Genomic DNA, 139883 nt, shown 5'->3' on the forward strand with positions numbered 1-139883 from the left:
AGCCCTGAGCTTACAATGGCCGTCCTGGGTCAGACCAAAGGTCCATCTAGCCCAGTAGCCTGTCTGCCGACAGCGGCCAACCCTAGGGACCCTGGAGGAGATGGACCAAAGACAGTGACCAAGCCATTTGTCTCGTGCCATCCCTCTCCAGCCTTCCACAAACCTTGGGCAGGGACACCACTCCTACCCCCTGGCTAATAGCACTCCATGGACCCAACCTCCATGACTTGATCACACGTCCCTTTAAACTCTGTTGTAGTTCTAGCCTTCACAGCCTCCTGCAGCAAGGAGTTCCACAGGTTGACTCTTTGCTTTGTGAAGAACAACTTTCTGTTACTAGTTTGAAGCCTGCTACCCATTCCTTTCCTTTGGTGTCCTCTAGTCCTTCTTTATGGGAACTAATGAAGAACTTTTCTGTATGCACCCTCTCCACCCAATTCCTGCTTTTAGAGACCTCTATCCTGTCCCCGCTCTGTCTCCTCTTTTCTAAGCTGAAAAGTCCCAGTCTCTTTAGCCTCTCTTCATATGGGACCTGTTCCCAACCCCTGATCATTGTAGTTGCCCTCCCCTCGCCCACCCTCTCTCTTCCCCTCTCCCACCGCCTTTTCCCAGTCTCCCCCAGTTTTGTTCAATAAAGACAGATTCCATTTTTGAACACAATTGTCCTTTATTTTGTACATCAAGAAAAGGGGCTAGGGAAGGGTAAGTGGAAGGAGCTGAGGGAGGAATGGGGTATGAGCTCCCAATGGGGAGGACTGGGCTGGCTCTGCGGACTTCTGGGGGTGGAAGCTCTCCTGCAGCCCCCCAATTGACCCCTCTCCCCAGATGGCAGCCTGTGGCAAGTGCAGCCGGGCTGATGGCCGAGTGGTGTGATGTGCCCAGTGTGGCTACTCCGGGCACTCCAAGCCAGGACTGCTTTGCAAGCGGGACACCCCGAGAACTGTCTGTCCGGGGTGGGGGTCGGGTCCCTTTAAGCGCAGCCCTCGGCTAGCCTGAGGCAGCATCTCCACGCTCTAAGTCTTCCTCTGATGCCCTGCCGGCACTGCTTCCGGCCATCCTTAAGCCCTGTTCAGGGTCCAGTTAATGTGGACATGCTAGTTCGAATTAGCAAAACGCTAATTCGAACTAGTTTTTAGTTCTAGACGCGTTAGTTCGAATTAGCTTAGTTCGAATTAACTAATTCGAACTAAGTTAGTTCGATTTAGCGCTGTAGTGTAGACGTACCCTCTCTGGGCATCTGGCATTGACTACTTTCAGAAGACAAGATACTGGGCTAGATGGACCTTTGGTCTGACCCAGTAGGGCCGTTCTTATGGTTTTATGAGAACCTGATGGGAGGAGGCAAGGAAGGTCCCCAGGGAGAGGGAACCTCAAGGAAGGAGGAACCTGAGGGGCAGGGAGCTCTCTGGAGAGGGGAACCTGAGGGAAGATGGGATGGGAGGTCTCTGGGGGTGGGAGGAACCTGATGGAAGGAGGAACGAGGGTTCCCAGGGAAGGAAACCCAAGGGGAGGGGGTCCCTGGGAAGGGCAGCCTATGGGAATAGGAAAAGTATACCCAGGAAAGGGATCCTGAGGGAACCTAAGGGGTCCACTAAGGGAAAGAGGCTGGAAACTCCTGCCCCAGATGGAGGCACTGATGAGCAGCCTCAGACAAATTGGTCTGTCATTCTGGAACGATCCAGGGGGTCCAGAGGCCTCATACCCATTCTCATGCGCAATGACCAGGCAATTAACTTTCACCCAGTTCTTCCTGGTGAAAGTTCAGCCATGGGCAGTGGGTATAATGGGCCAGGGGAAACTAAGGGCCCCTGTCAAGGCTGATTCCCCACTCTGGCACGATGAATGCAGAAGTGGGGGCCTGCAAAAGTACCCCAAAACCTTCTCTTTCCAGGCTTTGGTATAAAACTTCCCCCCCAAAATCTTAAAGACCTAGATTTTGGGGATAAAAATCCACTACCACCACCCAAGTAATGGTAAGAAAACCAGGGAAGAGATCACTTGGGAAATCTCAGCCCTAAAGTAAAACCAGGACACAAAAATTAACCAACACACAGGATTCCCAGCCAATGGGAGTGAAGTGGATGGAGCCTGGAAGCAAGTGCAGGGACAGAGCTTCCCTGTGCTGCCATCACAAGCCACTTCCTCTCCCCTGCCAGGCAGAGCCCGCCGGACAGCTGAGGCTTGCCTTCATCCAGCCCACGAGGCTCTGGGCTTCCCCTCCCTACAGCAGGGAGCCGGTGTTGGTGCTCCAGCCACATGGGGAAGCCAAGGCTCAGAAACACATTGACTGGCTGGAGCACCAGCACTGGCTTGTCCCACTACAGGCGGGGGAGGAGAGAGCCTAGCGGGCCAGATCAAGGCAAGCCCCTCCAGCCACAATCTGTAGGTTCCCCGTCCCTGCTAAGGCTTGCAAAAGGTGCTCTATAAATTGGGCAAACCGAGCTGGCCCTGCAGGTTGGGCTACCGAGTGTGAGGAGCAGAAGACACCAGAGTGCTGTGCTGAAACATCCTCAGGTGGACACCGCAGGTGTGAGCTACAGTTGCCAACTCTCCAGGATTAGCCTGGAGTCTCTAGGACTGTGTATAAAAGTGTGTTATTAGAGGGATGCTGAATAACTGCCTAGGCTTGCTCCCCTGTTCTTATTCAGAAAAGTCCACTTAGATCACAGAATCATAGAAGCGTAGGGCAGGAAAGAGACTTGGAATGTCGTCAGGTCCATATCCTTGTTCTCAGGCTGGACCAAATCAACCAAAACTGTCCCTGTCTGGTGTTTGTCTAACCAGTCTGTAAATCTTGTCATGAGGGGGATTCCAGAACCTCCCTTGGAAGCCTCTGCCAGAATTAACTGCCCTTGTATTTAGAAAGCTTTTCCTAATAGTGGACATATATCTCCCTGGCTGCAGACTGAGCCTATTTCTTCTTGTCCTACCTCCAGTGGACATGAAGAACAATTAACCACATTCTTCTTTCTAACAGCCCCTCAGCCTTTTTTTTCCTCCTGAGTAAACGTGCCCAGTTTTTTGTAACCATTCCTGATAAGTCAGTTTTAAAATCTTTTATCACTTTTGTTGCTTCCTTTGAAGTCTCCAATTTGTCTACATCTTTCTTAAAGTGTGGGTCCCAGAACTGAAAACAATATTCCATCTGAAGCCGCACCAGCACCGAAGAAAGTGAGACAGTTGCCTCCCATGTCTTACATACATTCCTGTTAATACACCCCAGAATATTAGCCTTCTGCACAATTACAGTGCGTTATTGAATCATATTCCACTTATGATCCTCTCTATCCCCTAGATCCTTTTCAGCAGTACTACCATCTAGCCAGCTGTGCCCTATTTTGCAATTTCCTTTCGTACGTGAAGTATTTTGCACTTGTCTTTATTGACTTTTGTTTTGTTGCTTTCATACCAATTCTCCAATTTGTGGAGATCGTGCTGACTTCTAATCCTGTCCTCAACATGCTCCAGATAGAATTCTGCAGCAGAAATTAAAAATTGTGTCCCCCCCCCCCAATTGTGCACACAATAAAAAGTTTACAAATTTTATTTATTGATCAATAGATGTGGAGGCTCCATCATGGCAGTGGGGAGCACTGGCTGCATGGTGGTAGGAGGAGACTTGCAGCCCTCTCCCCACCACAGGACATGGATGTGTCGGTGAAGCTGAGCCCAACCCTGACACAGTGCCAAGGCTGGGCCTATCCCCAGAAACATCCTGGGACCCCTCCACACCAGCAGCACCACGTGGGAGTGGGCAGGCTCAGCCCAGCAGGGTGTAAGTGTGGAGGGGCGTGGTGTAGGCGGAGAGAACTCTGAGCAGAGCCGTCTGGGTGCAGAGAGGTATGGGTGCTTGAGGGACCTCACTGCACAGGGTCTCTGGGGGCTTCTGAGTGCAGGGCCAGTGGAGCTCTGCAGCGGGGCCCAGGTGATGGGGGTTGGACCTCACCAGGAGGCTCTTGGTGTGTGTGTGGGGGGGGGGGAGTGGGGCTTTAGTGGGATGGAGCTAGCTTCTTGCCTGTTCATGGGGTCAATGGCTGTGAGATAACCCCTTCCAATCACAAGGGTAGATCTCTCTTTTGCATGGGCAGTGGTTGAATGGCTGCCTCAGGGAGGCAAACTCCAGCCCTACCCCTTCTGCCTGAGACCCACTACAGCCCAGCCCCCGTTGTAGCTGCTAGGCCCCTGCCCTAAGCTCCTAGCTGCCCCAATATGGCCACTGGCCCTTGCCAAAGTGTAGCATCTCTCCCCTGCCCCAATTCTTGGACTGTTGAGCAGCCTCAGCTCCATCTCCCTGACCCCTGGAGTGCCAGGCAACCCTAGCTCCCTAGTGGCTCCTGGGGCTTTAGGATGATTTTGTGGTTAATCCACAGCATCATGTGCTGGGGTTCTAGTTTCTATTCCTGGTTCTGCCATTGACTCACAATTTGACTTTGGGCAAGTAAGCACCATTCTGTGCCTCAGTTTCCCTATAGAATACGTATAATTTTGACCTACTTTCCTGGGGAGTGAAGTAAAGAAGCTTAATTCATTAATATTTATAAAGGGCTTTGGAACTGTCAGGTGACAAATACTATAAAAATGCAAAATATTAATGTATTATTTGTAGTTATTCTGGGCAAGGCTCTATAACCTAGGAAACACAGGGTTCTGTGAAAGTCAGACTGTGTTATACACAGTAATACGCTTTATGAACTCACTTCTCCCACTTGATAATTTTAAGCATTTAGTTCTGCTTTATAATCGCTAATATCCATCCTCTAGTTACCCACTGTTTTGTTTCAGTGTTAAGAGATTAAAATTCATGATTATTTTATGGTTATGTGAGTTTGTTGTGTGTAATTGTTGGTTTTTATTTGTTTTTATGCTAACGTGGTACACATAGTTAAATGTCTCAGAATGGATCACGTAGGCAGGGTGTGAAATGTGCTCTTGCTTTTTAAAGCAGAGGGGATAAGATCTTAAATTGTTTTTCAGATCAAGATTTCAGGGGGAAGTCTCAGGAGGTATCATTGTTCTGAACTGGGAGTCTTTAAATGTTCTAATTTGTATGTTAAAGGATGCTTGGAGGCAGTTTTATCTGGTGGGTAAAACAATAGACTCCAGAGATGGAAAAGAATTTTAGATTATCCAGTTTACCTCCTTGTAAGTGGAGGTGCTGGGTGAGAGTCAGGACTCTTGGGTTCTATTCCTGATTTATTGTGTATCCTCTTCTGCTCAGCTTTTCCTCAATAGTTTCTTCTCAGTCAAAGACACACAATTTACTTGCATACAAAAACCAACCTACGAACTAGTCAAGCTATTGCTTTGACAAGCTGGGAAAGGAAGAGAGATTTCAACTGTTATTTTTAACTAACTAGGAGAAGCTCAGATGCTAATTTGATGTGGGCATTATAATAAGTACCTAAGTAGACAGATACACCTTTAGCAAACTATTTCACCTATAGCCTTTATATTCCCCATCTGTAAAATGGGGCCATTCTAAGATAAATTGTCTATCTAATCTGAATTAATGTATCTAATTGATCTAATTTGCTTTATTCAGCACTTGCTCCTGTGTTATCCACATGCTGATGAAGAAGGCTATCATTTTCAAAAGTGGCCACTGATTTTGAGTGCCTCAACTAGAATCAGACCCAACTCCTACTGAAGGAAATGGAAGTACTCCCATTGAATTCACAGGGATTTGTCGGGCCTTTTTTTGGTGCTCAGCTGAGGCCTACCCACTTTGCATCCAGACCCACCCACACAGGCCCCTGTGGGCTCTCCTTGTGCCCCAACTCTTGCCCTGCTCTGCTAGGGCTTACCCCACTCTGACCAGGAATTGGGGCTGGGGTGCCAGGATTTAACCCCAGCCCCCCATGATTGCCCACCCACCCGAAGTCAGGAGCCACCAAATGGGCCCTTCTGGCTACGTCACTGGTGCTCAGTTGTTGCTTTAGGCCATATTTTCAAAGGTCCTGATACTTGTGTTACTATTGCCTTCAGCTAGGGTAATGGGTTACTATGTCTTCTGAAAACCAAGCCCAAAATGACTCAAATGGGGCATCTCAAAAAGGAAGGCGCTCATAATTGGTGGCTACTTTTGAAAATGTTGCTCTAAATATCTGTGAAGCTCTTGGAGGTTACCAGACGAAAAGGACAGTATTATCATCCTCAGAGCCAATGAAACATCTTTTTTATTCCCAACTCAGAAGGTGCCTGAATTTTTGACCTCGCAAGCAGGTAAAATATCACACTGTTCCTATTGAACTTAATGAACATTTGTTCTACCACAGTGCATTTCTTCTCTTTGCCATCCTGCAGCACCATTTTTCATTGCTTCAGGCTCATAATAAAGTGAGATATTAAAACAGTTTTACTAGGAAGAATGGGCTTTTTTGTACACTAGTAAAATAGCAACACTCAGAATTATTGCTTAGGGCATTAGAGAGACAAGATGGGTGAGGTAATATCTTTTATGGGATCAACATCTATTTGTGGAAGAGACAAGCTTCCACAGAGGTTTCTAAGTTTGGACAAGTCTTGGAGCATTTTTACAGAACTTGGCAGTGCAGAATACTGGGGTGTGCACCAAAGTGCTGCTCTGTAACTCCCCTGGGGATGGTTTGGGCATGAACTGAACAGTTCCTAGTTTTCATTAACATATAGACTCCTGCACACAGGACTGCATTAGTACAAATTAGGAACCTCTTAGTTTACACTAGGGTTGCCAACTCTGGCTGAAGCTATTCCAGGAGACTCCCCGCCCCCCTCCCCCAACATGATGTAATGTCAATTTTCTATTAAAGTCTCCAGAATTGCTGTCAACAGTCACCATGAGAGTCATGCTGACTCCAAGGGTGCATCTGCACAGCAAAGTTTTTTTGGAATAACAGCTGTTATTCCAAAATAACTATGTGAGCATCTATACAGCAATTCTGTTATTACGAAATAATTTCGAAATAACGGATGGCTTATTCCGACTTCTGTAAGCATCATTCTACAGAGACTAACGCCTATTCAGAAATAGCTATTTTGAAATAAGGCATGTGTAGACACTCCACTGCTGCTATTTCGAAATAGCCCCTCACCAGGGCCATTCTAAGTTATTCCTCTTGGGGCTCTAAATCAAGATAGCATGTCTACATTAGGGAAGCCTGCCTGGGGCTAATTTTGAAGCTTCACTGCATTGTAGATGTGCTATTTTGAAATAAGCTATTTAAGAATAACTGTTCCAGAATAGCTTATTCCAAAATAACTGTCCAGTGTAGACATACCCCAAGAGACTCCAGGCTAATCCTGGAGAGTTGGCAACTCTAGTTCACACCTGCGGTGTCCACCTGAGGGTGTTTCAGCACAGCACTCTGGTGCCCTCTGCTCTTCATACTGGGTAGCCCAACCTGCAGGGCCAGCTAGGTTTGTCCAATTTATAGAGCACCTTTTGCGAGCATTAGCAGGGACGGGGAACCTACAGCCCGCAGGCTGGAGGGGCTAGCCTAAATCCAGCCTGTGAACTCTTCCCTTCCCTCCCCCGCCTGCTGTGGGCAAGCCGGTGCTGGTGCTCCAGCCAGTTAATGAATTTCTGAGCCTTGGCTTCCCCATGTGGCTGGAGCACCGACACCAGCTCCCTGCTGCAGGGAGGGGAAGCCCAGAGTCTCGTGGGCTGGATCAAGGCAAGCCTCAGCTGTCCGGCGGGCTCTGCCTGGCAGGGGAGAGGAAGTGGCTTGTGATGGCAGCACAGGGAAGCTCTGTCCCTGCACTTGCTTCCAGGCTCCATCCACGTCACTCCCATTGGCTGGGAATCCTGTGTGTGTGTGTGTGGGGGGAATCATAGAACCCTAGAACTGGAAGGCACAAGTCCAGTCCCCTGCCCTCACGGCAGGGTCAAGCACTGTCTAGATCATCCCTGACAGGTGTCTATCCAACCTGCTTGTCAATATCTCCACTGATGGAGATTCCATAACCTCCCTAGGCAACTTATTCACCACCCAGACAGGAAGTTTTTCATAATGTCCAACTTAAACCTCCCTTGCTGCAGTTTAAGCCCATTGCTTCTTGTCCTATCCTCAGAGGCCAAGGAAAACAATTTTTTTCCCTCCTCCTTGTAACATCCTTTTAAATACTAGAAAACTGCTCTCATGTCCCCTCGCAGTCTTCTCTTTTCTAAACTAAACAGGCCCAGTTCTTTCAGAAGAATTCTTGGCTAATTCAGAGATGAAAGTATCAATCCGTTATTGCAAAAGAATTAGCCAAGTTGGTTTTCACAGGGGAGGGTTTTTACTAGTAGCCACGTCCCCAAAATCCAACTTCCCCAGATTCATAGGTATCTGCTGGCAGCCACGTGGAGTAAGTGGGAAGCCCCTGGAGTCCCACTGCACTGCCAGTGATGGTGGCTGGGGGCCCAGGCCCTTTTAAATTGCCCAGGGTTGGTGGGAAGCACTGAGGGACACATGGGAGGGGGGATAGGTGATGCCTTGGGAGAGACTTTGCTGGAGCAGGGCCCCAGCTCCAGGAATATTCCTGGAGCCCAGGCACCATGAACCCATAGAACTTGCTGCCCCTGCTGCTGCATGGTGGTGTGGAGGGGTGAGTGTCTGGGTGTGGGTTTTGGAAGATGGGCTCTGGGGTTAGGGGTGTGGGTGTCTGACCCCTCTGCTGGGCTCTGCCAGAGAAAGGGTAGAGAAACAAGAGATTCACTCTGTACTCCTGGGGAGGTGGGGAGAGAGAGTTTTGTGTCTGTATTGTTACAGGTATTTTGACATAAATTACCCAAAGAATTGAAACCGGTGTGATTATAGAATGTTAGCTGGCAAATACAATAGGTGCCAAATTGCAAAATATCCTGTGCAGAATTTTTTATATTGGGGGTGGGCAGAATGTTTCATGTTTTGGCGTGAAATTGCCCCAGAAGTAAGTGTGCGCTCAGCATAGCTCGGCAGCGCAGCTTTCATGCTGCTAGTCAAAGAATAAGAAAACACCGTGGGCCGGGAAATGCTTTGCCAGCCAGGCAAGTGCAAACCCATTGTCAACCTGTTGCCCGGAAGGCCACCATGCAAGGATCCTCTATGTCTACACTAAAGTACTAACCCTAAATAATCATGTAGGCCCTTAAGTACTCCTGAGGGGCTCCCCCTTTCAGATCACTCCTTAGAAGGCAACAAGGGGACGTTGGTAGGTGGGTTGGGATTGTTGAATATCATGTCGCAGCAGAACAAGATGCTTTGCTGTCCCAGGCCCAGCTGGTACTGCCATATGTAGATCTTCTCATTCGGCTGCAGGGTCAGGTTGACAGACTTCTCCACTTCCGTGGCCTCGCTTCAGTTCTCCTGCTCCGTGTTGATGCTACTTCCTCCATAATCAGTGGTGAGGGAGAACTGTTACTTAGCAATGGCTTTGGTGAGGGCTCCAGCCTGGGAGGATGCCGAGATGCTCACATTCCAGTTGTGCTCCATGCTTCTCATCTTCTCCTTGGCATAGCCCACCTGCCTGGTGATCTTGTTCCAGGTGATGGGCGTGTTGGTATTGCTGGAGATGGTCCTGATGGCCTCCCAGGTGCCAAACACTGGACCCTTGGTCAGAGCCAACCCTCCTGGAAGGAAGTTGACCACATCAGGGTGGAAGGAATAAGTGATGGCATCTATGTTTTTGTGGAAATTGGTGGTTCAGAAGTACTGGATGCCCCATTCATTGTGGGGCTTCACAAAGTAATAATAGTCCTTGATACCCCAGTAATAGAGGCCGTCTCTGCAGGATGAGTGGAGGGTGTATTTGATGGCATCGGAATTGGTGTTCACGTCGGTGACCTTGCGGTAGACTCCCTTGCTACAAATGATGTAGAAGTGCCAAAGGCCAAGAGAGAACAGTGTCCTTGCTGGCAGTTGGGGTGGAGATTGTAGACCATGGCACGTGTATCCGGTTCTCATGTTCGACACATGGGCTGTGTCTAGACTGTCCAGTTTTTCTGGAAAATCAGCCGCTTTTCTGGAAAAACTTGCCAGCTGTCTACACTGGCGCCTTAAATTTCCGCAAAAGCACTGATGATCTCATGTAAGGTTGTCAGTGTTTTTGCAGAAATACTATGCTGCTCCCGTTCGGGCAAAAGGGCCAGTGTAGACAGCCCAGATTTGTTTTCCGCAAAAAAGCCCTGATCGCGAAAATGGCGATCGGGGCTTTTTTGCGGAACAGTGCGTCTAGATTGGCACAGACGCTTTTCCGCAAAAAGTGCTTTTGCAGAAAAGCGTCCTGCCAATCTAGATGCTCTGTTCCGAAAATGCTTTTAACGGAAAACTTTTCTGTTAAAAGCATTTCCGGAAAATCATGCCAGTCTAGACGTAGCCATGGTGAAAAGCCCCACCTTTGATGTAGAAGAGGTTGTTCTTGTGGGCCAGATGGTACTCCCCGCCCTGGCAGGAGGGGTGCAGGCCACACACAGTCAGATCTTTGCCTTCCTTGAAATTGGTTGACCTCATGTAGCAGCCTAGGTCAGAGCGGACGATGTAGTAATATTCATTCACCCCACAAAAATCGACCTCCGGGGCCTGTCTCTTGGGCACAATTGCAGGCATGGCGTTTGACACTAGAAGATAAAATTGTTTCTTCCTATTAATTATGTGTATTGAAGAAGAAGCTGGAGGGCCCTGTTCTGATGCATTCCACACATGCATCATTAGTGAAGGTCCCAGCCCTGAAGTATGCGGGGGAGGGGGATGTGTGGAAACCCACCATGGGCAGGAAGGGGTAAAGGAGCTGCTCTGGGCTTGGAGCGAGGGTATAAAAGGGAAGAGCCAGCTCATCTGGATAGGAGACCACGTTTCCAGATCTCACTATGGGAGAGCGGTCTGGCTGGCCCTAAGTTGGCCAAGTTATTCGGCGCACTTTACAGATGGAGAACTGAGGCGCAGGGAGCAAGGTGTAAATCCCGGGCTTCATTTGCAATTTCGAATGCCTACATTAGCCTCCCTAATTTGAACTAGGGGGCTAGAGTAGACATACCCTAAGCATCTTGGCACCCAGGCACTATTTGAAAACCGTGGGGGGGAGGGGCGGCACTTCTCAAAGCCCTTCCCCCAGCCTTGCAGGAGGGACGACTAGACCCAGGGTCCAACTAATTCCGGGGGACAAATAATGACAAAACAGGGTCAGGTGGTGTGGGTCACACGTTTAAAACAAGGGAACCGGACAGGGACTGCTCCTACTGCTCCTCAAAACTGTCAATGGAGCCAGGTAACCCATTCCAGTGCTTCACTACCCTCCTAGTGAAATAGTTTTTCCTAATATCCAGCCCGGACCTCTCCCACCGCAACTTGAGACCATTGCTCCTTGTTCTGCCATCCATCACTACTGAGAACAGCCTCTCTCCATCCTCTTTGGAACCTCCCTTAAGGAAAATTGAAGCCTGCTATTAAACCCCCCTCACTCTTCGCTTCTGCAGAATAAACAGACCCAAATTTCTCAGCCTCGCCTCATAAGTCATATGCTCCAACCCCCAATCATTTTCGTTGCCCTCCGCTGGACCCTCTCCAATGAGTCCGCATCCTTTTTGTAGTGGGAGGCCCAGAACAGGACACAATATTCCAGATGTGGCCTCACCAAAGCCGAATAAAGGGGAATAATGACATCTCTGGATCTGCTGGCAATGCTCCTCCTAATGCAACCTAATATGCCATTTGCCTTCTTGGCTACAAGGGCACACTGTTGACTTACACTGCCACATGGGACCTACACGCCCCAGCACCCCTCCGGGTTGGGAAGCCTGGCCCTGAACAAAGATGGCGTCCCGCTCAGCTTCAGCGTGCCCGTTGCGGAAGCGGGGCCAATGGCAGAGAAGGCCCCTCCCCAGCTCGCTGTTCATTGGCCAGATTCAAATCCGAAGGCGAGGCGGTCCGCGCGACACAGTTGCGGTTGAGCGCGCGCCGGTGGGTTGGCGAGGCGAGGCAGGGTCGCCCGTGCGCGGCCTGAGGCGATCGGGGTAAGTAGCGGGCGCTGGCCGGGGCCGAGGGGGAGTCTCTCCCGGGCTGGGGCCGCGCGGACTCCTGGCCGGCGGGGCCTGGGGGCGCGGCCGCAGCGTGTCCTGGCTCTGACCCCTGCTCCCCCTCCAAGCCGGGGTGGGGCCCCCGTGGGGAAGGGCCCCGAGGGGGGCGCGCCTGGCCGAGGCGTCTGATGCAGGGGAGTTACCCGCCGAGGCTGCTGCCCAAATCAGCCCCCGGGGCTGCGGACACGGACTCGGGCAGCTCCCGCCCTGAGGCTCGCTCCGGGGTCACCTTCGCCACTGACCGTCAGGATCCTCCCATGAGGCTAAAGTGGGACTTCCCCAGCCCCCCCCCCCCGTGTGTGTGTGGACAGGGGGGGCGACGTGCAGGCTGCAGCCCTGGTCACTGCGGGGCAGCTGCCCAGCGCGGGCCTGCGACATGAGCCTGCTTGGTTTCCATCTGGCGATGCGCTCCTGTTTCATTGGATTACATGGGAGACAGGCTGGGGCGGGGGGTGCTCTGCAGCCTGGCCAGAGCAGCCCCTGCCTGCAATGGGCCAGCCCTGTTCCTGCTTCCCCTGTTAGCCGGTTAGAACACAAGAACGGCCGCACTGGGTCAGACCAAAGGTCCATCCAGCCCCAACAGTGACCAGCACCAGGTTCCCCAGAGAGGGGGGACCGAAGACAATGATCAAGCGATTTGTCTCCTGCCATCCCGCTCCAGCCTCTGACAGACAGAGGCCAGGGACACCATTTTATCTCCTAGGGTTGCTGGGTGTCCAGTTTTCAATCAGACTGTCCAGTATTTGAGCTTTCTGTTTGGGAAACAAAATGAGAAAATAGAAATGTCTGGTATTTTCTAACTAAGATGTAATGTAGATTGTAATGTAATGTCAAGTGTGTCTGGTACTTTTGTTGAAACCATCTGGCCACCCTAGTTACTCCTTCATGTTCCTACTGAGAACAGGAATGTTCAAATACTGTGTCTGTCCAGTGGGACATTTGTTGTTCCTTTTCTACTGAGAATGATCCTCCATCTGCACTTAGAGGAATATGAGATACATTTGCCAACTAAGGAGATGGCTCCACTAAGTTCCAAGAGGTGCTCGGGATGCTCTTAGCTAAATAAGCTTCAGATGGTTTGGCAATGCTGGCACTGATTGCCTAGCGATGAGGTAATGATTTTCTACTGGAAGAGTATGTCTGAGAGTAAACATATAGTGCCACCTACATCCTATTATATGAACTTTAAAACATAGGGACCTGAATTAGAGTTCTGTTAGGCTTACTAGCAGGTCTACCAGGTGAGGTATAAATAAATAGCATCATGGTGAAGTGAGGCGCTTGTACAAGACAAACAAGAATAGGATATTAAATAATATAATACAAAGACAACCACAGTCAGTTTGATTTACAATCTGACCACTAGGTAGATGGTGGGATGTTGTATGCAAGGAACATAACTAGCCTGGTCATAGCAGAGGAAAAAAACAGACAGAAATGACTGGTGGTTGTGTACTGCTTCCTGTGTCCATAAAGTTGCTTTGGATGAGGAAAGAGTAAACTGTATATCAATTAAAGTAAGAAGCAAAGGAGAAAAAACCCTTAAACCTTCACTGACCTGGCCCCTGAAGCAATTCCCCAAATGCCCATTGCACACGAGAGCCTAGGCGGGAGTTGGCTAGTCAATCTTGTGTGCTTCAGACCCTGTGCCTTAGTTTCCCCACTCCTGAATTAAAGGCATACTGCAGACAGAAAGGGACAGCTCTGAAGTTCCTCTTCCTGTGAAGAGCAGGCCTTGGCTACTGCTTGCTTCCATCAAAGGTCTTTGAATTCCTGATAGAGGAGCTGATATTACTGCCTGCAGTCTGAGAATTTTTTACCAACTTCTGTTGAGGTGATGTCGTGCCTGATTGTTTCTGATTTTTTTTTTTTTTGTATGTAACCAAAAGTGGTGCTTTTTTTTTTCTTCTTACACTTATTTTCATAACCACAGGAGACAGGTTTTTAATGAGTCAATAAAAAGAACTGCTGCTGAAGTGATTCCAGGGACATTTAACCCAGTAGCGGTCTTTATTGGAGTATATGATTTTGGACATGGTACCAAAGAATTCAGGTGTTAAGGAATCATATATGTTGTTCTAATTAGGCCTATATGGTAAAGATCTTAATATGCAGCATTTTAATTTTACTGAGGGTTGTGCCCCCTGCTCGCTACGCTCACCAACTCCCCTCTCGCAGGGGGTACGCAACCCCAGCTCCTCCTCCTTCCCCCCCCCCCCCCGGGTCCACCAGGGAGGGCCAGGTTGTGGCTCTACCAGCCTGGGCTCCTTCTCCCCTGCCCTTCCAATGCCCACGCTCCTTCTACCCCACCAGCTCAGGTCCCTTCCCTGCCCCCACCCCCATTCTGGCTGCGCCAGACTGGGTCCCTTCTCACCCCGCACCTGGTCACAGCAGCCGCCATCTCCCTGACCCCAGCGTAACCGCCTCCTCTCTGGGGTGAGTCCCTGCCCCCAGGCAAGGCTGGACTGCAGCGAGACCAGGCCCAGCCCTGCCCCCAGCATCTGGGCAAGGCCACAACAGAGAAGGCCAGGCTGCTGTATGCCAGGCCTGGCTCTGCTCCCAGTGTCCGGGGAAGGCAGAGGCCGTGGTGCCCCAGCCCAGATCTCTACATGGCTGCCGGAGAGGGCCGGGCTGGCAGTGGGTGAGGCTTGGCTCCAGAGACAGAGCCTGGGGTGGACGAGGCCTCCCCTCCCCCCCCCCCCCAGCCTGTGGATGCTGTGATGTGATGTAACTTCATTGTCCCACAGGAAAAAAAAGTATATATATTTTAATTTTATGTCCATGCTGCCATATAGTCTGTCATACTTGCACTGCATCTAGAATAAAATATCTACATTAATATGGCAGTTAAGGCCTTTGGCTGTTTGCCTGATGATATTGAGTAGTCCAAGGTATTTCCATAAATTCATGTGTCATGCCTTGTAGCGATGTGCTAATGGCATTTTATCTCAAAACTTTGCTATCTTTTAGCAGTATGAATCACTAAATTGGCACAAACAAATTAGCCTTTTATGTTAATTAAAACAATCTAATTCTCAAATTGAATTCTAAAATGTGTTCCTACTGCTATTTATTTTGGGAACATTGGTTTTTTGCATCTGGTCAATGGATGAGAATAGTAAAAACTCCTCAAAAACATTCTGGTTTGGCTTGAGGTACTGAACACTCAATTTTACTTTGAAGTTAATGGGAATTCTGGATATTCGGTACCTTTGAAAAATCAGAGGGTTAGAAGAGATTGCAAGGGTTAGCTAATCTAACCCCCTGACAACATGCAGAATTTTGTTGTCTAAATCAGGGGTGGACAATTTTTGCTAGGGGCCATTCCAAGAATTTGGTAAGCAGTCAAGGACCGTACTCATCCATTATATTAACAGAGAAGGTGTGGGAGTCGGGGTGGAGGTTGGAGGCCAAAGGTAACTTGGGGTGTAGGATCTGCGAGGGAGTTTGGGTGAAGGAGGTTATTGTGACCTGGGGCAGAAGACTGCATTCCAGGATGGGGTGCAGGGCCTGGGAGGGGAGAGTGACCTTGGGTAGAGGTGCAGGTTTTTGGGTTGTGACCTGGCATAGGGAATTGGGGTGCAGAGTCAGGGAGCGATATGGTTGCAGGAGAGGATTCCAGCCTGGCGGAAGGTATAGGAGGAGGGAGTGCAGGGTTGGGGGGGGGGGCGTAACCTGGAGCAAGAGTGTAGGAGGGGATTCAGGGATATGAGTTGTGACCATGGGACAGTGGATTGGGATGCAAAGTTTGGGAGGGGTTTGTGATTTGAGTAGGAGTATAGGAGAGGAAGCAGTGTCTGGGAAGGTGTATGAGGGCTGGAGCAAGGGTGCAGAAGGTTTGGATTACATGGGATGTAGGAGTGGGACAGAGGCTTGTGGAAGGGAGGAGCTGGGGTGCCGGAGGCAGGCTCTCTCTGAGAGACATGCACCTGGGTGGCTTCCAGCCAGCAACTCAGCAGGTTCCTTAGCCAGAGTCCCTGCCTTCCATGTCCCTGTATGTGCTCAAAGCACCTTCAGGGGCCATATTTGCTGCTGTGGGCCTGGGGGAATGAGGGTAGAGGGGCATGTCACATGCTGTCTGTTCTGCAATCAGGCAGCTGCAATTGGCTCTGTTATGCAGCTTAAAATTGCATTTTTTTAATGCAACAGCATCATATTTCTGACTCGTGTTGAGTTTGTGATCTTCCACGACTCCCAAATCATTATCAGCAATGCTGCTGCTATGTCACATGCTATTCCAGGGGTGGCCATCCTGTGGCTCTTGAGCCACGTGTGGCTTTTTGCTCACAGAAATGCGGCTCTCAGGGTTATGGCTTGTTTGGAGCCGCATGCCCACTTTGTGCACGTGCCCCAGTTCCTGGAGGGAGAAGTGCATGGCTGTGGCAGCTCCAGTGAGACCCAGGCATTGGGTTAGAATGGGAGGGACCTGAAGGTGCGTGGCTTGGGGGAGGAGGAAGGTCATTGGGTTAGGCAGGGGGTTGGGGGTGTCTGGCTCTGGGGAGGGATGTGTGGCTCTTTGCACTACTATCCACAGCTCTTTTGGCTCTTCATGTCTAACTGGTTGGCTACACCTGCCCTGTTCATTTGTTGTTTATATCCTGGTTCTTCAATTTATCAAGATCCCTCTGAGTCCTCCAAAATATTTTTAACCTCTCCAGCTTTGTGCCATCTACAAATTTAATCAGTTCTGTATTCTGGCAATTAATAAAGGTATCAAACAACACCATACTCAGAATACATCGCTGTCGAACCTCACTTGAAATCTCTCTCCAATCTGACACATTTCTGTTTATAGTTACTATTTTTCTTTGCGATTGTTTAACCAGTTAGATATCCAGTTAATGATAGTTGCACTGAGCCTGAATTTTTCTAGCTTATATATCAAAATGCCATCTGCGACTGTGTCGAAAACCTAGCAGAGAGTCAACTATGAGAATCCGCCCATTGGAAAGCATTTAGAAACAATTCTGCTATCATATCACACTCTTTCCTTACCCTTTCTAAGAACATTTTCATGAAAATTAAGTCTTTGAGGATTCATCTGCTTCTGATGCTGGTTTGGTATCTGAACTTGGAATTCAGTCCTTGCAAAGCCTTACTCTTGTAATTAAAGATTACTAAGTAATGAGACTTTTCTGGACTGTACCATTGGTTTGACATCAGTCATGATGAAACTAACAGAATTAAATAGGAAAATATATGAATGCTTAAAAATTGATGTCCCCCCTTCTTTTTAGGAGTCCTTATTATGAAGAGTGTGCGTGAAAGAACAGACGTATAGAATAACCTTGTTGCAGTATAATTTTTCTTCTATGAGGAGCTCTCATTTTGAATTTTCCATGTTAAATGGGATTATAGCATACCTGTTCAGAGTGATTTATATGTATATTGCTTTAAAATATTCTTTTTTTCCCTTTAATTGTGGAGGTGGTTTATTGTGTAGCTTGAATGCCAGGGCATACTACAATGTAATCATCTGCCTGTACTTGGTATTAACATGTTAGCCAGAGTTCTCATAAGCATTCCAGCAGAAACTGACATTAGGGAAGTAATTTCTGCACTGCTGAGCTAGCAATTACTGTCTTAATCACTGCTGTGATGTAATTGGTGCTACCATGGCCAGGATTTTAAAAGATCTTTTCAGTAAGAACAGTAATTTTAAAAAAAGCAAAATCCAACTCTACCCAAAGATCTCAAGAATATTTGTTTTAATTTTTACATGTGTAGCTCTGCAAATGTATGGATAATGTTATCTTTTGAATTCCTTGGTTGGAATTGGAACAATATCCTATACCCTCAAAATAGGTAAGAAATAGCATAGTCAATTAACTGATATGCAAAATCTTACGGATTAATGCTATAGATTACACATTTTTCCCCCCGCCAGTAAATTTTTTAGCAGACTGGCCAACAGCCCGCCTGAGTCTTGGCTCATGCCGGGTCCAGGACCCAACCAAAAAAACAACCTTAAAAAAGGCTTCCCTTGTTGACCGTGCCGTGTCTAGACTGCCACGCTGTGCCGGATCAGCTGATTGTCGGCATAGCGCGGCAGCCATTTTTATTATAATGAAGTGGGGATTAGTTAAATCCCTGCTTCATTGACTTGTCGACTTGATGGAGCCATGTAGTCTAGACACATCCCTAATGTTGAGACTTTTGAGCACAGGTTTGTTCTAGGCTGTCAATGATTCTTTTGTCTGAAGGAGGGAAAAACCTGGATAGATTATTTTAACTCTCTTGATTTCTTAGCAGGAAGATGGAAACAGCAATGCTGAATTTATGGAATCTGTTTGACCATCTCATGCGCCAGGCAGAATTCCTAAATGAAGGAAGTGAATATCGTAAGTCATGTCACAGTTAACTCGTAGGTTGTTCAGTATAAAAATAGACAGCTGTTAGCTTGTTTTGATTTCAGCCCTGGGTACCAAAGAGCCCACTGATGGCTTTGTAGGTAGTGGTGGTCTTTCAGGCATAGATTTGGGAGCGAACATGGTTCATTAGCTCTCACTGGATGCTTGAAGTGGCCATTTGAATTTCTGGCTACATCATGATGTAGCAAGCTGGGTTTGGTTGGGTTTTTTTCACTTGGAACTTCAAAGTTGGAATTCATAAGGTTGGTAAGTAACAGAAAGTATGTGTGTGTAGTAAGCTAATGTTTACCAAAGGAGGGGGTTAAAACCTTAAGGGAGCTGAATAGTTAACTTTCTTTGACATGGGTTAACTGCTGCCATTAATAGCAAGTTGAAAAACACTGGCTGAAGACAATCTTATGAAATCTCTTCTTGTTGTAACCTTGCAGAGTGGAACACTTACATTCCTCATACAGCAGTGTTAAACAGCTAAAGCAAATGTCTTTTTATTTTCAAATCAATATTTGTATAATTATCTAGCTGAATGGGATTGCAGCTCCAGACATCTGTAATACTAATCTACATCTACTGGAGCATATTACAGCAGTTAACATTTGAATCTGCTACTGAATGTTTTTCCTGTGTACTAAGTTGTGACCATTATGTACTCTGTCCTCATGTTATTTTAATAATAGTAACTTTGTCATGATGTATGACAATTTGCCAGGAAGGTCATCTTTTTCTTTAAGCTGATTTACAGTGACACATGAAACCTGAGACGTGACTATCTTATGTTGAAGTCTACATTCTTCTTTGAAAGATGTCCCTGTGGGTCTTCCACAGTAGGTGTCGGTGTGCCCCTGTGTCACTGATCAGAGTCTTTTAGAGTAGTTTCCTAGGGGCCATGCAGGCACAGTGCCTGCAGTGCCTTTATACCGTGCATGTGCCCTCTTCCCCAATTCCTTGTCTACCATCCCCAGCCAGAGACAGAGCCCTGCAGTGTTCCTCAGCAAGCTTCTCTTCATTATGGTTCTAGTTAGATAATTAGTTGTTTTTTCTCCTAGTTGTTTAGATGGCATTTCCAATTTTTTCCCCTCACCTTTTAAAAAAAAAAAAAACGTAAATGTTCCTTCTCATTATAGTTTTGATAGGATACCTGGCTCATCAGATTTTAAATTGTTTGTTATGCAATGACTTCTATTCCCGTCTCAGATGGGCACTGACAATATGTACATCGCCTGAGGGAATCCCATATTTCCCACATGTATGCTCATTGCAGCAAGCTCAAAGCATGATCTCCGAGGAACAGGGACCTGTGCCTCAAACTTATCTTGCCTGAAAAATCCCTTTTTTTGGCTTGAGACCCAGGTCTTCACTCCTGAAACCCTTCAATCCACAGAAGAAAAGAAAACCTCAAAAAAGTTCGCCTCTGTGGTAACGCATAGAGTCTCTTCTTCAAAAGTGCATTCTCTTGGGTGCTGACTCTCTCTGCTATGCTGCATCTCAGTACTATCATGCTCTGGGCGTCTCCGGCACTGCCCGCACCATCACTAACCCTGCTGTGCACCTACCCTGTGCCAAGGATAAAGACTTCAAGTTTCCTGCCTTATGGTACCGATATTTCCTCCCCAATGGTACAGGCACTGCTTCTGGTACCTGCTACTAATGCTGCACCACCCACCAGCGCTGAGGAGGCACTAGTCATCTCCCCATCTTGGCCAGCATTGTTCGAACCTGAGGCACAGCACCTGACCCCTTGGTGCAGCCTGTCACAGCACTGTCCACTCTGGTGCTGTAATTTACTTACCAGAGTGACCTCTTAGGGCGATTTAAAAGGTGAAGAGGCTTTGTAAGCACCAACCTCTCACGAGGCATTCTGGCACCACACCAACATCTCTTGCTGTTGATTTTTCCAGTGAGGAAAATGAGGATGTGGAGGTAGTCTTCTCACCACAAAACTCTTCCCATTGATCCATCCACTGTCTCGGCACATACTCAATCCTGATGCACCGTAGTCAGAGGTTTGCCCTCCTGGTATGGACAGCTGTGGATGCCACCTTCCATGCCCTCCCGGGACACTGGCAATATTTGAACCCATATGAACACCACTACAGACACCAGTCTAACAAGCACACACTATACCACAGGAGACGTCCTCGCCCCATCAGTCTCCACCTATGCAACAGCAACATAAGGAGGCAGACCATACCCAGCCACAGCCACTGGCCCCAATACATCCCCAGAAACTAATTCATTTTCCTCCCCGGACATAGCCATCATACCACCACCTCTATTGCTGCTGACGACTTCACTCATTTTAGGGGCCTTTTCAAATGTGCAAAGGCAGAGCTCAACATTATGTTGGAGAAGGTTGCATGAGCTCATTGATATTTTACAGTTTGTAACATCCAGGATTGCTTTACCATTTAATTCTGCAGTAATGGATCCAGCCAAGACCATCTGGCAGACGCCTGCCACTGTACTATCCACCTACTTGCAAGTGGGTAGAAAATATGTCCTACCTAGAGGCTCAGATTTCCTCTTCACTTACCCCATCTCCAACTTGCTGATTGTGGAAGCTGCCCATCAGAAATAAGCAGCAACATTTTTGCTCCACGCCGTCATGCTGTGATAGTAAAATGTTTGACCTTTTTGGCTTCAAAGTAAATACGTCATTCACTCTTCCATTCTATGTGGCCAATTACACAGCCCTCTTGAGTAAATATGGCCACAAGAATTACTCAAAATTCAAAGACTTTATTAATGACATCCTGGATGCAAAAAACTAGCAGTTCAAGGCTGTCATAGTTGAGGGTCATGCCATTTCCTGCATGGCTTTGAAAGCAGTTTTTGACACTGCAGGCTCAGTGGCAAGGTCCATGGCTACAGCAGTTATGAGGTGGGCCTCTTGGTTCAACTCTGCTGCCTTTTTATAGGAGATTGAATCATCAGTGGATGATGTCGCATTTGATAGAGACAAATTATTCTCAGAGACCACCAATGAAATTCTACACACCACAAAGGATTCTAGAGCCACATTCCAATACCTGGGTATCCACACCTAGGTGGAGACAATGCAGGTATCAGCCTTATCCCAGACAGTAATATCCTCCATGCGCCCAACGCAATCAAAGGCAAGACCAACAACCTTAACACAACAGAAATAGGTCTCTGTGCCATCGCCCATCCTCAACAATATGCATCAGCTCCCTCAACCTAATGAACAAATTTGTTGAGGGGTTGGAAAACCACTCACTCTCTCCAGTGTCACCATCCTTTATTAAGTTGTGTGTTTGAACATTATCTCTTCCCATTTTATTGTTATCAATAGTCTATCACATTAGATAGATGGATGTTGCAAACTATATACTTAGGATATATCATTCCTTGTGACCATCACATTGGCTTGATACATTAGAGAGATTGTGTATGGTGGTTTGGCCATGAGTACAACAAAGATAAAGTGACCTTCTGCACTTGCCCTGAATTCTTGCCAAAAATTCACTTCACATTTTTTCCCGAAGCCACATGGCATCTCCAAGTCATCAATGCACAGAATGGATCTGCATAGAGCACTCTTTTTATATCCATAGGACCAAAACCATTCAGGTCTTCACCTAAATTGTTCGTATCCATAGCAAAGGTAAAGCCATCTCCTTGCAGAGATTTTCACATTGGATCTCATATTGCTATAATGCTAATGGTGCTAATTCTTCTACCTCCATCTGTGCTCACTCCACCAGGCTTGTAGCTGCTTCCATAGCCTTTCTATGCAAGATCCTAATTTGTAGAGCTACTGCATGAGCCTCTAGGCATACTTTTGCCAAACACTATGCAGTCATGCAAGCTTTAGTCTCTGGCCTCAACGTGGCTAAGGAACTTTTATCCATGGCTTTTCTACCTGATCCAAAGTCGCATACTGTGCAGCACCCACTGAGACATCTCTCAAAGAGCAGGAGGTTACTCATCTTGTGACAGTAACTGATGCTCTTTGAGACGAGTATTCCTGTGGTTGCTCCACTGCCCTTCTTTACTCCCCTCCACTTCAGGTTTTCTATTGGCTCTCCATGGTAGGAAAGGAACTTTGTGAGGGGAGGGGCACACATGCGTGACATCAAGACATGCAAGGTGTGCGGCCCAGGCACTGCATCTGGGTGGCCCCGCCAATCAGAGGTGCACCGACACTTACTGTGGAGCACCCACTGAGACGCTCATCTCAAATGTCAGTTACTGCATAAGGTGAGCAGTTTCTTACATACTAGAGACAGGGTGGCCAGTGACAGATAAGCCTTTTATCTTTTTTTGAAGATAATCATTAATGGAAGGTTGTTTCTTACATAAAGGAGGGATGCTATATTTCTTCACTGTTATTAAGACTAAGTGTTCTCTTCCAGAGTTTATACAGTTGGCAAAGAACTTTGAAGAGTTCCGAAAAAAGTGGCAGAAGGCAGATCACGAGCTGGCCAGGTACAAGGATCTTCTGATGAAAACAGAAACTGAGCGTAGTGCTCTGGATGTGAAGTTGAAACATGCTCGCAATCAGGTGGATGTGGAGATCAAGCGAAGACAGCGAGCAGAAGCAGACTGCGAGAAGCTGGTGAGTATCATGTTACTTCTGATGTGACTCCTGTATGGAATAGGCTTTGTTGCAGTTCCATAGAGATTCATCTAAATGACTGTGTTCATGCTGTAGGTAAGTCCACTCAGATAAGGATCTGGAAACTTACAACAGACCTCTATGTACTTAAATGTGTTGGCACAAACATATTAATTCCTGTAATATATATTAATATTTATCTGTCTCATAGTACCATCTCCTTCAATTTAAGGCTGTTGATCCGTAGTTAACTGCAATTAAATTAAAAAAATAATTTTAATCTTCTCTGATTGCAGATTTAATTACTGTTAAACAATAGAATGCCAATTCAATTTATTTTTCTACATTTTCAAATATATTGATTTCAATTACAATCCAGAATACAAAATGTACAGTGCTCAATTTATTTTTGTTATAAATATTAGTACTATTAAAATGGTAGATAAATAGTATTTTTCAATTTACCTTGTACAAGTACTGTAGTGCAATCTCTTTATTGTGAAAATGCAACTTACAAATGCAGATTTTTTTTATATATTTTTTGGGGGTTACATAACTGAACTCAAAATCAAAGCAATGTATATCGTTAGAGCTTAAAAGTCCATTCAGTCCTCCTTCTTGATCAGCCAATTGCTAAAACAGACAAGTTTATTTACATTTAGAGGAGATAATTCTGTTGGCTTCTTGTTTTACAATGCCACCTGAAAGTGATAAAAGGTATTTGCATGGCACTCTTTTATCCTGCAGTGCAAAGTATTTACGTGACAGATATGCTAAACATTTATATGCCACTTCTTATTTTGGCCACCATTCCAGAAGACATACTTCAATGCTGACCATGCTTGTTTTTTTTTTTTTTTTTTTTTTTTTTTTTAAAAGCCTCCAGTCAAAAATTTAATTTACTTCTTGCAGGAGAATAGTATATCTCCTGCATTCTGCCATATATTTCATGTTAAAGCAGTCCTGGATGATGACCCAACACATTTTTGTTTTAAGAACACTTTCACTACAGATTTGACAAAATGCAAAAAAAGTACTAATGTGAGACTTCTAAAGATACCTAAGTATTAAGAAGCCTTCCAAAATCTGAGACGGAGGAGGTGTGGTGCATTTTCTTAGAAGTCTTAAGAGAGTGTAACTTTGATATGGAAACTACAGAACCCAAACCACCAAAAAGGAAAATCAACCTTTAGCTGGTGGCAAGGTGATGAAAGTGACCATGCCTGTTTTGCTGCTTTGGACCTTTGTGGAGTAGAACCTCTTTGTGCTGCTTCCCCTCCATATTTTTATAGAAATGTTTGACTGTGCATAACTCCAATATGCTTTATGCAAAATAAGGCAAGTTAACTTATCATTCAAGAGCATCTGATTCCCTGAATGTATCTCTTCAATTTGTAGGCATCTATCACTTATGTGAAATTAGAAATATTAAGAGTAAACCTGTTTTATTAAGTCTGATTCTTCTAGTAAAATCCATTAGTAGTTCTTAAGGAACTTAATGGCCTGGTACTGAAGACAATGATCTGTAAATGGTTGTTTTTCCCGTAAAACTCGTCGTTGGTCCTACTGAGACATGTGACCATGCCCCTAGTATTGGAATCAATTTAGTATTTTTCCATTGGGATGGGGAGGATTGAACAAAGGTTTCCTACTGGGGGCAATTCTATTTAAGAGATGGGAAGTGATCAGTGACATCCTTCATCTGGCTTTTGAAACTTCATCACCCTAAGAGGATACATAAGAAGCTGTTAGACCTAGGCTAGAGAAGGGATCAGCTATGACTTTATCTGGAATAAGAGAGAAAAATCTGTAATAAATTTTCTTATAGTGTTAGGCTTAGCTGGTATGTTTTGTTTTTATATTTAGTTACATGCTTTGATTTGCCTGTTTTCACTTGCAATCACATAAATCCTACTTTTTATACTTAATAAAAAACATGTTTATTATCAAATCCAGTGTAAATACTACTGGGGGCAGGGAGCAACAGCTGTGTACCTTTCTCTTTCGTTGATACAGAACAAACTTGAGGAGCTTTCTCTGTGTAAAACTTGTATATGATGTATGATATATGTGTATACAGTACTTTTTTTTTTTTTTTTTTTGGTGACGGTACTGCCTGGTACATAGTACCTGCACCTCCAGACACAGTACCCGCACCTCCAGTTAGAGCTCAACAACTTTTCCCCTGGAGTACCGGCACTTTTTTTAATACAAAAAAGCACTGCGTTTATGATGGATTTATTTGGGGGGTTGATTCCTGCTCCTGGTTGTTAAGTTTCTGTAGCTGATCTGTCCCAGAGCTGTTATCAGCATCTGTAGGTCAATGGAGGGAAGATAGGAGTTACTATAGAGAACTTTCTGGGTGTCTGGCTGGTGAGTCTTGCCCACATGCTCAGGGTTTAGCTGATCGCCATATTTGGGGTCGGGAAGGAATTTTCCTCCGGGGTAGATTGGCAGAGGCCCTGGAGGTTTTTGCCTTCCTCTGTAGCATGGGATACAGATCACAGCTGGAGGATTCTCTGCATCTTGGGGCCTTCAAACTATTTGAAGGCTTCAGTATCTGAGATATAGGTGAGAAGATTATTCTAGGAGTGGGTGAGTGAGATTCTGTGGCCTGCGTTGTGCAGGGGGTCAGACTAGATGATCATAATGGTCCCTTCTGACCTTAAAGTCTATGAGTCTGTGTTACTGAGCTGGGGTGGGGAGTGTTGCTTCCCTGAAGTAATGCATTTGCAGGGTAGACTAGAGCTTCTGGCACAGCAAGATGGGAGTGAAGTGCCCCAGAGGGCAGGTAGGTGGGCTCAGTTGTACGATCAGCACACTAGGTGAAAGTCTCAAGGGGACCTCCTGTGATCCAACCTGTCACGTTCTCATCAGAATGGGCACATGGGATGGTAATTGAAGCATGAAGGAGCATATGAATCATCAGCACTTCTGGCACGCAAATATCTTGTGACACCAGATACAACAGCTCCATTAATCACAATTTTTTAATCTCTTGACTGCCCTACTTCAAATGTAACAAAAAGTAACATTTTAATGATACTGGGCAATAGGAACTGGCACAAGGCACTTTCATTGGATTAGAGTATTAGAAACGTTCAGTGTGGTTCTGTGACTGCTTGAGTTCACTCTATCTTCAAAGCTGCATGCAACTCTTATGGGAGTTTAATGAGCTGATAGGAACCATTTTTAACTCTCCTGGTTTAGAGGTATAAAGGGTTAACTGGTTACCCAGTAAGCATGCTGGTAAGGGGCAACCGGTTAACTTGGAGGGCCATGGTGGACCCAGCCTGGCTGGAGCAGACCCCTACCCACATCCCAACATAGATGGAAGCTGCTCCAGCCCCCCACCAAGACTGGTAAGGAGTTGAATTTATCTTACCGCATCTGATGAAGTTGGTCTTTGCCCACAAAAGCTTATGCTCCAATAAATCTGTTAGTCCATAAGGTGCCACAGGACTTCTCGTTTTTGGAGATTCAGACTAACTTGGCTACCCCTCTGATACTTATCTTACTGTGTTGTTTGGAAGATTCCATATTGGTTTCCTCAGCAGAAAATTGTTCAATTCTGTGTAATCTTTTTGTGCATTTCTCAGCAGTCTAAAAAGGTTTAAGCTACTTGGAATTCTGGAAGCCAATAACTGAATCTAATAAGACATCAATAAATTATACTTCCTTGCTGTAGAAAACAGTCTTCATTTGAATAAGTTTAATTCATAAGAACCTCACTGCTGCTACAAGTTGAACCTCTGATCCAGGACACTGTGGTTCGGCAACATTCATGGTCAAACAGGACTATGGATATTGCTGGACCAGAGCATCCCGGCTGGCTGGGAGTGGAAGGCTGGCTGGGAGTTTGGCCACTGGCCTTTCTGCTGCTAATAGCCTAACCAGAACTGGGAGCAGAGCTAGTCCAGTGGCTGGGGTCCAGTTGGCAGCCAGGAGCAGTCAGCAGTCCCAGTGGCCCCCTGGGAAAAGCTGGAGGCTGGTAGCAGAGGGTCTGGAATTGACCTCTGGTCCAGCAAACACCCTCGTTCGGGACTGGTAAAGTCCTGAGTGTGCTGAACCAGGGAAGTCCAAGCTGTACTTTTAATTTGAGATTGTTACCTGTTGGAAGCTTGGGCACCAGTTTCTGCTTCACGGGCTCTTAATATGCTGTTGGAATAGCAAACTTTCTCAAAGCCTATCTGCATTAGCTGTATTAAATGTCTTATGTTCTGCCTGTCTTCCATAAATCTAAAGTGAAGCTTTCTCCCCTAGCTACTATTGATGTTTTCTGCTTTATAGGAGCGGCAGATCCAGCTGATTCGAGAACTACTGATGTGTGATGCATCTGGCAGTATTCAGCTAAGTGAAGAACAGAAAAGTGCCCTGGCCTTCCTTAACAGGCCTCAACCTTCTACTAGGGGTTCTGGGAACAGAAGGTAGGAACCTGACCATAAAGGAAATCACTGATTAGCACAAATACTTAAACTCTTGGTCCATAGATCTATAGTAATCTAAGACTGGTAGAAGTCTTTAATATCCTGAAGATCTCCCCCCCCCCCCCCCCCCTGTATTCCAGAATTTTTTTTGTGGCCTCTTCCTCAGTGATTTAATCCATAACACTATTTTTTTAAAAGTTTTGAAAATTTGAAACTGTTTGCCTTTCTTATTGAAAGCTATAAGAATTGCATATTTCTTACTAAATCCAACTAAAACAGGTAATTCTATTTGGCTTTTTTGGGACAATTGATTCATTTAATGTAGTCATAGGCCATGTCCACACTAAGAGATGAGGTCGCCTGATTTTGCAAAGTCACAGGTCCATGTCCCACTGCAGGGAAGAATTTAACATAATTCAAAGTAGCACATGCCCATTAGGGAGACTGCCTTTAACTCTGGGAGTGATGCACTATAGGTAGTTATCTTTCTATGCCTATGTTATGCTCCCAGTGCACTCTGGGACCAAAAGTGTGCATCAGGTGCTTATGGGTTCATATTGTCAGCATCTCATAATGCGCTCGTCTACTCCCTCCCCCTTGATTCAGACAAATGGGAAACAGTCTTTTCGGGCCCTTTTTGACCCTGGTTGCCTGTGCAACGGCAGCATGAGCATGGATCCACATCAAGCCATTGTAATGGTGATGTCTACCTTGATGTGCCTAATGGCGCAGTATTTCAAGAGCATTAGCACAGCACTCTAGGAAGAGAACAAGGAGGAGGCAAAATCTCCATCTTGGGTTCTCGCGCATGTACTGTGCAGGCAAGCCCTTGCATTGAGCAAAATGGAACTGTAGTTGGCATTTGATTCTATTGAGATAGTGGAATGCTGGTTAGGTTCTGTAGAAAAAATTGTATTTGGTATCCAAAAAGGATTTGTCTTAGGGTTGAGGACTATTGCACTAGGAGACTATTACTGTGATCAGAACTTTGTGGGTGAAGAATATAAAAGCATAGGACATTGCAGCTTTATTGAAAGCTCTCAATTTTTTTCCTGTGCTTTCACTTCAGCTATAACAACACTACTTGTAAAAGATTTTCTTTTTTATATAACTGTACTAAACTGTGTCAATAACTAAGCCTGCACACCAATAATAAGCCTGAAGGTGAAGCAGGGGTTCAGAAATACTTCTGTCATTGACCTGCTTCCAGAGAGATCCTGTATTTATCCTTGTTTGTTTACCAAGGATTATCTGAAATGAATATACACTTGAGGGAGGATAGAAGGAGCGAATTTGGGATTTGTTGTGGATAAGTAAATGAAAACCTCTGCTCAGTGTGGATCAGCTACCCAAAAAAGTAAAAATGTTGGGGAGTATAAGGAATGGGACAAAAAACCCATTCCAGCGCCATTCTATAAATCAGTGACATGCTTTCATCTGGATTGCTGTATTCAGTCTGAAAGAGGAAGAAGAAATAAGAGGGTTCAGAGAGGCACTGAAAGACTTTTTGTAATGGAAAGACTGCTGTTTGAGTGTCAACTTTACAACTGCTTCGAGAAAGAATGGGTAGATACAAAAGATTGCTACAAAGAATGCAAGTTGGATATTCATTTTTGTCCTTTCTCACAGAGCAATTTACATTCCATGAAACTGAAAGCAGGTTTAAAACTGACCACAGGAAATTTCTTAATATGACAGATTAATGAGTTTCATTGCCATAAGGCAGAAGGTCACCAACCAGTAGATCTTGGTACAAGTGCTGAAGGATCTGACCAGTGGCTGTGCGCAGCTTGACCTTCTGCTCACAAACGGAGAAACTAATAGGGGAAGTAGAGGTGGGTGACAACCTGGGAAGCAGTGATCATGAGATGGTAGATTTCAGGATTCTGACTAAAGGAAGAAAAGAGACTAGTAAAATACACACCTTGGACTTCAAAAAAGCAGATTTTGACTCCCTCAGAGATCTGATGGGCAAAATCCCCTGGGATGCTAACATGAAGGAGAAAGAGTCCAGGACAGCTGGCAGTATTTTAAAGAAGCCTTATTGAAGGCACAGAAATAAACCATCCCGACGCGTAGCAAGAGAGGCAAACATGGTAGGAGACCGGATTGGCTTACGGGGGAAATCCTTGGTGAACTTAAGCATAAAAAGCAAGCTCACAAAAAGTGGAAACTTGGACAAATGACCAGAGAGGGGTTTAAATGTATAGCTAAAGAATGATGGGGGGTTATCAGGAAGGCGAAAGCGCAGATGGAATTGCGACTGGCTAAGGATGTGAAGGATAACAAGAAAGGTTTCTACAGGCATGCTAAGAAGAAGAAGGTGATCAGAGAGGGTGTGCGGCCCCTACTGGATGAAAGAGGTAACCTAGTGACAGATGATGTGGGGAAAGCTGAAGTACTCAATGCTTTCTTTGCCTCTGTATTCATGGACAAGGTGGGCTCCTGGACTAATGCGCTAAGTGACGCAAGATGGGATGAAGATGTACAGCCCTTGGTGGGTAAAGAACAGGTTAGGAACTATTTAGAAAAGCTAAATGTACGCAAATCCATGGGTCCGGACTTAATGCATCCGAGGGTACTAAGGGAGTTGGCAAATATCACTGAGGAGCCTTTGGCCATTATCTTTGAAAAGTTGTGGAGATTGGGAGAAATCCCAGATGACTGGAAAAGGGCAAATGTAGTGCCTATCTTCAAAAAAGGGAAGAAGGATGATCCAGGGAACTATAGGCTGGTCAGCCTTACCTTGGTTCCTAGAAAAATCATGGAAGGGATCCTTAAGGAATCCATTTTGAGGCACTTGGAAGAGAGGAAAGTGATTAGGAATAGTCAGCATGGATTCACAAAGGGCAAGTTGTGCCTGACCAATCTGATTAGCTTCTATGATGAGGTAACTGGCTCTGTGGACGTGGGAAAGTCAGTGGATGTGATATACCTTGACTTTAGCAAGGCTTTTGATACGGTCTCCCACAATATTCTTGCCAGCAAGTTAAGGGAATGTGGATTGGATAAATGGACGGTAAGATGGATAGAAAGTTGGCTAGAAGGCCGGGCCCAGCGGGTAGTGATCAACAGCTCGATGCCAGGATGACAGATGGCAGAACAAGGAGCAATGGTCTCAAGTTGTGGTGGGAGAGGTCCAGGTTGGATATTAGGAAATACTATTTCACTAGGAGGGTAGTGAAGCACTGGAATGGGTTACCTAGGGAAGTAGTGGAGTCTCCATCCCTAGAGGTGTTTGTCTCGGCTTGACAAGGCCCTGGCTGGGTTGATTTAGTTGGGATTGGTCCTGCCTAGAGCAGGGGGCTGGACTTGATGACCTTCTACGGTCTCTTCCAGCTCTGGTTCTCTGATTCTACCGGTAGAGCTTGGAGTCTCTGACATGTGATCCTGACTGGTTTGGCCAGGAAGCTATCAAGCGCTGGCACTTCAGTTGCCCCTCCACCTACTGTCATGCTGCTTCTTCCCTCTGCCTTGGAGCTGCCTCTCTGGGAGCCTCCTGCTTTCTGTGCACAGTGTGGGAAGGAAAAGCGGGGGTGCTGATGTAAGGGTGTCCCTCCTCCCCCCACTTCTGTACCCTACCTCCACACAGAGAGGAGGGGGTGGAAGGAACCTGGCAATGCAAATCTCAGTCACTCTTCACACAGTGTGTCTTAATCATTCTTGCAAACACATGCTGTCTTTCTCTCATCTCCCATCCCAACACGTGGGGGGGGGGGGGTTACTACTTTTACTGCTTGCAAAGTGTGTTATTTTTTGTTCTTGACTGGCTTGTGCATTTCATAATTTTAATTTCTCTCAGGCGTAAATTAAATTCTTTGAGTAGTGTGTTCTAAAATGCCTAACCTGTTGTGGGTGGTATAATTATCCCAGTGGTATTTGCTGCTCCTGGAAGTGGCTGGCATGTCCCTGCAGCCCCCGAGAGAGGCAGAGCAGGGAGTCTCCACATGCTGGCCTTGCCTGCAGACACCACTCCCATTGATCAATAACGGGGCGCTGTGGGCTCAGTGCCTGTAGATGAGGGGCAGCACACGGAGCCATTGCTGTACATGCCAGCTGCTTTCAGGAGTGGTGCAGGACCAGGGCCCGAGTAAGCCTGCCTTAACTCCACTGCTCCACCACCTGGAAGCAGTCTCAGTTAAGTGGTGCCCAGTCAGATCCTGCATCCTGAATCCTTGTCCCAGTCCTGAACCCCTTCCTGCACCCAACTGCCTGTCCCAGACATGAGTTCCCCTGAACCCAAACTCCTTCCCAGAGCTTTCACCTGAAATCCCTCCTGGACCCCAATTCTGCCCCTCTTCTCCCTCCCTGGATTAAGCCCGGAGCCCCTCCCACACTCTGAACTCTTTAGCCCAAGACCAAATCTTGCACCCTAACACTCTACTCCAGCCTGGTGAAAGTAAATGAGGTTCAGGGAGGAAGGGAGATGGAGTGAGCAGGGTAAGGCCTTGGAGAAGGGATGGAGAAAGGGCGGGGCCTCGGAGAAAGGGTGGAAAGGAAGCCAGGCAAGGGTATTTGGGTTTGAGGTAGATCTTACATTGCACTTAAATACAAAAAGTGATCTTGTGATTAAAAAGGTTGGAGACCCCTGCCATAAGAGATCACTATATCCAAAAAAAAAAAAAAAAAAAATCTATATAGGGAATTAAAATAGGCCAAGTCCACCCTAAGGGGCAGTGTCAAATTAAGATATGCCAGCGTTTCCCAAACTATGGTCCGCGGCCCGGTACCAGGCCATGGGAAAAAAAAATGCCGGGCCTCAGCGTGCCTGGTGGCTGCCGGCCCTTAGGTCAAATCGGGCCCCATGCCCCTGTACCCGGAAGTGCCAGCGAGTTAAGATCCGGGCCCTGCTCCAGCGCTATGTGGGGCTGAGTCTCTCCTCGGCTCTGCCTGTAGCAGGCTCCTCGTGCGTCCTCCCGCCCTGCCCCCAGAGCGTTCCCCTCGGCCCCGGACTCCCTGCCGCGCGCAGCTCCTCCTTGCCGCCTGCCGCCCATGCGCGGCGTTGCACGTGGGCAGGGAGAACGCCCGGGCATGACATGACGTCACGGCCCGGGGTTTAGAAACCCGCGGGAGGCGCGGGGCCTGGCTAGCTCTGAGTTCGGCCTCCGGGGCCTGAGTGCGGCCCCCGGCTCCCCAACGTGGAAGGAGAAGGCAGGGAACCGGCTCGTGTGGCGGAGGCGAGGCGAGGTGGGGAAGGCACCAAGGGACAGGGGTGCAGGAGAGACAAATGGGGGCCAAGTGCAGACCATGAGGGAAAGGGCAGGAGGGGAGGTGTCCGTGGGAGGAGGGACAGGGTGATGCTGGGAGAGGAGAGGGGAAGGGCATTGGGGGCTGGAGGGGGAGGTGCTGGGAGAAGGCTTGAAAGAAGGGGTGGGCATGAGGAAGGTCATGATGGAGCAAATCGTGGGTGAGGGCACAGAGGGGCAGGAGGGGAATGGGGCAGAGACTGGTGGGGTGGGTATTAGGGAAAAAGAGGGCAAAGGGAGGCACCAGGAGGGTGCAGGGCTAAGGGAAGGTGCAGGTGCCAGGGGATTCTGGGGTGAGGAGGAGGGGAAAGCTGGCCACCGGACGCAGAACTGGACGGGGGAATCAGGGCAGGCTGGGGAGATTGGGGGCCTGCTGGGGGGGGTGAGGCTGGGGGCAGGGAGCTGGCTGGGGAAGATGTGGGTGGGATGGGAGAAGCGGCTGCTGGAAGGAGGGCTGGATGCAGGCAGTGGGCTGGCCAAGGGAGATTGGGAGGAGAAGCAGGGGAGAACTGGCTGCCTAGAAGGGGATTAAGGGAAGTGGGGCTGGCCAGAGGCGCAGCGGGGGGAGCAGGAGGGAGGAATGAATCGTCCTGCAGGGAGTGGGACTTACCCGACCCCGTTCCCCCCCCCTCCCCCAAATCACGAGTTAGTCTGGCACAGGGATCCTACTGTTCTCTCGCCGTGCCCCCCCCCCACCCCTCGAGTAGTTGAGAACTATCTGGCTGATAAACACACTCATGCAGCCTGAGCACATTTACCAGCCAGACAGTTCGAAACTACAAACTGATACATCTAGTAATAATACAACTTATCTACTGAGAAAATACCAGAAATGTTATATGTCTGGTATTTTCTCAGTTTGTTTTTCATGTGTTTATATTTTTGGGCTGCAAAAAGCAGAACTGAAAAAAAAGGATTCCAATTAAAGTAAAAAGTTTGGGAAACCCTGGTCTAACCAGCTTTCTGTCTGTCTTACAGCCCATTTATCCAATCCATATCTCTTAACTTGCTGGCAAGAATATTGTGGGTGACCATATCAAAAGCTTTGCTAAAGCTGGCACTGGGAGATTTGGGAGGACTAGAAACAACTTATTTGAATATTCATCATTCGATTAATGAATATGCAAATATGCAAATGAACATTACTGGTCCTCCGAAAGTTCGTGAATGGATTTACTGGTCCTCGTGTCAAAAAGTTTGGGAACCCCTGAGATATGCAATTCCAGCTACATGAATTGCATAGCTGGTGTCAACATACCTTGTACCATACCTTACCATGGCATCTCCATTGCGGGGCATAGATGGGAGAAAATCCTATCAAGTCTCCTTACATTTCTCAATATAGTAGAGTACTGAGTTGATGAGTGTAATATAGGTTGATCTAATGGGTCTTTACTAGACTTGCTAAATCAACCCCTGGGGGATTGATCCCTGCAGCACCGGTCTCCCAGTAAGTGTAGACAAGGCCATAGTTCCATTATTATATTTTCCATGCTTCAGGGCATATATCAGCTATGAACTGATGGGGGTTAAGAAGATTCCTGCTTTCTAGGACAGGATATTCATAACTGTCCACTGCAAGGGTTTCTTTCTTTCTCTGAATGAGCTGACATCGCTGTCAGAGTGCATATTAAACTCAACAGACCACTGATCTCATCTAGTGTGTGTCTTCCTAATTTCTTGTTTTACATAGTGGACAAAGCACACACAAATTATCTGACAGGTGTTTAACTTGTTCTTAAAAGCCTCCAATGATGGAGACTCAAAACTCTTCCTTGAAAGGCTCTTCCAGCACTTAACTGGAAAGCATCCCCTAGTATTTAAACTAAGTCTCTCTTGCTGCAGATTAAACCCATTAGTGCTTGTTAAACTTTCAGATATAGAGAACTGATCACCATTCTCTTTACAACACTTCTTAACATATTAAAGATTATCAGGTCCCCACTTAGTCTTTTTTTTCTTAAGAGTAAACATACAGTTTTTTTAAAAAAAAATCTTTCCTCTTTGGTCACATTTTCTAAACCTTTGATCATTTTTGTTTCTTTTTTTTTCTGGATCTCTCTAGACTTAACTGTGTCTGGTAGTTAGTCTCAGCTAGGTCTTGAATTTCATACCATAAAACTGTACTTTATAGATGGGGGCAGGGAAGTAGAGAAAGTCACTCTTCTGTGATTGTCTGTTGGGCTGCAGTCAAAAAGATAGCTTTTATATTGATTTGTGAAGGAACTTATCTTTGCAATCAAAAGAGGGAGAAGCTTCATGTGGCAGGGAAGAGGAAGAGAGAAGGCTTGTGTTTTGGGAATACAAAAAAAAATACTGACCTGTTAAATCTGATTGATTTCTACTCCATGGATTTGGGTTTCTTCTAGTAAATCACAAATGACAGGCCAGCAGTGTGTGAGTCAACACTCCCATTTATACTGCCTTACTGCTGCATTCAAAGCATCAAGAGCTTGCCTTATTTCAAATTGAAATACATAACTATTGGCTGGTCAGTAAACTTGTACTGGAATCAGGAAGTCAACGGGGAAGTGAAATCCACAGGTTAATAATTTTTTTTTTTTTACTTTGTTTCTAGACTTTCAACAATAGATGAATCTGGCTCAATTCTATCAGACATCAGCTTTGACAAGACTGAAGATTCATTGGTAATGTAACTCCAGTCTTTGAGAATTATCTGCATTGACTTCCCATATTGCTATTTCAGCAGCTCAGTGTTTTGCAATATCACCTGTAAAAAGACAGCATTGCCAAGCAAAACTTAGTGTTGATATATTGATTTGGCTGACACAACTATGATATGAGTGTTCTAACTTTTCATCAGAGTGCTGATTCATGATACCACAAGATTGGATTTCTAGTCTTTAGTTACTGTTATTTTTACAAGAACTCAGTATTGTGGTGTTATAAGTAGGGATTCATGTCTGGTGCTGAATGGCAAAAAAAGAATCTAACTATGGCTTCAAGACTGAGCCTGTTAAGTTTATGAAGGGAACGGTGAGACTGCCTAGAATGGTATGGAATGATTTGTAGCTGGTAGCAATGAATATCTCCCCAATGGCTGGTAATGAAATGCTAGATAGGAAGAGCTCTGAAAATACTTTCCCAGGTGTCTGGGAAAAGAATGGGTCTTGCCTACATGCAAAAGGTCTTGTCTTGATTGCCATATTTGGGGTTGGGAAGGAATTTTCACCTGGGTTAGACTGGCAGAGACCCCCCCCCCATGGGTTTTTTGTGTTCCTCTGCTATATGGGCCATGGATCACTTGAAGGTATAACTTGTGTGTAAGATAGATTCTCTGTAACTTGACAGCTTTAAAACATGATTTGGGTACTTCAGTAAGTCATTTTGAGATTAAGGGATCTATTCTAGAAATGGTTGGGTGAGATTCTGTGACTTGCAATGTGCAGGAGGTCAGATTAGATGACCATGATATAGTCCCTTCTGACCTTAAAGTCTCTGAAGGAAGCAGAGAATTCTGAACCTCTGTCCTTTTATCCCTGCTGTCAGAATCATAATGAGCATAGAAGTGAGGGAACTGTAAGGAAGCAGACTTCCCCAGTTATGGAAAAACACAAATGGAGCTTGAGAAAACACTGGATTAATAACTGGATGATAAGACTGACCTGTATTATTTCTCTTGGCCTTGCTGATCCATTATTCCTTAAAATCAATTTAATTAGACATGGTTAAAATCTGGAAGATATCTGTAGTATGCTAACACAAAAAAACTCTTACCATAGGATTGGGATTCCTCTTTGGTGAAGGCTGTCAAACTGAAGAAGAGAGAGAAACGGGTATGTTACACTCTTTCCCTTTGGAGGTTGGAGCAGTCAGGAGTAGCACTTGTAATGGTTCAGCTATATAACAATCTCTGATCTGGTGGTCACTGTCCAACTTGAGGGAGATCAGACCACCCAAAAATGCACTCTAACATGCACTGTGGGTTAAATCATAGAATCCTCGGGCAGCTTCTTAGGCTATGTCTAGACTGCAAGCCTCTTTCGAAAGAGGCTCTTTCGAAAGATACTTTCGAAAGAGAGCATCTAGACTGCACGTTGAACTTTCGAAAAAGTGGCTTGCTTTTTCGAAAGAAAGCATCCAGTGAGTCTGGATGCTCTCTTTCGAAGAAGCCCTATTTACATTGAAGAACGCCTTCTTTCGAAAGAGGAACTTTCGAAAGAAGGCGTTCTTCCTCGTGAAATGAGGTTTACCGCCATCGAAAGAAAAGCCGCGTTCTTTCGATTTAATTTCGAAAGAACGCGGCTTGAGTCTGGACACAGCCTTCATGTATAGAACTGGGCTATGTAGAGGAATAAGTCTTTTAAGTTAAATTCTTTGCATCCAAAAATTCAAAGCCTGTTGTGTGGTTTCAGATGAAAGCTTTGGAAGTAATGTTCAGTTATCAGCTGGAGATGCGTGGAGTGAATTCCCACATCTCATACTACTCTGACCTACAGTGTACAAGCAGAAGTTACTGGAGTGAAACTTCTTGGTGAATTTATTTAATCTTTTTGGAAACATGTAATGGGTTCCTCCTGGGGTGCTGCCTGGGACTGGGATACCACTGAAGGCCTCTCCACTCAATCCACCAGCCTGGATTCCCTTTTCCTATACTGATGGAGTGGGCTTTGCAGCTTGCTACAGGCTCCAGCCTACGCTTTCACGCGCATACCAACCAGTAGGGACACACCCAGCTGTAGTTACATACTCTTTGACCAGCCCCTGCATAGGAAGCCTTCAGGTAGGGGAACAACCAGCTCTTCACATACACACACCCTCTGGAATGTAAATCTAAAATTGTACCATCTTGCACTGTACAGGAAACTGCATAGTATAACTTCATAAAATTTGTCCCCTCTTGATGTGGAGAGGAATATGCAACTGCTTTTTGCCTATGAGTTATGATTCCCACACACTGGTTTAGATAAAGCAAAAATAAGTTTAACAACTAAAGATAGATTAAGTCGGGGTTCTCAAACTTTGTGATACTGTGACCCCTCTCTAAGTTTCTCGTGACCCCCTGTGGGGTCGGGACCCACAGTTTGAGAAATACGGGATTAAGTGATTATAAGAGGGTTTTTTGTTGTTGATTTGCTAGGTAAACTAAGCTTAATATACTAAACAGATGGATTATGAATATCAAAGTCTCACCCTAAGTAATGCAACCAGACAGCAAATTCTTAAGGGGCAAGCTGAATTTGCTTACAGCTTGGAATCCAATACTGTAGCAACTGGTGACAGGAGGAAGAGGGAGGGCACTTGCTATGTTTCACCCATCCCTACCTGGGGAAGGGCTTGGACAAGCCCTTTCTGCCCCTGCTCTACCCCTGGGGACTGGCGGTGACAGGAAGGGCTCTGGCCAGGTGTCTTCAGCTTGTGCGGCACTGCTCTCTGGCTGCATCATCTCTCCCCTGCATAAGCTGAAGCTATCTGGCCCAAGCCTTCCCTTGCTCTCATTGGTGGATACTGGCAGGAAGGGGCAGACTCCTGCTGCCAGTGCAGCCCCACAGGTCCACTTGTGAGTCTGTCCTGTCCCAGCCCCAGCCCCATGCTTGCCATCTAGCCTGCATCTTCCCTGCAGCTGGTGAGTGTGTATGGGGGGGGGGGGGGGGGGGGGGGCAACTCCTGCTGCTGGTGCCAACCCTCTAATCACTAGCCTGGGTCACTTGGAGAATACATGTGGCCCCACATGCACCCTCTGCATCCCATTCACAGGCTAAAAATCCCTTTCACCTGATAAGGTTTCTCCTCACCTTATATAGCTTTTATACATGGAGAGAACCCTTTGATTCAAAGCTTGATTCCTGCATGAGTTTGTGGAAAAACACTGGCATCCCAAGATGGAATCTAGAAACGTAGTCTTTGTAGAGTCATAGCAGCCATTGTCCATAGCATTCTCATAAGACTTCCAGATAGACTTCTGCTAAGGCCTATTGGTTTTCCTAATGGCTCATTGCCCAAAATAGACCCTTCACCTAGCTATATAGAATGAAAACAATTTGTCTAGTGGGCATTCTCCAGGTAGAAGTACATTTTGAAATACAGATATAGTTAATATTCTTTGAGGACAAGTGTGCATGCTGCATGCATGATTGTCGGAAGGCTTTTTTCCCCTTAGCGGTACCCGTTACTGGCTGAGGAACCCCTTAGAGTGGCGCCGGCATGGCATGGCATAAAGGGTTCAGCTGGCCCTCCACCCTTCAGTTACTTCTTAACCTTAACACATCCTACAGTATTTGCATACAACTATGGTCAAGAAATTGCATGAGGCTCCTGGGTCACATGGTGATCCGCACCTTCATTGCACAGCACACCTTTGAACCTACCGGACCTGTTTACCCAACAGGGATGTACTATATCAACAGATAGGATGGTGCTCGCATCTCTCCGCTCTGCCACGAAGCCCTTGACCTGTGGGACTTTTGCATCATGCACCAAATCCACCTGTAAGTCTCCCACCTACTGGGGGCTCAGAACACCCAGGGTGTTCTCACCTCCAGTGCTCTTTCCACACCCACAAAGGGTCTCTTTGTGTAGACCTCACCCTCTCCATCTTCCAGAGGTGTGGTCAGCCCCACATGCTCCTGTTTGCCACAGATGGTATGGAGACTCCATGGCTAAATCCTCAGAGCTTCAGTGTCCATTTTAGTTAGGGAGGTCCTGGGTAGCAAGAGTCCATCCACTATGACTATGTACTTAGCTAAGTGGTAGCACTTCTTTGGTCTCTCCAAAAAGGAGCTCGGCCTCAGGAGACCACTATTACTTTTAGAGCTGAAACAACAAGGCCTGACCCTGTCATCTCTTAAGTTCATTTGGGTGCCATTTCAGCCTTCCACCCAGGGGTGGGTCATAGGTCCCTTTTTGCTCACTCCACTGTGGGGCGCTTTCTCAAGGGTATTGAACAGTTGTATCCAAAGCTTAAAAACCCCTTATCTGATCCTCTCCCAGCTCATGGGGCCTCCCTTTGAACCTGCCCCCCATCCTACCTTTCATGGAAGATTGCCTTCCTGGCGACCATAATGTCAGCCGCATGGGTTTCGGAGCTCCATGTTTTAAAAGGACATGGTGCAGCTCTGGCCCTACCCGGCCTTCCTACCCAAAGTGTTTTCATATATTCATGTGAATCAGGACACTTTTCTGCCTCTGTTCTTACATAAGCTGCTCGCCCCTTTTAGGGAGTGAACCCTGCCCTCCTTGGATGTCAGGAGAGCATTTGCTTTCCACATTGAACACACCAAATTGTTTTGTAAATCACCACAACTGTTGCTGTCGTGGAATGGATGAGGAGGCTTCCCATCTTGTCCCAGTGTCTCTCTTCCTGGATTGTGTCCGGCATCCTGACGTGTTATAACTTGGCTCATTCTATGAGGCCACGGGCTTCCTTGGCAGCATTCCTTGCACAGGGTCTGCAGAGCAGCGAGATAATCCTACCTCTCCTACCCCCCACTTTTGCAACACACCATGCCAGCCCCCAGCAGGCTCAGGATGGTGTGGTGTTTGGCAGGCTGTTCCTTCAGACTGTTGCACAGTGGTCTGCCATCCTTCCTTCAGGTAAGCTGCTTGTATGTTTTGAAATGCACATAAGCAATCACTTGAAGAAAAAAATGCTTACTTACCTTTTGTAAGTGTTGTTCTTTGAGATGTGTTGCTTATGTCCATTCCAAATCCCACCCACCTCTCCTCTGTCAGAATGACTTCAAGAAGGAACTGAGAGAGTAGAGAACCGACTGAGACCTATGTACCTCACCGTGCACATGTCTCTCTAGGGGGATCCACAGCTAGCTTGACAAGTACCACTAGGGGGGAAAAAGGCTTCTGACAATAACCCTTGTTGGAATGGGCATGAGTAGCACATCTCAAAGAACAACAGTTACAAAAGGTAAATGTTTTTTCACAACTCCAAATACAAAAATATTACATGTGTATAAATAGGATAATCATATTTGGAAAATCATAACCTTTTCAATTATATCTCATGTGACCTATCTTGCATAAACTACATTATAATTGTCAGTCACCATATCTCTGTAAAAATATGGGGTGCAGTATCAACATGAAACTAGTAATAGGAGGGAAATCAAAGGTTGGTATTCCCATAATAAAAGTGGTCTGAGAATTTGTCCTGTTACCTTGTGATAAGCATGTGGGTGTGTAGAGAAGAGGGACCATACCGTCTGAAAACATGTGGAGGATTTGGTATTTGCTCCCCATTTGCCAAAAGCATTCATGTTGAAGAAATAAAATTACTTGCTTTCCCTGAAGGACTCGTTGGTGGAGTAGTAAGTTGACCATCAAACTCTTGCAAAGCTTGTGTACTGAACCATTTCTATTGGTCAGTTAGGCTGCCTTATTGCACAAGTCTTCATATCCTTGCTAGAATAGAAATCATGATGAACTTAAATATTTGCAAACAGTGTAGTGGAATTTACTCCAGCACTTTAGGAAATGCAGTGTGATGCTCTAGGGTCAATGCCCCCAATTTTGTGAAATGTCTATTTTCGTTTCAGCGTTCTTCCAGACAGTTCATAGAAGGCCCCCCAGGTCCTTTAAAAAAAACCCGATCAATTGGCTCCACAGTGGATCAGGTATGTAAACCAGCTGAGTTTGTGTTAATCTAAAATCTCTTGTCAGATATGTCTATTTGTGTAGGTAGTCCCCATATGCAGTAGGATAGTCTTTGAAACTAGAGCTATAGTGTAACAGCTTCACCGGGACAGTATCTCACGGAGGAACAGCTAACGCTAGTAACGTAATGTTCTGGAAATTATCTTCCTTTTCTGTCCCATGGGCATCTGACACGAGATGAAATCAAATCTATGGGGTAACTGTGTTAGTCTGTAGCTTTAAAAATGAGTAGTCTTGAGTAGTCTTGTGGCACCTTAGACTAATAATATATATAATCATGAGCTTTCGTGGGCAAAACCCACTTCAAGGACCACAGGACTACTTGTTGAGTGGAAATCAGATGCCCGATTAAGTTGTACACATTAATGCAATGTAAGTGACCTTCTAGGATCAATACAAACTAAAAGTCTCTTGCCACATCATATTGTCATCACTAATCATATGGCTCTCTTGGTTCAGGGAAACGAGTCTATAGTTGCAAAGACAACACTTATGGTCCCTAATGATGGTGGCCCAATTGAAGCCATCTCCACTATTCAGACTATACCTTATCATCTCAGAAGCCGGAGGAAGACAGGTAGGTGTATGTATATATGCAAGCTGTCCCTTACCCTGGTTTAAATACAGTGTGGTCACTTAATTTTCATGAATACTTATTTGGCTGTCTCAGCAGGCCCTGATAGAAATGGGTGTTATCATATTGAAGGGTTATTTTTAAAAAGGGCAATCTGAGAGATCTTAATGGTTAGTAGTAAATAAATAACAAGGACCAGAGAGGAGGATGAAGTAAGGAGGATGGAAACAAAATTAAATAAAAATCTTTGTTCCTTCCACCTGCTGCTTCCTATTTCTCCTATAATTAGCATTAAACAGGTATCCTTAAAGCTGGTAATCAGATAATACTCTCTTTTAGGTGTCCTAATCCTGGCTGTTGGGGAAACTCAAATTTATCTTTTTAAAAGAAAGAATAAACATTTCTTTGAAAGTTGGGTTATAGAAGGATCTTTAAATGAGATTGAGACAAAAGGAAAAAAACTAAACATGGGGGCATTGTTCTTTCAGACTCTCTGAAACAGGCCATAGGTATTTCTAATTCAAAGAAAATCAAACTTAAAGACAAAATTCTTGGTTTTAACCTTCTCTTCCATGTTCATGTACCTTTCTTGACCCACCTTCTGTCTCCAAATAAATGACTGCTAAAAACTCCTTTAATAAATCTTCTGTAGGGAGGTGTACTGAAAAATCTAACACAGGAGGGGTGGGGGGTGGTTCCAGTGCTGCTTTTATATAGTCATCAGCTAAGTAATTGCTCAAAGAATTTTGGTGTGATAGAAGTGCTCGGTGTGGATCCAGTATAAGAACTGCGCCTATATCAATGCTTATGCAGGTAGCTCTTATTCTCTCTCTTAATCTACGAGGTGCTGCTCCTGTGCAATAAAACTGAAGCGTGGAGCCCTAATTCTCTGATTGTCAAATTACTTGCAAAGTAACATGGCTTTGCTTTCCGTTTGAACACATTAATGCACCATACTTCCTGCTTTCCAGAGCCAAACAAGTGTATAACAGTGATTGCCTGTGAAGTAGATAGGAACACATAACTGCATAATTAACCATTAATTGCCAGTTGTATCTGTAACAGTCTCTGCTGGTTGCACTACCGTTGGCATAATACATGACAGGTGCACCTGTCAGTACATTTTAGGCCATGGATATCCCTCAGTCATTTATTATAATTTCCTGCCAGTTCCAAGACACTTGTCTCAATCATTGTGTATTCTTTATATAGAAAAAGGAAATCTAGAAAATTCTTTCTCTTTCAGCCAGTTTGCAACCCTGGAATAGTGACTCAAGCTTGGGCAGTAGGCAGCTGGAATCCAGATCGGAAACTGATGGATCTAGCACTCCACAGAGCAATGGGGGGATGAGACTGCATGAATTTGTATCAAAGACGGTATGTGTACAGGTGGCAGAAACTTGAGCAGCTCTCCCCTTTTAGTTCTCTTGAGAGTGGATTATAGTGTCTTAAAAGAGATTCACTGGACATACTACTGTACATCCCTCTGAGTGTAGGCTGGTGCTCAGTGTCGGTTATCCAATCCCGTGTTGGCTGTTCCAGCTCTGGGCTCTGACCCTGAGTCCTCAACTATGTTTTTGTTGGCTCCTGCTGTGCAAGACATCTTGCACTGCTGTGTTGAAATGTAACTGCTGATAGTTCAGCCCTTGAAATCCAGAGTTTAGACTTCCTATGAATGTCCTAATGAGTGTGAGATGCCATAACTGCTGGAATTAAGAAGATAAAATAAATAAGCAGGGTTTGCTAAAAACAGAAGCACCAACCATTGACATGGGCTTATTTAAAATCCAGCCCCATTATTCTTTGTGTAGCTTTAACATGATGATATCTGCACTCTGCCATCAATATAGAACAGACACTCATCCAGTATAACTGTGAAACTAAATTGTATCTACTGTAAATTTGTCACATTATTACCACTTCCTTACACACAGGCTCTTTGTTTCCAGGTTATCAAGCCAGAGTCATGTGTTCCATGTGGCAAGCGGATAAAGTTTGGGAAACTGTCCCTAAAGTGCCGGGACTGCCGTGTGGTGACTCACCCAGAATGTCGGGACCGATGTCCTCTTCCCTGCATCCCAACATTAACAGGCACTCCTCTCAGAGTTGGAGAGGTATGGCTTTTATGTGAGAACCCTGTAGCTGCCAACAACAAATGGGCTAATGTCCATTTGGGAAAGCAAGACATTTCTTAAGGACTCCAGGAACTTTGTATACTGGCTAACTTGTTGCTGCATTGTGTGGATTTTCTGCTTTATTACAGATCTAATAGAAATACATAAATGAGAGTGTTTTTAAAAATAAGCCAAGAATAGTAGAAATTGGGAGGTTTTTTGGAGTGTGGAGAATTGTATGTGTGGTGGCTCTGAAAGTATGTGGTGGAGGCATTTTGATCTGATTTTGCAAGCAGTCACAGAACCTGTTTCCAGCTCTGCACACTGATGTTGCCTGTGCAGCCTCATCTGTCACTGGCCTATCGAGTTAAACTTAACTTCACAGTTTTTGGCGCTCCTTTTCCTATAAAGAATGTGTTGTATAAAGGATAACTGGGTAGGTACTGCTTAGCTCTCTGCCAGAGCATATCCTGTTTGACTTCTCGCTGTGCCCATGGTACTACTTTTGTGGGTCTGGAGAATGAGAATCTAGTGACTGCTCCTAAGCCTAGGTCTGATAGGATTTCCTGAGAAATTACACTTCCAGTGACCTGAAGCTTGTAAATTTCAGTATTGAGAAATCAGTCTCTTCCTCCTTTTAGGGAACGCTGATGGACTTTGTGCCCATGACTCCGCCGATGATTCCTTCTATTATAGTTCATTGTGTGAATGAGATTGAGCAGCGAGGGTTACATGAGGTAAGAATCACCTGAAAGCGGGGGGGGGGGGGAGGGCTAGTAAAATGAGTATGTAGGTAAGAGCTTTTATTTATGATGATGTAGATGTACATAGTACTGTTCAACACGTGAGTCATAATCAGGGCTTGCCAAGCAGCAGCGAGCCCTGCTCGCCAGCTGCACAGAAGCACATGCTACACATGTGCTGATAGCGCTGCGTGGCCACACCGGGCTAAAATCTACTTGCCACAGACGAGCAGATTGCCTGACTTGTCGAGCCCTGCTCATAATGAACAAGTTATGGTCCCTACTCAGTTCTTATTTTACAATGGGGACAAGAGACTCCTTTTTCTAGATTTCGCAAGGTGTTCGAACAGGTGAAGTCTTAACTATAGGCATTGCTCTCTGCTAACAGACAGGCCTGTACCGAATTTCTGGCTGTGACCGGACAGTGAAAGAGCTGAAAGAGAAGTTCCTTAGAGGGAAGACTGTACCCCTGCTCAGCAAAGTGGAGGATATCCATGCCATCTGTGGCCTTCTTAAAGACTTCCTACGCAGCCTAAAGGAACCCATTCTCACTTTCCGGCTGAACAAGACTTTTATGGAGGCAGCAGGTGAGGCAAGCCAAATGCCATCAACAGCTGTAGTGCCTGAAGGAACATTCTCAGACAGATCCATCTGAATTGGCAATATGAATGTATAGGAAGTTCTGGGTATACTATAGAGGGATTTTCCTTCCTTTCTACCACTGATCCGCCTCTCCAACAATGCCTGGTGTTTGCTTTGTTATAGTCAAGTATCTCATCCTTTGAAGAACTTTCTCTGATCAGTAAGCTGCCTTGCATCTGCAGCTACTCATTCCATGGTTTTATCCTGTAGGCAGCTAACATTAGGTGTAAACTCTTTTTAGATTAACCCTTCAATAATCCCAGTTTTTGATTTTGGAACTCATCAATAGTTTTGGTAGTCAAGTTCAGTGAGGTCTTGAAGCTATTCTCACGTTTGTACAGAATTTTGAAATTATTGTCCAACATAGAGATCACAGTACTTTACACTTAATGTTGTTAACCAGAAGATTTCAAAGTATTTTATGTTTAAGCCTTATAACATGAAACTTCTGAGACATTGGTGGTATTCTCATTTTAGGTGGGGAAACCAAAGCACAAGTGTTTGAATGACTTGCTCACGGTTTGATAGTATCAGTGTTAGAATGCGAACTTATGAGCATGGGACCCAGAATATTGACACCCTCCAGCGCTGTGCTGGAGCGTACTGCTGTCTGAGGACAGTGGTCCCACAGGCCTCTCTAATCACTTTCTTTTTTTGTTTAAAGAAATTATAGATGAAGACAACAGTGTGGCTGCCATGTACCAGGCTGTTGGTGAACTCCCTCCGGCCAACAGAGACACACTTGCTTTTCTCATGATTCACCTTCAGAGGTGGGTTCAGCCAGGTTAGATGTTCTAGAAGAGGGGAAAAGAGATGCTGCAGCCTGGGGGTTGAGTCACGAGGGAGTCTTCACCCTGGACTGTTGACAAATTCAGATAGAGTTGGCAGATGTGACATCAGCTCTCATTCAGTGGGTTTTATCTGTGAACAAAATGAACTTAATGGCCTTTTTTCTTTCCTTTTTTTTCTTTCTTGTCTAGAGTGGCTCAGAGCCCAGACACTAAAATGGACATCACCAACCTGTCCAAAGTCTTTGGCCCCACAATAGTTGCCCATGCTGTGCCTGATCCTGACCCCATGACACTATTGCAGGACACTAAACGACAACCCAAGGTAGGTGATTAGCAATGACACTTGGAGAGGAGCATGGATATAAGACACATGAAGTACCCTCCTGACGGCTCTTGTCTTCTGGCCCATCTGATACCACTTTTAGGCTGAATGAATTGTGGATTTCTGGTATGGTAGAGAATTGTGTACTAAAGCATGTTTCTCTAGGTGGTAGAGCGGCTGCTGTCACTGCCTGTGGAGTACTGGAGCCAGTTCATGATGGTGGAGCAAGAAAACATTGACCCAGCGCATATAATTGAAAATTCCAATGCCTATTCCACTCCTCAAACGCCAGATGTTAAAGGTAGTCCTGGAATGTTGCTCTATCAGATCTTCAACTATGGTCAAACATCCACTCTCACTAAAACAATGATCTCGGATCAAAGCCTTTTGTTAGACTGTGTTGGAACAAGTCTGCTGAACTAATTCCTACTCCTCCTGTCTCACCCTGCAGATACCACACAGCTTTTGACATTGTTGGTAACTGCTCTTTATATCAGTGTTGGCACAAGGGGTGGTGAGGTCTTTTATTGGACCAGTTGTTGGAAGAGACAAACTTTGAAGGAAGCTACACTTTGTAGCTTCAAAGCTTGTCTCTTTCACTAACAGAAGTTGGTCCAATAAAAGAGATTCTCACCCATCTTGTCTCTCTAATGGCATTTCAAAGTAGGCATTCTTTGGCCCTTTTTACCCACCTCCCGTGTTCAAGAAGAGTCTCTCTTTTTCACACTGAGGTCCTAATAATTCTGGTTCCTTAGCCTGGCTATGCTCCCAGCCCTGGCTCTCTTCCTGCTTTCCACCACCAGGCTCCTGGCTAGTGATGTTGTAATGTAGTCGATTAAGCTATAAGCAAAAGCTTGTCAGCTAATGCTATAGACTACACGCATTCCTCTACCCTTGCCAGTACACTTTTTAGCAGGCTGGCCAGGGTCCGGAACTTACCCTGCTGCAGCTCTGCACTTTAAAGTATATAAGGAGCCAGGTGGGCGGGCAGCCCGGCTCAGTTCCATCTCATGCCGAGTCTGGGAACTCAGAATCTCTTCCCACCCCCTGCCCCGACAGGGGCTGCTGCCACCCTGCGCTGCTATCTTTGCATAAGAGGCAGCAGCATAGGATGAGAGGCAGCTGGTCCACGAGGGGAACTGGCTTTTAAACTGGCTCCTCTAGTGGAACAGCTCCCGCCTGGCACCCCATACTACTGCCTCTGTATCAGAGGCAGCAGTGCAGAGTGGCAGGGGGCTCCCTGGAAGTGGGTCCAGAGCACACTGGCTGCTGGCCCCACCCCTGGGGACTATAGGATAGTCGAGTAACTGATAAGAATTCATGAGGTTACTCGACTATTCAATTAACCGATATTTAACTTCTTCGAGTGGTTGCTCATGTCCATTCGAAGTAGGTGTGCGCGCCGCGTGCATCACGTCTTCCGGAGCATTTTCCCTAGCGGTACCTGTAGCGCTGGCAGGGCGCCCCCTGGAGTGGCACCGCCATGGCGGGGCATAAGTACTCCTGCCAGCACTGCCCCACCTCAGTTCCTTCTTACCGCCGTGTCGGTCGTTGGAGCGTCTCTCTCTCTCTCTCTCTCTCTCTCTATCTGTTTAGGCTTAGATAGTTAATGGTTCCCGTTTCTCACATGGTAAATAGTTTGTGTAGTTAGATAGTTAGGTTTTTTGTTTTTGCTACCTTCCGCCCTTGGGGGTAAGGAATGCCCAGGGCCGCAAGGCTTCAAGGCGTGCGCTGACTGCGGGAAGTTTATGCCCAGGGGCGACCCACACGACAGCTGCCTTAAGTGTCTGGGTGAGGCTCATCTGGCAATTGCCTGCAAAATCTGCAAGTCTTTCAAGCCCCGTACGAGGAAAGAAAGTTTCCCCCCGCTTGAAGCTTCTCCTTATGGAGACGGCGCTTCAACCGGTACCGCCGGACGAGCCTGCAGTGCACAGCGCACTGGCCTCCACGCACGAGGCCGCACACCGGCACTGGGCATCGACATCGAGATCCTGGCACCGGTCTCACTCTCTGCCATCTAAGAGGGTGAAGAAGTCCTGGGGCAGGTCTCCGTCTAAGAAGCCAACATTGTCTGGACACTGCACTGGCAGTTCACCGGTGCATCCTGTCCAGTTCTGGGCCCCCCACTACAAAAAGGATGCGGACGCATTGGAGAGGGTCCAGCGGAGGGCAACCAAAATGATTAGGGGTCTGGAGCATATGACCTACGAGGAGAGGCTGAGGGACTTGGGTCTGTTTAGTCTGCAGAAGCGAAGAGTGAGGGGGGATTTGATAGCAGCCTTCAACTTCCTGAAGGGAGGTTCCAAAGAGGATGGAGAGAGGCTGTTCTCAGTAGTGACAGATGGCAGAACAAGGAGCAATGGTCTCAAGTTGTGGTGGGAGAGGTCCAGATTGGATATTAGGAAAAACTATTTTACTAGGAGGGTAGTGAAGCATTGGAATGGGTTACCTAGGGAAGTAGTGGAGTCTCCATCCCTAGAGGTGTTTAAGTCTCGGCTTGACAAAGCCCTGGCCGGGTTGATTTAGATGGGATTGGTCCTGCCTAGAGCGGAGGGCTGGACTTGACGACCTTCTGAGGTCTCTTCCAGTTCTATGATTCTATGATAAGGGGATGGTTGGATGAAATAACATGATCTTGGTAACTAATTGACCATTCATTATAGGGAACTTTCTGGGTGTCTGGCTGGTGAGTCTTACCCACATGCTCAGGGTTTAGCTGATCGCCATATTTGGGGTCAGGAAGGAATTTTCCTCCAGGGTAGATTGGCAGAGGCCCTGGAGGTTTTTCGCCTTCCTCTGTAGCATTGGGCACAGATCACAGCTGAAGGACTCTCTGCATGTTGGGGCCTTCAAAATATTTGAAGGCTTCAATATCTGAGACATAGGTGAGAGGATTATTCTAAGAGGGGTGGCGAGATTCTGTGGCCTGCACTGTGCAGGAGGTCAGACTAGATGATCATAATGGTCCCTTCTGACCTTAAAGTCTATGAGTCTCCCCCTCCCCCCCCCCCGGTGCACCGTCGGCACCGAGGGGTCCTGGTGAGCCCTGGTCGCCTGCCCTCTCATCGTCCGTCTACGCCGGACACCTTTGAAGCGGCGCAGGACCTAATCAGTCTTACAACCTTCCCGCCGTCGTCGGTCGACTAGGACTGGTCGAGGTCACCCCCTTTGGAGGCTCGGAGGGCACCGCCGTCGCCCATGCATGGCCCGGGTCGGCATGCTATGGTGGCTTATGCGTCGGGACCAGCCCCGGTGGGGTCGGCTCCCACTACTACTACGGCACCCTTCACGACGCCGAGCTGTCATTCTCAGGGAGCTTCGAGCCATGGCAGGTCGTTGCTCTCCACGTTGCCAGAGCCCCGCTTGGCCGTACTGGTGCCGTACCCCCATGGCCATGTGGCCTCCCAGGAGTCGGCATCCGTCTCCGTGCTGTCATCGGCGTCGACCCAGTGGTCTACCCCGGTGCTGGGCCGGGGCACCCCGGTGCCGCAGCTCCAGTCGACGCAATTGGCACCGGGCATGGGCACCCCGGTGCCGCACCTGCTGACCACACTATCGGCACCGGGCCTGAGCACCCCGGTGCCGCAGCTCCAGGCATCGCAACCGACACCGAGCCTGAGCACCTTGGTGCCGCAGTTACTGGCGATGCAGCCGGCACCGGGCCTAGGCACCCCGGTGCCACAAACGTTGCAGCTGGCACCGAGCCAGAGCACCTTGGTGCCGCAGATGGTGGCGTCGCAAACGGCACTGGGCTTGGGTACCCCGGTACCACAGCTGCTGACGGTGCAACTGGCACCATACCCCGGCGCCACAGTTGACTGCTTCACACTCGGTAGAGTTCGCCGCACCGGGTCTGGATCCCCCGGTGCCGCAGTTATCAGCAGCCCTTACGGCACCGGGCATGGGTCCCCCGGTACCGCAGACGGCACGTCCTCGCCGCGCCCATGTGGGCAAACCAGAGTCGATGGCCAAGTTTGCACCGCACTCCTCGTCGGCTCCCCCTTGGCTGGAATCCGATTATTCTTCGGACTCGGACTCAGTGTCGGTTCGGTCGGGGTCTTCGGGAGCATCCTCGACCCCCAGATCCAGACACCAGAGGGACCACAACCAGCAGATGTGGCCCCCTCATCCGCAGTGGCCTTTTTGGACTCCCTGGGCCTATCATCAGTGGCAGGGCCAACCACCACCATCTATGGGGTCGGAGGCTTCAGGGCACCGTTCCCGCCCCTCTGCGTCCCTGTCTAGGGCGCTGCCCTCCCCCCTTCGAGTGCCGCAACAAGATCCTGTGGCACCGCAACCACCGGTACCGGAGACAGGCCCTCCAGAGGCTCAGACCGTCCAACCGGCCACGCAGTTGGTCACGACCACTCCCCTGTTGATGCAGGAGTCGTCGTCCTCCCCCCATGAGGCACTGGAGGACCCAGCGCCTGGGCTGCCATCAATGGATGCCAGAGCACATCAGGACCTCCTGCGGCGCATGGCTTCCAACCTGGCTGTTCCGGTCGAGCCCATAATTGAGGATACCGATCCAATGGTAGACATCCTCACCGAGGACACCCCTGCGCGTTTCGCTATACCGCACAATAAAACGGTTTCAAAGATTACTAACGCCCTGTGGCAAACGCCAGCAACTTTGACCCCCTACCCAAAAAGGGGTAGAAAGGCGTTATTTCGTCCCGCAGTCGGGTCACGAATTCCTTTACTCCCAGCCCATCCCGGGATCATTGGTCGTACAGGCTGCGGCCCAAAAAGAAAGGCTTCCCCAGCCCGGGCCTTCTCCAAAGGCAAGGGAGCCTAAGAAGCTGGACTTGTTGGGCCGCAAGGTCTACGCTAAGGGTGCTCTGCAGCTCCATATCGCTAACCAGCAGGCGATGCTGAGCAGGTATGCTTTCAACACCTGGTAGGCGGTCGAAAAATTTAGAGACCGACTCCCGATGAAGGACCACCAGGAGTTTGTGGCTGTGGCTTCCGAGGGTAAAGTCATTACACGAACTGCCCTCCAAGCGGCATTGGACACTGTGGACTCGGCAGCCCGCATCATGGCGACTGGTGTCGTTATGCGCCGTGGGGCGTGGCTTCACGTCTCGGGGATTCCCTCGGACGTGCAGCATACCATCCAGGACTTGCCTTTTGAAGGGAAGGCCTTGTTCTCGGAGCACACCGATTCCAGGCTCCATACCCTAAAGGACACGAGGTCAACTTTGAAGTCCTTAGGCATACATACGCCAGCCACGCAGCGGTGACAGCTGCCGTATAGGCAGCAGGGTAGAGCGCAGCCCCAGGTTCCCCGTGGGGATTTCTGGAGGCGCCGCTCCCGGGCCTCCGGTGGAGGTTCCAGGGCGGCTGCGCACCCTCAAGGGCCTAGGGGTCGACGTCGCCCCAGGTCAGATTCCCAGCGGGCAGGTCCCCACGGCCCTTCCAATCAGGGCAAGCCCAAGTTTTGACATGGTATTCAAGAGTCCCGTACCAGTCTGCCACCCTGGCCCCCCGTTTGGGGCCAGGCTTTCCCGTTTTGCCCAGGCATGGGCCCGGATAACATCAGATGCCTGGGTTCTGAACATTGTTCATACGGGCTATTCTATCCCATTCCTGGTCCCACCGCCTTCAAAACCCCCTACCCTGTCCCTAATAAGGGACACCCCTCACGAACACATCCTGTTTCAGGAAGTGGTGGCACTTCTCGAAAAAGGAGCAATAGAAAGGGCGCAGGCATCCTCGGTAGCCTTTGGTGCCCAAGTACTTATCACAGAAATTTGCAGGGCAGCCACCTGGTCTTCCCTTCACACGTTTGCAACACATTATGCGCTACCTCAACAGGCCAGGGAGGATGCAAGGGTGGGCTCTGCAGTCCTCGAATCTGTGATGTAAATATGTAAATATATAGATCTGGTTGTCTTTGTTCTGGGTTGGTGACTTGTTACGGTTTAATTGTTCAAATAAATCTGTTTATTGTTCACCTTCCTTTATGACTCTGGTGCTATAACTGTTCCGACCCCTCCTCCATGGGGTTAGCTTGGTAGTCACCTACTTCGAATGGACATGAGCAACCACTCGAAGAAAAGAACGATTACTTACCTGTAACTGTTGTTCTTCAAGATGTGTTGCTCATGTCCATTCGACTCCCACCCTACCTCCCCTTCGTCGGAGTTTCTGGCAAGAAGGAACTGAGGTACCGCTAGGGAAAACGTTCTGGAAGACGTGGTGCACGCGGCACGCACACCTACTTTGAATGGACATGAACAACACATCTCGAAGAACAACAGTTACAGGTAAGTAACCGTTCTTTTCCCTATTCCTGGCCCTCCTGCCATTGGGCTCTTGGCTGCCGGGATTCTCTGGATGTTGCTGGTTTAGAGATGGTCCCAGTTTAGGGAGGTGCAACCTGTATCTTATGCCAGGATAGAGTTTCTTTAATTACTTTTCCACAAGGTTTGTTAAATCTAACATATGCTTACATACGAAGTGTACCAAGCAGTGACTAATGCTTCACTTAGCTTTGCTTTTGTGTCTTTATTTGCATACAGCATATGGAACTGGTTGTGCTGCCTTGCTAGCATAAATCTAGAGTGCCATCATTGACATCAGCAGAGTTACCTGGTTCACCATATGGCAACAGGGCAAAATATAATCCCATGACTATAGTTTAAGAAGAAATATTGTGAGTGGCTAATTGTGTGCCTGTTCTAATATAACTCTTGTTCCTCTATCGGAAGTGAGCATGCTGGGTCCTCTCACTACTCCAGAACAGCAACTAACAAAGACTCCATCATCTAGCTCCCTGTCCCAGAAGGTCCGATCTACATTCAGCAGGAGTACCCCGAAGTAAGTGACACTATGTAAAATTAAGTACTAAGGCCATGTCTACACTCCCAAGCTCTCAGTGGCATAGCTATACTGCTGGGAGAGATCTTTCCCATCAGCATAATAAAACCACCTCCTCATCTGGCGGTCAGAGAATCTGTTCACACAAGCACATCTGTCAGTGTAATTTATTATGTCCAAGATGACGTTTTTTCCTCACATCCCTGAGGGCATATTTAGACTACCATCACAAGGAGGTGCACAAATGGAAGAGCTGGGAATTGTTGCTTTATAACAGAGCTTTACCATTTCTGTTTGTTTAGATTTGGGAGCAAAAGTAAGTCTGCCACCAACCTTGGACGCCAGGGAAACTTCTTTGCCTCTCCTCTGCTGCACTAAAATGGACCTGGAGTTTCAGCCCTTCTATAACGTTTACAGCTCACATAAGCATGAGTACAATAAAGGATTGACTGCCTGTCACCACTCTCAGCAGCCTTGTGTACTAGGCTATAATCGTGTTACTTTTATGTTAGCTTAATTTAGGCTTTGTAAAATGAAACTCAGAATGTATTTTAATAAATATTTAGTGTCCTATCTAGTGTTAGAGAGGAAAGTAACTGGCAAGATCTAGTCAGTATGTTAGGACAAATTGCCACACAAATACTGATTGGAAAATGTATCTTTCAATGGGAAGCTGGCCTCCATCTCTTTAAGAGCGCCTTAAATGGAACTCCAATAAAGACTTTTTGAACACTATAAGGCAGCATTTTGCACCAGCAGTAATCCTACCTTGTTCCAAGAGAGCAAACATAATCCTCTGGGGAGCAAGTGCTGATCCTGTGTATAGGGAACCAGTGAATGCTGAGATGACAATGTTCATCCCTTGCAGGTCTATTTTTAGTGAAGCCAGTGACTTTTAAAAGTGAGAACTCCTAAAACTTGGTCATGTGAAAAATTACAAAAACCAATGTTCCATTAATGTGCCTAAACCTGCCAGAAGTCTTGAGACTCTTATTTGTGTACTATAAAATGTCCCGCCCTGTAAATATGGTACTGAGGTTTGTATCGGTCTTGACTACAGGCCATAATTTTGGCCTCTGCTTCTACAAAAGCTGGTTTTGTTTGTTTTTAATGAATTGTCACTTCGTCTGTGACTTATACAGCAGAACTACATAAACATCTGCTCTCTCTAGTAAGAAAAGTTTTATAGATAAGACTGCCTGCCAATACTGGCATAAAGAATCCTTGGATAGGTACTGTGGGTACTTCTTAAAACTATACAGCCCTGCTTGACATTGGGATGGGGTGTGTTAATGACTATTTTCCAAATTCCAGGATGAGAGGGGGATGCTAATTTAACAAGGCGAATGCTGCACCAGAAGCTTTGTTAAGCATGTACCAATATTTATAAAAACTGTTTCTCAATATTAAGTTCCTGGAAACTGTACTGACCTCTGCCTGTAAGAATAATGTACAGATGGTATATAAAGTAAATCACACTTTTCTAATGAGGCCAAGGTCACTAATGCATTTCTTTTATTTGTGTGTGTAAATATGCCATGCTATGTTTCAGACCCAAATCCAAAATTCATACTCAGCCTTAGATTCTCTCAACTCTTCTGTTCTTCCTGCTGCTGCCCTGCAGAGGGGCCAAAAAACACTCCCTCTTCCCTCCCCCCCCCCCTTCTTCTCCCCTCCCTCTCTCCCCCAGCTGTGAAATGCTTCATGTGCCCTCAAACACATTTTCACCTGGCCTGCCCAGGACTATTCATCACTGTTGATGATCTGAAATGAGTAAAGAAAATACATTTTCAGAGTTAGCAGAAGCTAGAAATAAACAGTTAATACAACTTGAGGAAGAAGGAAAAAACATACGAACTTGGAGTTGAGGGGAGAGATAACTACGGTCTTGTAAATGGCAGGAGCTCATCTTGCCTGGTGCAGGCTTGTTCACAATTGTCTCTATCTGGGTGAAGGTTCTGCCCATCTTTACTGATCTATTTCAACATGAACATTAATTGTTCTTGGGTGTCTTCAACCCAACACTTACATGAGCATTCACAAACTAGAAAGTGAAGAACCCACATCTTACCTTTTAAAAATCTTATTTTTAAGTAATTCTGATTTTTTAGGTTTCACTCATGCCTTTTGCATGAGTGGGGTTAATGTTTTGTACCTCCTCTATGGACAGAGGACTTCAGTCGCTAAGAGCACCAATCCAGAACATTTATCCAGCACTGAATATGTTTTAGCCCTTGTCTTACTGCACAAATGGTCAGTTGACCCCCAAAGTATTGAAAGCAGAAACCATTATAAATATTCTTGAGTACTCATCTCCTCCCCTTCTTCCCCCTCCCCCCCTTTAATCAGCTGCTAGACCACTACAGGAAGCAAGTGCCTTTCATGTTAGCAGGATGTGTACTGTTTTAAAAGGTTAAAAAAAAAAATTATCCTGGGAATGTCAGTCCTGGGTGACGTCTGCAATTTTCTATGGCTCTAAATCCCAGAAAGTCAAGTGGGAAAAGTCTGAAGAACTACCTGAGGAACTTTGTACAGCCAATGATCATCAAGTGCTAATTAGTTAAGCCTCAGAATATGATTTACTCCTGTTCTTACCCCGTTCAGGCTTGATTTTTAAAATATTTGAGATTTTTTAAAATGCTCAAAAGAAACAAAGTTCCTCAGATAGTTCTTCATAAAGTATCTGAGAAACTATTATTGACATGATGTTTGAACAGAAGGCATGAGAAATAAAACAATGGGAGGCAAATTGGGAACCACGAGAAGAGCAATTTTTGCTGATGTCTGCTTCACTGCTAGTGAACAATCAATAAAAGTGAAATCAATTGACCCGCTTTTAGGGTGTAAGCATTACTTGTTAACAAACTTCCACCACTTATAAGCAGTGTTTGCTTTGTCACTGTTTATTACTTGCAGGCAATAACCTGCTGGGCATTCTGGGATTTGTAGTCCACAGCTTACTCGGCTGGGCATTCCTTGGCTATGGTAGGTGTTAACCAGCTCCCAGAAGGGAGCAAGCCAAGTGCTATTTTGAAAGCAGTGTGATTGTACACAGTGGGTGCTGGAAGGGTTGTAATAGTTGTGCTAGCTGTCCCAGCAGGGTCTGTGGGCATTACAAGAACAGCATTGTATGGGGGGTGTCCAGGGCCCTGGGAGGGTGTCGCACAGGAGGGCCCAGAATTGTGGTTTCCCGCCCACAGCAGGGAATGAAATACAGCAGAGCAGGTGCCAAGAGCACAGCAGGTCTCTGAAAAGAAGTGGGGGTAAGATGGCTGATTTTCAACTCCCATAAAACCAAACCACCTTGCCCTGCCCTGCTCTGTGCTTGTTCTCCCACCCTCACTGGCTCAGGGATGTGAAGTGGGAGGGAGTACAGGCTGTGTGCTGTGGGTGCAGTTTCTGGGGTGGAGCCAGTAATGAGGGGTTTAGGGTCCAGGAAGGATCTGCAGGCTAGGGCAGGGGGTTGGAGTACAGAGGGGCATGTGATGGCTCTTGAGGTGCAGATTCTGGAGTAGGGATGGATGAGGATGCTTTAGGCTGGCAATGCGGGGTGCCGAGGGCAGGAGGGGTATTAGGGCTGGGGCATGTGGGAGACTCGGGGGCAGGCTCTGAGTGGTGCTTTCCTCTAGCAGCTCAGGAAAAGCAGCAGAATGTCCCCCTCTGGCTCCTGTGTGGCCAGGCGGCTCTGCACGTTACCGGGTCTTCAAGCACCACCCCTACAGCTCCCATTGGCCAAGGTTCCCAGCTAATAGAAGCTGAGGAGCACTTGGGGAGGGGGCAGCGTGCACAGTCCCCTGGCCCCTATGCATAGGAGCAGGAGGGGGGATGTGCTGCTGCTGCAGGGAGCCTGCCCAAGCCCTGCCACGCCATCCACCAGACTTCTAACCGTCCACTTGGCAGGTCTGCCTGGAGATACCAGGGCCCCTTTTCAAGCGGGCATTGCAATTGAAAACTGGCCACCCTAACTGGGGGGAAGTTGGGGGACTGTGGGCTGTTGAGAGCCCTGCAAAAGTGCAGGCAATCGGCACCAGATGCTAGGTGCAGGAATGAGAGGGGCTTTGCCAGGGGATGAACTGATGGCCAAATGCATAAGGAAAAAGAGCTAGGTAAGTTCATGAGGTCAGGCCCAGTGATGGCTTATAGGCAAGATCGTCCAGGATATGCTTGGGAGGGGAAGAATCTGTTCCCCAAGCAGCTCTGATGCTGGCCACTGTTGGGAACAGTCAGGTACTGCAAAGCACTCAAGGTACTTCATGACAGGAGTGAGGATTAGGCCAAACCCTCTTTATTGGCATCTCCTATTAGCTAGTTTTTAAGCACTTTGCATGGTGGCTTTTGGGAATCCTGTCCCCAGTCATGGTGTAGGGAGCGTGACACCTAATTCAGGCTGTAGATCTTGTTATTCCAGTGATTGTCGATCCCTTTGTAGATCCAGGCCTGCTGGCAGTCAGGGGATGTGGCTGTACACCAGTCCAGCTCTCTCCCCCTCTAGCACCACAAGAGGTCTGGTCACCTTAGGAGCCAGGCTTTAAGTGCAGCATAAAGAACTCTGAAAAGGCTCTTGCAAATTTGTTTATTTACAAAGTTACAAATACAGAACTTATTCCAAGACAAACAAAGGAAATGTAAACTGCTAGCATGGGAAATATTGTTCAATGGCTGTTGGACTTTGCTGGCTTGACCAGCCCAGTATATAAGAAACCATCTAGGGAACTTGACCAATGTTTCCTCTAATTTTTTCCATACATTTTATGTGACCAAGGCATGAGTGGATGTGTACCACCAGTAGAAATATGCTGCTGGCTTTTGCCCACTGTGGGTGCTCTGCTAATCAGTTGGATGGCACCTGAATCTCTCCTGGGTGGCCACCCAAGTTCATAGCTTATAGGGAACACTGCTCTTGACTGTTTCATGGCCTTGCAGAAGAGCGAGGAAATTCCTTGGTTTAGTATGGCTCTCCTGAACAAGCACAATGTCAGGGATAAGGGATCTTTCGGAAAAGGCTTTATTTTCCGAAAGATCCGCGTCTAGACTGGCGACAGCCATTTTTATGCTAATGAAGCAGGGGAGATTTAAATCCCCGCTTCATTAGTAATTGCGATACGTCTAATTTGCATCCCTTTTATGAAAAAGGGATGCAATCTAGATGTAGCCATGCAGTGCCAATATAGTGGGTTAGTTGATCTTATTTGCTACATTAATTATTAGTGCTCGGTTATCTTGCTAATGGTCATAGGCATAATGCTCATTATGGCCTCTTAGTGCCTTAATTCAAGCTGTTCAGTGCATGGCTGATGTGTGTACAGCCTGAGGCAGTGAGCGACGTGAGGTGGGTTCGCTGCGTAAGACATTTTGTATTGGTGGTGGATTTCAAGTTTCTCAGGAAGTGGAAGTACCCAGGTAAACTGGAGATGGCCATGGGTTTCCCAGCTGACCTACTGGAGCTTAGAGCCAGTGCTGATAAATGCGGTATTGATCCATTGCCCTTTGTCACTGGGGAGGTGGAGGTGAAAGTTCGGTTCATATGCTGCCTGAGTCTGAGTCTGTCATTTTCCCTGATTAGCTTTTAATTTTCCAAGGCAACAAAATTCACCCTGCCCCATTTTCAAGAAAATCCTGGGCAGGAGACGTGAGCCCAATGCTGGCCTGGACAGACACTTGGCACAAATCTCAAAGGCAGGCTCTGAGCTCCAGGGCTTTCAAAGGCAGAACTGGCTGGCCGGCTGGCCCCAGAGCATGCTGGGTGCTGTTATGTTCACCCTTGTTCATTCCATGGGTGGCAGGTATAAGACGCGGGGGAGGGCAGTGCCCCACCCACACTCCGCCGCCTCCCTTCTCCCCCCAGCTTCAGCATGGCTCCCGGGTTGCAGGCGCTGGCGCAGTGCAACCTCCCCAGGCTCTCGTTGCGGGCTGGCAGCTTGTCCCTGCAATAGGGGGGTGGGCTTGGCTCCTGTGGGAGGTCAGAGCCTCAGGCAGAATGGGTGGGACTGGGGTTTCCTCCCCCAGCCCTAAATTCACCCAGTGCCCACGATTCACTCCCTGTCTGGTCTGATGAGTCTGAAAAAGGAAAACAGGGAATAGAAGCAACACAGGCAAAGGTGGAAGAGCGGAGACAGGGACTGAAATGTAAATGCGTTGGATTCCAGTGGGATGCCAAGTTACAGCTCATGGGTTTTCCTAGCCGTTCTACCCCCACCTCCTCACGGTCAAGCACAGCATCAGAGTGAAGGCCTCGACTCTCAGGCTTTCAGAGCTGAAGGGAGCACTGTGACTGTCTCGTCTGACCTGCACATTGCAAGTCACAGAACCTCCCCCTCCTCTAACAGCCCCATAGCCTCTGGCTGAGTTACTGGAGTCTTCAAATCCTGTTTTCAAGCCTTCAAGTCACAGAGACCTACAAGTGACTCATGCCCCCTGTGACAGAGGAAGGCATCCCTGCCCAACCCCCGGCTCTCCAGCAATCTGACCTGGGGAAATAGTCCTCCCCTATCCCAGTTAGATCCTGAGCATGTGGGATGGGGAGAGCGTGGTGGTCTCCAGTCAGGGCTTGTGGGTGGGGCTGCTGGGTAAGGTGCAGGGGACAATTTCCCTGGCTTCTGCTTAGCCGGTCCTGGCCCCAGCTCCTACAGCTCCAGCCTCCACCAGGAGCTGGGAGGATTGGCCAGCCTGGCCAAGGAAGGTGGGGCTGGAAGTTCCTCCCAATGTAGACACGATGGCCGAGCAAGTGTGCTCCCCTTCATGCTCCCCTTTACATTGTGTCCCCCTGCCGGTATCAGAAGGCATGCATTGTTCATGCTCAGGATCCTGGCCCTGCCAAATACCGTCATTGTGCTCAGCCAGCGTGGGCTGGAACCTGGCTGATTCTACTGCAGACCTACTCACAGACCCCCACCTGCCTTAGCAGGCTGCGTGACTACAGCCTGTGTTGTACGACATTGGTCAATGACACCGGCTGTGCGCTCTGTTTTGCCTCCTCTGGATCTTCTGCCTCCATGTCCAAGGTGCCTTTTAGAATTGCCAGCCTCTGCGAGAGACTCTTCAGGTCCGGAGAGAGAACTACGTTATAGATCAGAGCAGCGAGCATCCCGCCAGCCATGGGACCCACCCAGAATATCTGCACAGAGAGGGTGAGAAATTGCACATTATTGTACAGTGATCGTGCCTAGAAGCCGGGGCTCCATTGTGCTAGGCAATGGTTGTGGCCCCAATTAGCTTGTGGTGTTCTTTGAATGGGTGTCAGGAGGGTGTCCGTTGTTGGCACGCCTGCGTTCCACATTTAAAAGCTTGAAAGCTTTCCGTGTCTGGCAAAGCCACGGATGTACCCTTTGCCGCCTGTGCAAAGGAACCAAAGTGGAAGGACGCTGGCCCTTCCCTCAGTTCCCTCCCACCACCTGTGGCAACCAGACGGACCCGCTCCTAGCATTTTACATTGGAGACATTACATCTTCACTCTTTTGAACTATATTTTTCAGGGTGTCTATCTTCTTCCCAAGCAATAAACTCACTCACAAGGCAGGTTGGGCAGACAGGAGGGGCCCTGTCTGTCCCTCAGTATGGTGGACTGAGGTGTTTTGTGCCAACTGCCGGTTATGGTGCATTCAAAGGCCATAGTGCCTTCTGCCAATGTACCAGCAGGGACCATATTTTAGGGCCATCTCTTCACTTTTGATTTGAGCTCCCAAGCCAATATTCTAGGCCTCTGTAATAATTTGGGGGGGCTTTGCCAGGCAAGTCTGTACTCACAAGCGCGGAGGTTTGAGCAAATGACCGTTAGGCGGGGCAGAGATGGGAGAAAAGGGAGAGGCGGGTTGGGATCAATATTTACACGTCCACCGCCCTTTACCTCAGGGTGCGTACGTCACAGTCCCAAGAAATTGGAACTTCCCCACTCCCAGTGCAGGGGCCTTGTTTCTTACCAAGCTCTGGAGTGATTTCAGCAGCTCTGCCTGGGAATTGTCAGCGGAGCTGCTAAACGGACACACCAGGGCTGGTGGGAGTTCCTCTGCTCCCAGCCTGGCCCATACAATCGCTCTCCCTTTGCTGTTACCCTGTTACAAGCCCTAGCCTGCGGGCGAATCCAACAGTGGCTTTACTCTGCCTGTTGCTCAGGTAACTTGTGCTGCCACTTGGCTCCATTTTCTGTTTCCATGTGAAATCTCTGTCTGTGTGTTAGACCTACACCTCCTACTTCCCCTCAGTCTTTGCTGCTGGAATTAAACTTAGGATCCCCTCTGCGGCCTGGCCCCAAAAAGCCCCACAACGAAACAGCAACGCACAATAGCTTGTCAGGTTTTGTGAGGGCCTCTTATCCCACCTCAGCACATGTATGTTGTCACACACACACACCACACACACACACATTGTCAGGGCCTGCCCCGGTGGGTTCCCAACAGGTAAATTGCAAAAATTATGGATCTCAAGTCCAAAATAGAATCGATTTCTAACCTCCTGTTCTCAAAGCATCCATGTATGGGGTGTGTCTAGACTACAATCTAGACTAAGTGAACTTTTGTCGACAAAACTATACCTGCATCTACGCTGCTGTTGAGTTTTGTCGTCATAACATCGACAGAACTCAGCAGTTTTGTCAATGGCTGTAAACCTCATTCTATGAAGAATAACGCCTTGTATCAACAGAGTTCTGTCGACAGAAGGCGTTATTGCATCTACACTGTCCTTTGCGTCTACACTGTCATGTTGACAAAGCGGCTTGCTTTGTAAACAGAACTGGTTGTAGGCTAGACGCTCTTTGTCGACAGAAGCTTTGTTGACAGTATCTGTTGACAAAACTTCTGTCGACAAAAGCCGGTAGTCTAGACATACCCCTAGGCTACGTCTAGACTGGCATGATTTTCTGGAAATGCTTTTAACGGAAAAGTTTTCCGTTAAAAGCATTTTCGGAACAAAGCATCTAGATTGGCAGGACGCTTTTCCGCTAAAGCACTTTTTGCAGAAAAGCGTCTGTGCCAATCTAGACGTGTTTTTCCGCAAAAAAGCCCCGATCGCCATTTTCGCAATCGGGGCTTTTTTGCAGAAAATAAATCTGAGCTGTCTACACTGGCCTTTTGCGCAAAAGGACTTTTGCCCGAACGGGAGCAGCATAGTATTTCCGCAAGAACACTGACAATCTTACATGAGATTATCAGTGCTTTTGCGGAAATTCAAGTGGCCAGTGTAGACAGCTGGCAAGTTTTTCCAGAAAAGCGGCTGATTTTCCGGAAAAACTGGCCAGTCTAGACACAGCCCTAGTGTGCAGCTGAGGGCGTGCTGCTCTCTGTCCATTTCCCTTGCCGTCCACTTGAGGAGAGCAGAACCCAGGTGAAATTTAGGTACTGCCTCGCCCAGGCAGCTCCCCTTGCCATCCTGCAGAGACCAGCTCACCCCGTGGGCCCCCCGTCTCTTCTAGGCTTCAGATACAGGGCTTCTGAGACAAACCCTGTGCTCCCCACTGACTGGAACAGCAGATGCCTGTTCTGCCCAAGGGAGAGACACGGCCCAGACTCTTGTGCTGTCTCTCACGCCTACTCCCATGGACCTAGTGGCCCAGGAGTCAAGATTCACACCATCCCAGGCAGCTCTGGCTCCAGGGCAGTGATATTAGCTCTGGCGAATACTCTAGCTACCTGGTGCTGAATGCCTAGTGCAGCAGGCATTGGCAAAAGAAGGTTGTGCTAAAATGCTCGGCCCTGGTATCCCTGATGCTGATCATGTCAGCCTCAGTGCTGACAGCCTTGCTGTCCTCCCCGCTCTCCCCTCCCCCCTCCCGGCTCCACAGCCTTTCCCTTCCCTGCCAAAATGGAGAGGCCCTACTCTCTCCTTGAGGGACCCCGAGAACAGCTCGGAGCAGACCTGTCCCCCCAGCAGGACTCCAGATGGAGGGAGAAGCCTTGCCACAAACTGAAGATGATGCCGAGACGCTGGCAGCTGTAGGAAGGGTGAGGGAGAATCACGCACCGGTACCAAGAACTAGGGAAGCCCTGGAACCGGGGCCCTTTGCAGTATTGTAGTTTGCCTTCGACTGCTGGTCCTCTCAGTACCAGGCCTCATGCTGACACAGGGATCAGTGCTGCTGCTGCACGTTAATCGGTGCCCACGTTCCTGGGGAATCACATCTCTTCCCTTCCCCTCCTGCATTGTGCCTGGAGTCCCTGCCGGAAAGTGCGGTCGGTCCCGGCGGAGGTACCTCGACAGGCAGCACAGAGTCAGTGTGCGGGATGCCAGCCCTTCTGCAGGCTGCCCTGGCCTGGCCCTGGGCGGGGGAACCTCTCCCGTATCTGGGCAAAGAGGAGAATAGCTCAGGCCAGCCGCTCCTGGCATTCGCAGCTGACGCCATCTTGGAGCTGTGAGAGAACTGAGGGAAGGCTGGGGGCCTGGCTGCCCTTCATGGTTGGAGAGGGGCCCTGTCAGGCACTGCTAAGAAAATACACACACGGTCACATGTCAACCTGCAGGTGGCGCCAGAGTTCCCGCTAATGTTTCCCACCCCTGTGCGGAATGAGTTTTGTTATGGGCACCAATGTGGAGGTGACGTGTGACATGCAGGTGACACATGGGTGCCCATAACAAAATTCATGTGGAGGGGATCGAGGAGCTCTGAGTGTGGAGGGCTGAGGCCCGGGGCAGGAGGCTAAGGAGTGTGAGGGCTCCGGCTGGGGGTGCAGACTCCAGGGAGGGGTTTGAGGTGAAGGAGGTTGCTCCAGGGCTACTGTGAGGAGCAAGGAATCCCCCCCTCCCCCCAACAGCAGCACCTGAGCTGGGAGGGGGGGAAACCGCCTCTCCCTGCTATGGGAGCTCCGGCGGGGCTTCAGGATAGGTGCCCCTCCCAACCACAGCAGGTGTCAGACTGGGCTGGAGCTGGAGAACGATTCCCCATCTGCAGCACATCCTGGTGCTGCGGCTGGGTCCAGGCCAGGCTGCTCCTGCCATCCCTGGGGGAGTCTTGGGCTGGATCACGTTAGCTGTAGTGGTGGAGGTGGGGGGGACTCCAGGTCCAGCCAGGGCTGCCCTGGCCGTGGTTGTGTCTGGGCCAGGGTCATGCCAACCGCCTTGGGCGGGTTCCTTGACTGCCTGTTCGGTTCTTAGGAAGCTGCTAGGCCGCACCGCTTAAAGGGAGCTTAGGTGGGCTCCATGCTGAGCACAGCACGTCAGAGTACTGCAGTTACGGCAGGGTAAGTAACCAGCCAAGTGGGACTTCAGTCCAACATGCTGTAGTGACAACACCCTAGCAGGCGGCTAATCCACTATAATGGTACTTTATAGGGATCAGAGAGGGAGGAATTTTTAAAAAGGGACGTGAAAGAAGATTGTGAAGGGGTCTGATGAAGTGGGAGTTTTCTGTAATATTTGTTATAAGCACGCTGCCTGCCTCAGTTTCCCTCTTCGCTTTGCATTGTTACCCACTGGGGAAGAACAGGAGACCTAAGGTGCCATGTGATCGGTGAAGGCCTGGCTGTAACTGACCATCGCCCTGGCGGGTCTGCAAAGACAATGGAAGCCCGAGGGCTGAGCAATGCACAGTACGCCACTGGCACCTCCCAGAGCAGCCCACGTGAACTTAGCATTGGCCAGTGTCAGACAAGGGTGGCTTTTGGGCGAGAGCCTGCGTGCGCTTCTGGGAGCGGGATGGAGAATCTGCAAGAAACCACTGGCCGAGGGGAGTGCTAGCGCGGCCCGAATGGGCTATGTCATAAGCCTTTATTTCTTGGCTGCCATGTTCCGACTGAGCACTAACACCTGCGCAGGTGTGAACAGGCTGCCAGGCCCCTTGCAAATACCTGCCCAGGTCCCTGGAGAGGGCGAATATCTCACACCAGAAGGCTAGTTCAGGTGGCCTCCCTTGGCAGAGCTGAGGGTGCGAAACAGGAGTGCCAGAGCCCCGATGCTCAGCTGCAGAGGCACTGAGGCCATGTGGCCTGCCATTGAAGAGGAGTGGGACCTCAGATTGGGAGGGGGCTCTGGCACACTGAAGGGGGTTCCTCCACGGGACTGTTTAAAAGCTGGGGTAGCTCTCGTGGCCCCGTGACACGTGGCTTTGACATTTATGGTGAGTGCCGTCCAGGCACGATGGGGTGGCATGGAACAGCCCCGTCTGCTTTTCCTGGACATTTGAAAAAACAGGCAACAAAGATTGTCATTGGATGTGGAATGAGGGAGCAGGTATTGTCTAACCCCATCTATAACCTGAGCGGTTAGGCAGGCTCAGCTGTGAAAGGTAAAGATGAGTAGTTTGTGAGTAGGGGAGCCACTGGTGGATACCAAAGGGGAGGAGATGGGGGCCAAGTGACCGGCCAGGATTATCAACTTGGGGGCAGCATTTCAAACGGCTCAAGTGAAAAGGGAATTTGTCAGGACCAGAGAGGACAGTGAGGAAGTTGAGATAAGAGGTGACGATCCGTAGGCACAATTCAGCTGTGGTAGGAGAAGTTATTCGTAGGGTTGGGGCTCCTTTGGCTAAGATGGCTTCATCCCTGCCTGGCGTTCTGACCCTTCAGCTGCACGTCCACGCAGCCGATGGCCGTGTCTGCACAGTACCACCAGGCGGCAGCGCTTACAATGAGCCTGGTTTCATTTGGGCAGGCAGCTGCTTGCAGTGCTCCACCCTTCATTAAGGCAAAGTTGCTTGGGGCTGCTTGGGAGCATGTTCATTTTCTGTAGCCCTGAGCTAAAATGACTCAGCTGCTCCGGTTCAGTTCTGTGCTGAGATCTGTGGCTCACAACTTCCCCATCTCCGGTCCAGAAAAGGGTTCCACATTGGGCCCTGAATCTTACCCTGCAGTACAAGACCAGGAGTTTCTCAGTATTGATTAGATTGACTTTTATCCTAACTCTTATTTATGTGCCTGTGTTCTAAGAGCAGATGTCCAAGCGGAAGAAAAGGAGCCGCTCTGCTCAAGCCGTTTCATCAGGAACATGGATTCAGGCCTGTGGTTACACTCCATTAAGAATAAATGGCCCAGACACTCAAACACTGCAGCAGCCGTCGAAGGGACGGTGTCCCCCTAGACTGGCCTTTCTGGGTGCACAGTTTCAGAAGGGAAAAAACCTGGAGAGGAACCCAAGTGTCTTTACACTTGGGCCCTGAAGCAAGGGAGCTGAATGAGCAGTGTGGTAAAGTATTCCTCTTGAGATAGCAGGGTCCTTCCTACCTAAGGGAGACCAAGACACAGAATCAGAGAAGGAAGGGAGGTGTCCCCAGACTACCACCCCTCTTTCAGGAGTCTGATCTGCCTTCTGTACTCCCAAGTTACACCTCACTTGCTTACAGAATCAGATACAAAACCACAGAAGTGTCACAACACACCACTACTGAACGACTGCTCACTTTCTATTTTACCATATCGTTACAAAATGAATCAGTTGGAATATAAATATTATACTTCCATCTCAGGGTATCTACTACTCATAGAGCCATATAAACAAGCCATTGTATGGAATTTTATTGTGTACTGACCTTGTTAGTGCTTTTTTCGTGCCTATTGTAAAACTAGGCACATAGCTAGACGAGTTGATGTACCCTCTGGAAGTCCTCTGCACTCCCCAGGGTGTGTGTACCTCTAGCTGAGAGCAGCTCGGCTAAAAGAACAGCAGGATCTGCTGTCAGCTGGGACCAGAGTGGATCATAAGACTCTGCTTTCTAAGGAATTGTCTACATGGGTATGCTGGCTGAAATAAGCAATTGCAATATTGCTCTCTCCCCCTCCCTCCCCCCCCCCCCCGTTATTGGCTGGTCTATTAGTGCATTCATAGAGCAGCTAATTATTCTGAAATAAAATGACCTTTATTCCTGAATAGAGTCCATGTAGGGAGATAATCTGGAATAGCTATTCTAGGATAGATTGTTCCACATTAGCTGTGCTAGTCAGTTTCCCTGCATAAAGAAGCATTGTGAGAATGGTTCGTTTCCTTTCCTGAATAGGAAGCCTGTTTAACTTAGCTTGTAGTAAAGCATCAGGTGCCCTAGAGGGACTAAATATTGGGGTGGCCTGTTTGGGATGTCCAAGTAACGTTTCCCTAGTGCTTTGTCACTGATCTAGGTTCTTGAAGGGAGGTTCAGGCTGCTTAAGATGATCTAGCCCTACTTGTCAATGAGCAGCTGGTACACAAGGGACCAGTAGAAGGATCGCAAGTTGTCACCCTGAGAGAGGCAAGGACAAGAGGGCTAAGACCCGTGCTGGGCAACCTGTGACCCAAGGGCCGCACGTGGCCCATTGGGGTTCTAAGTGCAGCCCACGAAACAGTTTGTTTTCCACTGCCCACAGGCAGGGTTGCCAAATTCCGCTGATTTGTTTCCTGCTGGTGTCACTAAAGTGACACACATGAAGCTAGGTCGTGTGAAATGAGGCGCGTGCTGATTGCTCACAGCACTGACTGTAAGAACCGTGCGCTCCCTCTGCAGCCAATCAAAGCGAGGCTACGGTTCCGTTGGCTCGCCCCCCACATTCTAAGTACACCATGTGGCCCTCACTGCCCTGGGCAGCCGTGCCACGTAGGAGAAGCCGCGAGGCAGCCTACAACCACACCATCCTGGGCCAGCCCTGGGGAGGAGCATAGTAAGTCTTCTACTAATTGATAACGCTCAGCCTAAAGAGCTCCTAGCATCCTGCATGTCAATCTTTCACCCATGGCAGTTTGGAGAGGGTAGACAGAAAAGGAAGGGACATGATATTACCCAGTGGGCAGAAAACCTCTTGACTATGACAGCAGGGCCAAAGGATCGTGCAGGATTCATGGAGCAGCCGGTGAAGTAGATCTAGTGAAGAGTGTTGGAGAAGAAAGTGTTAGGAGAATGGCTCTGTCTAAAGATAAATGAAGCCCAAAGGCACCTGGCGTGAGATTTGGTGCATCTCTTTGGCTGTGGCGGTTAGACATGTACCGACTCTTCCTTGTTGAGCGTTGGATTAGTTATTGCTGTCTCCTGGGCTTAGCTGGGGGATTGTCTCACACTGAGCACCTTGTACTGGGAGAGACAGGGGCCGGCATAACTAAGCTTCCCCCACCGCTAGCACATCTGCCTGTGCTCTGAGCGGTGCTATTGGCAGGCAGCATGGCAGCGCTTGCTTTTGATTTGTGTCAGCTGCTAGGTCCCCACCCTGAATGCTGGACCCCCCCCCCCCCAGACACTTACCCCAATGAGATGTCCCAGGGCAACGGACATGCCAATGAACGTGGCGGGGGAGTTGGAATTTCTGTGTCTGTCCGTGGAAGCAAAATAGCACAGCACCAGCTGGAAGGTGAGAATGAGCTCCACAGCCACGGCTTGTCCGGAAGTGATGTTGCTCCGCACCTGGGGAAAGGGATGGCAAAGGGACTTCTTAGGAGACCACGGCAGCCCGTCGGCTTCTGCCCGCCAGCCACACTAGGCAACGCTGCCGCCTCGCACAGTCCAGTTGCGCCTCGGAGTCTGAGGCCAGGTCCATACTACACCCTTAAAGTACGCAACTCCAGCTATGCAAATAACGTACCTTAAGCCGAGCTTGGCGCTGCCTCCACAGTGGGACTGTGACGGGGGGTGGTCACAGCAGACCCCTTGGGGCTGCTTCCCAGTGGGCTGATAAAGCCTCTGCCACACATCTCCTTGCTCTCTGGGGCTTCTCACCACCCTGTCCTGCTGGGCCAGCTCTCCCCAGACAAGGCACAGAGCTGTGATCACCCCCTCCCCTCCCCTCCCAAAGAGCAGAACTGACACTGAACCCCGTCAGGTCTGAGGAGAATGCAGTCTCGGGCACGGCTACCGGGAACCCAACCCCCAAATGGGATCAGAACCCCACCGAAATCATTCAGGCAAGCCCCTTTAACGGTGAAAGGAGGGCGTGCACGCTGATTGCTCCCCGACACCGGGCTTGGTAGCAAATACAAGTAATGTTATTAAGTCCAAACAGGAGGATTTAAGCGGTTGTAAGTGAACACGTAGCAGAGTAAATTACAAATGAATGGCTAGTTCTAGCACACTAAAGCAAACTTACCCTAAAACTGTTCTTATTTCAGCTAAAACTCCAAGCCAGGGAAGATTTTTTCCCCCTGGAGTCTCTGGTTATTCTCTTGGGTGTGTCATGCCAGCCAAAGACAAAGAGCCTGAAAACTTTGCATCCCAAAGACACTTTCTTTTGGGAGGGAATTCTTTTTTTCTATGTTCCACCCTTGGATGGAAAATTACCAGTTCAGATCCTACCAGTTAGGGAGGTCACATGTCTTCCTAAGACCAACCACTGCTTAGACTTAAAGAACAAAAGAGGCTGTTTACAGGTGATCACCCAGACACTGAGGTGCCAAGCACTGGAAACACCCTTGGTGGCTTTTATTTGCACATTTAAAACCATAAACCGTTCCCTACCCCATATCGCTAACTTTACATACAAAAGTGATCCACTCACCAGAATTCGATATACAGACCCGGCAGATTGTGACATTACAATTGATAGGTTACATGAGGTATTTTGTCCAAAGCATTTTTGAGTTATGCATATTTGTGCCCGTAAGACAATTTCATAAAGCATGGTGGGGGGAGGGAGTCTGTGACAGGGAGGTCGACGGGAGCAAATTGAGGAGTATGGTGTCAACTGAGGGGGCAGCCTCAGCATTTGATTTAGTGAGTCCTTTCTAGACCCACTAAATCAAACACCAGAAGATCGATTTCCAACACAGTAAGTATGGACATGGCCTTAAATATAACAGTCGGGGGAAGGGGCTCTTTCGCGGTTTGTAGCCTTAATTTTGGAGCCGTAGGGTAGCAATTGACCAAGTGTAGGCAGGGGAGCTGAGAGTCTCTCTGGGCACTGGGCAAGGTGGAGGGGGGCAGCTTGGTGCACCCAGAAGGGGTGGGGCCTTAGATGGAAGAGGTAGGGCTGAGGGAAGCCCCCCTTCCACACCACCCAGATCACAACACATCCTCCCCAGCCCGCAGAGTTGCCCAAAGCAGGCAGCACAGTGCTCCAAAGGTGATTTAAAGCTCCGGGCACTGCCACTACCCCAGTAACATGCCCTGGGCCCTTTGGAATTGCCGGTCCTGGAGCAATTGCTCCCTTTGCCCTCCCCTGTCGGCAGGCTTGAGTCTGGAGTGATAAGCCCAGAATGTGCAGATCAGGCATCTCCGGCAGATCGGTTACTGCTGCTCCAAAGCTTTTGTAGGCTCCCGGGGACAGACGAGCTCAGCATCCCGCAGGTCCCGCTGAGGGCAATGGTGGGTTTGACGTGCACACCAGTTCAGAACCACCGGGCTGGAGGGCGCGGAGTTCTGTTGGAAATCTGTTCCTTACAGCTTTCCTGCTAGGGTGCTGGGGGCCCAAAAAGTGGAGAGGCAGGCAGGTTCTCCTGCACCTCACACCCACTCAGCTGGGAATACAGGGAAAGGATTTGCAATCTGTCCCCAGCAGGAACACCGTGATGTGGAGTCCTCTAAATTGTTCTGGTGAATCTCTTCCTCATGTGCAATAGTCACAGTAATAAATGCCCAACCCTTTGCTAATCACTTCGGGTATGTCTACACTACCACCCTAGTTCGAACTAGGACATACCCTTCCATTAGCCGCCCCTTTGGCTTGATTTAAACAGCCCCAGACCGCTGAGGTCTCTAGTGTGACTTTGTCTGACCTGTATCTAAATCCCTGCCTGCACTAGGCAATCACTTCCAGCTGGTCACGAGGCAGGTTTCACTGCAGAGCTCAGCCCATTTGTGTTTCCATCCGGAGCAGATGGTGGGGATTTCTAGCACAGCCCCCTTCAGTTCACGCCTACCACAGCGCTGGGCTCCAAACTAAATTACAACATAATTCCGCTTGGTTGGAAGGTTTTTTTTCCTGCAGCAGAGTGCAGGTCCGGATTGAGGGGCCGAGAGAACATAAGAACGGCCACACGGGGTCAGACCAAAGGTCCATCTAGCCCAGGATCCTGTCTGCCGACAGTGGCCAATGCCAGGTGCCCCGGAGGGAGTGAACAGAACAGGGAATTATCAAGTGATCCCTCCCCTGTCACCCATTCCCAGCCCCTGACAAACAGCGGCTAGGGACACCATTCCTGCCTATCCTGCTTATATACATTGATGGACCTAACCTCCATGAATGTATCGAATACTTTTTTTAACCTGTTAAAGTCCTGGGCTTCACAACATCCTCTGGCAAGGAGTTCCACAAGAAAAAATTCATTTTGCTTGTTTTAAACCTGCTACTTATTAATTTCATTTGGTGACCCCTAGTTCTTATGTGATGGGAACAAGTAAATAACTTTTCCTTATTCGCTTTCTCCAAACCGGGCATGATCGTATAGACCGCTATCATATCCCCCTTAGTCTCCTCTTTTCTAAGATGAAACATCCCAGTCTTTTAAATCTCTCTTCATATGGCAATCATTCCAAACCCCTAATCATTCTGGTTGCCCTTTTCTGAACTTTCTCCAATCTTTTTTGAGATGAGGCGATGACATGTGTTCACACTATTCAAGATGTGGGCGTACCATGGATTTATACAGAGGCAATAAGGTATTTTCTGTCCTATTCTCTATCCCTTTTTAAATGATTCCTAACATTCTGTTTGCCTTTTTGACTGAGGCTGATGATTGAGTGGATAGTTTCTATGAATTATCCACAATGACTCCAAGATCTCTTTCTTGAGTTGTTACAGCTAATTTTGTATGTATAGTTGGGATTATGTTTTCCAATGTGCATTACTTTGCAGTTATCAACATTAAAATTCACTTGCCATTTTGTTGCCTAGTCACCCAGTTTTGTGAGCTCCTTTTGAAGCTCTTCACAGTTGCTTTGGTCTTGAACAACTTAGTATCATTTGCAAATTTGGCCACCTCACTGTTTACCCCTCTCTCCAGATTTATGAATATGTTCAATAGGATGGGTCCTAGTATGACCCCACTAGTTATCTCTCTCCATTCTGAAAACTGACCATTTATTCCTACCCTTTGTTTTCTATCTTTTTACCAGTTATCAACCCATGAGAAGACTGTCCTTCTTACCTCATGACAGCTATGTAAGTGACACCACTCTGTCAGCACAGATCTATATATTAACCCAAGCCTGGACCACCTCCAGGTTATCACTTGTACCCTGTGCTGCTGGTCTAGAGGTTGCTAGGGTGGGGCTAGAACCTGCTAGCCTCAGCTCCCCAGGCAAATGCCCTATCACCTGAGCCAGGCAGGAGCCCACCCCCATTGCCCTACATGAGGGTGAGGAGTCGAGCTGCCCCCCATCCAACATGACCAGCTTGGTGATGGATGCACATGTCACCCTTGGGACGTAGGACAGATAAGAGACTGGAAGACGTGGTTTGGATGTTTTCAAATACCTGGCTTATGGCAACGTTAAAGCCCATTCAGTTTCCTCAGCACTACCAAAAAAGAGGGATGGGAAACTCACCGTGTTAATGCCAAAGCTTCTGTGCACCTCTTCTGGTGTCACTCCATACAGGGTGGCTGCGCCAGCGATGCCTCCAGCCAGCTGGGCAACCATGTAGCAAGCCGCTCTTGCCAAAGAGATGCGAGAGCCAAGCAGGAAGGCCAGAGTCACAGCTGGGTTGAGAAGAGCACCACTGACGTGCCAGGCAATATGCACGACGGTCGCTGCAGCCAAGTTGAAGGTGATCGAGATCTGTAAGATGGTAGGCAGGGCCGAGGGCCAGGGGAGAACTGAGCCCAGGCCGAAGAAGACGTAGATGGAGGTGGCTAGAAACTCGGAGAAGACAGCCCGGTAGAAGGTCACAGACAGCACTTCCTTCCACATTCTCTCATGAGCCCAAGAGTGAGATGGACAGACAGGACTCCTCTGACCCTGGAGCTCCTTTTTATTGGAAGGCATGGGAGGAAATGCTAGGTAAGCAAGTAAGTTTGTAAAACTGGGCAGGACCAGGAAATCTAGAACCTGGAAATGCATGGAAGGAGTGAGGAGTGAGTCAGACCTGCCCAGTTCAGCACACACCGGTACTCCTCCTCTCTCCCCCTCTTCCTGTGCTGGATTTCACTCAAATTCTGAACCTCAGAAATGAGTGTGTGCTGTCACCGCCGTGTAATTTGGGCAGGGCAGATAGGCTCCTGGAATCTCTCTCACACACACCCACCCCATCGCCCACCCCATCACAGGGGCTGTGGGGATGGACAGTTGGAGGATATGATAGTGGGGATTGGGGTGAGTGAACGGAGGAGCTGAAGATGGGGGGAGACCATATGGAGGTGGGAGCCTTGTGGATATGGGGCGTTTTGTAAGTTTGGGGTTCAGGGCAGGGCAGCAGGGTGGCTGGGTTTGATGGCTGGGGGAACCCTGAGAGAAATATGGTTGGGAGTCCCTGGCTGGGCATTATGAAGTGGGCTGCTCAGGAAGGTATATGGGTATGGGGCAGTGAGGTGGGATGGTGTGGCATGGTCGGGGGGGGGGAGGGGATTAAGGATGGACCCAGCCATGTAGGAGTTGTGGAGAAATGGGGGAGTAAGAGTAGGGGGATTGCGGGACTTAGGGTGTTCAGTCAGGTTGGGGTGACTGGGGGGTGGGGTCCCCTTGGGATGGGGGGTTTCCTGGGCTGGCTAGAGCAAGGAGGATTGGCAAAGGACTCAGGAGGGGGTAGCTGGCAGCATGGGCAGGACTGGGAAGCCCATGGGGATTTAAGAGGGTTGTGGGGAGACCCAGGGAATGGAGGGGAAGCAGGAGGTTGGGAGAGGAGATTTCACGCTGGAGATTTAACTCACAATACGCTGGGGTCTGTTTGGGAGCAGCATGCCAGTGGTCCAGGGTACAGACCGCAACTCCTGCGATGCCTTTGGTGGGATCTGGAGCTAGTAATCAGGAAAGACCTGATGGGAAACTTTGGGAGGGGAGAGGGAGGAAAAAGTCTGTTTGGCTTTAAGTAATAAAGGGATAAAGTTTGCAAGACATTTGTCTTCAGCGTCAGCTAATCAAAGTAATCTTTACATCCTCAATCCTAGCGTTGCTGTTTTCTGAATCACATCACCCGCCCTCAAGCATTTGCATGGTTTCCCAGAATCACTGCTGTCGCAAAGCCCTACAGTGCCCTGACGCAAGAACAGACTAGGGACCGTATCAGAATTCCAGGCCACTGTCCCCCAAACCCACAGGCACCCAGCATCCCAGCCCCCAGCCTTCCCCCGCTCCCCCCACATCCTCCTTTTCCTCCAACTCATTTATGCCCCATAACACCCACTCCCACAGCGCTCCCCACAGCTCAGCCAGAACTCACTGCACCAGCTCCTCCTGCCCCACCCTCCGGACCCTCTGACTATTCCTCTGTCACTCACGCGAGACCCAGCACTTTACGCTCATCCCAGACTCCTGCTCCTAGCTCCCCACAGCCCAGCCCCCAAGCCTGAGTGATGAATGGCATTGCCACCTGGTACACGGGCTTGTAGTGCCACTCACCTTTGGCCTGGACAATTCTCCATCATAATGATGGCCAGTTGGGACACATTTGAGCGGCTTTGTGGCTCCATGCCCCACAGTCATATTAAGCCCCATTGCCCCCTATCATGCCAAAGACGGGGGGGGGGGAGCCAAATTTGAATGAGTGGCATTGAGAGTGGAGTTCTGGAGCGTTGCTCCAGCTGGTTGGGGTCCTGGCACAATGGCACCACTGGCGCATGGTAGCTACCCCGCTGCTCAGAATGCAATCCCCTTTTCTGCAGCGGTAAAGCCGAACTAAACCTTAGGGTCCATGTCCCACTGTGCTGAGCTCTGGGAAATCGCTCTAAGAAGTGAAGAGTCGCTGTGGGGAGAAATGAAACCTTCCCAAGTGTGAGAAATGCAAGCACAGCCGCCCGGTTTCATCATAAGAGAACCAGGAAGCAAGCTAAACCCTGGAGCCAGTTTGCTTCCGGATTCTCTGCTAACTCAAGTGCTGCTGTGCGAAGGGTTTTCCCTTCCAGCTCCCATGTTTTCACCACAACATCCAGGCAAGTGAGATTATTTGTAAGAGGAAACAACGCTAATGCTCCTGCCAAAATCCCAACCCCAGAGGAGCCCGGGTCCTTATTCTAAGAGATTCTCTTTTGATTTTGGCTGGAGCCCCTCTGCCCACTCCAACCTGGGAATGTGCCAAGCCCATCACCACTCACAGGCACAGAGCGGGTAAACAAATGACCTTTCGTGGGAGAAGAGGGGGTTGGAGGAAAAGGAAAGGCAGGTCGGACTGGGGCGATTATTTACACTTTTATGTCTTCCACTGCCCAGTCCCAAACAATTTGACATTAAATGGTTGCTGCAATTAGCCTCACACTCGCCCACAACCTCTCTGTAACAGAATCCACCCCTGTATGCAAATGCCACAACCCGTTCTAATAACTGTTACCTAAAATATGCGTTTGGAGCTGTGAGATGCAAGCTGGGGCTCAGGGAAAGGGTAGGAAAAGGGGTTAGGGGAACAGATTGGGTTAGGTTTGGAAAGGGTAGAGTGGAGGGACTGGGTTAGAGTTTGGGGTTAGGGTAAAGGTTTAATGTTATGGGTTGGGGTCAGGATAAGGGTTAAGGTTAGGTTGAGGGGATTAGGGTGAGATAAGGTTAGGTTAGGGGTTAGGGTGAGGGTTAATGGTGAGGATTTAAGGGTGAGGGGTTTAGAGTGAGGGTTGGGGACAGGGTTAAAGAGTAGGGTTAGGGCAGAATTTAGGAGTTAGGGTTACGGCGGGGTTTAGGGTGAAGGTTGGGGGTAGCGTTAGTTTAGGATTTTGCTTTGGGTTAGAGTTGGGATGGTTAGAGTTCAGGTCAGGATCAGGGTCAGGATGAGGGTTTGGGATTAGGGTGAGGGATGGTTTAAGGTTAGGTATGCGTTAGGGTTAGCACTTATGGATACTGTTAGGATTAGATTTATAGTTAGGGTTTGGAATTAGATTCAGGTTGAGGGTTAGGTTAGGATTTAGGATGAGGGACTAGGTTCAGGTATATGGATTCTGGTGAGGATGTAGGATTAGGGTTCAGGGTTGGGTTAGCTTTATGGGTGAGTATAAATGTAGGTTTAAGGGTTAAGGTTTAGATTTAGGGTTCCAGTTGGATTTAGGTTTAGAGGTTAGGTTTAGCATAGAGGTTGGGTCAGGGTCTGGCAAAGGTTAGGGTTGAGGGTGAAGGTCAGAGTTAAGGATTAGGGTTTAGCATTAGGGTTAGAGTTAGGTTTTAGTTTAGGGTTTGGGGTCAGAGGTTGAGGGTAGGATTAGGGATAGGGTTAGACCGGGGTCTCTAACCTTTTTAAGCTCAAGATCACTTTTTGAATTTAAGTGCAATCCAAGATCTACCTCCCTCCCAAATACCCTGGCCCCACCTCCTTTATGCCCCTTCTCAGAGGTCCTGCCCCTGCTCACTTCATCCTCCCTCCCACCCCTATTCTCCCTCCCTTTCATCAGTCGGGCAGAGGGTTGCGACGCGGGCTCTGGTCTTGGGCTAAGTTATTTAGAGTGTGAGAGGGGCTCTGAACTGAGCCTGGGGCAGGGGCTTGGGGCACAGGATGGGGTTCATGACTAGGACAGGGGACTGGCGCTGGCTCCAGATGGACACTGCTGACCTCAGGTGGCTCCTGGGTGGTGGTGCAGTGGGGCTAAGGAAGACTCACCCCTGCCCTGGCCTACTGCAAGTCCCACTCTGTCTCCTCTCTGCTCTGTGGAGATATTCTACAGGAGGGGAGAGGGGCACCCTGACGTAAGCACCCTCCTCTCCCTTCCCTGCTCTGTACTGCAAGCAGGAGGCTCCCGGAGAGGGGCAGCTCCAAGGCAAAGGGCAGGAGGTGTGCAACTGTGCGGGGAAGGGCAGATGAAGCGCTGCACTTGGTAGCCTCTTGGGCCATGGCGCCTGTGGGCACCGTGTTGGAGACCACTGAGTTAGGGGATGAGGGTTAAGGTTAGGAGTTAGGGTTGGGATAGGGGTAGGGTTAAGTTTTAGGGGTTAGGGTTAGGGTAGGGGCTTGGGTGGGTGTGGGGGTTAGGGGTTAGTGTTAAGGTTGGAGGATTATGCTTAGCATTTGAGTTACATTTTGGATGAGGGTTTATGGGGCTAGGGTGTTGCATAGGGTTAGGGCTAGATTTGAAGGTTAGGGATTAGGGTTTATGTGACAGGCTGCATCCCAGAGGTCCCTTTGGTGCTAATCATATCACTGAGACCACCTACCTGCCCTCTGGGGTGCCCTGCTGGGCCAGAAGCTCTAATCCCCCAGCAAAGGCACAGAGTTGGGGTGACAGCCCCCTAACGGAGTAACACAGACACTGAACCAGCTCAGTTCTCAGAGGGCTCAGCGTTAGGGACTTGGCAGCACCCCAGAGAGGACCAAACCCCCAGATAAATCCATTGTACGCTGTAGAAAAATATTGCACAGAGAAGGCTCATCGAGTTTGCTCTCTATCAATCAAAGCGAGAGGTTGCACAACTGTTCCTCTTGCGCCCGCCCCATAACAATTATTTACATTGGGTTTGATAATAAACAAAAGTGTCTTTATGAAAGCGAGTGCAAGTGAAAACAGACAGGTCAATGTAAGTTACTAAGCCAAAATAAACAAACCTCCCAGCTAAGCCTAACACACTACGGGAAGTTGTTACAAAACTTATTCCTCAACATAGCTCTTATCTCAGATGCGGTTCTTCACAAGCCAGAGCTAATCTTTTCTCTGGCCTGGATCTAACAGCCTCTTCTGTGCCCTCTTAGGGTGGGTGAGGCAGTTTCAAAGGCCAGCTGAAGATGACGCAGACTGTTTCGCATTCCTTAAATGGAATTTCCCAAGGGCGGGAACCTTTTGTTTAACTCTCCCCAGGGAAAAATACCAAATTCAAGGTGGATTCCAGCTCCCGGGGGCATGGTCCAGGTCTTAGTATAGGGGTGGGCAATCATTTTTGCAGTCGGGCCTCTTACTGAATTTTGGTACATGGTCATGAGCTGGCTCCACCCCTGGAAGGGGGGGGGAGGGGACTAGACTCTCCCCAGAGTTGTCTGGGGCCCGAGGCTTTTACTTAAAATCACAGCAATGGGGGTTGCAGCTCACGGCCCCACTGCTACCTGGTTGCCTGGCAACCACCCAGAATCGCTGCTCTATTTAAAGGGCTCCCAGTCAGGGTGCTGCCCCGGCAGGGGCCAGAGCTGCGAGCTTTTTAAACAGCCGCAGAAACCCTGGGCAGCTGCCAGGCAACGCGGTAGCAGCAGGACTGGGAGCTGGGAGCCCCTTAAATAGCAGCAACTGTGTTGCCTCGCTGACATCCTGAGTTGCTGAGGCTGTTTGAAAGGCTCATAGCCCTGGCCTCTGCTGGGGTAGGGCCACAACCAGGAGCTGGGAGCCATTTAAATAGGATCCTGCTGCTTGGGACACTGCCTGGAAATTCAGGAAATAAATAAGAAGCAGGAAATAAATAGGAAGTGGCCAGATGCACTCCATGGGCCAGACCCAAGTGTTAGGCGGGTCGGATCCGGGCCCTAGGCCACATCTTGCCTAGCCCTGTCTTAGTAGGACCAAGCACAGTTTGGGCTCACAGGGAAAACAAAGCCATTTATAGATCACTGTCCTGAGCCCCTAAGTACCTTTGAATGGCTCTTGCTAGAAATTCTAGATTAATACGCAGGGTTAAACATCATATTTCTCACTTCACATACCAGAATGATACATGCACACCAATAGAATATACACGCGCGGGGCTCACAGGCACTTGAATGATGGGTTACTTGACCTGTTTTGCGTAAGGCATGTTTGAGTTATGCACATTCATTTTCAGAAATGTATTTTCACGAAACTATGAAGGCGTCACACCTCTCCCCTAAGTTCACGGTGAAAGGGTTGGACGGTGTCCAGTGCGGAGGCAGTGTGTTCCAAATTTCTGTTGGGCTTTGGTTACACAACCACCCAATGTTAGTTAACCCTGTGGGGTCATTCAGAGGTGTTTTCCCAGAGTTCTGGGTTCCTGTCCCCCGAGGGCCTGAAAACATGTTGGGGTATAGCAGTGCCCCCCCGAATGCAGGCAGCAATAGCTTTTAAAATGTAGGTGTCTTGGCGTTTAGCCATTAGTGCCATGAGGTGGTGTGCCTCAGTTTCCCCTCCCACATAGTAGTGTCGGTTTGTTATATTTGTGCTCTAGGCCTGTGTGCAAGTCTTAGCTTAGACGCTGCGTGTGCTCATGGGACTCCTTTGCTCCTGCCCCCAGCATGTACAAAGTTTTCTCCTGAAATCATGTGTGTTACACAATTTAAAGGGGTTTACCATCCGTATGAATTCCTTTGTGTTGATCCATAGATGTGCGAAAAGGCAGAAGGGCACCTGCGACCCCTCGGCAGAGTGGCATTTCCAAGTAGGATCACCATACCACACCCTCAGGTTACACCTTTGGGTTGTGTGGTATCTGGCGCCCCTGCACGTACCAACATGTGTAATAAGCCATCGGCTTTCCTTTTTCCTCTGGAAAAGTTTCCATGCTAGGAGGAGGCAGGAGTTTGCCATGGAGATGCACCTCCCCCGCAGAAGAGAGTCCTTGTGTTGAGGTATTTCCCACCACTTCCTGGGGAGGGGGTGTGTATTAGCGCACACACACCCCCCAGTAGCCTTTGTGGGATTTTTACCTTCCTGTCCCCCAGATTCTATTCTTAAGAGGCGAACAGCAGCGCCCCACCCCTCCCAGAAGCCCAGACCCGGCACTCCCCTCACTTGAAACCTGACTGACAGGTGGGTCTTTTGGGATTGCAGATGCAGATCCAGCACCCTTCTCCCAGGCCCCCCTGCTAAAGGTGGGGAGACACTCCTGCTCGTCCCGCTCCAGGCCAGCTCGCCCTGTTCCATTGCTGGCACTCAGCTCCCAGCCTTCCCTGGAAAGCCCTGAACTCTTTATCCCCCTTAAAATGGGTTGACATGCAGTTATCAGGCCCCCATGTTCCTCAGTGGCTTCTTGGACCTCCCCCTCCTCCTGAAGGCATTCCTCCAAGACACTCTCCCTGTGTCCCACAGCTGGATCTGCCCCCTTCTGGGCATTTCACAGCTTGGACAGACCCCTGGGTGCTAGGCAATAACTCAGGGCTGGCTTCCTCCACTCCTCCCTCATGTTGCAAATTGTCGAGCACTCCTGGAGAGGCATTAAAGAGACACTCTCTTATTTCCGCACCAGCCCCTGTGGCTTTGCCTTTTCCCATTTGAATTTCAGCACCAGATTCCTTCTTGCTGCCAACAAACCTTGGGATGGATTCAGCCACCTCAGAAAAGTCATTCCCCCAAATAAATGGTGAACAACTCTGTGACACGGCAGCAACTGTAAACTCAGCTTATTGCTGTCTGCCTGAACCTGCACCCTGGCCAAACATTTTACACAGAGAACGCTCATAGAGTTTGCGCTCAATGAAAGAGAGAGGTGCCCACTTCCCCCAAGTAACAATTATTTACACTGGGCTTGATAATAAACAAAAGTGTTTTTATTAAGTATATAAAGTAGGATTTAAGTGAGTGCAAGTGAAAACAGACAGATCTAAGTAAGTTACTAAACTAAAATAAACAAACCTCGCCAATTAGATGTAATACACTAAGGAACTTGTTACATACAAATGCTTACCCTAACTGTAGTACTAATCATCTTTTTCACAAGCTAGACGGCCTCCTAGTTTGGGCCCGATCCTTCCCCTGTTCTGTCTGAGATGTTTCCAGCAGGCATCTTGCATGGTAAGTAGGGGGTCTCTTGGCATCTGGGCATTCTCCTAGTGTTTTGGTTTCCAAACTTTATATCCCCATTGCCAGGGCTCAACAAATAATGCAATCTACTCACCTGTGGCGATCAACCTGGAAGAGCCGGGTTTGGGCGATCTGCGCGTGTGCAGAACGCCAGACAGCGCGGCTGGCGAGCGGGGCTCGCTGTGGTTCGGCGAGCCCTGCCCATTGCCCAAGATGGGAATTCTTTGTGTTCAGTTCAAACTTTTCTCACCTTGAGTGGAAAAGTACAAGATCCAAAATGGGCTTTGGACACAGCAGGACCAACCACAATCCAGGTTTCCAGGAAAAACAAAACCATTCACAGATCATTACCTTGAGCATGGGGCCATTCAGTTCTCATGTAATGCTAATGGCTCCACTACAAATTCTAGATTTATAAATGGACTCACACTTCATATTTCTAAGTTCACATACAAGGGGTTTGGACTCAATGACCTCCTGAGGACTCTTCCAACCCTATGATTCTATGAAGAATGATATTTGCACAGAAATAGAATATACACATCCAGCAGATCAGCACTATAAAAATTAGATATTACATGATGCATTTTGCCTAAAGCATCTTTTAATGAATCTTTTAAGCCAATTTTAATGAATATAGCTTCTATTTCATTCCATTGGATGACCCTTCCACCCCTGCTGGGCCACACCTGCTACCTGGGACTGGATTGCTCTAACTGGCTAGCAGCAGTCCAGAGAAGAAGGACCATGCAGGATCATTTGAAGATGGGGCAAGGAGGATCAAAAAGTGATTTACTTTCACAATCGCCAAGGAAGAGAGGGACATGGTCCATCAAAAGAGGTGGAGCAGGGAGCTCAGGGAGAGAAAGGTGTATATGTGGGTCGGCAGGGTGGTGCCTCTATGTCACGTCCCCGGTGCATGTGCCAGCTGCCATGTTTGCAGGGGCACAGAGACATGTAGACACGATGGGGTCCTGGGTCACAGTTGCTGGCGGGGGAGTTTGTGGCAGAGCCCAGGAGCAGAATGACAAATGGAATTTCTGGTCCAAACTCCTGACTTCTGTGTGTCTGAGACCAAGAGCCTCTAACCCAGACCAGGGCAAAATATGGCCCGCAATGCGCCAAGCCACCGGGTCCAGCCTGTGGATGCTGCAGGGAGCCCCACGTAGGCTCTCTGCTTGCCTCACCCCACCCACACGCTGCTCAGAAATGCGGCTGCAGGGCGGTTTTTCTTTAAAAACTGTGAATCCGGAGGGGAGGGGGAAAACTTTAGGAGCTGCTTCTGCCCCCCGCACAATCCCATTGGCCGATTTCTGGCCAGCTACATGCATGGAGCCCAGCCAGTGGCTCAGAGCTCCATGCATGGAGCTGACTGACTGAGCGGGGCTGATTAATCACCTGTGAAGCTGTGCTGCCGCTCAGCTTAGAGGGAACACTGGCAGGCAGGGAGGCTGATTCAGGAACGGGCTGCTGGCTGGTAAGTCTCCTGGTCAGATCCTGCCTCTGGCACCCCAGCTTCTCCCTACCCCAACCCTCTGTCCCCACCCACTCCCGCCCTCTACTTCACATACCCAAATCCTCTGCCCCCCTCCTGTTTCCATATTCCCTCCCAGATCCGGCACCCCAATCCCCTGCCCCAGATCATAGTCCCCTCCTGGCCTAGCTCACAACCCAAATCCCTTCACCCTCTCCTGTACCCCAATTCCCTGCCCTCGGTTACGATCTAACCCCCTGCACCCCAGTCCAGTGCCCCAGGTCACAACCACCTCTTTCACCCAAACTCCCTCCCCTACCCCAAGCTCCCTTCTACACCCAACATCCATCCCCCTGCACCTCCTCCATTAATATCATGGAAGAGTGCGGCCCCCGACCACTTTCCAAATTCTTGGAGTGGCTCCCCCATCAGAAATAATTGCCCACCCCTGTTCTAACCCCTCTGTGCAGGAGATGGGCTCTGGCTCCCAGAGTAAGGACGGGGCTGAGAGCTGTAGTAAGAGGAGAGCCTGAAACATAAGCCCACATATCACAGGCCTGGGGTGAGGCCTGAGGCCTAGACACAATGGTCAGAACGTTGCTAATGTAAAGCAGAGTGAAGCTGCTCCCAGAAGTTGGCGAGAACAGGGCTGATATTCCAGAGCCATTCAGACCTAAGAGGGGCTACGCACAGGCCGTGAGCATATTCCAGAGGGGTCACAACAGAACACCTCCCTAAGAAACCTCTTGGGACCCACCTCCCCCCCACAGATAACAGGCGTTCTGACCCAGGTTCAGGACTGGATCTGAACTGACGGCAGGACAGAGAGTGATCGAACCCCCATGAACAAGAAGGTGGGTGGATCTAGGTAATGTCAGAGGGTTGCTACCTGATACGTCAGGGGTGATGTGTAACTTGTTTGTACCTGTGGATAAAGGTGAACCCCAAAGAGTTGTCTTTGGCTGACCTGGGGGCAGTTCTCACCCCTGGCACTGACAAAATCCGTCCAGTGTAACAGTGTTAGCCTAACTGTAGACCCTTTGGGCCGGAGAAGCTAGGACTGTGCCTCCACTAAAACAAACCTGGCCTGGTGCCTTCGATCTTTATCTGATTTTGTGGTCATTGAGGGCTCTTTCGGAGTCTGCCATGTTGACTAATTGCGCATGGTCAACACTGCAAATGGGCACAAAGGCAGGAACCCACGCAGCCGAATTATTAGCATCATCGAAGAAGCAGGAGTCCTGTCAGGACGCCCCACCCACAAATCCTGATTGCTCCAAGCGCACGCTGCTTTATGCCATATACTGAACCTATTTTGGCCAGGCCTGAACTCCCCAGCTCTCTGACACGTCATAGCTTTCTACTTGTCCTGCACATTTCCTTGTACGACTGCTAAACTTTATTGGCCAATTGGGTTAAGTCCCGTTTGGTGGGCCTGGGGATGTTAGGCCTGGGACTTTGCTTGAAGAATGTCGTTTTATGACTGAACCTTGGAGCACTGCTGGATAAGAACTATACATGGATAATGTTTCCTTTAAAGGAAACAGCAGAATTAAAGTTACTTGCACAACTTTAGCACAGTGCGTTGGACATGTGTCTTCTGATACAGACTCACACATGTAGCCATGTGGTCAATTCCCTACCCCTCACTACATCAATTTCCATCCAACTACCAAGGGAAGTGGTGGTTTCTTTATCTCAATGTCTTCCAGTGCCTTTCTGGAGTGTGTTTTGGTTCAACGCTCACTACTGCACCAGACAGGAGGCCTATGATGTGCAGGGGCATCTCATTGGATAATCAGACAGTCTCTTCTGGCCTTGAGGTCTATGAAGCTGTATCAACTAAGTGGCAGCAGCTCCACCATGCAAAGGGGCTGGCCAGGAGCAGGACATTAGCCCTGCAGGGCAGGGGCGAGTGTGGCAATGACATCACAAAGGCCTTTTGCAACATCTCAGCTTATTGGTTAAGGAGGTGGTGACCTCACAGAGAGACCACTGCAATGTGGCCAGCTGAGACAGGCTGCAGGGCAGGGGCAAGCTCACAGACCCCTGTGGCTTTGCCGCTGGGCATCTCTTTGAAGTTCCCTTTGAAGACTGAGAGAATTCAGAGTCACCTATGTGAGCGTGAGGAGGAGTCCCTGTGGAGTTTTCTCCTTTCCCACTATTACTTTTGCTAGAAGAGTAACGTCCTTTGGGGAAGCTAAGGGCTTCCGAGAGGTTTGGTAACTATGCAGCCTGAGCCTCCTGCTACTGGTCATATTGAAGGCATGGACAACACTTTGTTAAGGCAGGGGAATTGTTTCTTCACCTAGGCCTCTGCCCCTTGGAATCACTGGGGAGATTGGTCTCTTCTGGTTTCCATTTCCCTGCTTCCCTCTTCCACAGGTTGTGGGGGGTGCTACTCTCTAACCATGGGCATATGGTGGCTAAGTCAAGGGAAGGCTCTGCCTTCCCAACCCCCCAGTCTGGTCACGCCTACACTCTGCCCCCAGAGTGGCTATTGTAGGTGTTCTGGGAGTGGAGTATTGCTGCCCCCGCGCCTGCCCTCTTGGTACTCCTGTCTGCAGGGCTGGCCCAAGCCATTTGTGCGCCCCGGGTGGGCAGAGCATGCACGGCCCCACCTCCGGGTGCAGCGCCCCTGCGCCCCAGGCCCCCGGGGCACTGGCACATGCGTGGCCCCGCCCCTCCCTGGTCCAGCAGCCCTGCATGGCGCCCCCTACAATGAGGTACCCTGGGCAGTAGCTCAGTCAGCCATAGCTTGGGCTGGCTCTGCCTGTCCGGGGAGGCTGGAACCATCAGGAGCCGCGCTGCACACATGCTTCCCTTCCCTCTTTGCCCTCCTTCCCTGGTGCTCCAGGGAGGCTGGGCATGCTGCCCTACCTCTGCCCCTCCCTTCAACTTCCAAAGAGAAAGGCGAGAGGCTGTTCTCAGGAGTGATGGATGGCAGAACAAGGAGCAATGGGCTCACATTACGGTGGGGAAGTTTAGGTTGGATATTAGGAAAAACTATTTCCCTAGGCGGGTGAGGAAGCGCTGGGCTGGGTTCCCTAGGGAGGTGGTGGAATCTCCATCCCTAGAGGTGGTTAAGTCTCGGCTTGACAAAGCCCTGGCTGGGATGATTTAGTTGGGGCTGATCCTGCTTTGGGCAGGGGGCTGGACTTGATGACTCCTGAGGTCTCCTCCAGCCCTGGGATTCTAGGATTCTATGCCCAAGCAGCGCAGGCCGGTCCAGACGAAGGCAATTACTCCCATGCCCACTAGGTGGCGCTGCAGCCTCACAAGTTGCCATTCTAATTAGCTGAATTTTTGATGCTCTATCTGGCCCCTGGAGCCAGTCGGATGTGAGGAGCGGAGATTTGCTGCATACGATCTGAACTAGTTAATTTTATTGGTATTTTATGATGTTTAAGGGGAGCAGCTCCTTAGTCCAAAGGGAAGCTTCTTTCCTAGTTTCTTATCTAGTTTCTGAATCTAGTTGATTCAGAAACTAGGACTGTGGTGGGGCCGGCTCCTGGAGCGACAGGGGCAAACTGTGACCAGCAGGACATACACATTGTCCTGGGGGCACCGACCCCCTTCGCAAGCTCTGTGACTCCCGAGTCAGATATTCCCCTGAGCACCAGGGCCCAGCCCCGGGGGGCTGGGGAGGGGCCATTTGCACAGCACCTGCCCTGCCACCCTCCCCCACAGCATGTGGGCTTCAGGGTCAGGGCCAGAGTGTCCCAGGGCCAGAAGGCACAGAATCGCTCTTCTCCGATCCACCATCCTTCTGCCTGAATGGGACCTCTGGTAAGTGACCTCTGACCCCAGCTCCCTGACTTGGAGCGCAGGAGGCTGGATTGGAGGGGCTGTGGATTAGGAGAGTCCCCCTGGTGAGGCAGAGGCAGAGCCAGGCATGAGGTGGGCTTGGGTCAGGTTTTTTTCCTGGTCAGTGGTGAGCCTGGGCCTTCAAGGGGACCATGCTCCAGCCCAGTTTATGCCAGGCCTTGGCTCCCTTCTTGTCATCCTGGAGTGGCTGGGGTGGGTTCGAGTCCATCTCCCCTGCCCCACATCCCCCTTTGCTCCAGGCTCCCTTGGGGGCTCTAGCTCCTCTCCGCTGGCATTTCCGGCAGAGGGACTTGAGGGGAGAGGCTCCTGACTCAGGGGATACTGGGAGCTGACAGCAGAAGGCTGAGGGAGTCCTCAGTTCAGGTCTTTGTTTAAGCCATTATTAAACCTGCTTTCCTTACATTCCACACCCAAGTGACATTGAAAGCTAAGGATGGGACACTTCCAGCGCACTTAATTACCCTCCTTAGCACCGGCACTGCTATTAACAGGTACTGCCCCTCTCCCTCTTTTTCTGTTATAAACTGTGAGGGTCATATCAGCGTACGACAAAATCTACTCTCTGAAATAGAGTGGATCGATTGGAGGCTGTGGGGTGCAAGGAGCCAAAGGGCTTAGCTTGCAGTGCAGGGTGGTGTTGGATGGGTGGCAGTTGGGGCAGGTAGAAGGTAAGGTTGCCAGCTATTTTCACAAAAAATTCCGAACATGGCAGGGAAAAAATGGGTTGAGCAAAAACAAAACAAAAAAACCTGGGGGATTGAAAGGTCGCTGTGCCTTTAAATTCCCACACTCCCTGCTCCCCCTGCCAGACATGGCAGGGGGAGCAGAGGAAAAATGTCCCCATTGGCCTTCTGTCTGAGAGGTTTTTTACTGGACAGAAGACGCAATTAAAACCGGTCACCTGGCAACCCTACTAGAAGGGACTGAGGAGAAATGAACCAAGCTGGGTGGGATCTATGGAAAGGGGACAAGTGTGATGGGCAGGAAGCAATTGGGGGGAGGGGGAGGCAGTAGAGGGGTGCTGCTGGCTGTACGGGGCGTGGGGTATTCTTCCTGGGAAGTGTCAGTGGGGTCTGAATCTCACAAGCTCCTTTGGTCCCTCAAGAGCTCACTGAGGAGCTGCCTGGTGACTGCATCCAGTGCCCGCCTCGCTGATTGCTGGGAGCAGCCTCAGGGTCTGAGACTCTCCTGGCTTCCCATCCCAGATACCACTCAGACCTCGGGCCGAGCCACACGCCTAGGCCAGCTCCCATGTGTGTGCGCGTGCATGTTTCCTACTTCGAGGCATAAGAGAATGGGGAGGGTTTGCCGAAAGCAGAGCGTTTCCACATGGCGAGCCTTCTGAAGTGAAGTGAGGCCGAATGGGATTTCTGGGGTGCCACAATGGCCTCTGCTACCATGTGGGTCAGCACGTTTGGCTGGGGTACTAGACTCCCATGCCTGCTTTCCAGAGAGGGATTCTTTGAGGCCAGAAGAACAAGGGAGGAAACTGTGGAGGAGCGTGGTCCTGCTGCTCCTTCCTATGGAAGGTGTGTGGGCTTGGGGGGCTGGCTCTGTGCATTGGGAGTCTGGGGTCCAGGGAAGCCCCAGACTCACCCAGGCCAAGCCCACTCTTACACTTACATGTCTCCCTGCGGGCTGCGGTGGTGACTATTAAGCCTTCCCTGGTGGCTTGGGCTAGAGAGCCTGCCCCCATAGGGTACATTTGAGAAGACATGGCAGGTAGCAAGAATTCAGACCATCAGGCTGTTCCTGGGGCAGATGAGAGCCCTGCCATAAGCATTTTCTACCACTGAGGAAGGCAGCTGGCCAGGCTTGGCCCAGGGCCCAAGTCCCTTTCAGTCATTGGGTGAAGGCAGTAACTGAGAGAAGGGAAATCTGTTTGCTTAGGGTTAGGGTCACTGCAGGATGGGCGGGACAGCCGTGGCAGCTGTCGGCAGGAGCTTTAGGGCCCACAGTGTAGCCCTGAGGTCAGCGCTGGTATGAAACTTGGGGCAGGGAAAGGGGAGCTCTACCAAGAACCAAACTGGGCACTTTGGAGACAACAGGGCAGTGATGAATGGGAGGGATACTACTCTTTTCTGCACATTCCAGCCTTGCAATGGATTAAAGTCTTCACAGTGGTTCACTTTTGAAAGCTAACCCTAATTGTCCTGCCTGTAAGGGTTAAACCCATGGATAGTGAGTCCTAGAGAGTCTCCAGGAATGCTAGGGAAACAAGAAGTGAGTTGGCAGGAAGCCAGGAGAGCTAATGAAAACAGTGTGATCCTTTGAATTGGAAGCAGTGATCTTCCTGTGCCAGTCTTTGTATGACCAGAGCAAAGCCTGGGAGACAAGAATTAAGCCAGGAAAATAGTTCTGGAGGAATCAGTGATATCCGTGCCTAGGGAAGGACTAAATCTTGGAGCAACAGATATGTGAGTAGAATAGGGAATGTTTAGTTAAACATGATCAGCGTATTTTATTTTTGGGTTTGTTGGGCTTCTCTTTGCTGAACATATATATTACCCCCTTACACTGTAACTTTCCAAGCTGAATCCCAGGGAAGCAATTCTCTGTGTTTTAATCTTTTTTCAGTTGCTCTGTAATGCGTAACAACCAAGAAATGTTTCACCAAGTGTGTTTTCTTTGTTAATAAAAATCACCTTTTTAAGACCATGATCTGATTCCTGTGTCCTGGAAGGCAGGAGGTTCTGTGCGCGTGTGCCTAAGACTGCAAGGGCAGATATTAAGAAAAATTACACCTTTTTCAAGCTCTCTCCAAAGGGAGGCTTAAAGAGCTTGAGGGTACCCACAGGAAGAAATTCCCAACTATGTCTTCCTAGGTTCTCAAAGGGGGTTTTGCCTTTAGGCAGTGGCAGAAATACCAAGCCAAGATCTTGGGGAGATTTTAAACAGAAACCTTTAGTGGCTGGGTATTTTAAAAATCTTTTCCGGGTCCTCATCTTCTGCACTCAGAGTGTCAGATGGGAGAACAGCCTTAACGAGGGGTATTGCTGTAACAAGGCGGGGTTCAGACTGACATGGCCCTTCTCTCTAGCTCAGCAGCTGGAAAGACTCCAGCCTACATGGGCCTACTGAGACTGGCAGGCGCCCTCTGGGAGCAGTCAGCATGCAGGTTGGCACTTAGGTTGTTTGCTGAGGGCTCACTGGAATGCTTTTGTCCTTGGAACAAACGTGCTATTTTAGAAGTTCTGAGTGGTCACTGGTAATGGCTGCACATCACTGCTCCTAGAGAGAACACAACCCCAGCAGCTGGCCCGTGGCTGCAGGTATCACTGGTAAGGCTGGGAGCTACACACCCACTAAACCCTGCTTGGGGCAGCGAGAGGCAGGGGATGTTGGGAGCTGAGCAGCTTGAGTGTGTTGTCTCAAGGGAACACGGAGGGGAAATGCCAGTGTAGTTACACTGAACCTGCAAGAATGGGCATGCAACACTTGCAGAGGCTTGGGGGAGACAGGGTAATGCAGGTGCCAGGGAGAGGTAAGGAGTGTGAATGGGAGAAGTATGCATCATGCTTTCTTTGGGGGGGGGGGGGGAAGAGGCAGGATTGTTAGGACCCCAAGCCTCTCCCATTGAGTCAGGTGCATTTGCCCCTGTCTCCCCATCCCCACGTCTCCCTGCACCCACCCAGCAATTCTGAACCTCAGTGTGTGACCCCCCCAGCAGTCCCCTGTGCCCCGCTCTGTCTAAACCTGGCTCTGCAGGCAGGAGGCTGTAATGAATTGCTGCTCCTGGGGGAAATCTGCAGCACTGGGCAGGCATGGAATAGTTTCTCCCCCCTCACCCCAAGATACATTTCTGCTCCAGTAATGCTGCAGGTCTCTCATTTGCCCACCAGAGGATGCTGTGGCACCAGACTAAGGCTGGGTGCCTGCTACTGGTTTTTGTGGCACGGCAGTGACCTCTGGTGGCGAAAGGCAGAACTGCAGCCCTTCTGAGGCAGAAATGCATTTTCTGGGGGGTGGGGGGACTGTGGGACACACGAATTCCACATGTCTGCAGCGGTGCAGAATTCCCCCCAGGAGCAAAAGCCATGCACGACTACAAAACGAACTGGCTCGACGGTGACACCGTTGCAAAGGTGCTGCAGGTTATGGTGGATGCCAAGTCAGTACCATGACACAGCTGTGGAAAAGCTACTACAGTTCTGGGGCATATTAAAAAGAGGTGACTTTTAGGGGCATGTGTCCCAATCCCATGGGCAGGAGGGGCAAGAGACCAGCCAGCAGCCATAGGGGCCAGAGCCTCTGGGCCCCCCATGGACTACTAGGGGATCTGGTAGTGCCCATAGCAACCATCCACACACACCAGCAGCAGTGGGGCAAGTGAAGCAATGCAACCCCAGACCTCTTTGCTCTGTCGCTGCGGGGAGGCGCAGGACCATCTCCCTGCACTGTCCATCAGGAAGTGCAGCGATGTGCTTAGGAGAGCAGTGCGAGCTGGGGTCATGTTGCTCCATTGCTGCCAGTGAGCACAGGGAGCTGGACCCTCACTTCCACTGCCAGACCCCAGCCCAGTTAGCCCACTGGGCCACATCTCTCAGGGGAGGGAGGGAGATGAGCACAGGCACGTCTGGAGGATGCAAACGGGAGAGTGCAGAGCAGAGTAACAAAAGGGACCCAGGGTTTAGAAAGGAAAGGTCCAGGGTTCCAGGCCCTCCCAGCCCTGCATTTGCAGCTGCTTCAGTCCAGGGCTCACACCTGTGCTGTAGGATTCTCAACCGTTTTCTTTCTGGAGCCTGCCCAAGGTGCTATAACCCCCCATAGTCCAATTGTAACACAATGTTCAGCACAAAACACTGGCCCTGGCTTCTAGGGGGTAGCATGCAGGGCACAAGACCAGGACCCATGAAGTGAAGTTGCTCCCTAGGCCCCAGCAAATCTACTCCTGTAGAAGACCCAGGTTAATGCCCCCTTGGCCTGATGAGAAGGGGTTTGCACAGGGGCATCCCACTGCCCAGGTGAGTGCCCTGAATGACTGGGCTAGAACAGGGAGAGCACCTTGAACAGCCCCTCACCCAGGCTCTAGGCCCCTCCCCTGGGGGATGGGGCAAAAGAGCAGGACCAGGGTCCCTGTCAGAGGGGGAATCAAGCCAGGGTCCCCCACACCCAGGTGACTGTGCAAAGTGCTGGGCTGAGGGTGAGAAGCTGGAGTGAGGCAAGCGCTGCTGCTGTTTGTGTAAGGCACAGCTTGGGGCTAGACTCCAGGGCTACGTCTAGACTGGCAGGATTTTCCGGAACGGAAAAGTTTTCCGGTAAAAGCATTTTCGGAACAGAGCGTCTAGATTGGCAGGACGCTCTTCCGCTAAAGCACTTTTTGCGGAAAAGCGTCTGTGTCGATCTAGACGAGCTTTTGTGCAAAAAAGCCCCAATCGTCATTTTCGCGACTGGGGCTTTTTTGCGGAGAACAAATCTGAGCTGTCTACACTGGCCCTTTTGCGCAAAAGTTTTGCGCAAAAAGGACTTTTGCCCGAACGGGAGCAGCATAGTATTTCCACAAGAAGCACTGATTTCAGACAGTAGGAAGTCAGTGCTTTTGCGGAAATGCAAGCGGCCAGTGTAGACAGCTGGCAAGTTTTTCTGGAAAAGCGGTTGATTTTCCGGAAAAACTGGCCAGTCTAGACACAGCCCCACAGACTGGATTGCTGAGCTCTGCTATTGCCTAGCTTAGTTGACTAGTGGGATGGTGTTTGGGGAGCTCGTTCTTAGACCCCTCTCCCCCCACGCCTTGTATAGGAAGCCTGGGCAGCCCATCAGGCTTTGGGGATACTGCTGGGTGGCTGGTGCACGTGTCATCACATTCCCACACTCTCCAGCAGGGGGCATAGCATGTGCAGTAGCCCAAGTAGGTCCCATCCTGTTTGCGGAGGGGAGAGGGGGGGCAGTGGAGCACATTAGTCCCATGTGCTGCAGCAAGGGGCAGGGGTGCATGTGGACACACAGGTCCCATCCTGTCCAGCAGAGGGCAGTATTGCACACTCCCCATGGCACACACAGGAGCCATTCTATCCAGCAGGGGGCAATAGTGCGCACGCGCACGCGCACACACACACACACACACACACACACACACACACACACACACACACACACGGTACGTCTAGACTACAGGCTTTTGTCGACAGAACTTTTGTCGACAGATACTGTCGACAAAGAGCATCTAGACTACATTCAGTTCAAAACCCTGTAGTCTAGACACAACCCTAGATGCAATAACACCTTCTGTCAACAGAACTCTGTCGACAAAAGGCGTTATGCCTCGTAAAATGAGGTTTACTAGCGTCGACAAAACTGCTGAGTTCTGTCGACGTTATGTCGACAGAACTCAGCAGTAGTATAGACGCAGGTTTAGTTTTGTCGACAAAACTCTGTAGTCTAGACACACCCTTAGGTGCACACAGGTCCCATCCTATCCAGCAGGGGGCAGTTGTGCACACTTGTGTACACACCCCTAGACACACACAGGTCCTTTCCTTTCTCTCCAGTGCAGGCCATACTGCTCACGTGCCCTAATCACGACAGTGACCAAGGCGCAGCTGTCAATAACCAGGCCAGGAGGCGTCTTTGGGACACATTTAATAATAAAATAACAATAGAGAGTGAGTGCCTCCCTGAGGCTGGAAGCTGGATCCCCCCCAGCCAATTAGTGACAATAGCCCCCAGCCCCCAGTCACTTATCCTTGAACGGGGAGAGAACACGATCTGTTTTTAAAAGCCCCCCCTTCTGTCAAACCAACAGCGAATCACAGAATAAAGAGGGAGGGGAGCGTCCGCCATAGGCGGGCACCAGTCCCAAGGACTGTCCCCCAATACACAGCACCATGGGGCACTACGGGCTCTGGCCTCCGCAGCTGGGATCCGCCCCATGAAGACCTGGCTTCTAAAATGAGCCTGCTTGGCCCAAGCAGGTGCAGGAGGGGGGCTGGGGGCTGTTCTGAACAGCCCGTATAAAGTGGCAGGATAAATACCAAGGGAGGCCCCCGCCCCAGCAGGGAGGACGGCTGTAGTGCAATTTAGGCTCTTGGCTGCCCCTGCCCTGGGAGCGCCTCAGGGCTGAGGATTTAGCTGAGCCCTGACCCCAATGGGCCAAGCTGGGGTGAGAATCCAGGGGTCAGAGCCCCCCTACCCCCCAGTATCCCACCCTGCTCCATGGCTGGGGGGAGAGAAATGAAGATAATTTGCCAGGTCTTGGGTCCCGGGGCAGCTGTGGCCAGGCCTGGTCTCCAGTGCGGCTGCTGGAGCACCAGTTACCACGCACGCCTCAGGCTCAGCTGAACCCACCAGAGCCGAGAGGCAGGGTCCGGGCCCGGGATCCCAGCCCTGAGAAGGGTGAGACAGTGACAGGGGAGGGGGGGCCAGGCTAGCATCTGGCAGCATGACCGGTCACGTCCCAGGCTCTGCCAGTAGCCAGACTGTCCTGTCTGCTGGCATCCGGGCTGTTCCACTAGGGCAGCATCTGCCCTTTCCATGCAGTGCCTATGCGGAGCCCCGCCACTCCTCAGACCCCCATCCCCGAAGAGCTAGGGCCAGTACTTCAGCTGGTGTGGTCTGGGAGCGAGCGCTGGGACCGGGCTGTGAGGAGTCGGCTGCAGGGTAGGCACCAGCTCTGGCGCAGTCAGTCCTGGGGGCGATGGGCAGAGTAGACTGCTCTGGCACCACCCTTTCCATAGCAGAGCCTGCCGAGATTGCGGGGGGACACACAGGAACACCAGGAAAAAACCAGCTCTGCCCCTGGGGGTCCTGCCAGGCTGTGCCCAACGCAGCCCGGCCATTCCTGAGGGCCAGCGTTGGAGGGCAGCGCAGGGCCATGCCGGGATTTCACACTGGAGACACAACATAATAACTTAGAGACGCTGCAAGCAGGGTTCGGGCTGGGGAGGGGGCTGGCCCTACAGCGTGGGGTCAGTGCAAAGCGGGGAGCACCTGGGCCAGACCTCCAACCACACGAGAAAATTCCTGATAATTAAGAAGATTAATACTGACGTCGAAGGGTTTATTGCACTTGGAGAGACTTTAAATTAGAGCCCAGAATTCCTGGCCACAGCCTTGGGCCGCCCTGCCCCATTGCCCCACCTGGCAGCTGCGAGCTCAGTGCCGGCGCGGGCGCAGCTGGCGGACCATGGCTTTGGCTTCCTATGCTGCAATCTTTGGCATCGCTGAGTGTGGCCCTGAGGACCTGTGGCTGGAAATGCCCATTGTGTCCTCGAGGGAGCTGCCACCGACAGGAAGTGGGCTGGGGAAGGCAGGAAGTCCCGCCCAGCTCCGTGGCAGCGACTGGATGGGGCGATTGTGCTTGTCCAGCCTCGCTTTGGCATGTCCGAGTGGACGGGCAGCTTGTAAACTGTCCAGTTCAGACTCCACGACCCTGTGCCAACGCCGGACGGATGGACAGAGGAACGCGCTTCACGCTGTGCCACGGGAGGAGCCCACGGCTCCACAGAGACCAACGGCCTCCTGGCAGCCTTCAAGTATTGCCCGTGGCTAGAGAGCGCAGCCCTCAGGGCGCCCTCGGGGGGCAGTAGGCAGCTGCCAGGGTCTAGTGCCGAGGGGAGGTGGAGATGCCACCCCCATGGGCACAGAGCAGGCAGGGTGTTCTCCATCTGCTGCTGCAGTCCTGGGGGCTCAGCTCATGGCCACCCCTGGTGGGGCCCCCTTGGGTCTGTCTCTGCCCCATTGGCAAGCTTGCTGGGTGCAGCCCGTCCTTGCTGTGCCAGGCCGCGCCGCCCCTCCCCGATGCCGCTCTGAGGCAGCCACGCCGGCAAAAGCAAACAAGACAGACAGACAGACAGAGCCCAGATGCGTAGGGCAGCCGGGCGGCCCTGGCCCCGCTATGCCTCTGAGGCCGCCTGTGGCTTCAGCTGAGCCTTCTCCATGGCCGTGCCGTAGGGCAGGGAGCGTTTGAAAAACCCCAGCTGCAGAGACAAGAGGCAGGGCAGTGAGCGCACAAGGCAGTACCTCCCAAGCACCCGAAGCGTGCCCTGTCTTCCAGCCCCGCTCCCACCAAGAGCCAGGCACCGACCCCGATCCCTGAGTCCCAAGGGGAGTTATTTCTGGGAGCCCCTTGCTTGCCCTTTCGGAGCTGGCACCTCCCCTCCCTGGCTCCGTCCCTCTGTCCCACTCTGGAGAGCTCCCCCCGGGCCAGTGTAACGTCTCGCCAGGGCAGGCCTCACATGGGGACTGGTGGCTGCTCCAGGGCGTTGAGGCCCCGGCCCGCTGGCTCAGAACCTCCCGGGGAACAGCTGATGCCCATGGGCAGCGCAAAGCTCCTGCCCTCCAGCTGGCATGACCACTGCCCGATGCTGCAGCGAGGCCTGCTGAGCTGGGAGCTCTGCCAGCCCCATTGCAGCTGCTCACAGGGGCCAGCCAGGAAGCTGTAAGCTGCTGGGCCCCGGCCTACCCCAGCCCCTCACCTTGTACAGCACGTAGATGAGCAGCGCCAGGAGCAGCAGCCCGAGCAGGATGGCCAGGATGATGATCCACAGCGGGACCCCCTGGCTGCTCTCTGGTTTCGCCCACTGAATCGCCGTGGTGACCTGCCAATGCCATGAGATGGGGAGGGGTAAGGTAGGAGCTGGGGAACCCCCTCCCCTCTGCCCACAGCTGCCTGCTCTCCTGACCCCCATGCTGGGCACTGCTGGGTAGGGCTGGGCCGGACGCCATCTGCAGCATTCTCTAGGGTGCCCAAAGGGGCATGCAAAGGGCGCCATGCCCAGCACTGGAGTGCAGCCAGGGAGCGCCATGCCCAAAGGGCGCCATGCCCAGCACTGGAGCGCAGCCAGGGAGCGCCGTGCCCAAGGGGTGCCATGCCCAGCACTGGAGCGCAGCCAGGGAGCCCCGTGCCCAAGGGGCGCCATGCCCAGCACTGGAGCGCAGCCAGGGAGCCCCGTGCCCAAGGGGCGCCATGCCCAGCACTGGAGCGCAGCCAGGGAGCGCCATGCCCAGCACTGGAGCGCAGCCAGGGAGCGCCATGCCCAGCACTGGAGCGCAGCCAGGGAGCGCCATGCCCAGCACTGGAGCGCAGCCAGGGAGCGCCGTGCCCAAAGGGCGCCATGCCCAGCACTGGAGCGCAGCCAGGGAGCGCCATGCCCAGCACTGGAGCGCAGCCAGGGAGCGCCATGCCCAGCACTGGAGCGCAGCCAGGGAGCGCCGTGCCCAGCACTGGAGCGCAGCCAGGGAGCGCCGTGCCCAGCACTGGAGCGCAGCCAGGGAGCGCCATGCCCAGCACTGGAGCGCAGCCAGGGAGCGCCATGCCCAGCACTGGAGCGCAGCCAGGGAGCGCCGTGCCCAAAGGGCGCCATGCCCAGCACTGGAGCGCAGCCAGGGAGCGCCGTGCCCAAAGGGCGCCATGCCCAGCACTGGAGCGCAGCCAGGGAGCGCCGTGCCCAAAGGGCGCCATGCCCAGCACTGGAGCGCAGCCAGGGAGCCCCGTGCCCAAAGGGCGCCATGCCCAGCACTGGAGCGCAGCCAGGGAGCGCCATGCCCAAAGGGCGCCATGCCCAGCACTGGAGCGCAGCCAGGGAGCGCCATGCCCAGCACTGGAGCGCAGCCAGGGAGCGCCATGCCCAAAGGGCGCCATGCCCAGCACTGGAGCGCAGCCAGGGAGCCCCGTGCCCAAAGGGCGCCATGCCCAGCACTGGAGCGCAGCCAGGGAGCGCCATGCCCAGCACTGGAGCGCAGCCAGGGAGCGCCATGCCCAGCACTGGAGCGCAGCCAGGGAGCGCCATGCCCAAAGGGCGCCATGCCCAGCACTGGAGCGCAGCCAGGGAGCGCCATGCCCAAAGGGCGCCATGCCCAGCACTGGAGCGCAGCCAGGGAGCGCCATGCCCAGCACTGGAGCGCAGCCAGGGAGCGCCATGCCCAGCACTGGAGCGCAGCCAGGGAGCGCCATGCCCAGCACTGGAGCGCAGCCAGGGAGCGCCATGCCCAGCACTGGAGCGCAGCCAGGGAGCGCCATGCCCAGCACTGGAGCGCAGCCAGGGAGCGCCATGCCCAGCACTGGAGTGCAGCCAGGGAGCGCCATGCCCAGCACTGGAGCGCAGCCAGGGAGCGCCATGCCCAAAGGGCGCCATGCCCAGCACTGGAGTGCAGCGCCCCCACAGGATACTCAGACATCACCCAGAGCAAAGTGCAGGGAGGTCGGGGCAGCGGGCAGCACTGGCACTGAGCCCACCCAGGGCAGGCACGCCGGGGAGTTTAATGACCAGGCGCACTCGATAGCTCAGGTCCATTATTTCTGGTGGTGCAGCGCCCCTAGAGAAACCCCCTTCCGCTCCCAACAACAGCACCATCCCCACAGAGACCCCCGTCTGCTCCCTGCCCCCCATGACATCCCAGCCCCCTGCGGCGCAGAGCCCCCTAGCTCCGCCCTAGGGCCTGGGGGCCACCCCGGCTCACTGAGCTGAGCAGCCAGCCCCAGGTGCTGAGCGGAGGGGAAGGAGCTCGCTCTCCCTCCCTCCCACACACCCCGCTAGTCATTGGCTCAGGATGGGTTTGCTGCAGGCTCCACTCACCTGGGCCTGGTCTGGGCTTTGACGCTGCCCCAGCCACCTCCCCCCCACCCACTGTGCCCCACTCCTTCTACATGGCCCACGGGCAGCCACTGACCTTCAAGGCCTCGCTGGGGTACTCCTGGGGCTGGATCTTGTAGGGCATCCTGTCGACCTGGTACCTGACCTCGCACTGCAGGGCCTGGGGCTGGTTCTCCTTCTGCAGGCAAACCCCGAGGGGCACGTCAGCCATGTGCAGCGAGAGGACCTGGAGGGTGGCGAGCGCCCTGGCCCAGGGAGAGGGCGGGCCAGGCACCACCACCAATCAGCACTCACGCATGGCCCAGATGTCAGGGCAATCGGTGTCCCTACGCCTCAGGGCCAGCGAGCAGTGGAGTCGGTAACACAGGGCAGCTAACAGCTGCAGCTACCTCTGGGGGGGAGGGGGAATGGCTCACCCCATGGGGCAGGACGGGGAGAGGAATCCTGCATTTAGCTGGAACTGCAGGGTGTCTGGAGCAGCCCCAGGGGCCAGAACAGCAGGGCTGGTGCCCCAAGTCTCCCCCAGAAGGGCCCAGACCCTGGTTTCACACCTCCCCCCACAGCTGGCCCCTCCCAGGGCACCCGCACTGCAGCACAGCCCCCATGCTGCACTGGGGGCAGCACAAAGGAAAGGGGGGAGCAGCCCCAGGGCTTCCTACAGCCCCCAGCTGCCCTTGGCAGGACTCCCAGCTTCAGACTGGCCAGGGCTGACCCTGCTTAGCTGGAAGGGCCCCAGCGGCAGGCGGCCACACTAAGCCGGGGCGCCAGGGCGGGTGCTGCCCGTCAGTAGCTGAAGTGGGACAGGACCCAGGCTGGGGTGAGGAGAGGGCCGAGCCAACCAGGCTGCAGGCAGGGACGCTGGGCACACAGGTATGAATTTACAGTGCAGCAGCGGCAAGAGCAGGGGCTGGGATGGCCACTAGGTAGCGCTATCCCTGCACATCGAGAGAGGCTGGCAGAGGGGCCCCAGCCCTTGCTGGGGGCGGGGCAGCAGCTGGGCAGGCAGGGGCCTTGCTGGGGGCGGGGCCGGCAGGGGCCTTGCTGGGGGCGGGGCAGCAGCTGGGCAGGCAGGGGCATTGGTGGGGGTGGGGGCGGGGCCGGTAGGCGCCATGTGCCACTTGCTGCTGCCCAGAGCGGTTCTCGCGAGTCGGTCTGGAGGAGGAAGACACCATGACCCTGCCCAGGCAGGACGGATCTGGGCAGAGTCCAAGGGGAAGGGAACAGTGGAGAACTGGGTGCTCCTGGAGAGACCCCAGGGCAGGACAGGGGCTGTGTGACCTGGGGCTGCTGCCCAGGCAGAGGATCCAGCCTGCCCAGAGCCTGGCAAATGGGGGAGGGGGGGTCACACAGGCCCCCAGGGCTGGAACTGACTCAGGGTATGTCTACACTACCCCGCTAGTTCGAACTAGCGGGGTAATGTATGCATACCGAACTTGCTAATGAAGCCCGGGATTTGAATTTCCCAGACTTCATTTGCATAAGCCGGCCGGCGCCATTTTTAAAAGCCGGCTAGTGCGAACCCCGTGCCGCGCGGCTACACGCGGCACGGGCTAGATAGTTCGGAATGGCTACGTAGTTCGAACTCTCTACACGCGGCACGGGGTTCACACTAGCCGGCTTTTAAAAATGGCGGCGCCGGCTTTATGCTAATGAAGCCCGGGAAATTCAAATCCCGGGCTTCATTAGCAAGTGCGGTATGCATACATTACCCCCCTAGTTCGAACTAGCGGGGTAGTGTAGACATACCCTCAGAGAAGGTCTGGCAGCCATGGGGGACAGGGACTCAGGAGGCCCCTGCTCACAGGAAAGCTGAAGCCCCCATCTAGGCCCCTGCGGGCAGCGTGTACGGGGCCTCCCGAGGGGCAGGGAGCTGGGAGACGTGGGGGTGGGGCAGGGCACCACTCACCTGCTGGAAGGTCGTGGCCCACATCCGGAAGTAGAGCCTCAGGCTGACCCGCTGCTGCCTCTGCAGCGCCCCCACCTGGCAGCTCAGCTGGAAGCACTCGGCCTCGGGGCACTTCTGCGGGGAGAGGCGGTTGGACAGAGGCTCAGTGACACAGCAGGGCGGGGGCCAGCGTCTCCAGCATTAGATCTTGGACTCCGGTGGCCACTGGCCAGGAACAGGGCTCGGCGGAGCTGGTCCAGCCCGATGGCTGGAGTTAGCCTCAGCATTCGGAAAGGCCGAGTGACCAGCGCTGGCACTGGGCTTTGCATGGAAAAGGAGGCTCGTAGCCGTGGCTCCATGCCTGATGGGACTCGAATGCAGCCACCTCTGGTGCAGGGCATGGCAGCGCATGGCGGTGCTGAGTGGGGCATGGGAGGAGGAGCTGAATCCAGGTGCAGTGACAGGGGGTGGGTGCACCAGACACTCCAGCACACAGGTACCTCTCTGCCTGTGCGGGCCAGGCCCTGGGGAGTGGGTGTGGATTGAGGACTCTCCACTCCAGGGCCAGGCCAGACTCTTGTGCCCTGTGCCCCCAGCAGTCACAGAGCGCCCCAGGCACAGTAACCCCGGCCTGCGGTGTGCAGAGTTCACAGCACTGACCAGGGTATGGTGGCTCCTGGAGGCCCCGCTGCTCCGCGCTGTGTCCCGTCTCTGCAGGTAATGCTGCTCTAGGCCAGGAGAGGCTGTGGGACTCTGCTCCAGCTGTAAGCACATTCCAAGGAGAGAGTTACCTTTGCATGGCCCCCAAATGCCCTGAGCAAGTGAGGGATGGAGGGGGGGAGCCAGGCCTGTGAAGCCCTACCTAGATCCCACCTCTGATCTGCCCTGTGAACCCCTGACCTGCATCTAGCTTGACCCTGGTAGGCAGAATGCCAGATCTTGCCCAGCTGCTGGCACTAAGAACTGATGGCCTCGCAGCTGGCAAACAGACCAGGCAGTCTGTTTGGCTCAAAACAGATATGAGTCTTATAAGAATGTACGTAGTGCTCAGACTCTAGGAAATGCTTCATGCTGCTGCATGCGTTACTGCTAGCGGAGTTCTGCGCCAATGCGCATGCGCAGAATTCATGTGCTGTGCAGATTTTTTTTCCCCTCAGCAGAAAATACAGAGCAGCTACTCCTGGGCAGGAGACAGGAAGTGAAAAGGCTACACTCCTCACAGCTCCCTGCCTGCGGGGCCAGTCAGGAGGAATGGGCTGGGGTGTGGACGGGTGGACAGTGTGTGGTGCATGGGGCTGCTGGGTGAGGCTCACAGACTGGGGTCTGAGGAGCCAATGGGAGGGGGGAATTGAGGTGGGGGCTGAATGGGAGTAGGGGTGACTGAGTGTGAGCACAGGGGCATAAGGGGACAGGGTGTCTGGAGACATGGGGGGAGGGAATCAGCCAGTGTCTGCATGGGGAAGGCTCCCTAATGATTTTCCCCTCCCCACAGAAAACCCGGTTTCATATTTCTCCCCCCACTCTCAGCAGCCTTCCCTCTCCCTCAGCTGCGCGGTTACCACGACTCCCCCACCCCTGCCCCTGCTTCTGGGGGGCTGGGAGGGGGAGAGGCAGGAGATACATTTCTGTATTGTAGTTTAAATGAACAATTACTCAATCCTAGACTACTCTGCCTACTAAGGCATCCATGTGTCGGAAGACACTCCAGAAATGGTTGCTATTGTCTGTGTTGTTACAGACATACATGCTGACAAGTATTTTGGAAGAAATTAGCAAAGTAAGGGAAACTGGTGTGTTTCTACTATTGTATTATACTATTGTATACACTGTGCTATTTTGACAAATAAAAAGTGCAGAATTTTAAAATCCTGTGCACAGAACTGTTCATTTTTTGGTGCCGAACTGCCTCAGGAGTAAGGTATTCCTCCTGCTGGAAACCTCGGTGTCCCAGCGCCAGGCAAGAGTCCGGGGGCTGCTTTGAAACGGCCTACAGACACCAGACAAAGCCATGGGGAACACGAACGGGCAACGGGCTTTGCTGATCACTCCCCTTGTCCCAGGGAAGAGGAGCCATGCATGTGGACTCATTCTCTCATCTTGAACCTTGGGGGAAGGGAATAAAAATCCCCGACAAGACGCCACGGCATCTTTGTGGCCGTTTGGACTTGGAAGGGCGAGAGGCTCTTCCCTGAGGCCAGAAATCCCCAGGGGGATTCAGAGACACTTGGACTAGATCTTAGGACTACGAGGGTGTGGGACGGAGGGCACCAGCTGCGTTGGGGTAAGTGATGGGTCTCTTGGCTGGAACGTGCTGGGATTTTTGGAGTGTGATGATTTCGTCCCACTTACCTGCAGCTTGAGCGGGTTGACGGGCTGGCTGGAGCAATTGGCCGGCACCGAGTAACGGGTCACGTACATCACTGGTTTCCCCTGGAAACTCATGGGGCAGCTCAGCTCCAGGACACCGTGGCTGATGGCGCTGGGACCCTCATTCACCAGCTGCAAGCAGGGAGAGGGAGGGTCTGTGCCGGCACTGGGCTCCCAGGGAACTCTGGCTGTGCAATGGCCTGGCAGGCCGGAGAGCTCCTATGTGGCAGGTCCCTTCCAACCCTACATTCCAGCTGGCCTGGACGGAGTACCCCACCCCTGCACCCCCCTCAGGATGGGCCTCCAGGGCCTCCCAGTCAGACTAGCCCTGCAGGCAGCCCCTCTGCTCCCAGGCTGGCCCCACACATGCCCCCCTCCTCATCCTATCCTGGCCCCAGGGCCCTTTGGTATCTCCCAGCAGCACGACTGGCAGGCCAGATGTCTGGGGGAACCGTGCTCCGTGTGACACTCACCTCATACACGTGCTGCACCTCGGGGCCCACGTCCTGCTCCTTCACTGGCTTCCTGCCAAGCTTCCAGCCCGAGATGGGGAAGGACACAGACTCGGGCTTGGAGACCCTGTGGGGCAGGCATGGACGGTCACTGGCTGCTGGCCCTGGGATCAGCCACTGCAGCGAGGGGCCACGGGCGATCTGGGCTGAGCTGCCAAACTCACGTGAGGCAGGGACAGGGAGCAGCCACTGCTGGGCCACAGCTTCCCTGCTGGGCTGGGCGGGATGCGATTAGTGACTGGGGAGGGGGTCCAGGGGGCTGCAAAGGAGGGGGCCACAGGACCTGGACTGAGGCTGGCTCTCCCACACAAGGCCTGGCCCCTTGCTCAGGGCTCAGGCTCTGCAGGGCCAACAGGGAGGCTGGGGCTGGGCACACTCACCCGTGGGAGGAGACCCTGGCAGCGGCCTCGACACGCAGTGAGAACGCCACCACCTCGCTGCGGGAGTTGTTCTGGTTCTTGCTGGGGAGAGAGCAGAGAGCATCACGGGGCGGCCCACTTCCCTGCACGGCCCGGGCTCTGCACGGCTCCCCGCTCCCCTGCACGGCCTGGGCTCTGCACGGCTCCCTGCTCCCCTGCACGGCTCCTCGCACGGCCCGGGCTCTGCACAGCTCCCCGCTCTCCTGCACAGCCCGGGCTCTGCACAGCTCCCTGCTCCCCTGCATGTCTCCTCGCATGGCCCGGGCTCTGCACGGCTCCCCACTCCCCTGCACGGCTCCTCGCACAGCCCGGTCTCTGCATGGCTCCCCGCTCCCCTGCAGGGCTCCTCAGAGAAGGAGGGGGGAATCCGGAGCCCTGACCCCATCCCCACTGGTTGGGGCGGGTCCCAGAGCATGTGTGGGGGGGCCTGGCGTTACCTCTGGATCTGGAACTCAAACTGGATGTTCTGCTTGTTGTCACGAAGGTGGGGGACGGTGAAGCGCAGGCCCCCTGAGAGCTGGGGGAGGGACAGAGTTGGGTTAATAAGCTCTCCCAGCTCCCTGCAATGTCTGGCTCCCCATCTGCCCCCGACATCCCCCTCGCCCATGAAAGTCCTGCTCCTTGTGTGCCCGACACACCCCTGGGTCCACGACAGCCCAGCTCCTTACCCCCTTGGTGCATCCCCAGCCCATGACAGCTCTACTTACCCCCAACGCACTCCCAGCCCATGGGCACCCTTGCCCCCCACCCATAGGCCCCACCCCTCACTCGCTCATTTCACCAGGCTGGGGAAGGGTTTGGGATGGGGGGAGGGTCAGCGTCCAGGTGGGAGCTCCAGGCTGCAGCTGGGGGTTTCGGAGTGCAAGAGGAGGTTCCAGGTGGAGGCAGGAGGTGGGGTAGGAGAAGTGAGGGCGCCGGCTGGGGGTGCGACTGCTGGGGCGGGGCCAGAAATGAGGGGATCAAGGTGCGGACTGTGACTCTGGGCTGCTGGCCTGGTGCTCAGACTGGCCGTGACTTGGGGCGCCTGGGCAGGGGCTCTTGCGGCCATGGGGTGTGTGGGGATGGCTCGCGCTCCAGCCACGGAGGAGGTTGGGGCTCCAATGGGTGGGAAGGGTGAGGGGGGAGCGTTCACTTGCCACCCATGCCCCAGCTGGTGAGAGCCCTGTTTGCCCCGATTGCCCCCCGGCCCTGGCTGGGCTGTCAGCAGCTCCAGCACATGCTGGTCTCAGCCTGTGTCGCCCACTAGGCCCCTGGCGAGGGCGACTGACGAGCCAGAAGCAGTTAGTGGGAACAAGGAGAAATCTCAGTGCCATGCCCTGCCGGGCCCACCACCCCACCTGCCCCAGCACCCCCCACCTGCCCCAGCCACTCCCCACCTGCCCTAGCACCCAGCCACCCCGGCACCCCCACCTGCCCTAGCACCCAGCCACCCCAGCACCCCCCACCTGCCCTAGCACCCAGCCACCCCAGCACCCCCCACCTGCCCTAGCACCCAGCCACCCCAGCACCCCCCACCTGCCCCAGCCACTCCCCACCTGCCCTAGCACCCAGCCACCCCGGCACCCCCACCTGCCCTAGCACCCAGCCACCCCAGCACCCCCCACCTGCCCTAGCACCCAGCCACCCCAGCACCCCCCACCTGCCCTAGCACCCAGCCACCCTCACATCCAGGGGCCTCACCAGGTCTGGCACCCCAACACCCCCTCCCCGATGCCCAGGGGAAGTGGCCAGACAGGCCATTGCCACCCCAAAGTCCTGCCTGGGCTCTCAGCAGAGCAGGTGGTGGTTAGGCAGCAGGCACTGCCCAGCGAGGGCCCCTGGCCAGCCCCCCAGGGTGCTCCAGACAGGGCAGCTACTCACACTGGTGCCTGCCTTCATGGGGTTGCCGAGGTCGCAGATCACCGTGCGGGTCCGGTTCACCGACTCATAGGCACAGCTCAGGTTGGTGAAGTTCTGCCGGGGGCGGGGGGATGTGAGATGAGAAGAGCTGCCCCTCCTCCTGCAATCCTCACCGGGCGCGGACCTGCCCTCTTGCCTGACACGCCCACCCTGCTCTGGGGGGCCAGCTCTTGTGCCGGAGTCCTGTCCCCAGGGGTCCCCATGCACCAGGCAGCACATGGCCAGCCCAAGCTGCCCGTATCCTGCCCCGGGGGATGTCTGGCACCGAGGGGCCCATGCCAAGGAGCTGCAGCCCAGAGCCATGTCTCCCTGGAGCCTGTGTCACTGGGGCAGCAGAGGGCCCTGCCCGACTGTCCTGGGCTGCCCGATCCCCAGGGTCCTCTGCCACCTACCCCCTGGTTGCGGATCACCCCGGAGTAGTCGGCCTCCACGGGCAGGGTGACGTAGAGCTCGGCTTCGTAGGCGCCGCCCTCGCCGCGGTTGTAGGCGTTGAAGGTCAGGTTCAGGGCGTTCTTGTCCCCCAGGTAGACCACGCTGTGCTCCCTGCCGGGCACAAGGGGTGTGAGAGCCAGCGGGCGCGGCCTGGCCCCGGCACACCCACCGCCTGACGCAGTCACAGCCAGGCTCCCCGCCAGAGGGGGTGCAGGCAGCTGGGGGTGTGCTAGCACCCTGGAGCCCAGCAGGGTCCTCACAGCCAGGCTCCCCGCCAGAGGGGGTGCAGGCAGCTGGGGGTGTGCTAGCACCCTGGAGCCCAGCAGGGTCCTTACAGCCAGGCTCCCTGCCAGAGGGGGTGCAGGCAGCTGGGGGTGTGCTAGCACCCTGGAGCCCAGCAGGGTCCTTACAGCCAGGCTCCCTGCCAGAGGGGGTGCAGGCAGCTGGGGGTGTGCTAGCACCCTGGAGCCCAGCAGGGTCCCCACAGCCAGGCTCCCCGCCAGAGGGGGTGCAGGCAGCTGGGGGTGTGCTAGCACCCTGGAGCCCAGCAGGGTCCTCACAGCCAGGCTCCCCGCCAGAGGGGGTGCAGGCAGCTGGGGGTGTGCTAGCACCCTGGAGCCCAGCAGGGTCCTTACAGCCAGGCTCCCTGCCAGAGGGGGTGCAGGCAGCTGGGGGTGTGCTAGCACCCTGGAGCCCAGCAGGGTCCCCACAGCCAGGCTCCCCGCCAGAGGGGGTGCAGGCAGCTGGGGGTGTGCTAGCACCCTGGAGCCCAGCAGGGTCCCCACAGCCAGGCTCCCCGCCAGAGGGGGTGCAGGCAGCTGGGGGTGTGCTAGCACCCTGGAGCCCAGCAGGGTCCCCACAGCCAGGCTCCCCGCCAGAGGGGGTGCAGGCAGCTGGGGGTGTGCTAGCACCCTGGAGCCCAGCAGGGTCCTCACAGCCAGGCTGCCCCCAGGCAATGCCCCCTAGCCACATGGCTGCAGCTCCCACCCCACCAGATTATTTTCGGGGGAGGGGGAGGCACGGAAATGCTGCTTCCCCAGGCCCCCACTCAGCAGCTGTAGCGGGGGTAGCCCTGCTCCCAGGGCCCTGCTGCTGTGGCTCCGCCCAGCTCCGCTTACAGGCAGCGCCAGGCTAAGGGCTTCCATATGCAAGCACAGCTGCTTGGTGTTAGCCGGGGGCGGGGGAGTCACGTCGCCCACGCAGCTGGGGATCCTCCAGGCCAGGCTCCCAGCTCTGCCAGGGAGGGGCTGTCAGCAGCTCCTGCCCATCTGGGCCTTGCCTGGAGGAGGGAGCGCACCCCCCAGAGCCAGCTGCCTCAGGCCCTTGGGGTTGGAGAAACGGGAGCAGGGCCAGAGCAGAGGCAGCATCCCCTGGCTCCCATTCTGCCCCAGACAGTGCGATCCCCACATCCGGGGCGTCGGGGGACCACCCACTCAACCCCCCCTGCAGGGACAGCTCTCCTCTCGCCCTGCAATCCAGACAGGCACCACTGCCTCTGGGCGCCCGGGGCAGCAGAACAGGAAGATGACAGGGTGGGGGCTGGCACCTGGACCAGCCCCCCGGACACTTCCTGCACAGTCCAGATCCGATCCGGGCAGGCCTGCCCCACAGCCTGCAAGGCAGCAAGTGCCCCGAGGAACAGCCCCACCTCGCAGCGGGGAGAAGAGACTCCACAAGGCCTCCATCCACAACGCTCTCTGCCCCGCCCTGCTCTCTGCCCATCCGCTCCCACCCCGCCCTGCTCCCCACCCCAGGCTCATCCTCCCCCAGCCCTGCCCCCCAGCCCCATACACCTTCCACCCCAGCGCTATCCTCCCCTGCCCCACCTCCCGCACTATCAGCCCAATCTGTGCCCCTTCGCGCTACCTGCCCACAGAGTTATCTGCCCCCAGCCAGTCAACTCCTGCACAGCGCCTCAGTCCACCTGGGCGGCTGGTCTCGGCCCTCGCTCCCAGCGTTCTGTGCCCTGGGGCGCCCTTGGCCTGAGGGGATGCCGGGGGCTGAGTATCCTCCGTGCTGGGCCCAGCATGGATCCTTGACTGGGCCTTGGTCAGGGAGGGGAAGGGCCTTGCTGGAAGCTGGGGATGGACCCCAGGAGTCCTAGTTCCCAGCACCACTAGACCACATTCCCCGCAGTGTGGGGTGGCTCCCCCCCCACGACCCCCACCTCCTCCGTGCTCTGAGCTGGTCCCAGCAGATGCCCAGGCGCAGCCCCGGCTCAAGGGGCCTCCTGCCAGCCTTACCCTGAGACCTCGAGCTGCAGGTCGGGGACGCAGATATTGTCCTCGCCACAGTCCAGCTGGATCTGGGCCTGGGGGTGAGAGAAGGTGGGGGTCAGTGTGAGCAACCCCTCCCCTGCTGTCTTAGTGGTGACAGCCGCCTCCCTGCCACCCCGTGGCAGGCCAGGGTGAATCCGAGAGCCTGACGCAGACCATGGCGCTGCCCAGCGTGGCCCTGTCCCAGCGTCTGTCCCTCAGCTCCTGGAGGGTGCGGCATGGCCAGCCGGGACCCCTGCGTGGTGCACACACATGGGGAGCCACTGGGCCCTGTGCTGCTCTCCTGGGCTCCATCACTTGCACAGATGCATCAGGCCCCTGGTCGGGAGTGGGGATGGCAGTGCAGGGGGAGGGGTGAAGGTCGTGGGACCTTTTCTGCCTGCTCCACCCCCAGTGCCAGCTGGACACAGGACAGGGCGGGGAGCAGCTGGGCACAGCTGGGTGCTGGTGAGTGGGCTCCAAGAGGGGTGCTAAAGAGGGAGACCCCACTGGATCCAGGGGAGCTCCCGGGGGCCCTGCTGCCAGGAGAGGCCTGGGGAAATGGCCCTGGGGACTCCGATTTGTTTCCTCCCTCCTGGGGCGGGCTCTATGGACAAAGCTGGGCTGGCAACCCCCCCCACTCCCAGTCCGAGCAGCGACTCCCCTGCCCCCAAAACAGCTGGGAGCCTGCCAGTCTCCCGCAGGGGGCCCTCAGCACCCGACAAAGAGGGACCTGCGCAGTGGGGTGCCAGCCTGCCCAGGAGCCCCCTTCCCTCCCCCTGCCGCACCTTCTGCTCGATTCTGTTCTTGGTGAGGTGGTTGAGGATGGGCTGCAGCCCGTAGGCATCCGCCGGGGCCCGCGAGTCGAGGCTGAAGCTCAGCTGCACGTGGATGGGGGACAGCTTGTCGCGGAACTCGGACTCGTTCTGGGGAGAGAGGGGAGCACCTGGGGCAGCAGGAAGGTGGCTCTGAGTCCCCGGCCCCACGGAGCTGCCACTGCCAAGGGACCCCACTCCTCCGGCAGCCTGGCCAGCGCAGCCCTTCGGGGACCCGAGAGCTCAGTGGCCAGGGAGCCAGAGAACCACAGTCAGGCGGCCTCCTCAGCGACCCCTGGAGCCCCCCCCCAGGCAAGGGCTGGTCTCCCAATGCCGGTCGGCTGGGCTGGCCCCACTTACCTGCAAGTAGATTTTCATCTCCCTGCACTTGTCCAGGGCGCCGTTGTGCACCTGGATGGTCTGGTTCAGGGTGGGCTTGTGCGACTGCAGGAACAGCGCCCGCTCCTTCTGCTTCAGGTGGTCCAGGTGCAGCTCCACCGTGAACCCTGCCAGGGAGGAGGCTGGGTGAGTGGAAGCCCAGGGGAGCGCTGCAGGCCCAGCTCCAGGCTGCGGGAGCACCCCGCTGCCTCCCCCTTCTGCGCACGACTGCCGCAGCATTGCACGGGCTGCCTCTGCCAAGGGCGCCCTTCCTCTGCCACGGCAGGCGGCTCCCTCTGGGGAGGGGCTCAGCTGCTGGTTCCCAGCCCACAGCAACCGGACAAAGCAGCTCGGGAAGCAAAGTGGAATCCTGTGTCTCACTGGAGTGAAGGGGAGGCTAGAGGCAGAGAAATTACCCAAGTTTGGACTCACTGAGGACACAGGTCATTAAACAGGTTACCCAGGCCATGGGAAAGTGGGTCAGGGCATCTTTAATCCCCTCCTGGAGCCAGGGCCTCAGGGTTACAGCTCATGTGACACACAGCGGTGTCCCTGGGGTCACCCTCACCTGTGTGGGGAGAACAGCACCCCCACTCCTGTCCCTTGTTGAGCCAACCCCCTGCAGCACAGCACCCCCTGCTGAGCCTCCCTGTCCCCTGCAGCACAGCGCCCCCTGCTGAGCTTCCCTGCCCCCTGCAGAACAGCACCCCCTGCTGAGCCTCCCTGTCCCCTGCAGCACAGTGCCCCCTGCTGAGCCTCCCTGCCCCCTGCAGAACAGCACCCCCTGCTGAGCCTCCCTGCCCTCTTCAGCAGCGCCCCCTGCTGAGCCTCCCTGCCCCCTGCAGCACAGCACCCCCTGCTGAGCCTCCCTGCCCCCTGCAGCAGCACCCCCTGCTGAGCCTCCCTGCCCCCTGCAGCACAGCGCCCCCTGCTGAGCCTCCCTATCCCCTGCAGCACAGCGCCCCCTACTGAGCCTCCCTGCCCCTGCAGCACAGCGCCCCCTGCTGAGCCTCCCTGCCCCCTGCAGCAGTGCCCCCTGCTGAGCCTCCCTGCCCCTGCAGCACAGCGCCCCCTGCTGAGCCTCCCTGCCCCTGCAGCACAGCGCCCCCTGCTGAGCCTCCCTGCCCCCTGCAGCACAGCGCCCCCTGCTGAGCCTCCACTCCGCCCCCTACTGACTCATCACACGCTGCCTCCTGGGCTCCCATCCAAGCCCTGGCATAGCCAGACCTAGTTTCCTTCACCTACCCCACACCAGAATGGACACCCCCCATTGGCTGCCAGGTTCCCAAGTGCCCTGTGATAGTGAAACTCCCCAGACCAAGGGATTCTGGGAATATCTGGGGCAGCACCTGGCTCCTGCCTGCTCCAACAACGCTCACTACTCACCAATGGAGTCGGGCACGTGCTTCCCTGAGGCGTTGAGGCAGAAGCTCAGGTTTATGCTGCCGAGATGGGAGAGAGAGATGTGCAATCAGACAGCAGCAGCTGCCTGCCTGAAGCAGGCCAACCCCTGCTGGAGCCCACCTGAGCCTTGCCAGACTCAGAGCAGGGGCAGGGCAACCACGCAGGACCTTCATAGACCCAGCAAGCCATTGCTGGGGTAGAGCCAGGAGCAGGATGCAGGAGTCCCACACTCTGCTCTGCTCTTAGTTACCCACCCCTCTGGGAAGATGAGGAATGCAATGCAACAGGGAAACTGAGGCACGGTCTCTGGTAGGGCTGGGAATGGGTGTCGGAGCTCCGGGCTGTGCTCTGGCCACTGTGCCCCCACTAGGTCTGGGCTGGTCAAAGGCTGGGTGACAGCTAGACCCAAGGGGGAAAGGCCTGGAGCCCTGAACCCAGATCCTGACACCTGCAGCGACCCCAAAGCCCGTGACATCTCCAGGGCTGCCTCCCACCCACTTCTAAATAATCCTCAGATTCCTGCCCCTACGCTGGTCCCCCCTCGCCCCAGCCCTGGTGCCGCTGTGAGCCAGCTAGCAGCCACCCCCAAGCGCCCGGGGACAAGTTAACCTGAGGGAGGTGGGAGCAAGAGGGATTCCTCAGGTCAAATCCCTCCCAGGGTGAGCAGGGCGGGGGTGGGGCCGCTGCAGCACCGGACTGGCCCCAGGGGGCATTCCTGCAGCCCTGCCCCTGTAATGCCCGTCCCACCCCGCCGGCTCCATCCCCCTCCCCCGTTCTGGTGCAGACCCCGCCCATTTGCCCCACCCCAATGCCAACCCCCCTCTTCACTTCCCCCTTCATCCCTCCCCTGCTGCTGATCCCCTCCCAGCCCCCTGGGGCGCCCCCCCCCATTCCCACCCCAGTGCCTCCCCGCCGCTCCGCCGGCTCCAGGCCGGGGCCGCCAGCGTCCCAGCTCCCTCACAATCGCTCATTCATGGAAGGGCAGGGCAGGCGGCCAGCAGCCCGGTTGCTGAGCAACAGATAAATAGCTTGCTCTAAACAGCCCCCCCCGCAGGCCTGGCGCGAGAGCCGCCAGCTGACACACGCGAGGCGGGGTGACACCCGGGGCGGGGTCCCCCACAGCTGAGCTCATTGGCAGTGTTTCAGGGAGCCCGGCCCCAGAGCGGAGCCCATATCAAAAGCCAAAAGCAGAGGCAATTTGCCCGGCCCACTGCTGGCCTGGGGCGTTCTGCCTGGCCGGATCCTCGTGTTCACTACGCCCAGGGAGCACTTCCCCACCCCACGCGGCAGTGCAGGAGGGGGGGAAGCACAGCAGCTGTTTAACCCCACGCGGCAGCGCCGGACAAGCAGAGGGGGAGAACCCAACAGCCAGTCACCCAGGCAGGCTCGCAGCCAGGCACTCGGCGTCGGAACGCTATGGAAGCAGCGCCTGCCCGCCGGGAGGCCCCGAGTCCTGCCCTAGGGGCAGAGCTGGGGGGGAGGGGGGCCGTTACCTACCAGGCCACGTGCGTGTCGGTGCCCTCCAGTGTGCAGGATCGCTCTTCGGGGTTGAACATGGCGGGGAAGATGCTGAGGGAGGCGCTGGCATAGACGATGGGGCGGCCTCTGTGTGGGGCGGCAGGACAACAGGGCAGAAGGTCACATGCTACAGTGACAGCCTGGAGGGACCAGGCAGGGTCGGGCTGGGCTGACCCTGAAGGGGCGGTGGGAAATGGGGCCTGAGAGCTGGGACGGCCCCCTGGCTGGGATTGGGCCATTCACTCCAGAGGACCTGGCTCCACATTGCTCCAGGAATCCCCAGAGCAGCCGCTTCCCCTCCCTGCCATGCCCAGGGATGCTCCTGGCTCAGGCTGGCTCCCATGCCACCCCCATGCTGGCCAATGACCTCCAAGCTGGCTGAGCAGACAGCTGCTAGGGCCCCCCCATCCTGGGGCTGAGGGCGGGCCGGGCGATGCTGAGCCATGCAGTGTGGGCTCCTGGAACCAGCCCCCCAGTCCACAGGAAGGAGCCCGCCCAGAGTCCCATCACCTACCGGTACACCAGGGCTGTGTCCACTCCGAACGCACCCACAATCAAGTCTGCAGGGCAAACACAGACAGCTCAGGGCCAGCCCACAGCAGGACAACACCTGGGCACCCAGCACTGTGTGTCCCCAGTGCCAGGGGAGCTAGTGAAGTGCTCACTGCCATGGGGCTGGGGGGAATCTGTGCGGGGAGGAGCTGGCAGGGAGCTTGCTGCCATGGGGCTGGGAGGGCGGGGTCTGTGCCAGGGGAGCTAGCAGGGAGCTCGCTGCCATAGGCTGGGAGGGGTCTGTGTCAGGGGAGCTAGCAGGAAGCTCGCTGCCATAGGGTGGGGTTGGGGGGGTTGTGCGGGCGGGAGCTGGCAGGGAGCTCGCTGCCATGGAGGTGGGGGGGCAGTCTGTGCCAGGGGAGCTAGCAGGAAGCTCGCTGCCATAGGGTGGGGGCGGGGGGGTTGTGCGGGTGGGATCTGGCAGGGAGCTCGCTGCCATGGAGGTGGGGGGGCAGTCTGTGCCAGGGGAGCTAGCAGGAAGCTCGCTGCCATGGGGTCAGCTGCCAAGTCTCCCCTGCGCCAACCCTTACCCGGGTAGCCGTTTCCATCCAGGTCCTTGGCTCCGCGGAGGGCAAACCCAAAGAAGTCAGGTGAGCTGCCAGGGGGCCAGTGCCCCTGCAGGACCTGGGAGTGCTGGGCCTTCACCCCGCCCGCCTGACCGTTGTACACGTACACCAGGCCCTGCTGCGCGTCCCCGCCGAACGGCGCCCCGATTGCAACGTCTGTGGGGAGACAAGCACTGAGGTCAGTGGGGGCATGAGCTGCACCCTGCTCCCAGGCCTCACCCCCCGCACGGAAGCCGGGAAAGGCAGCCAGACACAGGGCACCATGCTGGACTGTGGCACCGTCCCTTTCAGTGCTGGGCAGTGAGGGCGCAGGGATGGCCCCTTCCCCCGGGCTCTGTCCCCCATTGCCCCTCCCTGCCCAGCCCACAGAGGGCAAGGGCAGCTGGGTGGCCACATGCAGGGGCATTGAGGCTGCCATGGACGAGGACAAGGCTGAGACCTGCCAAACTCGTTTCACCTTGGTGACCCTGAACAGCTGGCGAGGGTGGGATTCCGGTCACCACCGACCAGACCTAGGTCCCTGCCTGGCCCCCAGGTGAGGCAGGACCGTGGGGGAGAAGCAGCTTGGCCTCCTGGAAACGCAGGGCTGGAGGAGATCTCGTAGCCTGCCTTGTCCAGCCCCCTGCTAGAACCAGCCACCCCGACAGATGCTTGTCCAAGGCGCCCAGGAAGCCCCGTGCTCAGAACGATGGGATCTGGGAGCCAGCAGCACCGCCTCTCTAGGCCCAGCACAGCTCCTATCAGAACAGCTCCCGCAGGCCGTGGCACCCGGATTCCTGCCCAGAGCAGGCCAGACACCCTGCGCAGGGCCTGGGGCTGCCCCGCCAGGGGCCCATTCCCACCCCATTCCTCTCCCAGGGCAAGCAGCCCCCTTGCAGCCTAATGAAGTCCCAACGTTGGCTGCAGTCAGGGCCTGCAAAGGGCTGGACGGGGACCCCATGAGCAGCTGCTGCTCCCCGGCTCCGAGGCGCTTGCCATTCAGGCTGACAGGCCCCCAGGTCTACACTGGTCGTTACGCTTTTCCCTGGGCTGTTTTTGCCTCTGGTAGTTCCTGCTGGGGTTGAAAAAATGGGAGAGTCCATAATCCCCTGCCCCCCTCCCGGGGCATCCCAGGAACCCAGACTCTGCGGGACCCTGGCTCCTGTAGCAGGGAGTGATCAAACTAAGGGGTGCACACGCCTAGCTTCAGTCCCAGCTGGGCTTCAGCCAGGGGGGAGGGGTCACACACACACACACCATTGTAGCCATCCTGGTTCAGGTCTCCCAGCGGGGCCAGGGTGCTCCCAAAGCGGCCGAACTCCTTTTCCCCTGTCAGCACCATGGAGGCGTTGGGCTCCATGCCGTGGGGCTGCTGCAGGTAAACGTAGACTCTGCCCACCTCCTGCACCCGCCCATCCTCTGTCTTCTCCATGAACAGCGGGGCGCCCACCAGCAGGTCGTCCAGACTTCAAGTGGAGGGAGAGAGAGAGATCTAGGGCTTAGACCCTGGGCTGGTGCTACAGCCGTCAGCAGCCTGTGGTGTGGGTGGGTATCTCACCTTCCACCCCACACTCAGCAGGGGGTGATGTTCACAGGGCACTAATGCCTGGTACTGCTCCAGCAGCTGCCAGCCAAGCCACCTGCTTGCTCCTGGCCCAGCGCCCAGCCTGGGGGTGCGTGGGTGTTCAAAGAGAGAGCCCGTCCTGCACTCACCCCACAGCGGTGCTCCTGCCCCAAAGGCCAGGCCAGGCCAGATCCACATCCACACGATGCTGGGACCAGGCCCAACCCCATGGGAGAGGGATCCACTCACTGGCCAACAACCCCTTCTCCCCAGTGCTTCTCTTCCACTCGGTGCCCAAGAGCCACTTAAAACTCTCCCCTTCCCTGCCCCGACTCTCTATGGGGCACGGGCAGCTGTTTGGGAAACTATAATAAGCGATGGGGCCATGAACAGGACTCAGGTGCCGCGATGTTCTACGAGAGTCCCACTCCAATCCATTGCACCCCACTCTCTCCCTGAGCTGGGACCAGAACCCTGGAGTCCTGCCTGTCTAGTACCCACCAGGGCATCCCGTTTCCCGCGATTTGCCACCTTCATGCTGCAGATCCTAAACAGCCATTTTCTATGAAGCCTCCTGCCCTGCCAGCTGTAGAGAGAGCTTTAAAAAAACCACTCTCCGGGCCATGTTAACTCTGGAGCCTAATGACAACCACAGAATGTGAGTTTTCAAAGCTCTTCCACAGCCAGTTAACACCCGCAGGAGAAGGCAGCTGCATGGCACCAGCCACATGTGCGTCTCCTGCTGGCATACTTGGGCTGAGCAGCGTTCTGGTGGGAGCTCATTGTCTGCCATGTGGTCACCCTGCCTGAGCCTTGAGGAGGCAGCTGGATTTAGGCCACATGGTCCGTGGCAGATGAACACCTGCAGCCTTAGGAACCAAGCGCCTTTATGGGCTGGGGCACAGAGCAGGGGGACCTGGCCCCACAGGGTGTTTCTATACTGCAGTTAAACACCCACAGGGGGTCGCAGGCTCAGGGGCTGTCTCATGGCGAGTTAGACAACGTGGGATCTAGGACCCACCTGGAACCTGAGCCCAGTGAAGTGGCCCCTTGGCCCGAGTCCGTGGACATGGACGGTGTCTGACTGTAGTGCAGACAAGCCCACCAGGGCAGTGGCGTAGCAAGGGCAGGACATGGGGGGGCAGTTGTCTCCGGGTGCCACACTAGGCTGGGCGTCAATGTAGTCCACCTCCACTCTCCCTGCTATTCCTTGGTTCGCCTGCTCCTCCTCCGCCCGCTGCGCTGGCTGGAGCTTCCTCCCCACCTCTCCGCCCCCAACCCAACCCTCCTCCATCTCCGCTGGCAGGTTAGTGCATCCAGGGGCTGGGCCCCAAACTGGAGGAGGCAGGGGAAGATGCGGTACAAGCTCCCCCACCATGGTCGGGCTCAGCCGTGTGCCAGGTTTGGGGTCCCACTGCGCAGAGGCGGCGAGGGAGGCACAAATTTTTCTTTTGCTGCCGGGCGCATAACACCTGCGCTATACCTCTGCATAGGGGCTGGCCACCACTGCCAAGGGGCTCAGGGTGAATTGAGGGTGCAGCCCAGCAAGGAGACAGCTGCATCCCCAAGCTCTCGGGACACACGGTGCTAATTAGCTGGCAGCCTTGGCCCTGGCTGAGCCCGGGAGAAGCCGATCTCCTGGACTCCAGCTCTCCACCTGGCTCCATCCCCTTCCCCGAGTGAGAGCCAGGGGCTAGGATGCTCTGGGGCTCCAACAGCCCTGTGAGAGGGCGTGTAGTGGGCACGTGCCTAGGCGGGTGCTGGAGCGTGGGACGCGTGTGCACGGGCAGGGGAGCAGTTGTGTGCATTTGGCAGCGTGTGTGTATGGAGGCGTGAGTTCCACTCACAATCCCTTCCAAATCGGGGCCTGCCGGGGGAGGCGGCAGGAGCCAAGGGCTGCGTCAGCCACTTCCTCAGAACGGGAGGAGCTGCCAAGAACTGGACACGGGCCCCACTCCCGCCCAGCCCCCCGGGCCCTGCTAAACGCGCTGCAGCCAAGGCAGTGACTGTGTGGCCATGGGGCGGGGAGAGGGTGCTGCTAAGCTGGGCCTCTGACAGGGTTTTGGTGTGAGCAGGGGCCAGGGATGCTGCTGTCCCATCCCCTGCGCCGCGGGTGCGGCTGGGTCCACAGGCTCCGAGCAGGGTGCTCACTTACCAGCCCCTCTGGAACAGGCAATTTATTCCCCACACATAGTCTGGGGGGGGGGGGGGGAGGAAGCCAGTCCGGGAGGGGGGGATGTGCAGTGCAGAGCCCTGCCACCTTCCCCCCCCCCCACTACACAGGCCCATCATGTGCCTCTCCTCATGCTACAAAACCCCTCACCCCTCCACACAGCCCAGCCCTTTCCTGCTTGACCCAGCGGTCCCCTTAATCCCCCAAGCCCCCAGGAACAGCCCCGCACTCACCCGTCGCCGTTCACATCAGCAGCAGCCACCACGTAGCCGAAGTAGGCCGCCATCTGTGGGGAGAAAGGGCCCATCGGGCTCCACGATCAGGCCGATGGATTTTGCCTCCCGCTACGAGTGGGGGAACCCCCCCAGGGCAGGGCCCACATGCCCAATTGGGGCCGGGGCTCCCTCTGGTCGGGCCTAGCCAAAGGCTGGTCCCAGCTCTGCATCCGGCTGGGCCTGTGGCCTGAGACAGGGACACTGCCCGGATGAGAAAGAGATTTTCAAAGCTCCTCCTTCTACTCCCCCCCCCCCCCCGGGGACTCCATCCCCCCCTCTCCTGGGCTGGGTCACACGCCCCCCCCCAGCCTGCAGGGAACCAGTGCCGCATGGGGCCAGCGCCCCACCTCACCCCCAGCGGCTAAGCGCCACGGGACAGGCCAGGCCCAGCTGCTGTGGAGAGCGTTGCTGCACTGAGCTCCTGTCCCTTTGCAGCCCTGGGTGGCCTGGCCCCAATGTCATCCCTCTACAGAGGCTGCTGGGGCCGTTCCACCGCCACCAGGACGGGAACAGTGCTCCCGCGACAATCTGTCAATGAACACGCCGCCCATGCGCCAAGGCAGCCCCAGGCCCCTCGCCCGCAGTTTCATGCTTCGCCCTGCATGCCGACGGTTCACTCTTCTCCCCCCACTGACAGGGTATTTCCAAAGCACTCCTAGCCCCATGCACCGCCACGGCGCTCCCAGGGCCCATCCGGGGCAGTGACACGCAGGGTCTGGGTAAGGGCGCGCCCCTCCCCCTGCACGGCCTCGTTCCAAAGCCCCTGCCACGCGCGAGGGCTTGGCCCACGTGGCCAGCACACCCTGCTCACCTGCTCCCCAGAGAAGTTATACAGGGACCTCATGTCTGTTCCATTCAGGACAGTGACCTGGCAAGAGAAGGCCCAGGTCACAGCTCGGTCGCCACGTGCCCATCCCCACCCCGCAGGGCAGAACTGCTCTGACCGGGCCTCGCTCCCTTCCCACGCGAGTCCCCGGCCGGTTTCCATTTGCCCCACTGGGTCTTCTAGCCCAGGCGGCCCCTGCTCACTACACTGCTCTGCTGAGTCAGGAGTGGGGGAGGAGTCCCAGCTGGCATCTGTGACTTTGTCAGGAAGGAAATCCAAGTCCCATTTCTTTGGCGCCGCAGGCTGTAAAGGCAAAGCCCATTGCAGCTAAGCGGCCTCTCCACATTACAGATGGGAAACCACACCGGAGAAAAGTCCTGAGTTCTAATGCACACCCCTGCTCTAACCACTAGACCCCACTCCCCCAGAGCAGAGAACAGAACCCAGGGGTCCTGAGCCCTAGCTTCCCTGCCCATTCTAACCACTAGTCCTCACTCTCCCCAGAGCAGAGAGCAGGACCCAGGTGTCCTGAGCCCTAGCCCTTTCCCCCATGCTCTAACCACTATACCCCATTCCCCCCAGAGCAGAGAGCAGGACCCAGGGTGCTAAGTCCCATCTCTCCGCGAAAAGCTCTGCTGTCATCTTTCAGTGGGGAGGACCCTGGCCGGACTCTGGTGTCGCTTGGGCAGAGTCACTCTGCAGCCAGTCCCCGGCAGCAGGTCTGGCGATGCCACACAGCAGGGTCCGGGGGCAGGCCATGGGTTGGGCCTGGGATGTCAATAGAGACGGGTCACATGCATGGAGGTGACCACAAAACCGTGGGTGGGCCGGGCTGCTCCTTCCTTCCTCTGCGTCATCCCCACCCTCCATCGCCTCAGCTCAGGCTTCGCGCCATTCCAGGGGGGCCTGTCAGTCTGTCTGTGTGCACCACAGCTCGTGGGGCTCGGGCTAGGGGCTCTGTGACTGCGAGGCAGATGTCGGGGCCTGGGCTGGCGCCCATGCTTCGGGACCCTGTGTGGGGGAGGGCTCAGCATCTGCCCACAATTACTCTGCCGGGGGTCACTCGATTGCAGCGGATACATGCCCTCAGCCGGAGGAATGTGCCAGTCACTACGGAAACAACCGACTCAGCAGGATTGTGGGGCATAGCAAGGCCCATGTGTGGCAGCAGGGGAGCCCAGGTGGGCCTGGTAGGGAGCTGGCAGAGACGGCCCCGCCCCGCACAGCCATTCTGCAAGCAGTGGCTGGGGGTGCGAGCACTGCACCCCCACCCCACCGACCCAGAGCCAAGCTAGGAGACAGGGGGAAATCCATCCACTTCAGGGGGGCCGTGGCACTGGCTGCTCTTGGCGCTCTGAGCACAGCCCGGGCCAGGCTGATGTGAGGCTCCCAGGGCAGATGGAGGGAGGCCAAGGGAAGCAGCGATGCAGCTGGAAAAGGAGGCCTGGAACATCTGGATGCAGCCAGGTGGAGAGACAGGAGAGCTCCCTCAGCCCCCACCCTGCTGCCCCGACCCAGGAGCTTACGTAGCCGTAGGTCAGGTTTCCCTTGGGAACGCCGGCCACAAAGTCTGCAAAGGAGCAAAGAGATACGGGTCCATGAGCTCCGGGCGGCAGCTCAGCCTGGGGGTGGGCAACACCGACAAAGCCAGGCTGGGCTGGCCAATGCCACACCCCGGGGAAATCAGTTCACCCAGACAATGGGCGGGGGACCCCTAGAGTCCAGACTCCAGGGGGTGAAGCCAAGACCAGCAGGGGTCTGGATCGGCAGAGTCCATCGATCCATCCGCTACCCTGCACCCGCGGTCGCTGACGGCTCGCTCCCTGCCTGGGGGTGGGGGCAGGCGGATCTGGCCTGAGCCCGACCCCAACCCCTCCAATCTGGGTGGCAGTGTGCACCCCCAGGCTATTTCTCATGGAACACGGGGCGAGCACGTCACAGTCCCCAAGCAGCAGGCCCCCCACGGTCACAGCCTTCCCGACAGCTACGTGAGGGTTCAAACCCCGGGGGTGGCTCATTTCTGCCTCCTCCACGGCTGCTTCTCCAAAGCCCCAGGCTCCCTGGGATGGACCCTGCACCAATCGGGGGGCAGAACTCCAGAGAACCCAGCATGGTTGGTACCTTCAATGGAATCCCCGCTGAACTCGCCAACGGCCACAGAATACCCTGCCAGGAGAGGAAGCGAGGGGTTAGGCTCCGGCACCGCACAGCACCATCCCCTTTGTTTTGGTTAGACCCTACATCAACACTGGGCAGGGCGCTGGATCAGACAGAACCACTCCTCAGCTGCTCTGCTCTGCTCTGTCCTGCCCCGGAGAGGGGCGAGGGGTTAGCTCCTGGGAGGGAGCACTGGGTGAGGGGTCGGGGTTCCCTCCCCATCCCTCACTGCCTCGCCGGCACCAAGGCACAGGCTGCATCTGCACGAGAGGAGATCCCTGGAAGTGGCTGCCACTCCATTGTCACAGTCTGTCAAGGGCCAGGGTCTATGGCTGCAGTGCAGGGGCTAGGAGGCAGGGACTGGGGTCTGTTGGGTGGAGTTGGGGGCTGGGGGGTGGACTAGGAGGAGAGAGGGCACCTGGGTTCGATTGCCAGTTCTGGGAGGGGAGTGGGGCCTAGTGGTTAGATTGGGAGGAGGCAGGACTCAGCTATGGGAAAGGAGTGATGTTAGTGGCTGGCCCAGGATGCCTGGGTTCTTTGGCCAGTTCTGGGAGGGGAGTAGGATCTAGTGGTTGGAGCGGTGGGAGGTGCTGGGAGGCAGGACTCCTGGGTTTGCGGTGCATCCTGGGAAGCAGTACAGCCTCCGTTTGCCCAGCTGCGAACAGCAGGCCTCCCATGGCGAGCGAGACGGGGTGGAAGCCCTCTCTCCGTCTGGCACGGGGGGGGCAGTCCAGTCTCAGCCCCTGAAGTTGGCAACCTCTGCCCAGGCCCGGGGAGCAGGGACTGCCCAGTCCCCGGCCTTCCCCGGATGAGACCACCGACGAGCCTGCAGGGAGGTGCCTCGGTCTGCTGGGAGCCGCCTCACGTCCCACAGGCACCCGGAAGAGGAACCAGCCATCCCCTCCCCCACTCACAGGACACCTCCCCCCCACCAGCCAGGGCACTCACCCAGATAGCTGTCGTCATAGATGGGGGCAGCCTGGCGTGTCTCCAGCTGCCCCTGGGTGGCCAGGATGAAATACTCAGGGTAATAGGCCTCCTTGATCTGCTCCTGTGTGGCCGAGATCACCTGGCCTGGGGGGAGATGGGGTGGACAGCTCAGAGCCTGGCACCATGGGGAGGCACCCCATAGAGGGGAAAAAACAGGGTGGGGGAAGGGGCGGTACCCGATGGGGAGGGGGAGAAGCAGGGTGGGGGAAGGGGTGACTACCCAAGGAAAAAACCAGGGAAGGGCTAGTGCCCCAGGGAGGGGTAGAACAGGGAGAAGATGGCAGGGGAGGGCAGTAGCAGAGGATGCGGGAGGGGGAAGATGGCATGGGAGGGGAGTAGCGGGGTGGGGGTGGGAATATGGCAGGGGAGGGCTGTAGCGAGGTGGGGGAGGGGTAATATGGCAGGGGAGGGCAGTAGTGGGGTGGGGGTGGGGAATATGGCAGGGGAGGGCAGTAGCGGGGGTGGGGGACACTCACCTTGCCAGAAAAAGCTTCCTGGGCCTCCAAGCAGCACTCGCCCGGTCTGCAGAGCAAAGAGCCTGGTCAGAGCCACAGGGCGAGACCCTGAAAGGGGGGAGGGACATGGGGGGAGGGGGACTATCCCCAGCGGGGTGTCACTGGGTTCCCCCCTTTCCCACCAAGCAACTACTGGTGTCCCCCCCACCCTCAAGGGAAAGCCAGGATAGGTGGGTTCAGAGTCCCCCACTGGGGGTAGCAGAGTGGGGCTGGGCTAGCCTCCGCAGGCCCAGCCATGTTGGGCAGAGCGGGGTTCCATGCTGTCCCCCTCGGGGTTGGGGGGACATGGGAGAAGCTGCCGCTCTCTGTGTTGTCCCCTCAGGCTTGATGGATGCCACAAGAGACCTGCCCTGGCACAGGCAGTTGGGTGGGGGGAGAGCAGGCAGAGACTCCCCCGTCCCACTTGTGGGCCACAGGGGATGCGACCTGGATGGGCCGGAGGGATTGGGATGCTCCTCACAAGGCCCCACTCCCAGTATCCAGCAATTTCCAACATGTGGGGGGTGGCACATCAGAACATGCTCCTTCCAGGGGGTCCTGCCCCTCTGCCTGCTAGGGGAGCGCTCCTGTAGGCGGTGCCTGTCCAGGGGCTGTCCTGGAGGAACCCAGCTCTCCCCCACAGACATGCTGGGGCAGCAGGCAGGGGGTGCTCTGTGGCTCCCAGCGCTCCGGGGCACAGCGCATGGCATCAGGGCCTCTCACCTTGGTGAACTCAGCGCTGAAACCACCCTGGCAGTACCCCTGCCCCGCCTCTGAATCCAGATCTGCAGCGAGAAACACCAGTGAGGGGAGAGCGTGCAATGGGGAGGGAGGCATGGGGGCATCAGGACTGTGGGCTCCCTGCCCCGTTCCAGCTACTAGGCTCCTCTCCCTACCTTCCCAGATAACACTGTTGCCACCCACTCAGATGCCACCCTTGGGAACATGTGCTCAGTCCAGCACATGTGAGGGAAACCTGGGACACCACGGACCCAGATGGAAAGATTTCCTGATTATCCCTCTAGGCTGTGCTGCTGCCCAGCCCAGCCCAGCCCAAGGAAGGGGCACCAAAGGGACTCTCCCCCCATACCTGTGCGGCAGGGCGAATACTCCACGAACTTGGTGAAGTTGCTGACAGACAGGTAGCAGGTGCCCACGGGGTCTCGGCTGGACTCCTCCTTGATGGTGCGCCAGCTGTACAGGGGGGCACAGGCCTGGGGTGGGGACAGAGCAGCTGGGTCAGCAGCTGCTGGGGATGGGGGAGATCTAGTGACGCAGGCATAGGAGGCCCTGCTACATGATGGTGTCCATGAACCCACTATCTACTCTAGCACAGAGTGGGGCCAGGCGAGAACCCCCTACCCCACACCAGGCCGAGAATCCAACATCCATCCCGCTCCCGGGTGGGCACTGCCCAGCCGGAGTCCCCCTGTGCCATTCTCACCAGGATGGAGCTGCCGTGGGACCGCACTGTTGCGCCGAACCATTGCAGGGATTTGAACTCCACTGGCACCAGCCCGTCCAGGCCAAAGTCATGTGGGCGGGACCCTGCAAAGACAAACTTGGTCACAGACGGGCTGGGCTCCACAACCAGCACTAGCCGCTCCCCCCATGGGAGCCTGGGACACAGCTCGGCCGCGCAGTGGGCAGCACTGACCCGACAACCCAAGGGACAGCATGGCCCTGAGGCCCCGACAACTGGGAGGGAGCTGCTGGCATAAGGCAGCCCCCTTGCAAATGCAGAGGTGGGGTGTAGGACTGCATGCTCCGAGCTGTCTCGAAAGGGGACAATTGGCCAAAGTGTCCCAGGAAGAGACAGTCTGTTGCCCTCCCCAGCCCCCCGACCGCTTGTCAGGAAAACACAAGTGGAGATGAATTCCTGGAAGAGCAAGAACTCCTTCTCTCCCCCTGCATTGGACCCACTGCTACTGCACTGTGCCCCTGCCCCCACTGCAACCACCCTGTACTGCATCCCTGCCCCCACCACAATCTCCCCCATTGCCCCTACCCTGTGCCTCTTCCCCCACTGCAACCACCCTGCCCTGTATCCCTTCCCACACCCTCTGTCCCCTCTTCTGCACACCTGACCCCAACCTGCACTGCAACTCGCTGCCCCCATACAGCCCCCTGCATCCTACGCTGTAACATCTGGGACTTCTTTCCCCTAATCCGCCCTCTCCCATCATCCACACTGCCCTCCCTCTTCTGCAGTGCACCTCCCTGCCCCCACATTGCCTTGGGAGGGGGTTCCTGTATCCAGTCCTACCACAGCTGCCTCTTGCATCCCCCTTTCTTCCTCTTGTCTCTCCCCCCACATCTTGGCTCTAGGGCACAGGGGGGCACACTAAGGCTGGCAAGCTACAGCCGGCCAATCAGAGCCTTCAGTCTGGACCCCAAGCTCCAGCAGGGGTCTGGACAGTCTTGCTGCAGAGAGCCAGCCCAACTCCCTGGCAGTGCAGCAAGCAGGGGTGGCTAGTCCCCGGCTCTGCCCCTTCTGCCCCCTCCCTCACAGCTTCAGCTTCCCCCAGTGCCTGGGACGCGCCATCAGGGGGTGGGCAGCAGGGAGGGTTGGATGGGGAGGGAGATCCTGGGGGGACAGTCAAGGGGCAAAGGAGCGGGGGGGCTGGATGATGGTAGGGGTGCTGTTGGGGTCTGGGGCAAGGACTGGGGGGCGGGTGGATAGGGGGCAGGAGCCAGGCCATACCTGGCTGTTGGGGGGGACACAGCCTTCCTTATCCTTTCCTACCCAGCTCTCCTTACAATTCCCCTACCAGCCCTCAGGCCAAAATGTTTGCCCACCCTGCTCTGGGGTTGATGAACCCAGAGCCACCTGTGGTTCATCATTAACCACTTATCTCAGCAGGGGATCATGGCCCCAGAGCAGGAGACGCAGTGACTCCAGCTGCCGGCAGGGTGCTGAGGGGAGCGAGGGATCGGCCAGCAGGGCCGGGAGCCAGCTGGGCCCGTCTGAGAGGGTTTGGTCCGAGCCAGGCGGGGCGACGCTCCCACAGGGCCGGGTCCCGCTCTCCAGCCGTAACGCGATCGGCAGGGCCGGCGAGCCAAGGAAAATCCCCTGGCTGCGAGCCAGCCACGGCCCCATCCGAGCTGCTCCCTCCAGGGCGCCGGCATCCCCCGCAGCCAGGGAAACCCTGATCCAGGTCACCGCAGCCGGGCGCCAGCTCTGCAAGCCAGCCGCAAAGCCCTTGCTTCCCTTTGCAGAGCTGGGTAAATATTTGTCCTGGGCCAGAGTGAGAGGCAGCCGGAGCCGAGCCGTGGCCACGTGGGCGGGAGAAGGGGCCCCCTCCCCCAGGGTTCCCTGCCCCCCCTTGCAATGGCCCTGACTATGTGGGGAGCTCCGCTCCTGCCCCCCAGCCTGTGGCTCGGTCCCCCGGGACGGCACTGTCCATTGGCAAGGGATCCAGCGCGTCACCCTGGGAGAGCAACAGCCGCATGGATGTGCCCGTTGCCATGGCAACCCCCGGACTTTGCACCCCACCTGTCCCCACACAAGGCCATGCCAGGGCCCAGCTGGGATCACCCTGTGAAAACCTGGAGGATGCTGGGAACAGGCTGGCTGCCATGGAAACGCAGCTGCCTCTGGAGTGGGGCGCAGGGGATGTTTAATGGGGCGCCATGATGTCAGAGGGTCCTATGGGACAGGAAGTGATGAGGAAACACGAGTTGGGGGAAGATGGGGGGCACAAGAACTATCCAAGCTGGGAGGGGCCAGCACCCCCCAGCGAAGGCCTGTCCAGACTAGGTAACCAGTTCATCTTAATAGATGCTGCGTACTGGGTAATAGTTAACTGCTACCCAGGAGCAGCCCCCCTCCAGCAGACGCTTGCTCCAGCCCCACTGGGCCCCATGGCAGGACTCCTGGCTCCCAGCCCACTTCCAGCAGCCCCACACGGGGCCGTCAAAGCCCCTCCGCTCGCCCTCCTCTGGGCTGGGACAGACCCCCTGCTCCAGCCCCCCCCCTTAATCACTTAACTGGTTAAACAATTAAACAGGAGTGTACATCCCTAGTCCTGGCAGCCCCGGGGGGCTCCAACAGTGTCCCAGCCTTCAGCTGTCCCCCAGCTCTGCAACCCCTCAGTCCCAGCCCCACAGCCCCTGCTACCTCAGCCCTTAAACTCTGTCCCCCAGCTCTGCCACTGCCCCTCAATTCTGGCTCTGCAGCCATCACTGACCCAGTCCTTGGCTCTTCCCCCCAGCTCTGGTCCTGGGGGGCTGGGCTGGCCAGAGGAGCTGCCCCCCTGTTTCTGGGATTACTGCGAATCTGGGCTCTCCCGCACTGGGAGCGCTGACTGCTAGGCTGCCCAGCCTTTCTGGCCAGGGGTGGGCATGACCTGGGGCTGATGCCCTACCTAACCTGGCCCCCCCCACCCCAGCTTCACCGGCCGCACTCTCAGAAGGAAGCTGTGGGCTTGACCAGAAGGGTCAATGCTCCCTCCAGGGCAGGGAGAGGAGACAAGGCCAGTGTCCTGGGGGAGGGGTGCTCTGGGTGGAGGCAGGTGCAGGGCACTTTGGGAGCAAGAGGCCTCCGAGCACAGCAGCTTCGTACAGCGCCAGGGACAGAAAAAGCCTGTCGGGCTCTGTTGGGGTGCGCACGGCAGGGACCAGCCAGACTGCGAGCATTTGCTGTGGGGGAGACCCGGCTCCTCTAGTCCTGCCCCTGCAGCCGGGGGCACAGTGAGACTAGATGGGAGTGCCGGGCCGGCGGTGCTGGAATGGGGGCTGGGTGTCATGGCGCCAGGATGGGGCTGTGCTGCCAGGTCCCTGGGCCCAGGCAGCAGATGGGGAGGGGAGATGACAGGAGGCTCCCCCCAGCTCAAGTCACTGTGGTTTGGGGGCCTTAGTCCGGGGTCAGCTCCAGCAACACTAGCAGCTTGCAGACTGGCTGCTGGCCCTACACAGAGCCCACCGCTCTGCTCTCTGCTCCGGCTATGCAGGGAGGCCAGAGCCCAGGGCATGGAGCCCAGCAGGGCCAGATTTCCCTTGGCTGGGCTGACTAACAATAGGAGCCGCTTGGCTGGGGAGGGAGGAGACAGGCCGGGGCTAGCGGTCTCATGTGGCTGCTGCCCAATCCAGAGAGGGACAGGGCCACCTTCTGAAGGGTGCAAATCCCGGGGACAGGGGAATTCGCCAGGCCCCGGCCCCATGAAATTCCCTGGGGCTTCAGGGCTTCCCCCCCTTACAGCTCATCCCATGGACAAGAAAGAATCTCAGTCCCGACACCTGAGCTCCCAACTATCCCACCCTGGGCTCTGCACACACACACCAGCTTTGCTGCTGCCCCTCGATCCCAACCCAGAGCCTCCACTGTCCCAGCCCTTGGCTCTGTCCCCCAGCTCTGCCGGTGCCCCTCGATCCTGACTAGTGTTCCCTGTAAGCTGGGCGCTTGAGCAGCCGCTCAGGAGAGATTCCAGTGCTGCCCAGCCGATTAGCAGAGCGCCCAAGCTAGGTTCTGTGTTTCTACTGGTGGTGCACACTCGTGCATGCCTTGGTGCACATAAACATTTATTCCACACGTGGATGGAAACAATTAGAGGGAACACTGATCCCAACCCACACCCCCTGCTGTCCCAGCCCTGGGCTCCCCCTCTGTCAGCTCTGCCAGTGGTCCTCAGTCCCGACCCACAGACCCCACTGTCCCAGCCCTTGGCTCTGTCTCTGCCTCTGTCAGTGCCCTTAATCCCAACCTGCAGCCCCAGCCCTGCCCTCCAGCCCTGCCAGTGCCCCTCAATCCGAACTCACAGGCCCTGCTATCCCAGCCCAGAGCTCCCCCTCTTCCAGCTCTACCAGTGCCCCTCAATCCCAATCCCAGCCCTGGGCTCCCCCACACCCAGCTCTGCTGATGCCCATCAGTTCTGTTTTACAAGAGCCTGCCTAAGGGGAGGAGCTGTGAGCCAGGACAGGTAACCCCCCTCCCGCTGGCCCCTCCTCCCACGCCGAGGTAGGTTCGCCCTTTACCTGTCTGGTCAAATTCAATGGGGGTGCAGCTGGTGTTGCCCCGGTGCCAGGGGCAGTAGTAGACGGCCCCGCCCTGCGTGACGTTGGGCTGGCTCGTGTTGGCCTTGGGAGCGCCGACCAGGATGCTGATACTGCTGCGAAAGGGAGGAGGAAAGGGCTGTGAGTAGATGGCACCTGGCCCCTCAGCTGGGCTGGGACCCTCTTCCGCGCCCACCCCAGGGTCCCTGCCCAGCTCCCAGGCTCGATGCAGACAGCCCACGAGCCACTGCTCCAGAGCCTGCTGTGCCCCTGCATGGCTGATGCCAGGGTCTGCTGGAGCTGTCGCGGAGCCCTGGTTCCTGGGGGCCAGTGTAGTCCCAGTCTGAGACCCCCTGCCCCATGTACCCTCCTGTGTGCCTCCAGCAGTCACTGCAGGAATTAGCATAACCCACCCCCAGCTGGGAGCACTGGCGCTGGGTTTGCCCCATCTCTCCCCGGGATCCCCAAGGGCTGGGCCTGCCTCCCTGGGCACTGGCTGCAGATTCATTGCAGGGTCCATGTGCCAGCCGCCAGGCTTGCTCCTTCCCCGGGACACCGCTCCTAGCCCCAAGCCCCCTCCCAGGGATTCCCCTGGCGAAACAGCTCCAGGGGAGCCCCTCAGCCCCGCCACGGCAGCAGCTTCCCAGCCACTGCGGGGGACCCGGAGCTGCAGCAACCGAGCAGGGCTGGGGGAGCTGGTCTTCCCACACTTTGCTCATTAAGGAAGAGCCAGCAGGAGGGAGGGAGGGAGCCCCCAGGTCCCAGCAGGCCCTGGCTGCCTGTTTGCCATGAGGCCAGGAGGGGATGGGGCCAGAGAGCAACACCAGAGCTGTATAAAAAGGGACTTGCCCTTACGGGAGGGAGGGAATTGTTGGGGGGGGGGAGTGACACATCGACAGGAGCCCAGACTCCTGCTCTGAACCAGGGCTGAACGCCTGCACTGGCCAGGCAGCTGGAGGGGGAGGGAGGGAAACTCTTGACAGGAGAGGCAGGGATTTCTCATGCTTGGCCTCTCCTTAAAGGGGGGGGGGGGAATCTACAGCACAGCGCCACTCGCCACTGCGTTGGGCCTGCTGTTCCCTGCAGCACCGTGCCCCTGGTCGCTGTGCTGGGCCAGCCCCCTACTCAGCCCCACAGCCTGCTCCCCACAGCACCGTGCCCCTTGTCACTGCACTGGGCCAGCCCCCTACTCAGCCCCACAGCCTGCTCCCCACAGCACCGTGCCCCTTGTCACTGCACTGGGCCAGCCCCCTACTCAGCCCCACAGCCTGCTCCCCACAGCACCTCCCAGTGCCACAGTGAGGCCTCAAACCCACTCCTCATGCCCCCCCCCCCCCGCCACCTGCTCCTTTCCCCAAGCTTCATTCCCCTCTGCACTCCCCCTTCCACGGGTCTCCCTGCGCTCAGCTGCACAGTCTCCAGCTGAGCCTTGTCAGCACCTGGCACAGGGGGCCCTTGTTGTGGGCAGCCAGGTGTGCTCAGAGCAGCTGCGTGGCTGCGACTCACCCACCCGAGCCCAGCCAGGCCCGGACAGAGGTGAACCCTACCCCCGCCCACAGGCGCCTTGGAGGGAGAGATACGGGCCGCTGGTGCTGGCTCACCCAGAGCTGGCCCCAACCGCCAGCCTCCGTTGGGACAGCAACTGGCTGCTGGTCTCCACCACTTGGCCCCTGGGCTGCCTCTGGGACCAAGGCGCTGGAATCCCTGCCTGGAAACCCCAAAGGAGCCAGGTTCCCTGGATGTGCAGCCTGAGGCCCCTCCATTCAATGGGAGACCCTCAGCTCCCGGGGCAGCTGCCATTCCTGACTCCTAGGCAAGGTTCCCTCTAAGCTACGCAGTAGTATGGCCCCGTAGCTGCTTAATGAGCCCTGCCCAGGGGCTCCGGGCTGCGTGCATGGAGCAGTCTCTCCCAGCCCATCGCTCAGCGGGGAGCTACTGCTGTCGAGGCACGTCTATACTAGAAATAACTCCTGAAATAACAAAATTGAAATAGCCTGTCCCCACGACAGGGGAGCCTCAAAATTACTCTGAGGAGGGCTCCGTTATTGTGGACGTGCTACCTCGACTTAGAGCCCCAGGAAGCACTGGGGAGTCATCACTTCAAATAGCTCGGGGGAGTAGTCATTTTGAAATAGCAGCAGCACAGCATCCACACGAACGCTATTTTGAAATTAGCGTTATTCCCCGAGGAAAGCAGGAGTTCAGATTTTGAAATCAGCAGCCCGTTATTCCGAAATAACGGGCTCTGCTTGTTTTGTCGAAATAAGGGGGGCTATTTTGAAATGACTCCTTAGTGTAGACCAGGGGTAGCTGAGGGAGAAGTGCCCCTCCCCCAGCCAGGAGCTCCACGTGTGGCAGCCCTGAGCCCTTGGGTGGGGCTCATTAAGCAGCTGTAGGGCCGTGTTGCTGTGTAGATTAGAGGGAATCTTGCTCCTAGGGACTGTCCCAGAACTTTCGCACTTCACCCCACATCGGCTGTGTCTACACTGGGCCACTTACTCGGAATAACTTGCCAGCTGTCTACACTGGCCGCTTGCTTTTCCGGAAAAGCAATGATGATCTACTGTAAAATTGTCAGTGTTTTTCCGGAAAAACTATGCTGCTCCCGTTTGGGCAAAAGTCCTTTTCCGGAAAAACTGTTCCGGAAAAGGGCCAGTGTAGACAGCACAGTAGTTTTTTCCGCAAAAAAGCCCCGATTGCGAAAATGACGATCGGGGCTTTTTTCCGGAAAAGCGCGTCTACATTGGCCACAGACGCTTTTCCGGAAAAAGTGCTTTTCCGGAAAAGCATCCTGCCAATGTAGATGCGCTTTTTCCGGAAATACTTATAACGGAAAACTGTTCCGTTTTAAGCATTTCCGGAAAAGGGTGCCAGTGTAGACGTAGCCATAAGGATTGGGTACCTCCAGCTCTGGGGGTTGGTCTTAGCACTGGTGCCACATGCTTAGCTTCCCCTCAAACACACTCAACATGCTCCCAAGTGCCTGCAGACATGGGGAGCAGTCTGACTCCGCTCTCCATGGCTCGACCCTTTGCAGCGGGTGGCCCGAGAGGGCTGGAGACCAGCATCCTCCCCGGGTTATCCTCCCCGCCCCCCATCCCATGAGTCAGAGGTGCCAGCTCAGCCCCACCCAGCACAGAGCAGAGTCAGCCCATGATACACCACCCCACAAAGTAGCACCCTGACCCCCATATGCCCTATGTGAGATGATTCTGATGCGTCTGGTACAAGGGCTGCCTTTTTGGGAGGTATCACTGAGGGTATGTCTACACTACCCCGCTAGTTCGAACTAGTGGGGTAATGTATGCATACCGAACTTGCTAATGAAGCCCGGGATTTGAATTTCCTGGGCTTCATTAGCATAAAGCCGGCTCCGCCATTTTTAAAAGCCGGCTAGTGCGAACCCCGTGCCGCACGGCTACACGCGGCACAGGCTAGATAGTTCGAACTACGTAGTTATTCCGAACTATCTGTACGCCTCATGGAACGAGGTGTACAGATAGATCGGAATGGCTACGTAGTTCGAACTATCTAGTCCGTGCCGCGTGTAGCCGCGCGGCACGGGGTTTGCACTAGCCGGCTTTTAAAAATGGCGGAGCCGGCTTTATGCTAATGAAGCCTGGGAAATTCAAATCCCGGGCTTCATTAGCAAGTTCGGTATGCATACATTACCCCGCTAGTTCGAACTAGTGGGGTAGTGTAGACATACCCTGAAAGAGTCTTGATCCATCGAACATGAATATCCCACAGAGCTGCATGCGCTAGCAAAGTACAGGAAGTTACAAAGTTTTTACATGTGTGTTAGTGAAATACATGGGGAGGTTGGGAACGCCACGGCCAGCCTGTCAGGGGCAGCAAAGGGGCACCTAGTGAGGCAGATTTACATCAGCAACAGCTGGACACATGTCCATGGCCCCAAGAGGGGAAGCCATTCTCCCAATGGGCAGCACAAACTCCTCAGAGAGGCACAGGCGTAGGAAAGGCGACCTAACCCCCAAGTCACAGCAAGAATCTTCCTAGCAGCTGTGGGAAATTTTCCCAGACAACAGCATCACCACATGGCCTCTCCTCCCCCTGCCCAACACCTGGAACAGCAGCCAGAAGACAAAGACTGAACTGGGGTGACTGAATGAGAATCCAGCCTGTGTCCTGCGAACTGTGAGCAGCTGTAACACGTGTACGGGTGAGAGACTGATTCAAACCCTGCTTAGTCTCTTAAAAGTTAGAATTTCAACTGTGCGCCAACTTTAATTTCTTAGGTATCCAGCTATGATCCCGCCGCCTGCTACTTCATCACTGAAAATCTGTCTCTGTGGTTAACAAATCGGGTTTATATTTTACTGAAAACAGTGCGGTTCTGATAGCAGTGCTGGGTGAATCTCAGCCCAGCTTAAAGCTCCAGATACATTCAATGAGATGCTTTAAAGTGCTGTACAGTCACAGAACTAGCTTTGGAACGATTTCAGAGCACTCCTGAAACATGGAGGGCGACGTGCAGAAATCTGCAGAGGGCTGCTGGTCTGAGGAATCGGGAAGAGGTGAGCGGGGTGGGAGTCGGCAGGGAAATGGGCGAGGGGGAAAGGTGGTGAAAGCTTTGAAGAAGCGCTTGACGCTGTGGCTCAGGCGCGTTGCATCTGCAAAGATGCTGTGAAGCAGGGTCTGTGGGACAAAAATGTGAACCCCCTGGCTGAGATTGTGTCTCTAGCTGACGCCCTTGAGTGGACCCAGGCATCTACTGACACTAAACCACAGAAAGAGGAGTTCAAATTAGGGATGTAATGGTGTAGTCGATTAACCGATACGCAAAGACATCGGTTAATGCTTTAGACTACACACATTCTGTCCTCCCCTCTCCTTTTTTTTAGCAGGCTGGCCAGCAGCCCAGCTCAGTCCTCAGTCCAGGGACCTACTCCCACTGCGGCTCTGCATTTAAAGTGTATTAGGAGCCGGGCAGGCAGCCCGGCTCAGTTTTGGCTTGCGCCGGGTCTCGGAGCTCAAATTCCCCCTTAGACAGGGGCTGTTGCTACCCCGCGCTGCTGCCTCTTTATCAGAGGCAACAACACAGGGCGACAGGCAGCCGGCCCTCAAGGGGAGCAGCTTTTTTAATTGGCTACCCTTGCAGACGAGCTCCCTCCTGGCAACCTGCGCTGCTGCCTCTGATCTAGAGGCAGCAGCACGGAGCAGCAGGGGTCTCCTCGGGAGAGGGGCCAGAGCGCACTAGCTGCCGGCCCCGCCCCCAGGGACTATAGAATAGTTGACTAACCGATAAGAATTCATGAGGTTACTCGACTGTTCAGTTACCCGATATTTAACATCCCTCGTTCAAATATGGAGGGAAGCAGGGTTCCTGTTTTACCCCTGGGAAAAGAGGGTGGCTGCGAGGCTGGGCACACACCTCCCCAAACTCAGGTCTCTGTTCCCCATCCCAAGCCTCCTGTAAAAGCAGAAGAGTCCACAGGTGCTGTCACTACAACGCCCTGATCACCCAGGGAACAAAAGCCCTGTGCTGGGAGGAGGTTGACACCAAATAGCCCATATTCTTGCTGCTGCCCTCAGCACAGAGCCCTCAGGCGCCGGACCCCTCTCGGTTTTGTGGGCTTGGACTCTGCAGAACCAGCGTGCAGCCCAGTAGAACTGTCGGAGCGAATGGCAGGACTGCTCACGGCGGGAAGATGCCAGTGCCAAGGCTGCCAGGGTTAAGCAGAATGTAATTCAAGAAGGTGCCATGTGGCCAGGACAAAGGCAGAGCTTTGATGCACAGGAAGTGTCAGGATCCGTGTGCCTTTGGCCCAAATGCCCATCAGAATGGATGGGCCAGAAAGGGAGTTAAAGGTGGGAGGGGTGGGTGATACCCCCACCCCTCCAACATGCTTATGGGGAACGGTTTTTCCATCTAGAGTAGGTTGCAGGGTGATTCTGACAGGACCCCGGGGAAAGGACAAAGTCCCCAGAACTGCTGAAGGAAAAGGAGAAAGTGTCTTTGATTCCTCCACAGCAGAGGGAAGCCACGTGCTTGCAAGTGTGGGGGGGAGAAGGGGGTGCCCCCCTGCACCGGAACTGAAGGCAGCACCTCCTCAGGAAGGGGAAGAGTAGCCCCTGCCACTGAGAAAACTGCCCAGGGTATTAGCTGCTTTGCAGATGGGCAAGGAATAGATCCCACCCTAGAGAACACAGAGAGCTGTGTCCTAGCGGGGGACCCAGAAAAGGAAAGTGGGAAAGAAAAGCGCGAGTATAGGAATGTTTCCTCACTGGGGAGAGGATGCCCAGGACAGAGCAGCTGGTTCAGCATTTGTGCACCCAGACATGTAGCCTGTAACGCAGGTTCAGAGAGGGGACTATGTATCTGGCCTTAGGAAAGGGAGCCCTCACCCAGCCAACTTCTCCAGGGCGCTAGAGTAGCCCAGTCTTCCAAGACCCTGGTTCTGACATGCACGTGTGAAGTGGTTCTGACCCGTGTGTGTGAAGTGGTTCAGATGTGTGTGGGTAAAGTCACTTTTTCTCTGTTAAGATGCGGCTTCTGTGCCTGGAACAGCCAAGAAGTGGAGTCCAGGAAGTGCTGTCTGTGAGCAAACAAAGGACCCAGCTGGCAGATGGGAGCTGGTTTTCCACGGGGCTGATAAGTAGGGATGTGAATGGCTAACTGGTTAACCAGGAAGCATCACCCCTACAGGGTGAAACTTACCAGTTATGGTTAACTGGTGGGAACTGGAGCAGCCTCCGCCCACAGAAGAGGCGGGGGGGAGGAGAGGGGTGCTCCAGACCTGCGAGTCCACCATGGGCAGGTGGCACTCCAGCCCACCCAGGGCAGCCCCTGTTTGCAGTGATGGCATGCCTCGACCGGGACAGTACAGCTCTCTCTACCGGGAGGACACAAGAAGCAGCTGAGGGAGAGCCTGCTAGGGTGCATCTAACCAATGAGCAACCACTCTTAACCCAGAAAGCTCAACCTCCTAGGAAAAGGGGCAGGGAAGGGCCAGTACTGGACACAGGGAAAGCCTCAGAGGGGCAATGGATTTTTCCTTATGTACAGTCCAGGAGTTGGGGGGGAAAAGTCCACAGAGGGCCAGGAGTCCCCTGACATCTTCACCTCCCCGGAGCCTGCACTCCCAGATACCCCAAGATCATTGGCGTAAGAACCCGTAGGGACAGGAACACTGCAGAGAAAGAAAAAAAACCCCATAACGGATACATGCTACGGTTCCGGAAGGAGCTGAAAGACACAATGGGTATTGTACAATCCCAGCCAGTCTAAACAGAGGACGTGGTATGACACAGACACTTGTAAACACCCAGCTGTGTTTGGCTGTGCACACAAATATCTTTGGTGCTACTGTTAAACTTGGTGTTAAAAATCTGTTGCTTGTGCTAAACCTGATGGCCAAAATTGGTAGGGATGTCAAACCCTTGAAAGAACTCATCCGGTGTTAAGAGGCCATATGACAATGCTGCTTCTCTGCTAATGCCTGTAAGCAGGCTTGAAACTTTTCACAGCAAAGAAACCATAATAAACCTGGCTCGCTTCTGGAAGGGGAAACTGAGGTACAAGCCCAGATGCCCAAGTTCTAGAAAAAATTAATATCTACACTGAGCTCACAGAGCCTGGAGCAGTGGAAGGCTTAACCATGCAGCAAAGCTACAAAGAAACAGCCCAGAGAAAACACACTTGCTAACTTTTGAGCTCGCTAGACAGCTCCACAGAGTTCAAAGGCCCACTGCACTTTGCAAGACCACATGAAGGTAACACAGCGGGGTTTAGCAACCCTGGGGAGTTATACTGTCAAAATCTACAGGGGCCCTTGAGCCCACTGCCTCTGCATTAGTCAGTAATACTCCTGGGCTGTGTCTACAATGGCACCCTTTTCCGGAAAGGGATGCTAATGAGACCAGTCGGAATTGCAAATGCCCTGGGGATTTAAATTTTCTCCGCGGCATTTGCATGAACATGGCTGCCGCTTTTTTCTGGCTCCGGGCTTTGCCGGAGAAAAGCGCCAGTCTAGACAGGGATCTTGCGGAAAATAAACCCTTTTCCGGAAGATCCCTTATTCCTACTTAAAATCAGGAATAACGGATCTTGCGGAAAAGGGTTTATTTTCCGCAAGATCCCTGTCTAGACTGGCGCTCTTCTCCGGCAAAGCCCCAAGCAGGAAAAAAGCGGCAGCCATGTTCATGCAAATGCCGCGGGGAAAATTTAAATCCCCAGGGAATTTGCAATTCCGACTGGTCTCATTAGCATCCCTTTTCCGGAAAAGGGTGCCAATGTAGACACAGCCCTGCAGTAAGCTGAGGAAGGAGCATGATACAGCACACCTCAAAGGAGCGCCCTGACCCTGTCACGTTAATTTGGCTTATTGCATTTTAATGTGAGCAGGCAGATCACTGTTGTACCCACCATTGCGTGTCGGCCCCAAAACCTGTGCAAAGTGGGCCAAGTGAGGTGCCTATAAAAGCTCATTTGATGCTGATTCTGTCTGTGCTACCCACATACTTGTATGATTTCTATATGGAAAGTTGTATTTTAAATGTTCTCTGTCTGAGAGACAGCAATAGGCACTGTGAGGAATGGTCATTCGGGGTACGTCTACACAGCAAGCCATTATTCCAGAACAACAAAGAGCGCGTCTACACAGCAAACTGTTATTCCAGAATACTGTGGAGCTGGAGGACTTCTTACTCCGAATCCCGTAACCCTCATTTTACGAGGCATAAGGGAAGTCGAAGGAAGAACATTCTTCCTTTGACTTCCTGCTGTGTCATCAGCGCCAAAAGCAGAGTTAAGCTATTTCAACTTCAGCTACGCAACTGAATTGCTGAAATTGCACAGCTTAATTCAACTTTTGCCCTCTGTGAACAACTATGCTGAGTAGCGATGCTACATGGACAATGGCTCTTACGGGTTGCCAAGTGACATCTGTGGAGCACACAATGGTCCCTTGCCTAAGAAGGACACACCTGGATACTCTTTGTCTAGGGCAGTGTTTCTCAACCAGTGGTATGAATACCCTGAGGGGTACTTGAGAGAAGTCTGGGGGGTACGTCAACACAACTGAAATTAGGAGAAAACTGAATTTTTGTTTTAAGTTTGATGGCGCTTTACTATTTTTGTACTTTTTACGCCCAAAAATTTCATCGCGCGCCCGGCTACGATTTTTAAACAAATGTGTTGCAATGGCAGAAAAAAATTATGTGTCTGAAAATGATATATATATATTTAAGAGGTAATTTAGTAAAAAAAGGTTGAGAAACACTGCTCTAGGGCTCAATGCCGAAAGGTTAGTTGAACATGTGATCAGCTCCATTTTGGGAGGTACCATCACTCAGGAGAACAATGGATTTCCTTCCCCATGGGCAAGATTATAAAAAGACCCTGGAGGTGCCTCCATCTTTGTCTTCACTCCTGTCCTCTGCTCCAGAAGCACCTGGGCTAAGGAGAGAGGACCTGGAAGGATTCGTGGACCCATCCTAGTACAGGATGTACTCCAGAGACTTATAAGCTGGCAGTTTGTTACATCTCTGCTAAGAGCCTGCATCAAGAACTCGGTGACTGATGTATAGAATCATAGAATCATAGAATAATAGGACTGGAAGGGACCTCGAGAGGTCATCGAGTCCAGCCCCCCGCCCTCAAGGCAGGACCAAGCTCCACCTACACCATCCCTGACAGATGTCTATCTAACCTGTTCTTAAATATCTCCAGAGAGGGAGATTCCATCACCTCCCTTGGCAATTTATTCCAATATTTGACCACCCTGACAGTTAGGAATTTTTTCCTAATGTCCAATCTAAACCTCCCCTGCTGCACTTTAAGCCCATTACTCCTTGTCCTGTCCTCAGAAACCAAGAGGAACAAATTTTCTCCTTCCTCCTTGTGACACCCTTTTAGATATTTGAAAACCGCTATCATGTCCCCCCTTAATCTTCTTTTTTTCAAACTAAACAAGCCCAGTTCATGAAGCCTGGCTTCATAGGTCATGTTTGTTATGTGCTTCCTTTAACAATCCTACTCTCAACCTTTTCTTTCTTTTTATTAATAAACCTTTAGATTTTAGATTCCAAAGGATTGGCCCAGCGTGCTCTTTTGGGTAAGATCTGAGATATACATTGACCTGGGACTGTGGCTGGCCCTTTGGGACCAGGAGAACCTGTTCAGAGTTGGTGAGATTGGTTTTCATAACTTCTCACCTGTGCAAGAAGTGGTGCTGGTTTTGGCATAGGTAGAGCTGGAGTGTCTAAGGGAATTTGCTTGTGCAGCTTCTTGCTGGCCAGACTGGCAGCTGGAGGGCTCGGTGTGACTGGTTTGGCGTCTTAAAGAGGACCCCAGTCTTGGGCTGTATGTAGCCCTGGTTCTAAGCAATTTGCCCCAATTCGACCCTCACAAAGGTGCCCCAAACAACCTGTTACATTACAGTGGTGTAGTCACGCTTGGGTCCACAGAACCAGGTCAACTGAGCTTTGGATCAGGAGCCCACGCTGCTCTAAATTTGATTTTGGGATTGAGATTTTGGTTGGCTGCAATGAGTCAGCAACGATAAGAGGGTCTGTGCAAAAAAGCCCTGGAAAATCTCTGCTCTAAAAAAGGAATCACCTTTAGGAAGAAAGCTTCGAATCACGCACTGAGATTCCGGTCGTCACTCTGGACATCTGAAGAAGTGGGCTGTAGACATGATACCATCTACATGTTTTGTCAGTCTCTAAAGTGCGACCAGACCATTTGTTGTTTTTTAAGTTTATCCTGTACAGACTAACTCGGCTACCCCCTGAAGCTACTGAGATCTTCGTTAGCGGCCAGAGATGCTGCAGAAAAAATGAGAGTGCAGAGTCCAAGGAGGAAAATGCAACTTAAATAGAAACAAGAAATGGAAGAGTTTTCTCTGCTAACCGAGCTGAGAATGGCTAAGGCACACACAGAAGCGGCAGAAAAGAGGGCTGAACTGGAGAGAGAAGCTGCTGAATTGGAAAGAAAAGCCAGGCAAACTGAGGCAAGAACTGCCAGACTTGAACTCCAGAGCAAAAAATGGGAAGACCAGCAGAGACTGTATCCTCTTGGGAGTTCGGTGTATAACTATGCTGGTATGTGGTTTGACTATGACATGGCAGATATGTTTAATCAGGCTAATGTTTGAACCCAGCCCCAAAGCATGTATGAATGTAACTCTTCCGTGTTATCAGTAACTAACGAGGAGATCTGTGAAGCGTGTGTGTGACTCGGGGCAGTTATCTGTGTGTAGCCAGTCCTACTGTGACCGAGGGGAGAGTTTCTCTAAAGGTTTGCCTGGGGAAGATCGCCATGTGTCTGTGCAGGAGAGCCGTGTGTCTGTGACTGAAGTTTCCGAATGTCTAATATCTCAGATGTGAGGCTGGAATTAGATCCAGGACAAAGGGAATGCAAGGGTCAGGAAAATGTTTCTCTAAAGCAGATGGCAGTGGATGGCCAGGGTGAAGTTCCCAGTGAGAAAAAAAAATAAAAGTTCTTGCAGGTGATGGATTGTTGGCCAGTGAAGCTTGTGAAACTGAAAATGATTTGGTTGAGGAAGTTCGGTGGGCTCAGTCACAGTGTGTGGGGGCTGGTAGTTTACCTGTGTCTGTGAAAGAAGCAATTGCGAGGTGTGTGTGTGAATTGCCAGGACTGTCTGTCTCTGTGTGTGTGTGTTTGTGTGTCTGTCTGTCTGTCTTCTGAGGATGGCGCAGTTGTCCCAGAGTTGGCTCTGGATAAGGGAATGGTCCTGAGTTTGTTTCTGCTGGGGAGAATATAACTGGCTTAAATCCAGTTAGTGTCATGTCAGAACCCCAGAGATCAAACTATTCTGGGGGTGTGGGAGCCCTGTCTGACACAGACTCTCCACAGCCTTGGGCACCTCCTTGTGCCTCAGTTTCTCCCCCATGGGCTAGCCCCTGGAATGCCAAGCCCCAAGCCTGTCAGGGAGCAGAGGTGTGGAGGCAGCCAGGAGAGGCAGGCACCATTGCACACCTCCTCCCTCCTCTCCATAGCTGGGCACCCAGGGAAGCTCCCTGCCTTTGCCAGACAGTCCCCAGGAGCAGTCCCCCAAAACAGAGGGGACACTGAAGCGGACGGGCAGAGCTCTGGGGGCCATGGCACGGGGGCAGTGCTCCATTTACAACCACAGATACACAGCCTGGGCCCCCGTTCTCTGGAGCAGATGTAGCTGTGTAATTGTGTAAGTAATAAGTCAGTTACAATGAATGTAAAAGGTTATTGAGACTAGGATACTGAGTAAAGATGTTCAAAAGGAAAAATGTACAGGCAGAAAAGGAGGCTCCTCCTAAAGAGGAAAAATTGGAATTTGTAAAGGAAAGTATCCCTTTCAAACAAATCCTGCATAAATTTGGACACAATCATTGGACAGGTCAGGCTCTTGCTGACATCCATACCATTGCAGACTTCGAAGATAAATTGGCCAAATATTTCCTGGTGTATAAACCCTCCACGGCCAGTAAAAAAGAATCACCCGCCATTTGGCTATTGCAGAAGGCTTGTAATGAAATTTCTCGCCAGGAATTAGAAAAATGGAAGGCGCTTTGCAGTGATACACCAAGCCAATCAGAAATTTTAAGAAACGAATGTCAAAGATTAAAACAGATAAATGGAAATCTAAAAGAATTGGCTGAGTCAAGGGGGAAATATGGACTGTCATTTGTAAAGCAAAAGAAAGCTCTAAAGAAGAGGAATGAAAGTAAAAGAGCTAGAATTTTGCAACTAATATAATATGGC

The 139883-nt window shown here is 53.1% G+C and overlaps 3 protein-coding genes across 9 annotated transcripts in view; 1 reads left to right on the plus strand and 2 right to left on the minus strand.

Moving 5' to 3' along the window:
* The first annotated feature begins 11833 nt into the window (after positions 1-11833).
* Positions 11834-54757, plus strand: RACGAP1 (Rac GTPase activating protein 1). Of its 2 annotated transcripts, none has more exons than XM_075902069.1 (17): positions 11834-11947; positions 18260-18351; positions 22755-22957; positions 27248-27384; positions 35209-35278; positions 36374-36427; positions 41141-41218; positions 41718-41835; positions 43079-43209; positions 43782-43946; positions 44588-44683; positions 45078-45276; positions 45996-46101; positions 46312-46444; positions 46610-46745; positions 53158-53266; positions 53569-54757. In XM_075902069.1, the coding sequence occupies exons 2-17, from the start codon at positions 18267-18269 to the stop codon at positions 53642-53644; spliced, it is 1896 nt and encodes a 631-aa protein (XP_075758184.1). In that variant the 5' UTR covers positions 11834-11947; positions 18260-18266; the 3' UTR covers positions 53645-54757. The 2 variants fall into 2 exon arrangements, with proteins under 2 accessions (XP_075758184.1, XP_075758185.1); XM_075902070.1 differs by having other exon boundaries at positions 11848-11947; positions 18263-18351.
* Positions 54758-57828: 3071 nt separating this feature from the next.
* On the minus strand, positions 57829-75785 carry AQP6 (aquaporin 6). Of its 5 annotated transcripts, XM_075902074.1 has the most exons (6): positions 74631-75785; positions 73943-74058; positions 72624-73043; positions 68391-68549; positions 67935-68015; positions 57829-60380 (listed from the first exon to the last, which is right to left on the minus strand). In XM_075902074.1, exons 2-6 carry the CDS (start codon positions 73970-73972, stop codon positions 60180-60182), a joined length of 891 nt encoding a protein of 296 aa, XP_075758189.1. In that variant the 5' UTR covers positions 73973-74058; positions 74631-75785; the 3' UTR covers positions 57829-60179. The 5 variants fall into 5 exon arrangements, with proteins under 5 accessions (XP_075758189.1, XP_075758190.1, XP_075758187.1 ...); XM_075902075.1 differs by lacking the exon at positions 74631-75785 and having other exon boundaries at positions 73943-74592; XM_075902072.1 differs by lacking the exon at positions 74631-75785 and having other exon boundaries at positions 57829-59323; positions 60159-60380; positions 72624-74357.
* A 16949-nt stretch (positions 75786-92734) lies between these two features.
* The window catches only part of ITGA5 (integrin subunit alpha 5), a 60745-nt gene continuing 13596 nt past the window's right edge, over positions 92735-139883 (minus strand). Inside the window, exons 2-30 of one of the 2 annotated variants that reach the window (XM_075902077.1) lie at positions 127139-127269; positions 122610-122713; positions 122256-122379; positions 121889-121950; positions 121148-121193; positions 120630-120755; positions 119646-119690; positions 119051-119094; positions 117510-117566; positions 116657-116709; positions 113944-114152; positions 112672-112863; positions 112104-112149; positions 111569-111676; positions 110054-110109; positions 108650-108795; positions 108263-108400; positions 107463-107530; positions 105180-105330; positions 104749-104841; positions 103326-103405; positions 102850-102930; positions 102431-102536; positions 101940-102089; positions 100251-100352; positions 99612-99725; positions 97782-97883; positions 95588-95710; positions 92735-95089 (exon numbers count right to left, since the gene is read on the minus strand). In XM_075902077.1, the coding sequence (XP_075758192.1) occupies positions 95006-95089; positions 95588-95710; positions 97782-97883; positions 99612-99725; positions 100251-100352; positions 101940-102089; positions 102431-102536; positions 102850-102930; positions 103326-103405; positions 104749-104841; positions 105180-105330; positions 107463-107530; positions 108263-108400; positions 108650-108795; positions 110054-110109; positions 111569-111676; positions 112104-112149; positions 112672-112863; positions 113944-114152; positions 116657-116709; positions 117510-117566; positions 119051-119094; positions 119646-119690; positions 120630-120755; positions 121148-121193; positions 121889-121950; positions 122256-122379; positions 122610-122713; positions 127139-127269 (2941 nt within the window). In that variant the 3' untranslated portion in view covers positions 92735-95005. Of the gene's footprint in view, positions 95090-95587; positions 95711-97781; positions 97884-99611; positions 99726-100250; positions 100353-101939; positions 102090-102430; positions 102537-102849; positions 102931-103325; positions 103406-104748; positions 104842-105179; positions 105331-107462; positions 107531-108262; positions 108401-108649; positions 108796-110053; positions 110110-111568; positions 111677-112103; positions 112150-112671; positions 112864-113943; positions 114153-116656; positions 116710-117509; positions 117567-119050; positions 119095-119645; positions 119691-120629; positions 120756-121147; positions 121194-121888; positions 121951-122255; positions 122380-122609; positions 122714-127138; positions 127273-139883 lie in introns of both variants that reach the window. The other variant, XM_075902076.1, reaches the window with a different exon arrangement.

This window comes from Pelodiscus sinensis, chromosome 19 (genome assembly GCF_049634645.1).
Source record: "Pelodiscus sinensis isolate JC-2024 chromosome 19, ASM4963464v1, whole genome shotgun sequence".
NCBI lineage: Eukaryota > Metazoa > Chordata > Testudines > Trionychidae > Pelodiscus > Pelodiscus sinensis.

Bases quoted from the DNA above. Each gene is read 5' to 3' on its own strand.
- RACGAP1 (XM_075902069.1), top strand. From the start codon at position 18,267: ATGGAAACAGCAATGCTGAATTTATGGAATCTGTTTGACCATCTCATG. The intron at 43,947-44,587 runs GTATGGCTTTTA...TCCTCCTTTTAG, and splicing joins CTCCTCTCAGAGTTGGAGAG to GGAACGCTGATGGACTTTGT. The intron at 46,102-46,311 runs GTGGGTTCAGCC...TTTCTTGTCTAG, and splicing joins CTCATGATTCACCTTCAGAG to AGTGGCTCAGAGCCCAGACA.
- AQP6 (XM_075902071.1), bottom strand. From the start codon at position 73,136: ATGCATTTCCAGGTTCTAGATTTCCTGGTCCTGCCCAGTTTTACAAAC. The intron at 68,550-72,623 runs GTGAGTTTCCCA...CCCTTTCCCCAG, and splicing joins GAAGCTTTGGCATTAACACG to GTGCGGAGCAACATCACTTC. The intron at 68,016-68,390 runs GTAAGTGTCTGG...ACTCTTCACTAG, and splicing joins CCCTGGGACATCTCATTGGG to ATCTACTTCACCGGCTGCTC.